Source organism: Enhydra lutris, unplaced genomic scaffold (genome assembly GCF_002288905.1).
Source record: "Enhydra lutris kenyoni isolate GAN:26980312 unplaced genomic scaffold, ASM228890v2 scaffoldscaffold9, whole genome shotgun sequence".
In the NCBI taxonomy this organism is placed as follows: Eukaryota; Metazoa; Chordata; class Mammalia; order Carnivora; family Mustelidae; genus Enhydra; species Enhydra lutris.
Window position 1 is genome coordinate 72,654,164 of NW_019154093.1, and position 144,179 is coordinate 72,798,342.

A 144,179-nucleotide genomic window follows, 5' to 3' on the forward strand; every position below is an offset into this window, starting at 1 on the left:
AAGATCACATTCTGAGGTTCTGGGTGGTCATGAATTTTGAAGGGAACACTACTCATTACAAGTAGTAATGCTATTTTGTAGATCTTGAAAGCAGTCTTAAAAGAAAAAAAGAATAAGATGGTTCTCCTTTATGGAATTAATATGGAAACTGAATATATTATATTCAGAATAGACAAATACCAAAGTTCACTCAATTGAGTCTTTTTATTCTACTTTATTTTCCATTCGTGTGGATATACCCTACCTTGTTCTATAATGGTTTTGAGGTATCTTACAATAAAAACACTTAACAGTGTGCACAATATAAAACATATGTGGCTCATTGTCAATAAATAGTGTATACTTTTTGTTGAGACACAGTAGAATTAGAAACTTCATGATAAATGAAGATAAAACCCTCTCTATAAATGCAATCCCCAAAATTCCATCATATAAAATTCATACTCACATTATTGCAATGTTAAAGAAGGCAATCCTTATCAATTAATCTTCCAGTTATTATGTGTTTTAATTTATTTGCCTTCATTTATGAGATGTGTAAGAAATAGACCCATTATTATTGATAAAGCCCCAAATAATCATAAAGTCATTTTCTGACATTTTGCCCTACAGAGGGTAATACTTTTAACTGATCTTTGGTTGAGGATTGCAATCAGGTGGCGGATGGGAGCCAATTGCCAATTGAGTTCTATCTGAATTCATATTATGTCAAAGCATTACACAATTTTGAGAGTAGAAAGTCAAGACCAGAGAATGGTAAACTATAGATGATAAGGGAAAACATGATCAGTAGCACAATTCTTATTATCAGACAGAAGAGAACTCATCAACAGCTCCTTGGGAGAACCAAAATTTTATGTAGCAATGAGTTGTTTAAAAAATATCTCATTGAGTGATGAAAGAAAATATAGTCCTTCAAAAATTCCTAAAATAATTTACAATAACAGTAAAGGCTGCTTCTTGTCATCAGTTTTGTTAAAGTGGAGACCACTTGGTTAAGACAACTTAGCCAAGGCAATTTTGGGAATGTCTAGGATAACACAACTCCAATAATTGTGTCAGCTCATTCCAAGGACAAAAGTTAAAGTAACTGGAAGAGTAACTCAACCAAATATCCTTCAAACACACCTCCCCAAATATTATTCTCCCACCTGGCCTTTTGGGAGGTGTGGAGTGGAAGACTCTGCCAGATTGTACTCACTGATGAGAATCCAGAAAGCTAATATTCTGAGGTGTTAGATTTAGACACTCTTTAAAATCAAGTAGTCAGAGGACTTCTGGGAAAGATGGCAGAGTAGGAAGATCCTAAGCTCACCTATTCCCACAGATACAACTAGATAATACCACATCCCTGTAAATAAACCAGAAAATGACCCAAACACTGGCAGAACAGACTTTCCACAGCTAAACATAGAGCAAGAAGCTGCATCAAAGAGGGTAGGAAGCGCAGAGACATGGTCGGGAGTCAAATAGACATGTGGGACTGCCCATGGGAGAGTCAAACATGCTAGATACAGAAAGGGGAAAGGACCAGACCCCACAAAAGGCACCCCAGATACAGGGAATCTGCACAGGGAAGATAAATCCCTCATAATATTTGTCTGTGAAAACAGAGAGACCTAACAATCAGTTGGGCTTAACACCTGGAAATTTAAAAACCAGCAGGCTTGGTTCTGGGAGACCCAAAAGAATGGAGTCCCCACCATAAAAAGACAGCTTAATAAATAGCCCTGCTGAGATACAGCAAAGAAGCAGCAGTTTGAAAAGTGCCTGAAGTATACTGGGAGAAGATTTATTTACTAATCTCAGAGCATGTGCTGGAGGGACAGGAATCTTTGGGAGACATCTCCAAGGGTAAGAACTGACAGATACCATTTCCCTCCACTTCCCCCCAGCCTAGATACCTGGACACTTGTGGGAAACAGTGCAGCACAAACACTCTCCACCTAGCTTGCTAACAGTGAGCCCTGCACCCAAGAGCCTTGGCAATGTACCCTCTCCAACCAGGCCTGGGCAAGAGTTTCCCCAGATAGCTGCAGGTTCCCTTCTGCAGCAGACTATTGCAGACCCTGCTAACACCATGTGTCTGTCCTGCCCCCACTTTCCCCTGCAGACCTGCCCCTCCAATATTTTCTTGGCCTGAGCCCATCTGAAGTGATGCTACATGCCCAACAGGGCCAGCACCACTCCAAAATGACTCTTGTCCCAGGGAATGGGACTATGTTTGACTATGGACCAGTTTGACTATGGACCCAGCAGTGGGCTGGGGGCAGACATCTAGTCTGAATGCAGCACCTGCCCACCAAAAATAGCTTCTTAGGGGAACACAGGGAAAGCACCTTAGAATTTGGTGCTACTGCATCTCTGGCAAATACCAGGTATGACTCAAACAAGCCCAAGGTGGCACCAGACTGGCCCCTGACAACACAAGGACCAAGTCCTGCCCACAACAAGCAAAGTGCACTATTGTAGATGAGTGGACTGAAGAAAAAAGTGGCTCAGCCACAACAGCAAGTCACACACAATGCACATAGGAGATACCCCTGAAGCACCAGGTTCTGGTAATCAGGGGACTTTGTACTGCAGAGCACTATAGCTCCTCTTCTTCATAAGGTGACTACCTTCAAAAGCAGGAGAGGTAGCTAATGTTCCTAATACATACAGACACAGGGAGTTAGATGAAATGAAGAGACAGAGGAATATGTCACAAATGAATTAACAGGACAAAATCACACCAAGAGTCCTAAATTAAATAAAATAAGTAATATGCCTGATAGAGAATATAAAGTATTGTTCACAAAGGTACTCACTGTACTTGAGAAAAGAGTGTAGGACATCAGTGAGACCATTAAAAAGAGGTAGAAAACAGAAAAAAAAATCAGAGATGAAGAACTCAATTAAAACTACACTAAATGGAAAAATGGTAGACTAGAGGAAGCAGAAGAACAGATCAGCAACTTGAAGGACAAAGTAATAGAAATCAATCAAGCTAAACAGGAGAAAGAAAAAAAAATGGAAATAGACTAAGAAAATTCAATAACACCATAAAGCATTATGACATTTACATTATAGGGATACCATAAGGAGAAGAGAGAGAAAAGGGGGTAGAAATATTTCTTGAAGAAATAATAGCTGAAAACACCCTGAATCTGGGGTAGGAAACAGAAATCCAAATCCAGGAGGCAGAAGCCCTGAACAAAATCATCCAAGGAGGCCACACTAAGACACACAGTAATTGAAACAGCAAAAAGTGATAAAGAGATAAAGTGATAAAGAGAATTTTATTTTATTTTGTTTTATTTTATTTTATTTTATTTTTTAAAAGATTTTATTTAAGGGGCGTCTGGGTGGCTCAGTGGGTTAAAGCCTCTGCCTTCGGCTCAGGTCCTGATCCCAGGGTCCTGGGATTGAGCCCAGCCTCAGGCTCTCTGCTCAGTGGGGAGCCTGCTTCCCTTCCTCTCTCTCTCTCTGCCTGCCTCTCCACCTACTTGTGATCTCTGTCAAATAAATAAATGAAATCTTTAATAAAAAAAAGATTTTACTTAATTATTTGACAGTCAGAGATCACAAGTAGGCAGAGAGGCAGGCAGGACCCTGGGATCATAACCCGAGCCAAATGCAGAGGCTTTAACCCACTGAGCCACCCAGGTGCCCTGATAAAGAGAATTTCAGAAGGAGCAAGAGACCAGAAATCAGTTAAATACAAAGGAAACCCTATAAGGCTACTAGCTGATTTTTCAGGAGAAATTCTATGGGTCAGAAGAGAGTGGAATGATATGTTCAAAGTAGTGAGAGAAAAACCCTGCAGGGGTACCTGGGTGGCTCAGGGTTGAACATCTTGATTTTAGCTCAGGTTGTGATCTTGGGGTCATGGAATCAAGCCCCGTGTTGGGCTCCATGCTCAGAGTCTGCTGTCCCGCTCACTCCTCCTCTCCCACTCATGCTCTCTCTCTCTTAAATACATACATACATATATACATAAAATCTTTAAAAGAAAAAGAGGAAAATCTGCAGCCAAGAACACTCTCTCCGGCAAAGCTAACGTTCAGAATAGGAGAGATAAAGAGTTTCCTAGACAAACAAAAGTTAAGAAATTTAGCACCACTGAACCAGTCTTACAAGAAATGTTAAAGGGGACTCTGAGTGGAAAGGAAAGGCCATAAGTAGGAGTAAGAAAGATAGAAAGCGCAAAGGCAGTAAAATTAAGTATAGCTATAAAAAAATCAGTCAAGAGATTCACAAAATAAAAGGATGTAAAGTATGACACCATATAACTAAAATATTGGGGGGGGGAGAGAAGAATAAACAATGGATTCAAATTTAAGCAACCATCAGCTGGATATAGACTGCTATATGCAGAAGATATTATATGCAAACCTAAAGGTAACCACAAATCAAAAACCAGTAATAGATAAGCAAAAAATAAAGAAAAAGGAATCCAAGTATATCACTAAATAAAACTAGCAATTCATGAGGGAAGAGAGCATGAGAAGAAAAGAACAGAGAAGAACTACAAAAACAATCATAAAACAAATAACAAAATGACAAATTCTCACCTAGCAATAATCACTTTGAACATAAATGGACTAAATGTTCCAATTAAAAGACATAGGATAACAGAGTAGATTAAAAAAGCAAAACTCATCTATATGCAAGAGATACTTTTTAGACTTAAAGACACATGCAGATTTAAAGAGAAGGGATGGAAAAATATTTATCATGCAAATGAAAGTGAAAAGAAAGCTGATAGCAATACTTATATTGGGCAAAATAGATCTTAAAACAAAGACTGTAGCAAGGGTCAAAGATGGAAATTATATAATAGTAAGGGGAACAATTCTACAAGAAGATACCACAACTGTACATATTTATACACCCAACATGGGTGCATCCAAGTATATGAAGCACAAAATAGAGGGGACTTTAGTACCCCACTTACATCAATGGATAGGTCATCCAAATAGAAAATCAACAAAGAGACAGTGGCTTTGAATGACACATTGGACCAGATGGATCTAACAGATATATTCAGAACATTCCATCCTAAAACAGCAGAATACACATCCTTTTCAAGTGCACAGGAAACGCTCTCCAAAACAGATTAGGCCCAAAACAAAGCTCAACAAATTAAAAAAATTCAAAGAGTCATACCCTACATCTTTTCCAAACACAGCACTATGAAACTAGAAATCAACCACAAGAAAAAATTTGGGAAGAACATAAATACATGGAGGTTTAACAATATGCTACTAAACAATGAATGGGCCAACAAAGAAATCAAGGAAGAAATTAAAAATTACGTGGACGCAGGGCACAAGGCCAAGACCCCAGCAATGTCCTGGGCCCCACTAGCTGAGATGTGTGCTCTGCCCCCTCCAGACTCAGCAGGTGTCTCCCTGGCCTAAGGCTTGCCATGTTCTGAAATGGCCGAGCAGTCAGACCAGACTATGAAGTACCACACCCTGCAAGAGATCCAGAAGCACAACCACAGCAGGAGCTCCTGGTTGATTCTGCACCACAAGGTATACAATTTGACCAAATTTTTGGAGGAGCATCTTGGTGGGGGAGAAGTATCAAGGGAATAAACTGGAGGGGATGTGACTGAAAGTTTTGAGGATATGGGACACTCTACAGATGGTCGAGAATTGTCCAAAACATAAATCACTCAGGAACTTCATCCAGATGACAGAGCAGATAACTAAGCCTTCAGAAACTGTCATTACTACTGTTGATTCTAATTCCAGCTGGTGGACCAGCTGGGTGATCCCAGCCATCTCAGCACAGGTGGTAGCCCTGATGTATCACCTCTACACAAAGGAAGACTAAACACATCTCAGAAGCCAATGAAAGAAAAAACTGCTTTGGAGCAGGGAGAAAGAAGCCAATGTTAATGCTTCAACTGACAGAAACCTTCACCTGAAAAATAATTTCAACACACCTGTTTCCCTTTTCTCCTACTTTAAACCAAACCAAAAAGAGCTCTTCTGTTCTTTCTACTCCTGAACTCCTAGAATGTGCCTTTTGTTCATCAACTTTTTTTTTAATGTTCCATCACTACATAATTTATTTATTGTAGGCATAATCTCTTAAAAATGTATCTGGCTTTTAAAATTTGAAAAAAAAAAAAAAAAAAGGAGGGGGGGCGCCTGGGTGGCTCAGTGGGTTAAAGCCTCTGCCTTTGGCTCATGTCATGATCCTAGGGTCCTGGGATCAAGCCCCGCATCGGGCTCTCTGCTCAGCCAGGAGCCTGCTTCCTCCTCTCTCTCTGCCTGCCTCTGTGCCTACTTGTGATCTCTGTCTGTCAAATAAAAAAATAAAATCTTCTAAAATATAAAAAAAAATGAAAAAAAAAAAACACATGGAGGCAAATGAAAATGAAAACACAATGGTCCAAAATCTTTGGGATGCAGCAAAACTGTTCTAAGAGGGAATTTTATAAATATAAAGGCCTACTTCAACAAGCAAGAAAAATCTCAAATAAATAACCTAACTTTACATCCACAAGAGCTAGAAAAAGAATGACAAACAAAACCCAAAACCAGTAGTAGGAAAGAAATAATAAAGATTAGAGCAGAAATAAAATAGAAACTGAAGAAACAATGGAACAGGTCAATGAAACAAGGAGCTGGTTCTTTGAAAAGATCAATAGAATTGATAAACCTTTAGCCAGACTCATTGAAAAATATAATGGAGAGAGAACTCAAATAAAAATATCAGAAATGAAAGAGGAGAAATAAGAACCAACACCACAGAAACACGAACAATTAGAATACTATGAGCAATTATATGCCAACAACTTAGACAATCTACAAGAAATGGATAAATTCCTAGAAACATTTAACCCCCCAAAACTGAACCAAGAAGCAATAGAAAATTTGAACAAATTAATTAGCAGCAATGAAATTGAGTCAGTAATCAAAAACTCCCAACAAACAAAAGTCCAGGGCACTTAGCTTCACAAGTGAATTCTACCAAACATTTAAAGAGGAATTAATATCAGTTCTTCTCAAACTATTCCAATAATAGAAGAGGAGGTAAACTTTCAAATTAATTCTGTGAGTCCTACATGACTGCTAAGAAAACCAGACAAAGACACTACAAAAAAGAGAACTACAGGCCAATATCTCTGATGAACACAGATGCAAAATCCTCAACCACAACCAAATATTAGCAAACTGAATCCAGCAATACATAAAAAGGTTATTCACCATGATCAAGTGGAATTTATTCTGGGAATTCAAGCATGGTTCAATACTTGTAAGTCAATCAATGTGATACTTCACATCAATAAGAGAAAGGATTAAAAAACCATAAGATCATTTCAATAGTGCAGAAAAAACACTTGACAAAATACAACATCCATTCATGATAAAAACCCTCAACAAAGTAGCTTTAGAGGGAACATATCTCAACATAACAAATGCCATATATGAAAAATTATATTAAAATTATACTCAGTGGTGAAAAAGTGGGGGCTTTTCCCCTAAGATCAAGAATAACACAAGGATGCCACTCTCATCATTTTTATTCAACATTGTATTGGAAGCCCTAGCCACAGCAATCAGATAAGAAAAAGAAAGAAAAGAGGCACCTGGGTGGCCCAGTCAGTTAAGGGTCCAACTCTTGATTTCAGCTCAGGTTATGATCTTGGGGTCCTGAGATCAAACCCCACATTGGACTCAGTGCTCAGCAGGGAGTCCATTTGGGTTTCTCTCTCCCTATCCCTCTCCCCCACCACTCTCACTCACTTGTGCTCTCTGTCTCTAAAATAAATAAACAAATCTAAGAAAGAAAGAAGGAAAGGGAATCAAAATTGCTAAGGAAGATATAAAATTGTCACTATTTACAGATGGCATGATACTATCTATGTAAAGAAAACTCTAAAGATGCCACCAAAAAACTACTAGATGCAGAAATCAATAGACAGAAATCTGTTGCATTTCTATACACTAATAATAAAGCAGAAGAGAAATTAAGAAAACAACCCCATTTAATATTGCACCAAAAATAATAAAATACTTAGGAATAAACTTAACCAAGGAGGTGAAAGATTGTACTCTGAAAACTAAAAAACATTGTTGAAAGAAATTGAAGATGATACAAACAAATGGAAAGATAGTCCATGCTTATGGATTGAGAGAAAAAAATTATTAAAATGTCCATACTACACAAAACAGTTGATGGATTTAATGCAATCCCTATCAAAATACCAACAGCATTTTTCACAGAAGTAGAATGAATAATCATAAAATTTGTATGGAACCATAAAAGATCCGGAATAGCCAAAGTAATCTTGAAAAGAACAAAATTGGAGGTATCACAATCCCAGATACAGTATAAAGATGTACTATAAAGATATAGATAGTATGTAGATACAGTATAATATAAAGAAATAGTATAAAGCTGTAGTAATCAAAAGAGTATGGTACTGGTACAAGAATAGACAAATCAGTGGAATAGAATAGACAACCCAGAAATAAATCCATGATTTTATGGTTATTCAATCTTAAACAAAGGAGGCAAGAGTATGCAATGGGAAAAAGACAGTCTCTTCAACTAATGGTATTGGGAAAATTGGACAGCTACACGTGAAAGAATGAAACAAGACCACTTTCTCACACAATGCAAAAAATAAACTCAAATGGATTAAAGACCTAAATGTGAGACCTGAAACCATCAAAATCCTAGAAGAAAGCATAGGGCATAGGCAGTAAGCAATTTCTCTGACATCAACTGTAGCAACATTTTTCTAGATATGTCTCCTGAGTCAAGGGAAACAAAAGCAAAACTAAACTATTGGGATTACATCAAAATAAAAAGTTTCTGCACAGCAAAGGAACAATCAACTAAACTGAAAGATAACCTACCAAATGGGAGAAGATATTTACCCAGGACATACCCAATAAAGGGTTAGTACCAAAATAGTCAGTTCTTGTATATAAAGAATGTATACAAATCAACACACACACAAATTATCCAATTAAAAACTGGGCAGAAGACATGAACATACACATTCCCTCAAAGAAGACATACAGATAGCCAAAAGACACATGAAAAGATGCTCAACATCATCATCATCATTGGGGAAATGTAAATCAAAACTATAAGGAGAGGGGTTCCTGTCTGGCTCATTCAGAAGAACATGTGACTTTTGACCTTGGGGTTGTGAGTTCGAGCCCCACATTGGGAGGTAGAGATTATTTAAATAAATAAATTTGTTTAAAAATCTACCATGAGATATCTCACACCCATCAGAATGGCCAAGATGAAAAACACGAGAAACAAGTATTGGCAAGAAGGTGGAGAAAAAGGAACCCTCGTGCACTATTGGTGGGAATGCAAATTGGTACAGTTGTGATGCAAAACAGTAGAGAGGTTTCTCAAAAAATTAAAAATAGAATTACCATATGATCCAGTAATTCCACTCCTAGGTATTTACCCAAAGAATACAAAAACATTAATTCAAAAAGATATATGCATTCTTATATTTTTATATTATATTATATATAATTAAATAATACATTTATTGCAGCATTATTTACAATAGCCAAATTATAGAAGCAGTCCAAGTGTTCATAGATTAATGGATAAAGAAGTAGTATATATATATATAATATACATATTATATATATATACACACACAATAATACTACTCAGCCATAAAAAAGAATAAAATCTCACCACTTGCATACCATATGATTTCACTCATATGTGGAATTTAGGAAATTAAACAAATGAACAAAGGAAAAAAAGAGACAAAGCAAGAAACAGACTCTTCGCTACAGAGAACAAACTGGTGGTTACCAGAGGGGAGGTGGCAGTGGAGGAATGGGTGAAATAGGTGATGGGGATTAAAGGTACACTTATAGGGGCGCCTGGGTGGCTCAGTGGGTTAAGCCTCTGCCTTCGGCTCAGGTCATGATCTCAGGGTCCTGGGATGGAGGCCTGCATCGGGCTCTCTGCTCAGCAGGGAGCCTGCTTCCCCCTCCCCCTCTGCCTATCTCTCTGTCTACTTGTGATCTCTTCCTCTCGGTCAAATAAATAAATAAAATCTTAAAAAAAATTATTTAAAAAATTAATAAAAAAAAATTTTTTAAAGGTACACTTACAATGATAAGTCCTGAGTAATGTATAGAAGTATTGAATCACTATATTGTACACCTGAAACTAATATAACACTGTATGTTAACTACACTGAAATTAAAATAAAAACAACTAAGCAGAGAGTAAAGTTATACTACTAAGAAGGTTAAAGAATGCAGGGATGCTGGGTGGCTCAATCAGTTAAGCATCTGACTTGATTTCAGCTCAGGTCATGATCTCAGGGTTGTGAGATCGAGCCGTGAGTTGGGCTCCATGCTGGGCATGGAGCCTGCTTGGGATTCTCTCTCTCTTTCCCTCTGCTCATCACAACCTCCCTCCCTCCCCTTTCTCTCTCTCTCTTTAAAAAAAAAAAAAAAAAAAAGAATGTAAATAAATAAAACTCTGGAGAACTCTGGACAAATACTCAAATGGTTCCTGTAAGAAAACATGGGATTTTCCTCCTCAAGAAACAGTTCTGGTGCCTCAAGTTCAAAACAATAAATCCAAGAAGAAAAAAAAAAAAAAAGCTTTGTCTAAACTAGCTTCCCATCTTCTGAGACCTAAAAATAACACAGGAACAAAGGCAGAACAATAAAGAGAACGGAAGCAGATGAGAGATTAAAGCCAATATGTGGAAAATGGAAAGAGTCTAAAAACCTGTGGTTAGATAATAGAGAACAGACAGTCTAGAATATACAGGAAGGACACTCAGTGTAGGAGGTCAGTCTCCTGGCAGAAATCCTCAGAAGCTCGAGAGTTGCCAGGTACATTAGAGAGCAGGAGTCAGAGGGGAGGCTAAAACAGAGGGATTCGTGAAATTGTGTCTAATACATGACTGCACCACACACCAACCAACACTCCCCATCCTCCTCTCCCATTTCAATACATGGAATACCAACTAGCATTGGACTCCTGCTCCCCCTGGCCTCCCCCGCAAAAGGTTTTTGTCATAAAAAAGCTGAACAAACTGAGGAGAATCAGGAATGCTCAGGCTGGATGCCAGTGCCCCAAGTAAAGCTCTCTCTAGTCTTGCATTTTGGAGTGCCAAATCTCCCCCCCTAAAAATCTAAAAGGCTCCAAAATTCTTATGCTAAAATGAAGAAAAACAGTGGTTAAATCTATTTATAGAAGCAGTAACTGGCTGGCCACTAAGAACTTATGCTCCTCATTCTTCAGGATGATATATTTCTGGGAAATGGGTGCATAGCCAGGGACCTCATCTTCCAGTCTCTCTTGCACCCAGGTGTGGTCATTTAACTAGTAGAATGTGAGTAGAAGGGAAGTATGTCACTTCCAGCCAGGGTTTTTGAGAAAGTAGGTGTGACTTTTCACTTTCTTGTTTATTCTTCTGGCAGCTGGAAGCAGAGGCCACTTAGGCTCAAGGAGATATTAGGGGAAACTATTCTGGCCCTCTGAATCATCACATGCAAGAAAGCCCATCTGCCTATCAGGGGCATTTGCATTGTACTATGACCCAGATGAGAAACAAATCTATTGTGTAAAGCCATTGCAATTTGGAGGTTTATCTGGGTAACTGGCATTCCCATAATCAGTGATCCCTCCCATGTACACAGAGCCATCCCACAGGAAGACAGATCTATATATACAATAGTAAGAAACTCCTAAAAGCTATCAAGAAGAGTCCCATTCTTAAACATAATGAGCAATTCAAGATCTCAAGTGAGAAAACAAGCAGCGTTAAGAGGAAGACGGAGATCAACAGGACATGCACTAATTTTAGGGAAAGAGTAGAGATTATTAGAAGAGAAAAATTAGCTTTAAAATTTTTAAATTAGCATTATCAGAGAAATTTGAAAAGATATTGCTTCCACAAAGTTCAAACTGGATGCTCCCACATCTCATCCTAACCTTCCCAACACATACCAAAACAAAAATCCAATAGAAGACTTCTTAGAAGTTAAAATGTATAATTGCTGAAAATTTTAAAAATCAGTGGAAGAGTTAAAAAAACAAAGTCTAGAACCACTCCTAAGACATAAAGCAAAAGATAAAATGAGAGAAAACTGAAGAGAAAAGATAAATCCCAAAGATGCAATACCCAGCAAATATAAGTTCCAAAAGATAAAACAAGGAAGAAAAAAATAGCCTTTAAAACATATTTATGTTTATATATATTTATATACTATATATAATGTTGTTATTATTTTGTTTTATTTTTTCCTAGAAGCAATGAGTGATTAATTCTCATACAGTAAATTAAAGGAGGTTTTCAGTCACTAAATGAATGAGTAATGTAAAGATGGTACACCAATATACTCAGAAAAATCTCAGTTAAGCTGAGTAGCTTGGATTTGTACCCAAATGGTAGAAAAAGATATACAAGTGGAAAAGTTACATAAATTCAGTTAATTCTAATATATGGTTTATGGGAAACCCTGATAGCATTTTCAAAATGACTTACAGATTTTATTTTAATAAGACATAGTGGAGAGGAAATGGTTTAAAAAGATGTCATCAACATCTTATTTAAGTAAGCATTGCTATTCATTTTAAAGGAAATGATACAATTTCAAATCAGAACTTCCTTCTTAAGAAGTGGTATGAGGACATAACATTGATTCAACATGCAATTTTCAGCAAAAATAAAATTTACACAATTCACTGGGAAACAAAATGCCTGTGGAATTTATCATGTTAGTCAATATAATTCTTCCTGGGTCACAAATGTTATAGTGAAGAGCAAAACAACATAGTGAAAAGTTAACTAAACCTGTCAAGTTTATAGTTACCTTGATTTTTTTAAATTCATAAATAAAATAAAACTTTCCAAACAAATTCATTCACTAATCATGATCACACTAGATTTCATTCTAATTAATCAAAAATGGTTAAACATTTACATACCAAGAGTCTTCCACATAGTGAATTCTATTTTGTTAAGGAAAAAAAAAAGAAAGCAAGTAGTCCTTAAATTTTTTTAGCTCTCCATAATATATGTCATCTAAAATTAAAGTTTTCCATATATATGTGAAAACTTCCATAAAGTTTGACATATGTATATGTCATTCCTTAACTCTGGAGGAAGTATATATATGTGTGTGTGTATATATACACACACACATATATATATACACATACACACACACGTATATATATATATATTTATACACATACACAGGAAGATATGTACATATACAGGAGGATATATATATATATCTCCTATATACATATGCAGGAGGCTATAGATATCTTCCAGAGGACATATACATATACTGAAGGATATATATATATGTATGTATATCCTCCAGAGTTAAGGAATGACATAAGTATTCCTAGTAAAGGAGATAAATGAGTGTCAAGCAAAATGAATTAAAAAAAAATCATCTAGACATAACATCACAATTTTAAAACCCCAAATATTAAGAGATTTTTTAGTTAAATTTTTTAATTATGATAAGAACACATAACATGAGATCTACTTTTTTAACAAATTTTTTTTAAAGATTTTATTTAGTTATTCAACAGACAGAGACATAGTAAGAGAGGGAACACAAGCAGGGGGAGTGGGAGATGGAGAAGCATACTCTTTGCTGAGCAGGAAGCCCGATGTGGGGCTCGATCCCAGGACCCTGGGATCATGACCTGAGGCGAAGGCAGATGCTTAATGACTGAGCCACCCAGGTGCCCTTCTAGCAAATTTTTGTTTTTCTTTCTTAGCAAATTTTTAAATGTATAATAGACTATAGTCTTGTTAACTATAGGCACAATGTTCAGCAGATCTCTAGAATTTATTCTCTAGAATTTATTCATCTTGCATAATTGGAACTTTATACCCAATACTCAGTTCCCAACTTTTCCCTCCTTCCAGCCTCTGGTAACCACCATTCTCCCCGCTTCTATGAATCTGACTACTTTAGATACCATGCAGTGTCTGACCTTCTGTGACTGGCTTACTTCCGTTAGCATAATGTCCTCAACATTCACCCATGTTGTCACATGTGTCAGATTTCCTTCTTTCTTATGGTTGAATAATGTTCCATTGTCCTTTTTTTTTTTTTTTTAATCCATTCATCTGTCAGTGGACATTTAGGTTGTTTCCACATCTTGGCTATTGTGGATGATGCTGCAGTGAAAATGAGAAGAGAAAATCTTTTAAAGCCTTTAGAGAAGAAGAGCAAAAAAGGCCACTTATTGAGGAACAACAGTAAACTAATATCAAACTGCTTGTCAATAATTCTCGTACCAGAAGATAGTGGAACCAAACCTTCACAATTCTGAGGACAATAAAATGTTTGAATACAGAATTCTGTACTCTGCTAAACTATAAATCAACATGAAGGCATACTAAAAACATATTCAGATTTACAAGTACTCAGAAATTTCATCTCCCATCTGTGTTTTCTGATGAAAATTTGTTGTTTTTCTAAAAATTATTTGTTTGTTTGTTTGTTTGTTTATTTCAGAAAGAGAAACCAGGAGTGAAGCAAGCAAGCAAGAGAGCAGGAGTGGGGGGCAAGGAGGGGGAGAGGGAGAGGGAGAAGCAGGCTCTCCACTGAGCAGGAAGCCCAATAAAGAACTCGATCCCAGGACCTCAGGATCATGACCTGAGCTGAAGCAGATGCTTAATTGACTGAGCCACCCAGGTGCCCCCCAAATTTGTCTAATATATTCTAGAGACATGGGGTGGAAACAAACAAAGAGGAGGTATGGAATATAAAAAAGCTGAAACTAACCCGGGTGCCTAATGCAAAATAATTCCAGGGTGAGGCTGTGCATAGTGTTTACAATCTAAATCAGAAGAGAAATCAGTGGGCCTCAAGTGCAATTTGAGTGCAATTTTCTTCAAGAAGAAAAATGAAATGTAGTCTGTGCAAAAGATATAATGATTATGGAAATGGATAGTATCAGTAATATGATAAAGAAAATGTGTATTTTTTTTTCAACAAGATACAAGAAAAGACAATTGGAAATTCCAGGCTACCCTGGAAATAATAAAAATCTTTTTCAAACACTTCATTTATTTAATTGACAGAGACAGAGCACAAGCTGGGGGAGCAGTAGAGGGAGAGGAAGAAGCAGGCTCCCCACTGAACAGGGAGCCTAATGTGGGACTCAATCCCAGGACCCTGGGATCCCGACCTGAGCCGAAGGCAGACGCTTAACTGACTGAGCCACCAGGCATCCCAAAAATTACATTTTTAAAAATTCATGATAGGAGCACCTGGCTGGCTCAGTCAGTTAAGCATCTCACTCTTGATTTCAGCCCAGGTCATGATCTCAGGGTTGTGAGTCTGAGCTCTACATCCAGCTCTGTGCTAGGCATGGAGTCTGCTTAAAACACTCTCTCCCTCTCCCAATGCCCCTCACTCCTGTCCTCTACTGGCACTTGCAAACTCATGATCTCTCTTTCCCTTTCCCCTCTCTCTAAAAAATAAAAATCATGATTAAAAAAAGGAAGACAGCTGATACACCTGGCTGGTTCAGTCTGTTAAGCGTCTGCCTTTGGCCCAGATCATGATCCCAAGGTCCTGGGATTCAGTCCTGCATCAATCTCCTTGCTCAGCAGGGAGCCTGCTTCTCCCTCTCCCTCTGCCTGCCATTCCCCCTGCTTGTGCTCTCTCTCTGACAAATGAATAAATAAAATCTTAAAAAAAAAAAAAAAGCAGAAGACTGCTAAAATGTGGCACAATTTTAATCAATTTCCGAAATTATAAAATTTTTTTAATGTGGACACTAGAACATTCTTCTTCAAAGAGTCCAGAGGTCATGACCTTGGACCTACTTCTGTTTAAATGTAATTTTTGCACATTATTTGGCTATGCAACAAACAATAATTAAGAAGGAAGGTGTTGATTGTTAACTTTCAGGATTGACCTATAAACAACACATGAAAGACAGGTTACAATAAAGAATGAACTTGGCATTAGGGGCGCCTGGGTGGCTCAGTGGGTTAAAGCCTCTGCCTTCAGCTCAGGTCATGATCCCAGGGTCCTGGGATCAAGCCCCGCATCGGGCTCTCTGCTCGGCAGGGAGCCTGCTTGCTCCTCTCTCTGCCTGCTTCTCTGCCTACTTGTGATCTCTGTCTGTCAAATAAATAAATAAAATCTTAAAAAAAAAGAATGAACTTGGCATTAACCTTGAAAACGTAAAAACAAAAGTAAGGATGACAATGTGGTAGGTAGAAGGGTAGAAAGTGGAAGAAAGGGGAGAAGAGCTGATATTCTCATCAAAGTATATCCAGCATGTGACTACTTCTCACCAACTCCACAAGCACTCGTTGCGGCAATAACCTCCCAATCCATCCCCTGCTTCCACCAATGCCTTCCTATACTTATCTCAACACGGAAGCTAAACCAATCCTCCTTTCTTTCTTTCTTTTTTTTTTAAAGGTTTTACTTACTTACTTATTAGAGAGAGAGAGTGCCAGAGAGAGCAGGGGGAAGAGCAGAGGACGGACAAGACCTCTGAGCTGAGAGTGGAGCCAGAAGCAGGACTCAGTCCTCCAACTCTGGGATCACAACCTGAGTTAAAATCAAGAGTTGGAAAAAAAAAAAAAAAAAAAAAAATCAAGAGTTGGATGCTTACCGAACTGAGCCACCCAGGCACCACCCTTGGAAGGTATAAAAATCCTTCTAAATGCAAGTGAGACTATATTATTCTCTGCTCAAAACCTTTCAGTGGCTTCCCATGGCACCCAGAGTAAAAGTGAAAAGTCCTTATATTGGTCCTTATACCACCTATGTCATGTCACCCTCTGTTAGCTCTCTGAGCTCGTCATCCACCACAGGGCCCTTTGCTCACTCCATTCTAGCCATACCAGCCTCCTTGCCAATCCATGAATGTGCCAGGCATGCTCTTGCTTCGAGGCCTTTGCTCTTTCTTCTGCTTGAACTCTTTTCCCTAAGATATTCAAGATATTCACGTAGGTAACTCCCTCCCTCTTTAAAGTTGTTACTCCCACCTCCCCGACTCCTGATTCTTCTTAACCTTATTCTACTTTTTTTTCCCCATTAAACATGTCAATGTCTACTATATAATTTATGTGTCTCAACATCCCTTCCCCCAATAGAATGTACAGACCAGTGAGGCTGGGATCTTTGTTTTGATCCTTGAGCACTTAGAATAGTGCCTACCATCATAGCAGGTACTCAAAAAATAATCATTAAATGAATAAATATAGCTTAAGAATCAAGAGATATTATGTAAGGCTGTTGAGACAAAACCTAGAGGTTTGAGTATATTATTTAAAAATATAAAAGAAACCAAAAATAAAACTATAATATCTATCAAAATTCAAGAAAGGACAGTTAGATCCTTGTTTTTATTACAGGCAGCAAATATTTGGTTTTTTGTTTATAATTGGGAAGTCAAGAAATGGCAGCAACAACATATAGTTGTAAGTTGAGTAGTAATTTCATGGACTATTCAAAAGAAGAGGTTATTAAAAGTAGGTGATACCTCCATGTGTGTATATATGTTTGTTATAAGCATAGAAACAAAGGCTTGAAGGATACAGACCAGATTTACTTGCAGTTATAACTTCTTAGGAGATAGTTTAAAGGAATAAAATGGTAAAAATCAATAATTATTAAAAATAATTTTAATATTTTTACTAAATAAAGGAAGGTTATTTGCCTCTGGGAAGGAAGACTGAGAAGTAGGGACAGAGAGCTGTTGTTTTTCAGTGTAAATTCCTCAGCTCTGTTTTATTTTTGTCATGTACATGTATGATTTTGATAAAAAATTGGAGGGAAATAACTTTTCCATGGTAGTTTTCGTTTAGCATGGAAATAAGTATCCAATAGGTTCCCAAAGCACTATCGCATTAAAACCAAATATTGCTGACCTTGGTAATTTTCAGAGCAGGTGCTTCCAGCTGATCATAATGGCTATAAAAGGTAAAATGGGGTCACCTGGGTGGCTCAGTCTGTTAAGTGGTTGGTTTCAGTTCTTGGTTTTGGCTCAGGTCAGGATTTCACTGTTTTAGAGCCCCCTGACCTGCTCTACACTCAGCATGGAGTCTGCTTCAGATTGTTGCTCTCTCTCACTCTCTCTCAAATAAATAAATTTTTTTTAAATAAAATGAGATGAAATAACATTAAACATTTGGTTTTGAGCACTTTAACTTCCTATATACCTGTATGGATTTCAGAGTGTCACTCTATTATGCAAAAGTCTCTATTTGAAAGCAAAGGCCTCATCTCGTATCAACCTGCTAGAGAATTAGGCTAGTATTTTAGCATTTGACTTCATTTCTTCCTTTTTAGATCATGTGAGTTGGCTTTGCTTCTTTATGTTTGCCAAAAGCAAAAGTAAAATGCCAAACCCAACATCTGTCATTAAATAAGAGATTTAGTACTTTTACCTGAAAGAATATTTGTTACAACAGGACTACTGTAATCATTAAACCAAAATGATGCCCAGACCTGGTCGATGGTGTAACCTTAGACATCAAGGGCTCAGGGAACAACCTGCTTCTTCTCACTCTCACAGGGCCCTGGAGGACACAGAATCTTCTTCTGCAGTGGGGTCAAGAACTGGGAGGAATGTTCTGATAATGAGGGGTTATGCTTATCTACAAAAGGTTCTACAAAACACAAAGCCTGGGATAAAAGTCCTTAGCCACTTACTCATTGGTTAGCCCTGACATCTGATAGCAATGTTCTTCCAGTTCCTAGCAAGGCTGGAGAAGTTGATAAATACACTATCAGCAAGACCTCAGGCAGAAGAGAAATTCTGGTTCTCAACACTGATCTTGTTGCCACAGGGCAGAGAAGAACACAGTATCAGTTAATACCAAAGAACAAACGTTTCCTTTATCTCCACAGTGTATCTCTAGGATGGGAAAGCCATTACCTTGCTTATAAAGATCAACTTACCTACAGCAAAGGTAAGGTGACAAACCATTAAAGTCACTTAAACCAGTAAACGCTAAAATTTTATCTGTGCATTTGTGTGTGAGATTTTGAAAAAAAAAAATCAAAAACTATATTGCATCCCCCATTGGATAAGTTTATTATGTAATTTATTGAGTTTATCAAACATAGAACAATTAAATTTCGGAGGACAGCTATCAAAGATAAAAATGCTAGTTTTAGAATTGTTAATATTATGCCATTTTTTCTGACAACATTTATTTTACAAAGATTGATTGCCCATTGAGGTCATTCTTGGTTCTTGGAAGAAAAACTGTATTATCACACAATTACCTACCCACCGTGCCCCATTTTCTAAAATGGTGGGACAAGGGTCAGAATGTGATTTTGTTTTAGAGCATTTTCAATTTCGGAAAAACTACTGTGGTGCCCAAATCTTTCAATGCTATTAAAATGCAAACTTTAAAAGCATCAGCAACCAGGAATCTTAATGAAGACTGTATGCAATACCTATCCTTTTCAATCTCAATAATCTCAATTCCATGCAAATGTTCAAGCTAGAAACCTGGGAGTAATTCTTGTCTCTCCCTCTACCTTATTCTCCATATGCAATCATCCCCTACACATTCTTATTGACTATAATTTTAAAATATATCATGGGGCACCTGAGTGGCTCAGTTGGTCATGGATCTGCCTTCAGGGTCCTGGGATCAAGCTAGGAGTCGGGCTCCCTGCTCAGGGGGGAGTTTGTTCCTCCCTCTCCTTCTGCACCTCCCCCAGTTTGTGCTCTCTTTCTCTCTCTCTCTCTAATAAATAAATAAAATCCTTAAAAAAATAAAATATATCATAAACTTTTCATGTCTCTGGTATCTGTCATTTGGGCTGCAACAACAATAATTCTTTTTTTTTTTAACAACAATAATTCTTAAAGTAAAAAAAACAAATACATCATGATACTTACTTCAGGTCAAGCAGTCCTCTAAACACTTAAATGTTTGTTCATTTATTCCTCTCAGCAACACCGTAAGGTGTTCCGGTACCTCAACACTCAAAGATGGGGAAAATGATGCACAGAGGAGTTCAGTGACTTACCTGAAGTCACACAACTAAGGAGGTGGAGAAGCCAGAAATCACCTCCTAACTCACCTGCATTCACACCTGTCAGCCTATAGTCTGATAGCCACTCAGCAGCTAGTGTGATTATTTAAAACAAGTAACCTTTACGCAGGACCAGAAACTCTCGTAAGGTGAGAACAGAAAACAGCTTTCTTCTTTTCTTCCCAAAAGCTTGATCAAATCAGCTCAGCAGAAAGGTTCTTTCCTAATGCCTAGGGAAAGTCCCTTGACTATTCTGGTACATTCAGTTAATCAAAATTCTTCTTATTAGTCACAAAGTAGTCTCAGTTCAATAATAAAAATGCCCAGTCCGGTGTCTTAGTTAAAACTCTGAATTTTGTTGCCCTTAATGCTTCCTCCTACTACCTACCCAAACTGCTCGGGCTGGAGGCCTTTGCAGCAAGGATCAGCAAACCTTCATTCTCTACGCTGGCCTTTGGTCAGTCAGGGGTGGAGGGGACAGAGAAGGGAGAGATAAAAGGTAGTTCTTTGGCACAATTGTAATCTAGCTCTGGTATACTCTGGCCGTGGCAGGTGTTTAAAGTTGACTCCTGCTCTCAGAGTTGGTTTTATGAGCACCTTGGATATTCTGCTGTGAATTCCCCTGACTATAGCTTCCTTGAAGTAGGCAAAACCTGTACCTGAACTGGACACTTATGCAGGAAGCCCAGTCTCAGCCTCACTTTCAGCCTCTGATGGGTCACCTGTAGCCTCTTTCGGTTAAGGTAGTCTGGTTTAGGCAGAAGGCCTCTTGGACGTGATCCCGTTTTAAGTAACCCAACACATATTCCCACCAGGGATTTCATACCTTTAAGATGCCAATGAAGAGATTATAGTTACTTTCCAAACGCAGTTCTTTATTCTGATGCCAGTAAACTATTTTCCAAGTATTTCTGTGTTCCATGGAATCAGGGGCTACAAGTCAAACTCTCCATCTTGTCCACTTAAAGTCTTCCTCAGTAAGCCTGAGGTGAAGTAAAACACTTGTCCCACTGGTTTCCTATGGGTGTTGGGAAGACTCACAATGCACTGAAAAATTTTTCTATGGGAAGCTTCTAAATCTCAACTGACTTCTCAGACCCTTAAGTTCTATCCCCCTAAGCTAGGCAGGGAAGTAAGGACCCACAGAACTGGTTTTTAGCCCTTTCTCTGTAATTCTGCCATGAATGATCAGACTCTACATTTCACTTTGCAATGTGGGGGTCCTTGAAAGTCAGCAGAATCAGTTAGTCAGCAAGAGTCCTGGTTTAACATCCTGTTAGAAACACTAAAATATCATGTATTTCCATTGTTATTAAGATTAAATGCTAACTCTTTAATATGTTCTATGGTGTGCTGCATGTTCTTTCTTCTACCACTCTTTGTCTTCTCATTTTGCAGCTCTCAGTCTAAATCTTATCTCATTATTACAAAGGACTTTCCTGAAATTGCTCCCCACCTTGACTCCATTATTCTCACTCATCCATCTTGTTTTATTTTATAGCATTTTTCACAAGTTATATAATTGCATGTTTGCTAGTTTGGTCATATGGCTAGAGACTGCTTAACTATTTACCAAAGCATTCCCATTTTCCTCCTAGGTATACAACTGGACTACATTTCCCAGCCTCCCTTGCAGTTAGGTGCCACCCCATTAGTTCTAGCTAATGACATATAGGCAGAAAATGGAATATAGGCAGACCACTTCCATAAAGCCTTCCAAGTTTGACTCAATTACAGTTGTGGACCTCATTTAGGAAACCCTGGTATAAGGGGACTCTACCACTTACTGATTGTATAAACTTGAGAGTTGCATATCTCCATCTGTAAAACAAAAGAATAATATCTACCTTGGAATGGTGAGATTTGAACAAATGAATACATGAAGGTGCTTAGACTAGAACAATGCCTACTACATAGTAAATGCTCAATGTGTGCTGATATCATTACTGTTATTATAGAATAGTAATACCAGCAAATATATGGAATAACAGAAATACAGATTTGCACAGTTTAAATTGATATGGTAGAAGAAACATTTTTCACTAATAAAGGAATTTAAAAATCATAACCAGTAAACATGTGTTAGGATTAACAAAGTGGGGCTTGGCTACAGGAGAGGTAAGAAATAGTGGATAAATTTAGAATTAAAGTCTGAGAAACCTCTGCCAATTAAAGATCAATCAGAGATTAAAGTAAAGGAATTCTGAAAATATAGCATAGAATCCGTATTTCATTAATAACAAAAGAATCAACTTATACACAACTTTTCAGTAACACATCTACAGTGTTAAGTCAAAGCACATCTGTATTCTTCAATAAAAAATGTCACTCTAATCAACAAGGACAGATAGGATACCTTTCCTCGTGCCCTTGCCTCTTCTGTACCACATAACCACAATATCCCCATTTTACTAATAACTATCTGGGAGGCAGCAATATCCCTCTTGCTCTAGCCCCAGCTTATCACATTAGTACAAGGCCCCCACAAAGATTTCCACAAATGAACATGTGTGATTAACTAAAATACATGTTCAGAAATCAAGTCTGCACTTATTTTTTTTTATCATCACATTATTATTTTGCATTCTTTTGCTGCTTAGTAAAACCATCAGGATGAGATTATGCTACAATCTTCTTTGGCCAAACTGATTTGCCAAGCATGTAGCAGCCTTCTTGTTCCCACAAAGCAACCTCCCATCTTTTCTTAGCTAGGATTCTGAAGCATGCCAGAGGAAATGATACTGGGTGTCTCAGAGTACCTTCAGTCTTGGCCTTCCTCTCCCTCAAACAACAATAACAAAAATAGCTTTTTATAAAGATAGCTCTTAAGATCCGAAGGAGAATTTAAAACGTGTGATGTTAAATATGGCATTAAAGGTATCAGAATAAATAGTAGGCCTTCTGCATAGTCCTACTATAATTCTTTTTACATTGAAAATTAAAAATCACAGATATGGAGGAAGGTCATGCTTAGAACATTTTGTGTTATAAATGGACTCACTTTAACAGATCATCCCTAACTACCTAGTTAGTAAGTACTCTAGTAAAACAATTATTAAACCCTAAAAAAAAACCACTTTTTTTTTCTTAACCAATTCTACTGAAACTTGAATATTCTTTCTTAGAAAAATTATATAAATAAAAATTATGCTCTCCAACTGGGAAATTATATTTGATTGCATTAGTCATAATAATGACAGTACCTGTCTCTGGGCTATTTATTTGAACTATATTAACCACAACAGATTTAATCTAGAAAGCCCCTGAGTTTAAGAATTCAAAGAACGTGTAAGCTAAAAGCTTAAATCAAGCCCATCCATGGATGGGCACTTTCCTTGTTGTTGTTAAAGATAAAGATCTTTTGTGCTATTTTAAGAATCTCCTTTGTTAAAGATTTTGAATGCAGTAAAAAAAAATCTATATACCTCAGACACTTGGCTAACCAAGAAGGTCAGGTTAAGGTTACAAGAGGCATTTGTCCAATTTATCAGTCTGAGAACATAAATATACTTAAATAATGGAGGAGACAACATTGAATATAAATAACCTGGACACTCATTATTATCATAGAGCAAAATTCAAGATGTCCCCTAGTGCAATTCCCATTTTCATCACTGGCTTCAGTTCAATCTTCAATTGAATATATATATTTCCAGAATATCATATAAATATATTTCTTCCTTACAAGAGCATATTTGCTATATCAATCTTAATCTGTTTCTCCTCCTGCATTCCCTAAATTAGCTTGAAGTACCACCATCCTCTCTGTCATAGAGACTTAAAATATTGCTCCCTTTATTCCATCATCATATGCAATAGGTTTCTGAAATCTACTGATTCTAGTTTTACAATAACCTCTCCTGAGTTCTCTCTTTCTAATGCCCCTGCTAATATCCCAATTCAGAGCCTATGGTCTGCCCTGCTATAGTAACTAGCCTTCTGACTGGCCCCTCTATTAGCCTCTCCCTAACCCAATGTATAATCTTAAATACTCTTGTCAGGGCAATGTTCCTAACGAACATCTCTGATTTTTCATTCTGTTGCTCAAACACTGCACAATCTACAAAATAAAGTCTAGACTACCCAGCCTAGCATCTAAAACCAGGTCTGGCCACAATCTACGATTCCAGCCTGGTTTCCTCTACTTCTTTTCCCAGCTATTTTTTCCCTTTTTCAACTCTGACTCTTCTCTCTAACCTCATACTTTTCTACCTGTCTGCCCTGGCTCAAGACGGAAGTGGCCTTTCCTTCCTTCTCTGCACTGATAGAACCTCCCCTTCCTTAAAGGCTCAAGGTCTAGCTCAATGCCACATCCTCCACAAAACATTCTCTTAATGTCTCATCTGGAACTAATTGCTTCCTCCCCTGAAGTACTCTGGTAGTTATGTAAATACGTCTTTCTCAGGTTTCTTCTGTTTTATTTTCCCTACCCTTAACTCCTTTAGAAGATTCAGCGCTTGGGGCACCTGAATGGCTCAGTCAGTCAGGCATCTATCTGACTCTTGATTTTGGCTCTGGTTGTGATCTCAGTGTTGTCTGGTAGTGCCTTGCCTGGGGGTTTGCACACAGTGGGCTGGGGGTGGGAGTGGGGGTGTCTGCTTAAGATTCTCTTTCTCCCTCTGCCCCTCCCCCCACTCTCTCTCTCTCTTTCTCCCTCTAAAATAAATGAATAAATGTTAAAAGAAAAAGAAGAAGATTGAACGATTACTGGCTTTTGTCCCCCTCTATTGAATAATTGCATACTGGTCAACTAAATAAATAATAGTTAAAGAAATAAATGGGTACATATCCAATAAGAGGCATTTAAAGCAAGTAAATTTTTATGTAAAGAAGACAATCTAATGTATAGAAAAATACTGGAGTTAATACTGTAGCTAGACAGCAATAAAAAGAGAAAAGAACATTGAAAAGGAATGAATATTTATATTTAGATGACAATACAAAATAATCTTTCTTTTTCTTCCAGATTTTATTTAAATTCAAGTTAGTTAACATATAATATAGTATTAGTTTTGGGAGTAGAATTTAATGATTCTATACTTACATATAACACCCACCAAGGGGTTATATGTAACATGCCACCAAGTGCCCTCCTTAATACCCATCACCTTAACCCATCTCCCACCCACTTCCCCTCCAGCAACGCTGTTTATTCTCTATAGTCAAGAGTTTCTTATAGTTTGCCTCCCTCTGTTTTTCCCTTATTTTATTTTTCCTTCACTTCCCCTATATTCATTTGTTTCTTAAATTCCACATATGAGTGAAATCATATAGTATTTGTCTTTCTCTGATTTATTTCACTTGGCATAACATATTCTAGCTCCATTCATGTAGTTGCAAATGGCAAAACTTCATTCTTTTTGTTGGCTAAGTAATATTCTATTATATATACCACATCTTTATCCATTCATCAGTCAATGGACATTTGGGCTCTTTCCATAGTTTAGCTATTATTGATAGTGCTTCTATGAACATTGGTTACATGAGCCCTTCAAATCAGTATTTTTGTATCTTTTGGATAAATACATAGTAGGGCAATTCCTGGGTCATGGGGTAGCTCTATTTTTAATTTTTTGATGAATCCACATAATGTTTTCTGGAGTGGTTGTACCAGTTTGCATTCCCACCAATAGTATAAGAGGGTCCTCTTTTCTCCACATCCTCACCAACATCTATTGTTTCCTGTGTTGTTAATTTTAGCCATTCTGATGGGCATAATGTGGTACCTCATTGTGATTTTGATTTGTATTTCCCTGATGATAAATGATGTTGAGGATTTTTTCATGTGTCTGGTCCCCATAAAATAATATCTTCAAAGGAATATCTCCTCATAGTATTTATTCTGACATATTCTATTGCAAAACTTATGAGTAGTTTTTAATGGACAAACATGCCTACGTCTTTCATTTCCACCTTTTTAATTAGGAATACTAATGAATGCTGCTGATTTATCTCCAAGTAGTTGAAGTAACATCTGAAACACTATCAACTAAAAATATGACCTGAGATGATCCCAGGGTTCTGGGATCGAGCCCCGCATCGGGCTCTCTGCTTAGCAGGGAACCTGCTTCCTCCTCTCCCTCCTGCCTGCCTCTCTGACTACTTGTGATCTCTGTCTATCAAATTAAAAAAAAAAAAAATTCTCTCTCCCTTTCTCTCTGCCCCCTGCCTGTACTTTCTTTCTAAAAAATAAAAAATAAATAAAAATAAAAATAAAAATAAAAATATGACCTGAGAGGTGATTTGAGATCACTTTTGAAATGTTGTCAAATTCATTTTTTTCATACATATCTAGCAAAGTTCCTGTACTAAAGAAACACTCCTAAATAGTGAATGAATGAATCTACAAAATAAGAGTGCTGATAGTATTCATTAACTACTATCTCTGAATGATAATGCTATAGTTAGAAATCAAGCCAAGAATGAGCTGGACAGAAAATAGGTGCTCAGTAAATATTTGTTAAGTTTAATTCACATAATTTTAGAACTTGAGTGGTAAATTGGGACCCCAGGATCATGACCCGAGCCGAAGGCAAAGGCTTTAACCCACTGAGCCACCCAGGCGCCCTCAGTGTGTGTTTTTAAGAGCCACAAAGGCAATCTTCCATCTTTCTACAGAAATTTGAAAAAAGGTAGAAAGAAAGTGATGAAAGAAATCAAGTTTTAGAGTTAATAGAGGCACCTCAGAAAGTAATCTATCTACTTCTTTCTTTGAAAACCTTCTTTCTTGGGGCACCTGGGTGGTTCAGTGGGTTAGGCCTCTGCCTTCGGCTCAGGTCATGATCTCAGGGTCCTGGGATTGAGCCCCGCATCGGGCTCTCTGCTCAGCGGGGAGCCTGCTTCCCCCTCTCTCTCTGCCTGCCTCTCTGCCTACTTTGCGCTCTCTCTCTCAAAAAAAAAAAAAAAGAAAAAAGAAAACCTTCTTTCTTTCATTAGGCAAACCAGTATTTAAGACAACTGCATATCAGTACTTAGGTATCACTAATGTCCCTATTTAACTTCAGGACCAAAGAAGAGGGTATGTTTTTACTACCATACTTCCTTTGATATGAAATTAAAAAGGTTTTGCTTGGGTAGGAATGTTATTCAAACTCTTATATCATTCTCTTATAATCATTCCTTAATAACCTTAGTTTGGTTTTGGGCAATGGAAAATTAAGGCAAGTATTTGATCTAACATTTTAAAAATATGTACTTTTTCTAAACAATGCAATATAACAGTATTTCCCTCAAATGAACAATGTATAGGGAAAAAAATGTTATGGACTCCCAAAGTTAATTTAAATTATTATAATTACAAGGCTTCCTAAATCTATGTTAAACATAAACTTAGAAATCCTATAAAACGACATGAATTTACCAATTAAATATAACATAATGTCCTAAACATATGTTTCAAGTTAGTGACGATAGTTGAAGCTTCATTTATTCAGCAAACATTTATTTGAGGATCTACTCTGTTCTAGCCACAGAGTTATGTAATTCTAGCTAGCACAATAAATACATCCCAAATTTCAGTGGCTTTAAAAATTAAATGTTTAAATAATAAGCCACTCACAGAATGACAGGTATTACATGATTCCATTCATACAAGTTTCCGAGAGTAGTTATATTCACAGAGACGGAAAATAGAATGGTGGTGTCCAGGGGCTGGGGGATAGGGGAAATCAAGAGTTATGATTTAATACATAAAAAGTGTCAGTTGGGATGTAAAAAAGTCCTATAGATGGATGATGGTGATGGTTGCACAACAATGTGAATATACTTTGTACACTTCGTGCACACTTATCAATGGTTAAATGGTTAAGTTCTATATTTATTTTACCATAATCTTTAAAAGTAATTTTAAAAAATTACACCCACAAAATTAGTGCTAATTTCTTAGTCACCACGCAGGCCAATATTCTGGTCAGGGGTTTGGGAGAATGAATGAGGGGCTCTGTTATAAGCTGCTGACAAGAAAGACGCAGGCTGGTGAAGGCTTTCTTGTCTTTAGCACCCAGCTTGTAAGGCCAAATTGACATCAACATCCAGACATTCAACGAGGAAAGAATGAAAGAATTACATGCATGAGGTTTTTATGGACCAGGCCTGGAAGTTGCACACATTCAATTGGCTGGAACTCAATCATGCCAAAGAGACTGGAAAATATAATCTGTGTACTCAGGAAGAAGAGAAAACATGTTTGGTGATGACTTAGCACTCTATGCCATAGTCCATCCATTTGAAATGTCATCAAATATCTATTTCACCTGGGGCGCCTGGCTGGCTCAGTCAGAAGGGCATGAGAGTCTTTTTTTTTTTAATTTAATTGAGAGAGAGAGAGGTGGGAGGAGCAGAGGGTGAAGAACAAGAAGACTCCAAGCTGAGCCTCAGATCAGGACCTGAGCCAAAATCTAGAGTCGGATGCTCAACCAACCAAGCCATCAAGACACCCCAGAAGTGCATGAGACTCTAGATCTCAGAGTAATGAGTCTGACACACACACACACACACACACACACACACACACACATTTTCTCCTTCTTCTGAAATGGTATGCTCACTCCCTCTGCAAGGGAAATAACCTAATATCTGACTCAGTCACTTCATCAAGTTGAAAGTACAGGATCTCCAGGTAACTACACATGTTTCTCCATTAGCTCTGGATACAACTCTGTATTATCTTGTGATCTGGTGATTCTCAAACAGGGGTGACTTTGTCCCCTAGGGAATATTAGGCAAGGTCTAGAGACATTTTTTATTGTCACAACTGGGAAGGAGAGGGCACCTAGGGGGTAGAGACCAGAGATGCTGCCAAACATTGTACAATGCACAGGATGGCCTCCTACAACAAAGAATTGTCTGGTTCAATGTGTTGGTAGTGCCAAGGGTGAGAAATTCACTGTGACCTAAAACCTCATAAGAGATCTTCCCACCACACCCAATATATAATTATGGAACTAATGTATTGCAGCAAATACTTGCAGGTGGGAAGGAAGGGAAAGGGAAACATTGGCCCACTGCAAAGATGCAATTCTGTCTGGAGACATCCTGAGAGCCCTGAACTGGCCGTGGGGGAGGGTCCCAAGCTAAACCTTGCTTCTACATTCTGCAATACTGTTCTCTGTGGTCACTCGCTCTACCCTCTGAAAGCTTTTCCTCTAAGCCCATATGTGAAGTAGGTATGGGGAAACATGAATTCGTTGTAAATAGTACAGCTTTTATTTTATTTTATTTTATTTTAAGATTTTATTTATTTATTTGAGAGAGAATGAGTGAGAGAGAGCATGAGAGAGGAGAAGGTCAGAGGGAGAAGCAGACTCCCCAAGGAGCTGGGACCCCGATTCGGAACTCAGTCCTAGAAGTCTGGGATCATGACCTGAGCTGAAGGCAGTTGCTCAACCAACTGAGCCACCCAGGAGCCATAGTACAGCTTTTAATACAAGCAAATTGTTTCTTTAGCCATACAGTCCCTCAAAATCTGAAAGCTTTCTGATCTATTTGCATCCGATCAGTTCCTTAGGCCCGTAACACTAAAGTTCTTTCCTAGAGATAATTCTCAACCCTAATTTATTTCTTTGCTTTATCACCGCTATGCTTCTCCCTCTCTCAGAGGGCTAGCGGACTTAAATGTGAAGGCCACACCCTAAATCTAACCTTTGCTGCATGGCTGAATTTTAATGGGGGCTTGTTGCTCAAAAGCTCTTTCAATCCTTTCCTATTCTTTGAAGTATAGAGCAGTCAGTTTTTCCAATCCCTTGAGGCTCCAAGTTTTTGTACATTCTGTATTCCTTTTCATTTATGCTTGCATATCTGCTTATTATTGCATGAGCTCATCTCATCTTTCTAGTATCTTGCTAAATGTAGCCAGTAAATTTAACCTACTAACGTTTCACTTTCCAACCTCTTCTAGAGCTATGGGCTTTGTAGTTACCTTATTTGCCTTCTCAAATACTGCTCGAAAGTTTTTACCAAATGTCTTGCCATGGGTTTCCATTTTCCAGCTCCTAATAATAGTTTTCTTGCTGTCTATTGCTTGCCTAATTTTAGATTTGCATGACAACACCCTATACTGTAACAATTTCTGTATTAAGGCAATGCTGACTATTAAGGCAAACACCTCAAAAAGTCACAGTAAAATTTGTTTCTTGCCCACAGTCACCTAGGGACCCAGACTTCTAAAGGCTCTGTCATCTTCAACAAGTAACTTCAAAAGTTCCCCTTGACACCAAATTCCAACCAGCAGAGACCAGAAGAGAAGGAGGATCATGGGTGGGAGGTTTCTGTGAGCCAGGCCTGGAATTGGTGCCATTATTTCTGCTCACATTCCACGGACCAATAGAATTTAAGTAAAAGTAGAGTTTGCATCTTTCAGGAGTGTTTTTGAAGGGAGGGATATACCTCTCTTCCTTCCAGCTTCTTGCTGGCTGGAAATGAGAAATTGTGCTGGAAGTCAAGCAGCCATCTTAGACCGCAGGGTGAAAAGCACATGTTAAGGATGATGGAAAAACAGAGCTGAGATCCCTGAGAACCATGGAACTCACCTACTAGCTTTGGAATATTTACCTCCTGATTTTGATTAAGAGAGAAATGAGCTTCTGACATATTTAAGACACTGTCGTTTGAGTTTTATTTGTAGCTTAACCTAACTTTAACTTACATAATTATTCTCTAATTGTTTGGTATGGTTACTTTTTCTTTTGCCTACTCCTTTTAGTTGAAGACCTTTAATACTTGCTTCTCATAGCAAAAGAGACTACAAAACTACCAAATCTCTGACACAAGTAGTCTTAGCTCATGTCTACCATCTTTATTGTTTTACCTCAGAGGTAATACACTTAGGATTGGCCCATAAATTCAGAACACTTCAAGCAGCATTTATTGAATACCCACTAATGCCAGGTACTGGGTGAGGTCATCCTCTATGGGCTGCATCTCCCAGGTTCCTTTGCCCTCTGGCTTCAGATCATGGGAGGTACCAGCAGGAGATCAGAAGGCAGAAAGTGAGAGAGGTCAAGATATTTATCCTCCCTCCTTTCAGCTTCCAGCAGACTGTGTGGTCCCTCACCCGGTCCTCAGTAGAGTCCTTTCATTGAACTTTCCTCATTTAAACACTTTGAGTATGATGTCTGTTTTTTGCTTGGGCTTTAATTCATACAAGTTGTTTTCTAATCAAACCATGGATCAAAAAGAGAGTACTAGACTCCCTTCCTCCAGCTGGAGCTCTTTATAAAATGCAAATTAGGCCCCTTCACATTCCTCTGTGTTAAAACGTCAATGATTACCTAATAGATCCCTGTCACAACACCCCACTGTAAGTTGCAGCCAGACTGAACAACTTTCAGTTCCTCCTGCAACGTGGTCTCTCTTCCTTTGAGTCTTTGCACATGCAGTACTTTCTTCCTGGAAACTGCTTCCTACCCCCCACTCTCATTACTCAGACATCAGTGCAAATGTCCATAACATTTTTTATTTGTAAAACCTACCTTTTTTGTAAAAAAAACCATAAACCTACTTATCCTAGTTAGAGGTTATTATGTGCTCCCAAGGCAGCCTCTATTCACCATCATATACAGATAGCACTCAGTGTTATATTGCACTGCCACTGCCTGCATATTTGCGTCCTCCATTAGACTAAGATATTGAACAAGCACTGCAGCTCAGATCAACCCTCCTCCTCTAGCCACTGCTTTGTCTCTTTTCATTCACTGACAAAAATCATAAAAAATAGTTTTTAGTGACCCACTCTTCATTACTACCTTCCATTTACTTCTCAGACCATTTTAATCTTACTTTGCCACCATTTTTTATAGGGACTTCTCTTGCCAATAGTACCAAGGACCTCCTCGCTCTTCAATTTAATAAATTCTTTTCAGTCCAAATCCTCTAGGAATGCTCTGCAGCACTTCTGGAAAGTCCTTCTGTTGTCTGGGGATCATGGATCTGTCTCTCTCTCTCTCTCACTGATTTGTTTGCATATCTATGCTATCCTCCATTCATTTATAAGTCCCCATATGTCTTCTTCATTTCTATCTCTAGCCCCAAGCATAGTAGTATAGTACCTGGCACATAGTAGGTCTTAATAACTATGAATGTTAAATGATTAAAATTCTTGGTTTTCAGGTAATCGCTCTTCCTCCTTCTCACCTCCCTTCCTTCTTTTTTCTTTCTTCTTCTTATTTTTTCCATCTCTTTCTTTTTTTTTTTTTTTTAAAGATTTTATTATTTATTTGACAGAGAGATTACAAGTAGGCAGAGGGGCAGGCAGAGAGAGAGGGGGGAAGCAGACTCCCCACCAAGCAGAGAGCCGGATGTGGGGCTTGATCCCAGGACCCTGGGATCATGACCTGAGCCGAAGGCAGAGGATTTAACCCACTGAGCCACCCAGGCGCCCCTCCATCTCTCTTTCTTGATCTCCTCCTTCTCTGATTGTTCTCAGGCCCCTCAGACTCCTCTTCTTCCATCTACCCATTAAATATTCTTCAGAGTATTTTATTCACCTTTGGGGCTTCAGCCATCAGGGAATACTCTAATTTCCTCATGATTTCAATCTTAACTTTTCACCTGAGCAAAGGCTGCCCTTCTCTCCCTGGATATCTCATAGGCAGTTCAAATAATGCTTCCATTTCCAACCTGCCCTCCTCCTGCTTCCAAAACTCAGCCAATGGAATTAACATGCATCTATGTCCAAGTTACAAACCCCAAAGTCCCCTTAACTCTTCCAACTGCCTTTTGTCTCCTGTCCTCCTGGGCAGCCAGTTTTATCCACCACCAAATCCCCAGGCCCAACTCCTAAATCTGCCTCTGGGTCTTCTTTTTCTTCCACCTAGAACACCTCAGGCAAATCCTACACATTCTTTGAAATTCAGAACACAGGTTAACTTTGCCTAATTGCTTCCTCATCTAAGTTCTAGACAAATTGCTTACTTATTGTGAACAAACACAACCTGATGTGAGATTTAGTTTTTAATGAATGATTTACATATGTCTCTCACTAGATGGTAAAATTCTTTTTTTTTTTTTTTTTTAAGATTTTATTTATTTATTTATTTGACAGATCAGAAGTAGGCAGAGAGAGAGTGGGGGAAGCAGGCTCCCTGCTGAGCAGAGAGACCCATGCGGGGCTTGATCCCAGGTCCCTGGGATCATGACCTGAGCCGAAGGCACAGGCTTTAATCCACTGAGCCACCCAGGCGTCCCGATGGTAAAATTCTTTTTTTTTTTTTTAAGATTTTTATTTATTTATTTGACAGACAGAGATCACAATAGGCAGAGAGGCAGGCAGAGAGAGAGAGTGGGGGAAGCAGGCTCCCTGCTGAGCAGAGAGCCTGATGCGGTGCTTGATCCCAGGGCCCTGGGATCATGACCTGAGCTGAAGGCAGAGGCTTTAACCCACTGAGCCACCCAGGCGCCCCCCGATGGTAAAAGTCTTGAAGGCAGGTTTTTGTCTTTGCTTTTTTGATCACTGGTGTAGCCAGTGACTGACATTCTAGGGGATTAAAAAGTATTTTATATGAATGAAGGGATTAATAATTGATTGAACTGGGAAGGAGAAAATCTCTGCAGTTACACGCTTTCAGAGATTAGTGGCAATCTTGAGTTAAAAGGGCAATAACTCAGTCTGAAAAAACTAACTTTATGTAACCAAGTGGGCAACCTATATTGAAATAACATACACAAGCCTATGGAAGTAAGGTAATTGCTCTGCATCTTAGGGAGACTTTATTTTCAGGCTTTTCAGTTCTCCGTTATGGACAGCCGTATTTTAAAAAGGTAAGGTATCGTTTTTACCCCTCCTGTACTCTTTTATCCTGGGGGACAGGAATTAAAGTATAAGTAAGAGAAAATGCCTAAAGCAGTGCAGTGCCTGGCCACCTGGCAGACCCTCAACACATTTTAATCCCTTTCCTTTTTCCTACCTCGTCCTCATTTATTAGAAGCCTTGTGAATTTAGAGTATCTAAACCATATTTTAGTTTTAAGATTTCAATTTGACGAAAACAACGTCGTGGAGATTCTGATTAGCCCTATTAACCCATGACTCTCAAACCCAAGAGAAAAAAAAATCTCGAGGGGGAGGGGAAACAGGAGGCGGAGCAAAAACTGAAACCAGGCCGAGAGGAAGCTGTAGAAGGAAGCTCCTTTTTGGTTGGGTTTGTCTTTTTTTAACCCCAGAGAGGCGTGACGCTCTAACTGCCGTCGTGGGTCAGTTTCCCGGAGAAGCGCCCGCCCGCCCCGAATTTCCTCGCCCGCCCTCTCGCTTCCGCCCCGCGGTGCGGTGCTGGGCGCCACCACTGGGGGCGCCTTGGGCCCCGTGGCTCTGAGGCGGCGGCGGCAGCGGCGGTCTTCCAGTCTTCGCCTTTCCCAGCTCTCAGACGGGCGGCGGCGGCGGCCAGCTGCACACCGAAAGGGCACCCACAGCCTAGGCGAGCTGCAGCACGACCGCTCCCCGCGGGCGGGCAGGGTCCGCGCCGCCGCGCTCCGGCCAGGGCTGCCGCGAGAGGCGGCGGCTGCGGCCCCTGCCCCGGCTCCGGCCGGCCCGCAGCGCCCTCCGGCCGCGCCCCCGCGCGGAGCTCGCGGCCCCGGCCATGGGGCTGCGCGGGCTCGGGGCTCCGGCGAGCTGAGGCGGCGGCGCCGGCCCGCGCGCCCCTTGGGGCCGCCCCCGCATCCCGCTCGCCGGCGTCTGGCGCTCATGATGATGAAGAAGAAGAAGTTTAAGTTTAAGGTGGACTTCGAGCTGGAAGAGCTCTCCTCGGTGCCCTTCGTCAATGGGGTCCTCTTCTGTAAGATGCGGCTGCTGGACGGCGGCAGCTTCACCGCAGAGTCCCCCAGGTAACGCGCCCTCCGCGCCCCGCGAGCCGCTGCGCCCGCCCCGCAGGGGTTTCTTCGATGGGCAGCTTGTCGTTCCTTGGCCCATTTGCTCTCTTCTCTTTCTCTAGAGACCGGTCTGAAATCAGGAGTTCATTGATCTGCACAAAGTGCTTCGCAAATGGGTCCATCTCGGCTGGGCTTGGCTCGGCTCCTGGTCTCCTGATTCCAGATGGTTCCTGGTATCTGCGCCTTCCCTCCTCAGTGCTCTAGGAATGGGAGCCATGGCCAGAAGGGAGAGAATACTTCTGGTTTCTCTTAAGACATCTTCATATTTGCGAAATGCAAAGTGGAACTCGAATTGTTAAAACCAAAAAGAACCCAAACTGCTTGAGTTTCAAGAGCCCTGGCCCTGGACAGAAACATGTGTTTAGCCTAACTCCTTTTCTCTTGGTGCTTACTCGGGGACTCAGAAGCCCAGGATGCAACCACGGTAGGCCCGATCAGGCTTGACTTGAGTCAAGTGTTCCTGGCAGACTAGACAACAGTTTGTGCCTCATAGGAGTTGCGTCTCCAGTTACTCGCTAACACTCACTGAATTACCAGTCTTGAGGTTGCCACTAGTGGCTCTCAGTGTGAAGGACTTAGAACCAGGAGAGCCCAGTTCTGCCCTCATTTTGAAATGAGGCCCTGGGCACTCTCCGGGAGAGTCTTGGCAGGTTACAGAATGAAGCCAAGGATGATAGTGTTGCTTGAGTCACTTAAGGTCTGTTTGGCAAGTTGACAGATTACCCTTAGGTTAGTTTTCCTTAAGAAAACAGGAGATTTATGGAATTTTTAAAAAATGAATTTTAAAGTTCCTGAGATCAAGGGAAGAGATGGACAGTTAATGCTTATTTTGCCTAAATTTGCGACTCAGAGACTTTATTTTTATCCTAGAAATATTCTTTCTTTTTACCTGTCATCCCTATTAGTGTAAACCCATAAGGTCGATGGGTTGTGGAATTGAGGTCAGAAAATTGTCTGTGGTGGCAACGCTGAAGCCTATAGATGCCAGAAAATGTAAATGGCTAGTTGGCCAAAGCAAAGGATATATAAAGCGTTATCGACTTTCAGAATTAAAAAAACAGTTACCCGAGGATATTTTTTAAGATTAAACTGTGCTGCCAAATCTTTTGTGGTTATCCAGCTAATTAATTGCACTACAATCATTTTTAACACACTGGTGAGAGAACAGTGTAACTTAAAATGGTACAGCAAATATTGTACCAGCTCCTCAAGTGTGGACAAGCCAAAACCAATTCTTGAATGTCCTGTGGGTGCAAATGACTGTCTTACCCTGGGTCTTACCCTTTTCTTTCCGGGTCCCACCTGGCCACTTTGGGCTGTTAGACCAGCTCTTTTGGGTCAGTGGTGACACCTTGTGGTCAGGGTACCTCTTTCTTACCTCTTTCTCGCTCAGATTATTGATTTGGCTTGCTACTCACAAATCAAGTTATTCTAGTATTGCACACGGCCATTTATTAAGCAAATACATTTAGGTTGGGTCCTTTAAGTATATTACCTTATTTCATGCTGATAGCTAACCTGTAAGGTAGGGATTCCCGTTTTGTGGATGAATAAACTGAGTCTCAGAAGGCTCAACTTAACCAAGGCCTGCAGATCTGGTAAGTAAAATGTCAAAATCTTGATACAGGTCTGCCTGATTTCAAACAGATTGATGCCAGATGAAGGAGAAAATTATGTGTTGTGCTGAATGGGGAGATTCCTAATAGTTTTAATAAGCAAGGGGTGTAATTTGATTTCTCATTTGCAAGAGTTGGAAAAAACAGAGTTTTCTGGGTTCAATTTACCCCTTTCTCTTCCAACAAAAATATGGCCTTAATAAAAATCAGTAAGGTTAAGAATAGTGCTCTATATAGCCAAACAAACAAAAATCCCTACAGTTTGGAAGGAAATGACTCATAATAAGGAATCTGTGCCTTGTTAGTTAGAGGTAATTGGTGTAAATAAAGCTAAGAGCAAGGATTTAGAATGAGGCAAATCTGAACCTGAATCCCAGCTCCATTATAAACTTGGGTGGATTGCTCAGCCTCTCAATTTCCATCTATAAAATAAAAACCATCACTGGCATATAGGGTTGCTGTGAGGATTTTTAGGAAGATGATGTACTGGAAACTGCTCTCACAGTGCTCTAGCACCCAGTCAACATTTTTAAAAAAGATTTATTTGTCAGAGAGAGAGAGAGAGAGAGTTCATGAGAGTACACACAAGCAGGGTGAGTGTCAGGCAGAGGGAGAGGCAGGCTCAGCACAAAGCAAGGAGCCCAGTGTGGGACTTGATCCAATGACCCTGGGACCATGACCTGAGTAGAAAGCAGACACTTAACTGACTGAGTCATCCAGGTGCCTACATCTAATCAACATTTAAAGAGAAGACAAAGAGCTTGTCTAAGAGGGTTTGCTTCCTTTAAGATATTGATACTTAATTCCTTTATTCTGACAACTATAAGAGTGTTGGTTTGAAAAAGATCTCATTTTTACAAGAAAAAAAAATTGAAACACCTAAGGTTATGAATTATTTTTAAATTGCATAACTTAATTCTTGGATGCCAGTCTAGGCATTGCATCTCTGATTAAATGCTAGATTTTAATTAAAAAATATATATATAAGGGGCACTCAGGTGGCTCAGTCGGTTGTGTCCCATTCTTGATTTCGGCTCAAGTCATGATCTCAGTGTCCTGAGATCAAGCCCCGATCTGTCTCCATGCTCACTGTAGATTCTTCTTGTCCTGGCACTTTGCTCTTCCCTCTTTAAAATAAATAAATTAATTAAATCTTAAATCTTTACGATAAAAAAACTTGTTGCCAACCCCCCCCAAAAAAAAACACTTTATATGCCTCTTATAAATCAAATATGGTTAACACTATAACATTTCTCCCTTAAAAATATGAAATTAACTACATAGAAAAGGGTTAACATAGCAGGCCCAAGACTACTTTTCTTAGAAAGACCTGCTTACACTGTTTTTGCTGGCATCTGAGAATCAGTTCCCTACACTGATGTAAAACTTTTTTGAGTGTCTCACTGTGCCGAGACTACAAACAATGTGATTTTGGTCTGTTCCAGGGGGAGAGTGCCTGTACGACCAGCCCCAAATAAGCTTCCTTGGTAGACAATATGTGTTCCTGTAATTCAATGCTGGAGAAACTGAGTTCTGGGTGACTCTACTGGGAGAGGACTCTTAGAAGCTTCTACTTGGTTTCCCATGACTTTGGTCCATGGACCTTTTAGTAGGTTTTACTGATTCTGCTTTGTATCATTTCACTATAATAAATCTTAGCCATGGGGCTTCTGGCTGTCTAAGATGGTGGAGCATGCAACTCTTGATCTTGGAGTTGTGAGTTTGAGCCCCATGTAGAGATTATTAAAAAAAAAAAAAAAATCTTAGACATGAATACGACTATATGCTGAGTTCTATGAGTCTTCCTAATGGATCCCTCAACCTGGGGATGGTCTTGGGCATCACTGATACATGAATGTACGTAAAATAATAATTCATTTTTTAGAAAAAAGGCTTAGAGGAACATTGTAAATTATAGGTATATTTGACTTTATACAGCAACTAAAGAGGCAGATCATTCATTGTTCAGCACATATTAAATGAACATTTACCAGGTTTCAAGCTGTGTGGCAGGGGCTCTGAGAAGCATAACAAATATAAAGGCCCCATAAGGGGATTAGCTCTACTTAATGAAATTAGATCATAGATATATAATTACTTGACAGTAGGAGGCAACATGATTTAGTGCCTAATCAATGGGTCAGTTTGTGAGTGTTGTTGAAATTCTACAGGTAAAGAATTTATTTGCAGCTGTACTGGTTATGGAAAACCACAGTAGCTTTTCAGCTGAGCAGGCTGGGAGGATGAATTTGCATTAACAGGGAAGTGAGGGTGAGAGGTCAGCTTGAACAGGTCATCAATAGGAGCTGGTGATAGAGCAGCCTGATTGCAGAGAGAGTTCACATTGAACAGAAGCAGAAGATAAGGACTTTGAATACCATTATAGTTTGCTTTCCACTGCTCATAGGATAAAAGTCCTTTTGAGATTCTTGCACAAAGTTGTCTTATGATTAAAGTGGTATTTAAGCTGGCTAGCTGCTAATTTTTGTCAGATTCAAGAGTGGATAGACTAGAAATGGGGAGACAAATTAGGAGTCTGTTAAAATAACCCAGGCAGGAGCTAATATGAACCTGAATTTGGAGGTTTTTCATCTAAGTGTCTGATAAAATAATAACGCTATGACAAATGCCTTGATGCCATGCCAGAGTAAGGAAGTCAAGAAGAATCTTTGTTTTTGTTTCTGTCTTGTTGAGGTGTATCACAGTATACGTGAAGCATATTTGTTGATAGTATATTGTGGAGAGGATAGAGGAGGTAGGTTGTATGTTGGACACAGTACATTGAGGTGACAGTGAGCCTGATTAGCAGTTGGAGACATAGTTATTGTGGGTTTCTTAGATTCTGGTCTATTGTAAGTAAGCCTGCTTACTGAACTTTTCATCTAGAATTTCCTTACCCGTTTTGCCTTTTTAAAGATTAGCAGTGAAAATTAATTTTAGAATTTTATTTTATTTTAAGATTTTATTTATTTATTTGAGAGAGAGAGACAGTGAGAGAGAGCATGAGCAAGGAGAAGGTCAGAGGGAGAAGCAGACTCCCCATGGAGCTGGGAGCCCGATGCGGGACTCGATCCCAGGACTCCGGGATCATGACCTGAGCCGAAGGCAGTCGTCCAACCAACTGAGCCACCCAGGCGTCCCTAATTTTAGAATTTTAGAAGTTTCTGCTGGAAAAGTGTGTTTAGTGAACAGGTTAGAAAAAATATAAAGACTAGAAAGTGTATATTTGTCATAGATGTTATTAAAATTGTCAGGTTTTACATACCATAGTTAATAAAACATTCAGATAATACATTATATGATTATAGTAATCTAATAAACTGAAACCAAATTATTGCCTAATAATTTTTGAACCTTTCAAAAAGATAGAAAATTACACTATTTAAGTCTTTTAAGTGCATGCTTCCTTTTTAAAAGTATTTAAATCTCTTGAGGTGTGTTAAGACTGTCAGAGCAGGTTTCATTTCTGGTCTGCTTTAGTAACAGAATAAGGAAGAAAAATTTCCTGTATTTTTAGGATTCCCAAGTTTGCCTTATTTTGTTCATCTTTTTTTGTACTCATAGCTAAATACTTTCCCAAGTTTCACATGAGCTTGTGGCAAAAAACCATGTGAATTCAGGGAGTGTCCAGGAAGCTAATGAGCACATCTGTGTATTAGATCTTTTACTTTGTAAACAAGCTGAAGAGATTTCTTCTCTTTGGCCAGAATATGTCTTCATGTTTTCAAGATTTTAGTTCACGCAATTGTGTTTTATTATTTTGCACGTCCAGTTTTCTGAACACCATTCGTTGAAGAGTGTCCTTTTCCCACTTCATATGTCCTTATCCCGTTTTCTTGCCTCCTTTGTCCTATATTAATTGAACATACATACAAGGGTTTATTTTTGGGCTCTCTATTCTGTTTCACTGATTTATGAATGTGTTTTTATGTCTGTGTCATAGTGTTTTGATTACCATAGCTTTGTGGGATAGTTTGAAATCAGGTGGTATGATACTTTTGGCTTTGTTCTTCTTTTTCACTATTATTGTTTTGGCTATTTGGGGTCTTCAATAGTAGAGACATTTAGACAATATTAATTCTTCCAGTCCATGAGCCCAGAATTCTTTCCATTTTTTAAATGTCATCTTCAGTTTCTTTTATCAGTGTCTTATATTTTTCAGTGTATAGGTCTCTCACCTTCTTGGTTAAATTTATTCCTAAGTATTTTATTCTTTTTATACAATTATAAATGTGATTTTTTTTCCTGATTTCTCTTTCTGCTACTTAATTATTGGCATATAGAAATGCAACAGATTGGGATGCGTGGGTGGCTCAGTTGGTTAAGACACTGCCTTCGGCTCAGGTCATGATCCTGGAGTTCTGGGATCGAGTCCCGCATCGGGCTCCCGGCTCCACGGGGAGTCTGCTTCTCCCTCTGACCTTCTCCCCTCTCATGCCCTCTCTCTCTCTCTCTCTAATAAATAAATAAATAAAAATCTTTAAAAAAAAAAGAAAGAAAGAAATGCAACAGATTTGGGGGCATCTATGTGGCTCAGTTAAGCGTCTGCCTTTGGCGTAGGTCATGATCCTGTGGTCCTGGGATGGAGCCCCACATGGGGCTCCCTGATCAGTGGGGAGTCTGCTTCTCCCTCTCCCTCTCTGCTCCCCCTGCTTGTGTTCAATCTCTCTTTCACTCACTCTCTCTCAAAACAAAACAAAACACCTTACATAAAAATCTGTTGCATTTCTTTTTTTTTTTAATTAATTTCGCATCCTGCAGCTTTACTAAATTCATTTACTAGTTCTAACAGTTTTTTGGTAGTCTTTAGGTTTCTATTTATAGTATCATGTCATCTGTAAATAGTGACAGTTTCCCTTCATTTTCAAATCGTTTGCCTTTTATTTCTTTTTTTTTTTTTTTTTTTTTGCCTAATTACTGTGGTGAGGCCTTCCAATGCTGTGTTGAATAAAAATGAGGATAGTGGGCATCCTTGTCTTGTTCCTTAGATGAAAAGCTTTTAGATTTTCACTGCTGATAGGTGCCTGTGTAGCTCAGTAGATTGTTGGACTGATGATTTCAGCCCGGGTCATGATCTCAGGGTCATGAGATTGAGCACCACATCTGGCTCTGCATTAGGCATGGAGCCTGCTTGAGATTCTCTCTCTACTTCTCCTGCTGCCCCTCCTACCCTAAAAAAATTAGATTTTTCACTGTTGAGTATGATATTAGCTGTGGTTTTGTCATTTATGGCCTTTTATTATGTTGAGGTACATTCCCCTTATACCCAGTTTGTTGAGAGTTTTTATCTTAAGTGGATGCTGAATTTTATCAAATGCTTTTTCTGCTTCTATTGAGCTCATTACATGTTTTCTATCTTTCATTTTGTTAATGTGGTATATTATGTTGATTTATTTGCAGATGTTGAAACATCCTTGAATCCCTGAAATAAAACCCGTATGATCTTAGTATATGATCTTTTTAATATATTGTTGAATTTGGTTTGCTGATATTTTGTGAGCATTTTTGTACCTGTGTTCACCAGGGCTATTGGCCTGTAATTCTCTCTTTCTCTTTCTCTCTTGTTTTTTTAATGATGTCATGGTCTCAGTTTGATATCAGGGTAATGCTAGCCTCATAAAATTAGTTTAGAAGCTTTCCCTTCTCAGTTTTGTTTTGTTTTGTTCTTGAAGAGTTTGAGAAAGACAGGTATTAATCTTTGAATTTTTGGTGGAATTTACCAGTGAAGCCATCTGGTCCTGGACTCTTGTTTATTGGGAGGTTTTGATTATTGATTCATTTTCCTTACTAGTAATCAGTCTGTTCAGTTTCTATTTTCTCATGATTTAGGCTTGGAAGATTGTAAATTTCTAGAAGTTTATCCATTTCTTCTGTGTTTACAATTTGTTGGCATATAATTGTTCATAGTATCCTATTATGATCCTTTCTGTTTTGGTGATACAAGTTGTAACTTCTCCCCTTTAATTTTTTTTTTTTTTTAGAGGGAGGGTGAGGAGGGGCAGAGGAGGGGGAAAGAGAGAATCTTAAGCAGACTTCATGCCCAATGCAAACCCCAGTGGGAGGCTTGATCTCACCACCCTGAGATCATGACCTAAGCTGAAATCAAGAGTTGGAAGCTTAACCAACTGAGCCACCCATGTGCCCTCCCTTTTAATCCCAGACGATCTCCATTAATTCTGATTTTATTTATTTGAGCCATCTTTCTTTTTCTCTTGGGGGGAGTCTAGCTAAAGTTTTGTCAATTTTATTTACCTTTACAAAGAACCAGATCTTAGTTTCATTGACTATTTGTCTTCTTAATCTCTATTTCATTTATTTCCATTCTGATCTTTATTATTTCCTTCTTTCTACTATGGACTTCATTTTTTCTTCTTTCTTTAGGTATAAAGTTAAATTGCTTCTTTGAGATTTCTCTTATTTCTTGAGGTATTGCTGTGAACTTTCCATGTACAACTTTTACTGTATCACATAGATTTTGGTATGTTGTATTTCTGTTTTCATTAGTCTTTAGGTATTTTCTTAATTTTCCTTCGATTTCTTCAGTGACCTAGGAGTTGTTTAGTAACCTGTTGTTTAATTTCCATGTACTTGTAGTTTTTCCAGTTTTTTCCTTGTGATTTCTAGTTTCATACCATTGTGGTCAGAAAAGATGCATGATATTATTTCAGTCTTGAATTTATTGAGATTTGTTCTGTAGCCTGAATGTGATTGATCCTGGAGAATGTTTCATGTGTACTTGAGAAGAGTGTATATTCAGATGATTTTGGATGGAATGTTCTGTATATATCTCTTAAGTTCATCTGGTCTCATGTGTCATTTAAGGTTAATATTTCCTCATTGATTTTCTATCTGGGTGATCTATCAATTCATGTAAGTGGGGTATAAGTAAAGGTGCTGATATAATTAGGAATTAGTAAATTCTTTACTAAATTATTATATTGCTATCAATTTCTCCCTTCGGATCTGTTAATATTTGCTTTAGATATTATGGTGCTTCTATGTTGGGTGCCTTTATATCTGTAAATGTTATATCTTCTTGCTGTCTTGTGCCCTTAATCATTTTTATTATAAATAGACTGTTTTAAAGTTCATTTTATCCAATGTGAATATAGCTACACCAGCGTTCTTTTTGTTTCCATTGTCTTGGAACATCTTTTTCCATCCCTTCACTCTCAGTCTCGGTGTGCCTTTCTGAAGTAAGTCATGTAGGTAGTATATAGATGTATCTTATTTCTTAAGCTAATCATTCGCTCTGTGTCTCTTGATTGGAGAATTTAGTCCATTTACATTTAAAGTAATTATTGATAGGTATATACTTACTGCCATTCTGTTAATTGTTTTCTGGTGTTTGTAGTTCCTTTCTTCTTGTATCTTTTTTACCTTGTGATTTGATGACTTTCTTTAGTATTGTGTTTAGTGTTCCTTTCTCATTTTCTTTTGGTATTTACTATAAGTTTTTGCTTTGTGGGTACCAAGAGGCTCACATATATCATCCTATGTATATAGCAGTCTATTTTAAATTGGAAGCAACTTAAATTTGAACATGTTCAAAACCCTATGCTTTTATTCTCCCCACCACATTGTATGTTTTTGGTGTCACTTTTTACATCTTTTAATTTTATGTATCCCTTAACTAATTCTTGTGGTTTTAGCTAATCTTATTACCTTTGTCTTTTAGCCTTTTAATAGCTTTATGTTATTAATCCACTAACTTTACTACATATTTACCTTTTCCAGTGAGATTTTTACTTTCATATGTTTCTTATTATTAATTAGTTCTATTTCTTTTCAGTTTAAAGAAATCTGTTTAATATATCTTATTAAGGCAAGTTTAGTAGTGATGAATTTTGCTTTCACTTGTCTGGAAAACTCATTCTCTCTCCTTCAAATCTGAATGATAACCTTGACGGGTAGAGTATTCTTGGTTGGAAGTTTTTTTCCTTTCAGCCCTTTGGTAATCTCATGCTACTCCCTTCTGACCTGCAAAGTTTCTGCTGATAGCCTTATACATAACAATTTTGTTTTTCTCTTGCAGCTTTTAAGATTCTCTCTTTAACTTTTGACATTTTAATCATAATGTGTCTTGGTAGCTCTCTTTGGGTTCGTTGTATTTGGAACTCTCTGAGCCTCCTGGACCTGGATGTCTGTTTCCTTCCTTATGTTAGGGAAGTTTTCAGCCATAGTTCTTCAAGTAAGTGTTCTGCCTCTTACTCGCTTTCTAACCCTTGTGGGACCACTAAAACACAAATATTATTTCACTTGATATTCCTTAAATTATCTTCATTTTTTAAATTCATGTTTCTGTTTGCTGCTCTGTCTGGGTGAGTTCCATTTCTTGAATTACCAGCTCACTGATCCACAGTTCTGCTTCATCCAGTATACTGTTGAGCCCCTATGGTGTATTTTTCAGTTCGGCTATTGTATTCTTCAGCTCTGTGTCTTCTGTTTGGTACTTTTTAAAAACGTTTTCTATGTCTTTGTTGATGTTCTCATTGGGTTCATCCATTCTTCTCCAGAGTTCGATGAGCATTTTTATGACCATTACTTAGATTTTTTAAATCAGGTAGCTTACTTACCCTGCATCATCATGGCCTTTTTCTGAGGTTTTGTCATGTTTTTCTATTTGGGACTTGTTTCTTTGTTTCCTTATTTTACTTGACTCTCTGTATTTGTTTCTATGTATTAGGTAAAACAGCTACCTCTCTGTCTTGAAGGAGTGGCCTTGTGTAAGTGATCTTCCTTCTCATTCAACATTTCCCTAACTCCTGTATATCTCTCAAACCTTTGTGATTGTCTAAGCCACCTGATTTGTTCTTAATATGCCCCAGTTGTTGAGGCTCTGTCAAGACCTATTATTATGTCAAGACCTATTATGATCCAAGGAGAGGAATCTCATTTAACACCTAGTTGGGAAGCCAGACCCTCAGGCAGGAGCTTTTAAAGTTTGCAAATATATTAAAATCCTGTGGAGCCACAGTCATAATCTCTATTAGCCTCCAGACCAGGAGATTTTGAGGTACCCCCTGGGCAACAGTTGCAAAAATCTGGAAAGGTTGGGGCACCTGGGTGGCTCAGTGGGTTGAGCCTCTGCCTTTGGCTCAGGTCATGGTCTCAGGGTCTTGGGATCGAGCCCCACATCAGCCTGTCTGCTCAGCAGGGAGCCTGCCCCCCCCGCCCCCCCGCCTGCCTCTCTGCCTACTTGTGATCTCTTTCTCTGTCAAATAAATAAATAAAAATCTTAAAAAAAAAATCTGGGAAGGCTTGTTGAGCTATATCAAGGCTAGTGGGATGTACAAAGATTGTATTTCCCTGCTCATATTCCCTGGATATGCCTCCTTAGCCTCTAGATGTGTGGGAAACCTGAAGCCTATCCCTCAGGCTTCAGGTTATGTCCCGGCTAAGTAAATAGGCCTTTTTCACAGGAAGACTAGATTGTATTTCAGTCTGCTGTCTTTGTAGCGCCCAGGGCATGGTAGCCTACCAAGAGCTGTCTTTTGGACTGTTGTAGTCCTGTGGAACTCTAGAATACCAGTCCTCTTGGCTACCAGGGTCAGACACTCAACCGAGGTCCCCTATATGGATGGCACATGCCCGTTGGCTTTAGTAAAGGAGCTGAAAGGTATAGGGGGTTGGACACAGTGGGAAAATGTCTTAACTTCTTGCACTGGTAGCATTCAGCAGTGTAGCAAGAGAGTGAGTGCCTTGTCTGTATACATCCACTGACTTTAGGCTTGGGAATGGGAGGATGTCCCAACTACTCATACTGCCAGCCCCAGCCAGGGAGTAGGAGGATGGGTTGCAACAGCCAGTGCTGGCAGACTTTAGCTAGGGAGCAGGAGAACTCCACAACTGTTTATGCTCTCTGGTTTTGGCAGGTGCCACGACTGGTCACCCAACCCATCCCAGCAAGGCAGTGAGAGGATACTGCATCCAAGGTCACTCACCTGTGCTAGTAGGCAGTGTGGAGAGTTAACAGTGGTGTCTACCAGTGCCTCTACATCTGGGAAGCATCTCAACTGTCCCTTACTCCTCTGGCCAAGGCCCCCAGTTCAGTGAATGAATCTCTTCCACACAAAACCTTGCCTTCTTTTCAAACTGCTGTTTTTTCATTGGGTCACAGGGTGAGTGAGACTGTACATGAGCCCTCCAAGAGGGGAATCTCCCTTTCCTATAGCACTTTGGGATGCCCTGACATCAGACCTGTTGTTTTTACAAGCCATACATTCTGGGGGTTCATCTTCATGGTTCAGATTCCAGAGACTGGGACCCATTGTGGAGCACCCACCCTTGACTCCTCCAGAAGTTTCTGTCTGGTGAGATCCCTCCCTGTTCTGTGTCACCACACCAGGAGTCGGTTTTTGGTTTGGTTGGTTTTGTTTTTGGGGGGGTGGTGAGACTATTTCTCTGCCTCTTCTACCCATCTTGATGTAGTCCTTTTTTCCTTTGTTGTGGAGCGTACTTCATCTAGTTTTTAGATTTTTATCAAAGAGAAGTGATCCATATGTAGCTATAGATTTGGTGTATCTGTGGGAGGAAGTGAGTTCAGGATCTTCCTAGCTCCCATCTTGGACCCCCCCCACCCCCATCACAGAATTCTTTTTTTTTTTAACTTATTTATTTTTTAATTCCAGTATAATTAACATATAGTGTTATATTAGTTTCAGATATAGAACATAATGCATCAACAATTCTATACATTATTCAGTGCTCATCATGGTAAGTGCACTCTTAATCTCCACCACGTACTTCACCAATTTTCCCACCCATCTCCCCTCAGTAACCACCAATTTATTCTCTACATTTAAGACTCTTATTTTTTTGGTCTCTTTTTTCCTTTGTTCATTGTTTTATTTCTTAAATTCCACATATTAGTGAAATAAAGTATTTGTGTTTTTCTGACTGATTTATTTCTCATTATACTACCTAGATCATCCATGTTGTTGCAAATGGCAAAATTTCTTTCTTTTTTATAGCACACACATATACCACATCTTTTTTTTTTTTTTTTTAAGATTTTATTTATTCATTTGACAGACAGAGATCACAAGTAGTCAGAGAGGCAGGCAGAGAGAGAGGAGGAAGCAGGCTCCCTGCTGAGCAGAGAGCCCGATGCGGGGCTCGATCCCAGGACCCTGGGATCATGACCTGAGCCGAAAGCAGAGGCTTTAACCCACTGAGCCACCCAGGCGCCCTACACCACATCTTCTTTATCCGTTCATCAATTGATGAACACTTGGGCTGCTTGCATAATATGGCTATTGTATTTAATGCTGCAGTAAACCTAAGGGTGCATATATCCCTTCCAATTACTATTCTCATATTCTCTGGGTTAATACCCAGTAGTGTGATAACTGGATCATATGATAGTTCTATTGTTATTTTCTTGAGGACCCTCTATTCTGTTTTCCACAATGGCTGTACCAGTTTGCATTCCTACCAGCAGTGTACAGGGATTCCTTTTTCTCCACATCCTCTCCAATACTTGTTTTTTGTGTTTCTGATTTTAGCCATTTTGACTGGTGTGAGTGATAGCTTATTGTGGTTTTGATTTGCACTTCCTTGATGATGGGTGATGTTTAGCATCTTTTCATGTGTCTGTTGGCCATCTCTATGTTCTTTGGAGAATTGTCTGTTCATGTCTTTTGCCTATTTTTATTGGATTATTGGGGAACGGTAATTGAGTTGTATAAGTTCTTTATATATTTTGGATATTAACCCCTTATCAGATAGATTACTTGCAGATATCTTATTCCATTCAATACATTGTCTTTTGTTTGGTTGATTGTTTTCTTTGCTGTGCAAAAGCTTTTTATTGGGGTGCCTGGGTGGCTCAGGGGGTTAAATCCTCTGCCTTCGGTTCAGGTCATGATTCCAGGGTCCTGGGATTGAGCCCCTCATTGGGCTCTCTGCTCAGCGAGGAGTCTCCTTCCCTTCCTCTCCTTCTCTGCCTACTTGTGATCACTGTCAAATAAATAAATGGAATCTTAAAAAAAAAAAAAAGAAAGAAAAAGGTTTTTATTTTGACGTAATCCCAATAGTTTATTTTTGCTTTTGTTTCCCTTGCCTGAAGAGACAGTCTAGAAAAATGTTGCTACTGTTGATGTCAGAGAAATTACTGCCTATGCACTCTTCTAGGATTTTATGGTTTCAGGTCTCACCTTTGGGTTTCTAATCCATTTTGAGTTTATTTTTGTATATGATGTAAGAAAGTGGTTCAATTTCATTCTTTTGTATGTAGCTGTTCAGTTGTACCAACACCATTTATTGAAGAGACTTTCTTTTTCCTATTGCATATTCTTGCCTCCTTTGTTGAAGATTATTAATTGACCAAATAATCATGGGTGTATTTCTGGGCTCTTGATTTTGTTCCACTGATTTGTCTATTTTTGTTGCAGTACCATACTGTTTTGATTACTACAGCTTTGTAGTATATCTTGGTGTCTGGGATTGTGATATCTCTAGTTTTGTTCTTCTTTTCAAGATTACTTTGGGTATTCGATAGGCTCTTTTGTGGCTTCAGTCCTATGAAAAATACCATTGGTATTTTGATAGGGATTGCATTAAATCTGTCAATTGCTTTGTGTAGTATGGACATTTTAACAATATTTTTTCTCTCAATTCATTAGTATAGAATATCTTTCCATTTATTTGTATCATCTTCAATTTCTTTCATCATTGTTTTATAGTTTTCAGAATATAGGTCTTTCACCTACCTCCTTGGTTAAGTTTATTCCTAGGAATTTTATTTAGTTGGGTGCAATTGTAAATGGAATTTTCTTAATTCCCTTTTTCATTATTAGTGTATTTAAATGCAACAGGTCTTTGTATATTGATTTTTTTTGATCCTGCAACTACTGAAGTCATTTACAAATTCTGGTAGTTTTTTGGTGGAATCTTTAGGGTTTTCTGTATATAGTATCATATCATCTGCAAACAGTGACATTTTAATTCTTCCTTACCAATTTTGGATGCCTTTTATTTCTTGTCTGATGGTTGTGGTTAGGACTTTCAATACTTTGTTGAATACAGGTGGTGAGAGAGGACAACCTTGTCTTGTTCCTGATCTTAGAGAGAAAGCTTTCAGCTTTCCACCATTGAGTATGAGTCACAAACTTCTTTATACCCTGACCAGAAATGGGGTCATCTATTCACGTAATACAGTATTATAATTATGGTAGCTAAGATTTTTTGTATACTTTTCCCATGTGCTAGAAACTTGTCTAAGCCTTTATAGCCCTCAAAATACCCATAGTAGGAAGGTACTATTACTACATTATTGCTGTTATTACTTAGATTTTGTATCTGAGGAAACAGAAATACAAAGAGGCATTGAAAGTTATATAGTTAGTAAAAAGCAGATCTAGGAGGTAGGGTACACTCTTGATCACTAAATTTTGCTATCCTTCAAATTTTATGTATATAGTTTCTCATTTTTGTGTTTTAACAAAACTTTAGGTAAATATATATAGTATGACTTTTTCTGAATGCTAGTCTCAGGAAACTGGTTCCCATATGTGACACCACTAAATAGGTCGCTAGACCTGGCACCTCTAGATTTGCCCCAAATTATTGTATATCAAATATAAGAAACATAGTACTCAGGTATATGCTTCTCCCCTCCGCCCCTCACCAAGGTGTGACATTCCAGTAGGAAGTCCTCAAAATTCAGTCTCATTACTGGAGAGTTGTGCCTTGTAAAGTTATTGTTAATGCCATTTTACACCAATAAGTTAATATTCACTATGTATCACTAAGTCTTGCACAGTAGACAGTATAAATATTTATTGAAATAATACGGGTGTTTGGAGAGAAGATATGTTGTAGTTTTGCTAAAGATGACAATAACACAGAGGCCCCTAAATTAAATATATAAAGAAGTCATTTGGGGAAGTATATGCTGTTCTATGTACATAGTTATAAAGAATTAATGTTCACTTTGGGTCATCAGCCTTTGAGGGATATGGTCAAATAGAGATCCAGAGAAGTAAAGATTCTGAGGAATCTGAGGTGCCTGGGTGGTGCAGTTGGTTAAGCATCAGACTCTTGCTTTTGACTCTGGTCATGATCTCAGGGTCATGAGATCAAGCCCTGCATCGGGCCCTGCGCTCAACGCAGAGTCTGCTTATTTCTCTCTCCCTCTTGCTCTGCCCTTCCCTGCCCTCTCTTTCTCTCAAATAAATAAATAAATCTTTTAAAAAAAATTCTGAAGAATCTTGAATTGTGAGGTGAGTCTCAAGAGAGAAGATGATAGTTTTCAAATACTAAACTAAAAAAAGTATGTGTATATATATTTTAGATTTTTAATTTTATTTAATTCTTATAAAATCTCTTTTATAGGGGTGTTATCTCCTATTGGGTTAGGATATATGTTGGGTGCTGAAAACATATATTAAAAAGTAATAAGTGGCTTAAAAGATATAGACGTTTATTTCTCTCATTAAAATTCTAAGCTGATGTGGTGGCTCTCCACTGGCAAGTTGTCAGGGACCCTGGCTTTATCTTGTTGCTCTGTCATGCCCAGGGTATTGTTCTCATCCACAGGGACTAAGTTAGTTCAGCCCACATCTGAATTTTAGCCACTAGAAAGAAGGAAAGGGGAAGGGGAGGTTCCTATTGCCCAGAGCCCATGACCAGAACTTAAGCAGAAAGCCAAATCCAGCCCCAAGAAAGGCTGAGAACTATAGTCTTTGCTGGATGTCCATGTGCCCATGGACTTTACTTTCAGTAAAGTCCAATACTTTCAGCCCAATAACTTTACATTCAGTTATGATACAGAGAAGGGGAGGACAGATATCAGGGAACAGTTAGCCTCTGTCATACCACTGTTTTGTTTTGGGTTTTGTTGGTTTTATGTAGGCTTCATGCCCAGCCTGGAGCCTAACATGGGACCAAACTCATGACACTGAGACCAAGACCTGAGCTGAAGTCAAGAATCGGACGCTTGGGACACCTGGGTGGCTCAGTTGTTTAATGATCTGCCTTTGACTGAGGTCATGATCCCAGGGTCCTGAGATCGAGTCCCACATCAGGCTTCCTGCTGAGTGGGGAGCCTGCTTCTCCCTCTGCCTAATAGTCCCCCTGCTTGTGTGTGTGTGTGTGTGTGCACACGCACGCACATGTGCATGCTCTCTCTCTCTCTCTGACAAATACATAAATAAAACATTTTTTAAAAAAAGAGTGGAATGCTTAACCTACTGAGCCACCCTGGCACCCCTGTCATGCCACTGTTTTAGAAATGAGAAAGTTGATCCATAGAAAACAACATAATTTGTTCAAGGTCACCAATCAATTAAATGAAAGATATTTGAAAGACTGTCTCATAAAAGAAGAATAAGTTTATGCTGGGTACATCAAAGGATGGAACCTTAGATTAGTGGGGACATGTTAAAGAAGGCATGTCTCTATCCAATGTAATATTAGAAAAGTAATCTCTAATATTTAGAAGAGTTCAGTAGTGAATATGCTATCTTGGTACCCTGTTCATTTGTCAGGGACGTTGTCCTTCATTAGAAGGATTGATGACCTAGATGATTCTCATGACCCTTTCTGACTCCAGGATTCTATGATTAGGCTTTCCGTTGTATTTCCTAATACCACTCTTCCTAAATCACCCATTTTAGCCCAGACTGGTCAGCTTATAGTAGCCAAATGTTGGTATGTTTCTGTCTCCTTTGTACTCTCTCCTTTTCTTACCTCTTCTTCACCATTCTTGTCATTGATTCAAATTCCTACCATTCGTCAAGAGCTGAATCAAATATCTCATTGGCTTTATGTCCATACTTGTCCCAACCTACAATCCACCCACTGCTTTCCTGCCATGTTTACTACACATAGTGTGTCCTTAATAAATGTCTGTTATCTGTTGAATGAATGAAATCCTTCCTCACTGTCTCACTCTGATTTTACCTTTCACTCAATTTCTATAGTTCTTGTTTTTACCCACCAGTCATTTTACCCAAATTTGTTCTTTTAATTGCCTTCATAAAAAATTTCCATGCAGTGTAAACTTATGGTAGTAAAAATAAATACAAGAAAAGGTAGAAAGAAGTATTTAATTGTTTTTTGGAGTGGGGGGTAGACAGGGGAAGTGTCATGGAAGAGAATTCCTTAGCAAGGTTTTGAAAAAAGTCTAGCTGGAGAAGGAAATGAAATGATAGAAGAAATAGTACATATACACAGTGGCAAGGCACAGCGGCATGGTATGTACTGGAAGCACTGTGAATCCAGGTTTGCCCCGCTATCCAGGCGTAGAGCATTCCTATGAAATCTTTCCTAAGGCAACGGCATAAGGTAGAGAGTACCACCCCCCTTTCCAAAAGTTCACATTCTGCCACTTCACGTTTAGGAAAGATCCACCTTATTTAATGGTAACAGCTTTTTTTGTGAAAGCAAAAATCCTCCTCAGATTTCTTTCCTTTAGCAGGCACTAATGTAGGTGTCTCCTAAATATGAAGTGACAAAACACAGACTTTCAGAGTGAGGCATAGTATTACAATATTTTCTACCCTTATTTTCTGGTTCTGCTTTCTATAGTTTTGATTACCAGAGATCGAGTGCAGTAAGGAAGATCCTCCTTCTAACATGTAGTCAGAAGGTGAGCAGTAGCCTGAGGCTGTGGCACAATGCCTATGTCATTTGACTCACTCAGCACAGACATTTTGTCATCTCACATCATCACGAAAAGGGAGAGTACTGTACGGTATTTTAGGAGAGAGACCACATCTGTTTCCTTGTTAGTTATCTTTGCCAGTCTCTTACTGTGCCTACTTTATAAATTAAACTTTATCATAAATATGCATAGGAAAAAACATAGTACAAATAGGATTCTGTGGTTTTAGGCATCCACTGGGAGTCTTGGAATATATCCCCCCAGATAAGGGGGGGCACTACTATAATCGTGTATTATGCTAACACATTAAAAGAGGGAGAGAGAATGGTCTCTACAAGGAGTCTGGACTTTAATACTCTAGGATCTATGGAGCCAAAAGCAGAGGAGTGACTTATGCAAAGTTAGTAGGTTGGCTTAAGTCTGGAATTTAAGAGAATTCTTTTTTTTTTTTTAATATTTTATTTATTTATTTGACAGACAGAGATCACAAGTAGGCATAGAGGCAGGCAGAGAGAGAGGAGGAAGCAGGCTCCCCACTGAGCAGAGAGCCCGATGCGGGGCTCGATCCCAGGACCCCGGGACCATGACCTGAGCTGAGGGCAGAGGCTTTAACCCACTGAGCCACCCAGGCGCCCCTGGAATTTAAGAGAATTCTTATCTGACAACCTTAACTTTCTCAGTAGCGACCAAAAAGGGGGAGAATAAGGAACATGGGGATCATGATAAAAGATCAGAAAAGCTTCTGTAAGTGATGGGAGAGAAAGCTGACCAAAGACAAATCCAAAAGGCCTAACTAGAACTTAAAACATGAACTTTAGAGGCACCTGGGCAGCTCAGTCAGTTAAGCATCCCAACCTTTGATTTTGGCTCAGGTCATGATCTCAGGGTCATGAGATCAAGCCTCATGTTGGGCTCCACACTGATCGTGGAGCCTGATTGGGATGCTCCGTCTCTCCCTCTGCCCCACCCCCCATGATTGCTATCTCTCTCTCTCTCTCTCTAAAGAAACCATGAATTTTAGTGATGGCAGTGCGTATGTTCATGCAATCTTCTCCAGCAGTGCTCATAGGTTTGAGATAGGAAAAAAAGTGGACAGAAAATTTGATCCAGGTTTAGATATTGTAGATATGTGAAAAGGCCAAGGAGGCAAGGGAATTAGAGTGTTGGTGAGAAAGGAATTTTAAGCAGTTGCTCATGGGCTCCATACTTCATAAGGAAAGAAGCCAGGCCAGGAAGATAAATCAGGAAAACAAAATGGTTAGATGATACAGGTCTCAGTGATTGTAAAGAAAAGTACATGTGAAAGGAATGAGGCTATGACAGAGTTGCTGGAGTCAGAGATGTGCTCAGAGAGCAGGATATTGAAGCTTTAAGGATCCTTCCTTCAGTTTTGAGTCAGGAGGGTTGGCAAGGTGCAGTGTTACTAAAGTGGTGGGTGTGAAGATAGGTATAGGGCAAAGAACTCTGGGTGTAGGGTGTTAGGTCATTTGCATGGTGTTAAAATAGCCAGTATGACTGCAGGTGTTGGGGCCAAAAGAGATAAAAAAAATCAGTACTTCATTGGGACATTAACTAGGAGAGGAGGAAAGTAGTCTTACATTATGGCCTGATGTTACATGCCTCAGGCTTGGAAGTAGAAGAGTTACAGCTTACTTCATTGGGACATTAACTAGGAGAGGAGGAAAGTAGTCTTACATTATGGCCTGATGTTACATGCCTCAGGCTTGGAAGTAGAAGAGTTACAGCTTACAAATAACATTGCGGGGCTAGGAATATGCTAGTGCTGCCTTCTGTGGAAGATGGGGGTGGAAAATAAACATCACCTACTCTCAAAGACTTCAGCACAGTGTTCTTATGAGATAGTTGGTTTTGGTTAGGCAGTGAGTGGAGTGTTGTTACATGAAGAGGTAAGAGTGTACTTAACCCTCTGGGATCAAGGTTTCAGGTGACACGTCAGATGAGTTGGGAAGGAGAACAGCAACAGGAGAATGAATCAGAGCGAGGAAGAATAAAACAGTAGGAAAGAGCCTGCTGGGGATTCAGAAGGGCTAGGCAAGGACCTGCATCTTGGTCTTCTTCTGTGGATTACAGGGATGAGAGTATGCATAGAACTGAATAGCCTGAAGATTTCTAATATGGACATGAAATAATTTAGTGCTCTAAGGCCCAGGTAATACAAGACAGTTGTTCCAGCTGTCTCTACTACTTCTAGGCATGCAAGAACAAGGTCATGTGTGTCTTGCCTTCCACTTCCTAGAAAGCCTTCTCCTTGATCATCTGTGTCTCTGTTTCACAGCCCCTACCTACAGATTTGATCTTTACCTTCCCTAATCTTGTCACCCAGTTTCAGAGGATAACTGTTCTTCCTTCTGTTTAGTGCCAACCCACTCCCCTGTATCGCTGACCCCACCTCCACCTAACTTCCCTCTTTCTCTCTTTCTGTACAGTTCTGACCCAAACTTCATGAAAAAATAATCCACATTTGCTGCTTCTTAAGCATTCCTTCTTCCTGCCTCAACCCTATACTCTGATATCTACCCTGCCAATCAGTGGAAACCGTCCTTGCTGACCTCATCAGCCACCTCTAATTGCCATATCTGGTCAATATTTTCTCATTCTCATGTTTGTGTACTATTTGAAGTCACCTGGTAAGTACCAATTTCTTGAAACTTGACTACTTTTGTTTCCATGAATTTTCGTCTCCACCTTAACGTCCCACTTCTGATTCCTCTGAGGTCACTTCTGTTCACCTTCTTTTCTTCTCTTCTTCTTCCTTCTTCTATCTTCTTCTTTTTTCTTCTTTCTTTTTCTTCTTAACTGCCTTTATTTTTTGAGCAGTATTATGTTCCCAGCAAAATTGAGTGGGAAGTATAGAGAGTTCCCATGTACCCCCTGTCCCACACATGCACATCTCCCCCATTGTCCACATCTCCCAGCAGAAGGTATGTTTGTTACCATTGATGGACCTACATTGGCACATCATTATCACCTAAAGTCCATGGTTTTCATTCAGGTTCACTCTTGGTGTTCCATATCCCATGGGCTTTGACAAATGTGTTCTGACATGTATCCACCTTTGCAGTGTATAGAATAGTTTCAGTGCCCTCAAAATCTTCTTTGTCATCTATTCATTCCTCCTTTTCCCTAAACCCAAACTCCATAGATGAGCCTTTTCTAGAGTTTCATATAATTGGAATCATACAGCAAGTAACCTTATTCAGATTGGCTTCTTTCACTCAGTAATATGCATTTAAGGTTCTTCCATGTCTTCATAGCTGGATAGCTCATTTCTTTTTATCACCAAATAATAATTTGGTGGTCCAAATGTACTACAAATGATCTGTTCATCTACCATTCATTGTATATGTATGTGTATATATATATGTGTATGTGTGTGTATACATTTATATATATTTACTTTATATTTAATTTTTATTTGTTATGTATTTATTTATATGATTTATAAATTTGTATATATTAATTTATATATGTGTGTATGTATAAAATTCCATTTATGAGAGTTACCTAGGGTGGTCATATTCATAGAGACAGAAAGTAGAATGATGGTTGCTAGGACCTTGGGGGAGGAAGGAATGGGAAATTATTTAATGTGTATAGAGTTTCACTTTTACAAGAGGAAAAGAGGTCTTAGAGATTTGATACAGCATGAATGTATTTAAGACTACTGAACTGCACACTTAAAAATGGTTAAGATAGTAAATTTTCTGTTATGTGTATTTTACCACAGGTTTTGTTTTTAGTCTTTTTTTTTTTTTTAAGATTTATTTATTGGACAGACAGAGATCATAAGCAGGCAGAGAGAGAGGGAGGGGGAAGCAGGCTCCCTTCTGAGCAGAGAGCCCGATGCGGGGCTTGATCCTAGGACCCTGAGATCATGACCTGCGAAGGCAGAGGCTTTAACCCACTGAGCCACCCAGGCGCCCCTCTTTTTTTTTTTTTTTTTTTTTTTTTTAGAGAGAAAAAACGTGCGTGCACGTGAGGGAGGGGGAGAGGGAGGAGAGAGAAAATTTCAAGCAGACTCCACACTATGTGTGGAGCCTGACATAGGGCTTGATCCCACAACCCTGAGATCATGACCTGAACCAAAACCAAGAGTTGGATGCTTAACTGACTGAGCCACCCAGATGCCCTTTACCACAATTTTTAGATGAAAAAGTATTTCAGTCCCCCCATTTTTATTTGATCAAGCCAATTACTTACATATTAGTATATTTAGGTAAAGTTGATTAGTATTAAGAAGAATGTTTTCTCCTTTTTAAACTTCATGGTACAGGAACATTTTGCCATGAATTTTCTGCAATAGCATTGATGAATCCATTCAGTTATTCTGCAAACTATGTGATTTCTTAAAATTAAGACATATAGGTTTATGTTGTAATTAATTTTTACCTAACAAAATTAGGCAATTCCCTCTTTTTCTCACTTGTATTTGTGCTTTTTAAAGCAATTTTTGCTTGTACTATAAGTCTTGAGATATATCTTATTTGTTCATCAACAAATAGCATTTATTGATAATATCATGTCAAATTTATCCTTTATTAAATGTATTACCTTAATAAATTTGTTCTTTTTTATAAAGATTTTTAAAAATTTATTCTTTTGCAAGAGAGACACAGACAGCATGAGAGAGAGAAAGAGAGAGAGAGAACATGCACGCAAGCAGGAGCAGGGGGAAGAGGAAGGAGAGAGGGAGAAGCAGCCTTCTCACCAAGCAAGAAGCCTGATGTGGGGCTTGATCCCAGGACCCTGGGATCATGACCTGAGCCGAAGTCAGATGCTTAATGGACTGAACCACCCAGGCACCACAGTAAATTTGTTCTATGAAAGTTCTGTATAAGACATTTATTTTCATCTTTTGCATGAGCCCTTTTCATTATCTCAAAGCATATATCCTTCATAACCGTTTATAAATATATTATAATAAAATAATATATATTATATAATTGTTACTGTAAACATAGGTATAAAATACAATTTTTAATCATCAGAAAGTCTGTAGTTTAGTTAGAGATACTAATACATATATTGTTAAATGCAGCACAGAGTAGAGTGACAAAGTCTACAGTAAATGTACAAGTCAAATTGTATGGCAGTTCAAAGGAGAAAGAGAGCATGTGATCTAAGCTTTGAAAGATTAGTAGGACTTTTCCAGTAGGGGTAAAATGGGATGGGAGAACATCAGACTTTTTGACTTGTGTTTATTATTAAAAGCCGTCTTAGGGATGCCTCGGTGGGTCAGTCGGTTAAGCATCTGCCTTCGGCTCAGGTAATGATTCCAGTGTCCTGGGATTGAGCCCCACATCGGACTCCTGGCTCAGCAGGGAGCCTGCTTCTTCCTCTGCCTCTGCCTGCCACTCTGCCTGGCTGTGCTCTCTTTCTCTCTGATAAATAAATAAATAAAATCTTTTAAAAAAAAGAAAAACAACGGTCTTAAAGAGCAGTACATTAATACTGAATCTTCATCAGGAAAGCATTTTCTAGTGTAGCCTTTTTGTAAAACAGACTGGTGATTCCTCAGATGTGAAAACAGTTCCATATAACCTGGCAGTTCCTCTTAATATACCTAATTGAAAATGAAAACAAGTCAACACAGGGGTGCCTGGCTGGTTCGGTCAGTGGAACATGGGACTCTTGATCTTGGGGTTGTAAGTTCAAGCACCACTTTGGGTGTGCAGATTACTTAAAAATAAAATCTTTAAAAAAAAAAAAGAAAAAACATCAACACAAACACTTGTACATGACTTTACATAGCAACATTAATCATAATAGTCAAAAGTCAAAACAACTCCAATGTCTGTCAGCTGATCAAATGGATAAATGTGGGACATCCATACAATAGAATATTTTTCAGCAATAAAAAATGAAGTACTGATACATGCTACAACATGGATGAACCTTGAAAACATCATGGTCAGTGAAAGAAACCATCACAAAAAGCTATATATTATATGATTTCCTATTCTGGACATTTCATTTAAATTCAATCTATGGAGACAAAAAGTAAATTAGTAGTCACCCAGGCCTAGAGACTTGGGGGGAAAGGGAGAGTGACTGCTGATGAGGTTTCTTTTGGAGGGGATGAAAAGTTTCTAAAACAGATTGTGGTGGTTTCACAATCTGAATACACTAAAAACCATTGAATTTTACATTTTAAATGGATGAAGCTTATAGTGTGGGAATTATATCTCAATAAAGTTGTTTTTAAAAAGCATTTCATGTTGTACCTAGCCAGCTCAGTCCATAGAGCATGCAGCTCTTGATCTCAGGGTCATGAGTTCAGGTCCCATGTTGCCAGTGGAGCCTAATTAAATAATAAAAATAAAAATAAGTAATAATAATGGGGCATCTGGATGGCTCAGTCAGTTAAGCATCTGACTCTTGATGTCAGCTCAAGTCGTAATCTCATGGATTGTGAGATTGAGTCCCATGTTGGGCTCTGTGCTGAGCATGGAGTCTGCTTTAGATTCTCTCCCTCTCCTCCACTGCTTATGCTTGAGCTCTATCCCTCTCTCTAAAATAATAATAATAATAATAATAATAATAATAATAATTAATAAAGCATTTTCTGACAAAACTCTATTAAACCAATCTAAGTCCTTGGACAGTTTTCTATACAGTTCATTCCTTCATTTAACAAATATTCGTGTGTCTACTATGTGCCAGGCACTGTTCCAGGCAGTTGAACTATTTCTATTACTTTTCACTTCAGTTTTGCATAAAATTATTTTTCTTGGTGATTATTCTCTTCTTTGTATATTTTGCAATAAACATGAGTTAAAAACAAGTATAAACATTATAATATCTTAGTTTTTATTAGTCTTTTAGAGTGTGTATAGTGGCTATTTTTTTATAGATTCCACTTTTCAGGATCAGATTTTACATATCCGTACTATGTGGAGAAGGGCAGCTCAGTGCTTTAAGTCCTTTAAGCATAGAAGTCTTCCAGCTCAGGTTATGATCTCCGATCTCAGGGTTGTGAGATGGAGCCCTGAACTGGGCTCTATGCTCAGTGCAGTCTGCTTGGGATTCTTTCCATCTTCCTCTCCCGCCCCTTCAGCTCATGCAAAAGTACTCACTCTCTCTCTCTCTCTCAAATAAAACTGTGTTAAGAATTAGTTTTTGTGGCAATTCATATAGACAAAAGCAATTTTAATCATTTTAGCTAGTGAGTTATTTTAGCCACTTTTTATAAAAAGATTATTTATTTGAGAGAGAGAGCATGAATGCATGCCCAAGGGGAAGGGCAGAGGGAGAGAATCTTCAGGCAAACCCCACCCCGTTCCCCCCTCCCCCCAGTGCAGAGCCCCTCATGAGTCTTGATTTCAAGATCCATGAGACCATGACCTGAGCCAAAACCAAAAGTCAGCACCTAACGAACTAGGCTACCCAGGTGACCCTTGAGCCACTTTTATGCTTATTATTGATACAAATAATATTTGTTATAGATTGGATAAAAAAAACTTCTAGAATTTTTCTTTCTTAGCTAAACCAAGAGGAAATTTTGAGCATTGCCCACCAGCTCTATATTACGGTTTAGGGAACAAAGATCTTGGGGGTCAAAATGTCATGCTTTGGGGTAGGAGAGAAACAGACTTAAGCAGGAGCACTGAACCATGAAAGTGGACAGTGTGGAGAACATGTCTAGGTAGTGAAGCAAAACAACATGTTTGGGGGCTGTAATGAAGGGCAAGACAGCATCTGGGATCAGACGGATGCTATTCTGCAAAGACCGAATTTTATTCTGTATGCAGTATGACCTTGAACCCACCACACCCTTTTTTTTCTGATCTTAAAATTAATTCAAGATAAGTATAGAGAATTTATAGGAAAATATATAAAATTACAAAGACAAAAATTTACCCATCAGAGATACTGTTAAATTTTTATGAAATGTACCTTTCCAGTTTCTCCCCATTTGTTTTTTACACAGTTGAAGAAAAATTACATACACAATATTTATTCTGCTTTTTTTTTTTTTTTACTATTGTAAGCATCTTCCACATTATTAAACACTTTAGCATGTTATTTTAATAGTGGCACATGTAGTATTCTTTCATGAATGAACTATAAATAACAATTCTTCTGTTTTGGACATTCTTTTTTTTTTAATTTTTTAATTTTTATTTTTATTTGACAGAGATCACAAGTAGGCAGAGAGGCAGGCAGAGAGAGAGAGGAGGAAGAAGGCTCCCCACCAAGCAGAGAGCCCGATGTGGGGCTCGATCCCAGGACCCTGGGATCATGACCTGAGCTGAGGGCAGAGGCTTAACCCACTGAACCACCTAGGCACCCCTGTTTTGGATATTCTTATTACTTCCAATCTATCCCTTCTCTTGCCCATTCTGAGCTCTTTCCCACAAACATTTGAATGTGAGGTACAAGCAAGCTCTGTGATGATGTGTGGTAGGCAGCTGAAAGTTTATGTCTGAAACTGAGCAAGATTGTCAGGATTGCATAATTAGATTTTTAAATAATCCATATGGACAGATAATAAAAGCCAGAGATGACATATAGAATAAAACATAAAGGCCGGAGGATAGAACTTTGGTAGACAAAGATCTAATTAAGGAAATGAGTCTAAAATTTTCAAGAAGAATGTGGTTATCACAGAAGTTACCTGAAGAAAAATCTTTAGAGGAGAGTGTTCAGCTCTGCCCTAGTATGAGAGAGAGAGAGTGGTGTGAGAACTGCTCTCTTTATTTGACAATTAGCAAGTCTGGTGAATTTTTTTTTTGAGGCATAACTGACATTTAACATTATGTTAGTTTCAGAGGTACAACGTTAATGACTTGAGACTTGTATACATTACAAAATCACCACCACTATAATAAGTCATCTGCCACCATATGTAGTTACAAAAATTTTTTATTGTGATGAAAACTTTTAAGATCTACTCTCAGAAATTTTCAGATATGCAATACAGTATTATTAGTATAGTCACCATGCTGTACATTATATCCTTGTGACTTATAACTGGTAGTTACCCATTTGATCCACTTATCCATTCATACATCAGGACACTGAGGCTATTTTCATATCTTGGCTATTGTAAGTAAAGCTTGTTTATTATTGTTAATAATCTTTGTTTTTGTTTTTGTTTTCTATAAATGGATCTTATGGTAGTTTTATTTTTAATTTTCTGAGGAACCGCCGTACTGTTTTCCACCGTGGCTGCACCAATTTACATTCCCACCAGCAGTGTACATGCATTTCCTTTTTTCCACTTCTTTACCAGTACTTATTTCTTGTCTTTTTGATTCTTCCCTTTCTGACAGGTGTAAAGTGGCATCTTATTGTGGTTTTGATTTGCATTGCCTTGATGGTTAATGATGTTGAATATCTTTCCTTATACCTGTTGGTCATCTGTATGTCTTCTTTGGGAAAATGTCTACTCATTTACTCTGCCCATTCTTTATTCAGATTTTTTTATTATTGAGTTGTAGAAGTTCTAATTTTGGATCTTAACCCCTTATTGAACATATGATTTGTAAATATTTTCTCCTATTCAGTTCAGTAGACTGCCTCTTCATTTTGTTGATGGTTTCCTTTGCTCTGCAGAAGCTTCTTAGTTTGATGTAGTGCTATTTGTTTGTTTTTGTCATCTTTTCTTTCAGAGTCAAGCCTGAAAATTCATTGTCAAGAACTATGTCAAGGAGCTCACTACCTGTGTTTTCTTCTGGGAGTTTTATGATTTCAGGTCTTATGTTCAAGTTTTTAATCCAGTTTGAGTTAATTTTTGCGTATGCTGTAAGATAGTGGTCTAATTTCATTCTTTCACATGTGGCTGTTCAGTGGTGAATTTCAGAGTGTAGTTTCGTTAGCGTCATAGGAGCAGAATCCAAGTTTCAGGAAGTCAGGGAGTGGGCAAGTGGTGAAGCAGCAGAAGTATTGAGTGTAACTGTGCTTTTGGGAACTTTGTTAATGAAGAGGAGAAAAGTGAATTAGTTAAAAGGGGGAAACAGGAAAGAACAGTAGTTTTATGTATTTATTTTTAGAATGGAGACCCAAACATTCTAGGTTGGGGCGAAGAAACAGTGTAAGAGAAAATAGAGGTAGAAATATTTAAAACAAACCCATGATTGAACACCTTTCTGTTATATCAAAAAAAAAAACCAATTATTTTTTCCTCTCCTGAAACCTATTTACTAGTTTCAGAAGAAATTCTCAGGCTTTCCCTAATCAAATGCTATTCCCAAACATTGTGGCTTAGAAACTAGCTTACACCCAAGTCTTACTTTATCTTAATGAAATGAGGAAGTAACCATAGTATTGATTTTGGACCTTACATGTTTGCTTCATTTCATTTTAGTGAGTCATCATTAGCATAGCATTGGAATAAACTCATTTAGTGACATTTTCTTTCTAGTTAAAATTCTATATATTTCCTTGTTTAAAGACTGCAGCTATATTTCAATAGCTATTTCTGGGAATTCTCTAGTGCTGGTGTCTAAACATAAAATTGTTAACTTTTTTTTTAAAAGATTGTTAACATTTTTATCTTGTTATCTTTTGAGGCCAGGTCAGGGTCCCATAGGGTCTTGTTTTTGTTTTGTGTTTTGTTTTACAAACACAAACACCCCTTATTACACAGAGAGGTTATCAGCCTGGACACGAAGGTCTCCGCATTTTGGTCATTTCATATGTGTAAGGAATGACTTTCAGAAAGCTCAAATGACTGTCTTCCTTGGAGTGTCCTAGAAACATCACTATTTTCTCTGCGTCCAAGGCAGAGACAATTTTAGAAATAACAGTCCCAGGAACATAGAAAAGATTGTTCATAGTCCCTGCAAAAGAAAATAATTAGATCCAAATTTTGCTCACAGGCTAAATTAGTGAAGTACTTTTTATAAACAACTGTAAATGTCCTTTACAATTTCTATTAATTGATTTCTGTTCATGAAAAAATTAACTCAGTGATTAAGTTACTAATGCTAAGCATTTGTAATTATAGACAACTGAACCCTATAAGCGCTCTCATTATACTAACACAGTGTAAGCCTTCATGAAACAACCAGGAATTCAGTAATACCTGCCGTATTAGCTCTTGCCAGCTCCTCATTTGAGAAACTATGTATGAGTGCCAAGTAAACCAAAATGATTTTGAGAGTTATTTTTGCTAAGGTCACCCATATAAAACCAGCATCCAAAAAAAAAAAAAAGTTGAGAAGCTATTTAAATATTCATTGTAGTTTTTCTAACTCACCTTTTCTGGTCCCCCTGGGGTTTCCTTCCATGTGAGGAATGGTATCAGACCTGTCAAGCAACGCAGTATGATGCATAATCACGGAGCTTACACTGACTGTGGTAACTGTCAGCCGGAGATACCCCGGGTTTCTGCTATCAAGAAATCTCCCAGCCCACAGGCTCAGTATTGTCCTTCTCTGTTCTACCCTGGACTGCATCCTTTTGCTGCCATCCAGCTATCTCCCCTCTTCCCTCTCGTCCCCAGACCTCCCTTCAAAGTAGCACTCACCAGACTGTTGCCATGACTTATTTTAATTCACTCGTTTTACATTAGTTTTTCCTCACTATTATACCATTAACATTATTTTTAAGAATTACCAAGACAGCCAGAATAGAGCCTTCACAGCACAGTTTTCCTGCTGTTTTGTCGCATTCCAGCTGTGTCACTGGCTCATTTCACTCCAGATCTCAAGAATATAAGCATTCTACATTCTTCTCCTCCTTATCTGTATCTCCAAATCAGTCCTAATGGGCGTGCATTTTCTTTTAAATTTACTACTTAATATTACTGAAGCAAATAAACCTCCTCTAATACTCCAGAGTTTCCTTTCAATAATTATGCTTGTGAAAATACCCAAGTGGGAGTACTTCCGTAACACACAGCAAAACTTCACTGAAGTCCCATCTTTCTTGCTCTCAATATCTTTTATTTGCAAGGCAGCTCCCGACACATATAAAATGTCTCAGGAATTTATCAAAACAAGAGAATAATTTTACCCAGGGACTCAGGAATTGTATCATAGAAAAAGCTTTTGAGTGAAGTCTGGATTCACAACATTTTGTTCTTTACACAGTGCTATATATATGTAAAATAATAGTACTATAGATATATGATTTATATATGAATAATGTAAGTAATTATTTATATTTTATATATGACTTATCTATATAACATATATATAAATTAAATATCATTTGATTTTTGGGTACCTGGGTGGCTCAATCGGTTAAGTTTCAGCTCTTGATCTCAACTCGGGTCTGGATCTCAGGATTATGAGTTCAAGCCCCACACTGTGCTCCACACTGGGTATGAAGCCTACTTTAAAAAAAAAAAAAAGAAAAGAAAAAGAAACTAGACTTGAGCCCAAGTCTTCTGAGCCTAAACTTTTTTCCCTCCCCAGTAGACTGTGTAGATCGGGTTGGATGGTAGGAAAAGAACAGAGCACATTTGGGAGGCACCCCAAAGGAGAAAATATCCCAAAGGCAGGTGTGCAGTGCAGGGACATAAAGCCCAGGTAGGACATAGTGGGTAATTCAGTTTAGTGAAGAGTCGGTGAAAGTAAATTGTAGGGAATCAAATTTGGGAGGTTAAGGGCAGGCCGTGAGGGCTGAGGATGTAGTTGAAGAATTGGCCATTTAATCTACAGACAAAATGGAACCATGCCATTTCTTGATGTGGAAAGTGGCTAATTGAATATGTGGTGGAAGATCCAAGCTGTTACAGCTGTTATTTTTACACGTTTTTAGACTATTCAGAGAGAACAAAAAGTCCTTTTGTTCAAAAGCAAAGTATTTTTGAAAGAATAGGTAACTCAGTAACTTGGTTTCTTTCCCTTTTTTTGATTCTTAAGGTCTTTTAATTCATGATTCTTATTCTTGTACAACATTCTTGTCTTATTTAGAAAGGATACCTGTGTAGTAACTTTTTGCTTTGCTTTGCTTTGCTTTGTTGTTTGGGTATTTTTAGTCCTTGCGTGTCTGACAGAATATCCTTTTTTCCTTCAAACACAATGGGTAGTTTGGACTAGGCATAGAATCCACAGTTCACATCTGCTTATTAGTTCTGTGAAGTTAATCCCTTTTCCCTTTAAGAGTTGTAGAGAACATATTTTCATTCCTATGTATATAACTTAATTTTAAGTACATGTGTTCATGAAAGATTTCACCTTATTGAAATAGGGAAGCTTTGTGTAGTTTTCTTTTTTTTCCTCAATTTAAAATTTTGACTTATTCAAGTACCCGAAAACATTCTACAGTGGAACTGTTATTAGACGCTGCTTCTACTGTGCTTTGGCCCACACACATACAACCACGCTGTTTGCAGAGGACTTGAAATGCCACTGATAGTTTAAAAACTGTATACCTGGTGGAGAAGTGAGAAGGACAGTTTAATGCTTCATTTGGATCCAGAGGTGTATCAAATTAAACCACAGCTCCCATCAGCAAACATGTGTTTCATGATGATATCCAAGAAGAAATGGTTGGTAGTAGACAATTTAGAAACGCTTCCCTTAAAAAGTTTCAGATCACAACCTTTGCAGAAAACACTGATGCCCAACACACTGATTCTTGGTCCAGGAAACATGGGTCTTCCAGGTTCCACATGGCCAGGGTCCCCTGACAATCCCATTTGTGTGCTGTAACTGTGAGGTTCCTTTCGACCAAACAGAGAGCAGGTGGGTTCTGTACACCATCATTCATCGTGGATGGCAGTGTAAAAAATGATCCAAATGACCATGACCAAGGCAACAGATATCATAAACCCTTCTTTTGTGAGCTCCCATGTGCCACCATATTCTTTCTCACCTATCTATAGGTAGTTGCTGAATTAGAGGTATAGGACTTCTGCACTGATCAGCAGAATCCTGCTATTCCCAGGAAACCTCACAATGGTAACACTCCCCAAATGACACCTAGGACCACAGGGATGATCTGTTGGAACCAGTAGATTGCATCTAAAAATTCGTCCTTGTTCTCCCAGGCTGCATCGCTCTGCAGCACCTTGCTCCAGACAGAGACTTTGGAGGTCCTGTTGGCCAGCTGCTGCTGAGGCAGCTCCTTTTTTTTTTTTTTTTTTTCCCTAAAGTTCTATGTAATTTTCATTAAATTTTCTGAAACTATCCTGTGTATTCTTAAATTTGTAGTATAAGGTCTTTCCTTACATTAGGAATGGGTTTTTCTCTGTTACTTCCATTTTTTTAATTGTTTCCTTCATCTCTACTGTCCTTTCTAGAAAGTAGGGAAGTAATGCTATATAGAATGTGTATGTTTACAGCAAAACAAATTAATTTTCTTGGGTGATAAAATATTCTTGTTAGGGGTGCCTGGGTGGCTCAGTGGGTTAAGCCTCTGCCTTCGGCTCAGGTCATGATCTCAGGGTCCTGGGATTGAGGCCCACATTGGGCTCTCTTCTCATCAGGGAGCCTGCTTCCCCTCCTCTCTCTGCCTGCCTCTCTGCCTCCTTGTGATCTCTCTCTCTCTGTCAAATAAATAAACAAAATCTTTAAAAAAATTCTTGTCAAAAATACTTGATACATGAGAATCATGAAATTTTAGCATCTACTTTAACACTTGTTTCTAAATGAAGATGTTGAAGTGTTAGGTTAAGTGACTAGTTACAACTCACTTATCTAGTTCATAATAGAAAATATCTTTATTTTCTATCCTTTGCTCTTTCTATATATCATCCTGCTTTTCTTTCACTGGCTATTAAGCTGAGAAGTTACAAATAGAAAAACTGTGTGTTAACTGACAGTTGAACTGGGTGCTAGTCTTCCTTTTTATATTATTCTAATGGTTTCTATAAAATGCTTAGAAATGTGACCAAAAAGTATATAGAAAAAATAATCTATGACTATATATATATGGGAACTTAAATACATGTCTCTTTTGGCAAACATAAATTCATATTTTACTCATAAAAACAACTACTCAGTTATCATACTATAAATATTGGCATAATTTTGCATACTTTTAAAAATATGACTTGTCCTGTTAGGACATCTGCTAAATCACTGAATGACAATCTTTCTTGCATGTGACTATAAAGATTTTTTTTAAATATATTCAGATTATGAACATTTAAGTGTTCAAACATTTATTTGGGGACTTACTGTATGCCAAGTAGCAGTGTGTGTCTCTAAATGAAATGTCTCTAAATGAACCCAGGACAGTTCTAGGTTGGGGAGCCTGGATGGCTCAGTCACTTGAGCATCTGACTCCTGGTTTTGACTCGGGTCATCATCTCAGGGTTGTGGGATGGAGCCCCACATCAGGCTCCATGCTCAGCAGGGAATCCGCTTGAGATTCTCTCTTTCCCTCACCTTCTGCTCCTCCTGCCCACCTAGTTCCTGCTCTCTCTCAAACAAAATCTTAAAAAGAAAAAAAAGGAAAAGGAAAAATTCTGGGCAATGAACAGTGATCTGTGGACAAACTTGCCTGCATTAGAGCATGTTTTCTCTTCCCTTCCTCATGATGAAAGAGGATCCCCTTCTTCTGTTGAGCCCCAACTATTGTTCAATTCACATCCCTTTTGACATTCTCAAAGATGGGTCCGCCCTGGTGCCATTATTCATACCCCCTCAAATCTTTGACTTTTCTTTTTAGTGGTTGTTTCCTATCAGTGCTAAAACATGCTTAAATCTCCTGCATGTTAGTTGAAATCTTCTTTCTACCCCATGTCCCTATCCGACTGCCACCTCGTTTTCTCCACTCTACTACTACTATTTCTACCTCCTAGAGTGATCTGCCTTCCACCCTCACCTTTGCATTGAAACTACACTTGCTGGTGTTCTCCATGTTCTCAGTGACTTCATTTTTGCTGCTTTTTCATCATTATCTTACATGCCCTCTTTGAAACAATTGATATTCTTGGGCAACGCCTTCTTAAAAATCCTTTCCTTGGTTTCAGTAACAACAGGATCTCCTTTGCTTCTCCCTTTACCCTTTGGTCTCCTTTGCCTGCCCCTTTCTCCTCCCATACCTTACATATCAGTGTTCCCTAGAGTTCCAGACTCTTCCCTCGTACCTTCCTGCTCTACCCACTCTCCCTGAATGGCCTTATCCATACCCATGATCTCAATAACCATTAACGTGCCAAGGACTTAACATTTGTACTTTTAGCTGTGTGCTCTTTTTGAATTCTAGGTCTATATATCTGTCTACCTACTGGACATTTCTGAATGAGGGACTCTCAGGCTCCTCAACCTCAAAATGTCCAAACTCTGGATCATCATTTCCTTCACAAACACTACCAGCAGAATGAATGAATGAATGAATGAATGAATGAATGAAAATCCCGTGTTCAGTTTTTTCTGCTGAATGATAGTACTGTCCACCCAGTTACACAAGTCAAAAATGCCTCTAGAGTGCAAGAGATTCATATATGCTTAGTGTTGTAACTAAAAGTCACAGTTTTACAGATCTAATTTATTGTTGGAGTCTTAAAATATATATATTTTTTGCTTCAGTTCCCAAAGGTTCATTTTCTTATGAATCTATATCACTTAGAAAATAGAAACTTCCTTTGATTGTTGAAGAAAATTCCCTACTTATAAATTTAATCATTATTTCTCTCTGGTGGACAAATGTAGGTAGACTTAGAACTACTTATATTCTTAATAATAGCAACTTCTAACATTTATTATTGAGATCCACTGTAAGCCAGACACTGTTCCAAACACTGTGTGTAATAATTCACTTAGTTTCCAAAAACTGCCTTGAGGTGTAGGTACTATTACCACCCCTGTTTCGTGGAGGAGGGGACAGAAGTTCAGAGAGGTTAGGGAATGTGCCCGGTATGACAGCTAACAAGTAGCAGAGGCAGGATTTGAACCCAAGCAGACTGGCTCTGGATATAAGCCCTAACCTCCATGCAATAATATTGTCTGGCAAAACAGCTTGCATTCCTTACAGCAGTTTTTGATCCCTGTTTCTAAAAAGTTTAAAATACTTGAAATTACCAAGGCATGGCATAATTTTAAATATATGTGTAGATTATACATATACAAGTTATTCTTAGAATATTAAAAATGCAGTTTGCTGGTATAGTAACTAAGTTATAAAAAAAGGATCCATAATTTTCACTTTATATTAATTTTTTAAAGACTTTTTAGACTTTTTTTTAATCTTGGAGGATAAACAGTGGTCGTAGCAACATTTATCTTTTAAGTCCTTTGCTTATGTATTTTACAATCAGCAACTTTATCGTTTATCTTAGAAATACTTGACTTTCCACAGTATCAACACAAATCCTATTCTTTTGCTTTGTTTCTTGAAAGTGGTTAAGCAACCATATAAAACTCATAGGAAATTAATGACTCATATAACGGAAAACATTACTAAATGTGACTTTTGTCTCAGTTGCCAAGTAGTCTGAGTTTGTTTCCATGGTAACCCATCAGTATAACAAACTGTCACGAACTAGCTTTGCCACTTTTTTTGTTTGTTTTTGTAGTTTGGACAGCTTTCTGGCAGCTGTGTGTATGTGCATGTATATTTGTGTGCATGTGTACACATTAAATATTATCACAAAAAAATCTGAGTAATTGCCTTGGGCATGCAAAACTTTTTCTTTTTTAGAGAAATTGTTTAATATTCCAGGGCTATTACTCTCATGACATAAAATCAAAAAGATCCCCTAAATTATCATCTTTTTCTACTTGAATTCCTTTTAAGAAAGGACAGCTATTTTTAAGCTTGTAATTTTTTAAAAGTTGTTTCAAATATTGGTTCATTTGAAGTATATGTAATCATAGAAGCATCTGCCAGAGACAAGGCAGAGAAAAAAGGAAAGTAGGACTGCATCCTGGGAGATGAGGACTGAATGGAATGAGGGAGGAAGCCAATTTGTCCAGTTCTTGGCAGCCCCTCCCCTGGGTGGCAGTACCCAAGGATACAGAATGGCAGACACTGAGGCATTCACGGGAACCAAGGCAGACATGACACCAGGCTTTCATCTGAACCTGAGTTGGGGAATGATTCTTAGAGCAGGTCATTTAATTCTTAAGTAAGAATTAAATGGGTGAATGTAGAAAGTTGAAAGGGAGAGTAGATGGCATACAGAGGAAAGAAAACCTCATGAACATACAAATGGGCATACAAATGAGAAATAGTGTGAAGTACATGGGGAATGACAAGCTGTATGAGACAGACAGGGTCAAGAGACTAAAGATAAGCAGAACCTAATCATGGCAATGTTAAGTAGGTTGGAGCTAATCCTCCAAGATATGGGGAAGTGGTGAATGATTTTATTATTTTTTAAAAAATTTATTTACTTACTGTAGAGAGAGAGTGAGGGGGAGAGCCAGAGGGAGAGAGACTCTCAGGCAGACTCTGCACTGAGCACAGAGTTGGAATGCAGGGCTCAGTCCCACAACCCTGAGATCAGGACCTGAACTGAAACTGAGAGTCAGATACTTAACTGACTGAGCCACTCAGACCCCCCTTCAGTGAAGAAGGATTTTAAACAGAGGAATGACATTATGAAATTTGTTTCTTCGAAGGAGCTCTCTAGTAGCAATGAGAAAGGTTGATTTGAGTGAGGATCATTTAAGAGGCTGTTGCCATATTTCAAGGAAGAGCTATTGAAGGACTGAATGAGGGTAGCGTTGCTAGACACAGAAAAGGGGTTGATTTAGGAATAATTGTGAAATAACATAGGCAGGAGTCGGTAGTTGGGACTGTTTATTTGTGACTGATGCATGATATTTATTTATTCAGTCAACAACTATTTATCTAGTGTTTACTGTGGTTGGCAGTGTATTGTCCAGAGTGTTTTGCTTGGCTGTTATTTTTGCCTTCGCCATTTCTGAGTTTGTCCTCCAGTAAGGATTCTTTGTTGTGTGATATCATGAGTTAATTAATGATCATGTACACTTTTCATAGCCTTAATTCACCCCAACCTGATCTCTTGGCTCCTTACTTTCTTACTTTCACATAAGAACCTGCTCCCGAGTCTTAGCGTATAGGTCAGTCTACTACTTGGGAGACAGTATTCATGTGTCTGGATAGTGTCTTAATTCCTAGCAAGTGGATCTGAGCTTATTTGTGGCTTCGTTGGGTGGGGCTATACAGGTCATGAAAAATATGTACAATATATACAAAAATGTGCACAAAACATTTCATCCATAATATTTTATTTTTTAGCTTTATTGAAGTCTAATTAACAAATTAATTATATATGCTTAAGATGTACAACTTGATGGGCACCTGGGTGGCTCAGTCAGTTGGGCATCCAGCTCTCGATTTCAGGTCAGGTCATGATCTTAGGGTCCTGGGATCAAGCCCTGTGTTGGGCTCTGCACTCAGTGGGGAGCCTGCTTGGGATTTGCCCTTTCTCCCTCTGCCCCTCCCCCTAGTCATGTGTGCACTCTCACTCTTGCATTCTTTCTCTTAAATAAATAAATAAATAAATAAATAATATTTTAAATAAAATAATTAAATATTTATTGTTTTATATTTATAAATATTTATATTTATTTATATTTATATAAATATAAATGTGTATATTAATATAAATAAATATATATTTAATATATTTAATATAAATAAATATTTATATTTATAAGTAAATATAAATATAATTAAAATAATTAAAATTTATTGTTTTATAATTTCTTAAATAAATATTTTAGAACAGGTAACTTGAGATGTTTAGATTTATGTAAACATTCTAAAATGACCACAATCAAGCTAATTAACATATCCATCACCTCACATAGTTACCTGTTTTTTCTGGTGAGAACATTTAAGATCTACTCTTTTAGCAAATTAGCAATATGCAATACAGCATTGTTAACTATGGTCACCATGAGGTATTTTAGATCTCTAGAACTTACTCATTTTGCCTAACTGAATTCTGTACCCTTTGGCCAAGATCTTCCCTATTTCTCCACTTTCTAACTCCTGGCTACCTCCATCCTAGTCATTGAGTTCCACTATTTTAGATTCCACATATAAGTGAAGTCAGGCAATATTTGTCTTTCTGTGTTTGACTTCTTCACTTAGCATAATGTCCTCCACCCTTAACCCATGTTACCACATTTACTTCTTTTTTGTGGCCGAATAACATTCCTTTGTGTGTGTGTTGCATACCTTCTTTAGTCATCCCTTGACAGACACTTAGGTTGTGTCCATATCTTAGCTATTATGAACAATGTTGCAGTGAACATGGGAGCACAAATATCTCTTCAAGATGTCAGTTTCATTTCCGTTGATATGTATCCAGAAACAGGATTGCTGGATCATAAGGTAATTCTATTTTTAATTTTTAAGGAACTGCCATACTGTTTTTCATAATGGCTATAAACAATTTACATTTCCATCAGCCATATAGGGGAGTTCTTTTTCCCCCCACATTCTTTTTTTTTTTTTAAGATTTTATTTATTTATTTATTAAGATTTTATTTATTTATTTTTGAGAGAGAGACAGAGCAAGTGGGAGAGAGGGGCTGAGGGAGAAGCAGACAACCCACTGAGCAGGGAGCCCGACACAGGGCTTGATCTCAGGACCCTGACCAACTGAGCCAGCCACGTGCCCTTTTTTCCACATTCTAACCACACTTACTTTTTGTCTTTTTGGTAAAAGCCACTCTAATAGATGTGAGGTCATATCTCATTCTGGTTTTGATTTACATTTCCCTATTGATTAGTGATTACTATCATATATCTTTTGGGGTTGTATTTTCAGTTGAGAAATGTCTATTCAGGTCTTTTGCCCATTTTTTAAAATTGTGTTGTATGGAGGTTTTTTGGTTTGTTTTTGCCATTGAGCTGTTTGAGTTTCTTATATATTTGAAACATTAACCTCTTGTCAGATATCCGGTTGGAAAATATTTTCTCCCATTCCATAAGTTGCCTTTTCATTCTGTTGATCATTTCCTTTGCTCTGCAGACTTTTCAGTTTGATGCAGTCCCATTTACCTAGTTGTGCTTTTGTTGCCTGTGCTTTTTGGTGTTATACCCAAAAAATCATTGCCCAGACCAATGTCAAGAAGCTTTTTCTCTATTTTTTCCTAATAGTTTTACTGTTTTAGGTCTTATGTTTAAGTTTTTGTTTTGTTTTGTTTAAGATTTTATTTATTTATTTGACAGATGGAGACCACAAGTAGGCAGAGAGGCAGGCAGAGAGACGGGGGTGGGGTGGGGAGCAGACTCCCTGCTCAGCAGAGAGCCCCATGCGGGGCTCCATCCCAGGACCCTGAGATCATGACCTGAGCCGAAGGCAGAGGCTTAACCCACTGAGCCACCCAGGCGCCCCTATGTTTAAGTTTTTAAATCCATTTTGTATTGATTTCTATATGTAGTATAAGAGTCCAATTTCATTCTTCGATTGTGAATAACCAGTCTTTCTCGCACCACTGTCTTTTTTCCATTATGTTTTCTTGGCAGTGTTGTCAAAGATCAGTTGAGTGTGAGTGAGTGGAATTTTCCTGGGCTCTCTATTCTGTTCCACTGGTCTGTATTTCTGGGGGTTCCCCCCCAATACCATATTTTTTTAATTGCTGTGACTTTGTAATACATTTTGAAATTAGAAAGTGTGATGCCTCCAGCCTTGTTCTTCCTCAAGACTGAGTTGGGGTCTTTTGTGATTACACAGGAATTTTGGGGGGTATTTTTTTCTAGTTTATAAAGAATCCCATTGGGATTTTGATACGGATTTCGTTGAATCTGTATGTCACTTTGGGTAGTACGGACCATTCAGCAGTTAATTCTTCTAATCTTAGGCTGTCTTCCCATTTATTTATATATTCATTACTTTCTTTCATCAATGTTATATAATTTTCAGTGTACAAGTCTTTCATATCTTTGGTTAAATTTATTTCTAGGTATTCTTTTTGTTGCTGTTGTGAATGGGATTGTTTCCTTAATTTCTTTTCAAGTAGTTCATTGTTTATGTATAGAAGTACCGCAGATTTTTTTCTTTTTATTTTGCATTTGGGAGGGGTCTTTAGTGTTCTCTACATATACAATCATATCATCTGCAAATAGAGCTATTGTTACTTCTTTCTTTCTGATTTGTTTGCTTTTATTTCTTTTCTTGACTAATTGCTCTAGCTAGGATTTCTAGTACTATATTGAATAGAAATGGTGAGAGAGGGCATCCTTGTATTGCACTAGATCTTAGATGAAGAGCTTTCAAGCTTTCCTTACTGATTATGATGTTAGCTATGGGCTTTTCATATTGAGGTTAGTTGCTCTTATACCAGTTTTGTTGGAAGTCTTTATCATGAGTGGATGCTGCAGAAAAAGCGTGCTTAATTTCATCTATTCAGGTGATCATGTGGTTTTCTTTTTTTAATATTTTATTTATTTGACAGAGAGAAAGAGAAGCAAGGGGAGCATCAGGCAGAGGGAGAAGCAGACTCCCCTATTTTTTGGAAGAGCTTAAGAAGGATTGGTGAAAATTGTCCTGTGAGTGTTTGGTAACATTCACCCAAGAACTACCTGGTCCTGGGCTTTTTGTGGTGGTGGTCGTTCAGAAGTTTTTGATTATTGTTTCATTCTCCTTATTTGTTATTGATCTGTTCAAGTTTTCAGTTTCTTCTTGGTTCAGTTTAGTAAGTTGTATGTTTTTTGGAATTTATTGATTTCTTCTAGATTATCTAGTTTGTTAGCATATAACTGTTAATAATAGTCCCTTCTGTTTTTTTTTTTATTATTATTTCTGAAGCATCTGTTTTAATGTCTCTTTTCATTCCTGATTGTCTTCTCTCTTTTTTTCTTAGGCTAGCTATGAGTTTCTTGATTTTGTTTATTTCTTTTTCAGAAAATCAACTCTTGGGGCACCTGAGTGGCTCAGTTGGTTAAGCAACTGCCTTCAGCATAGGTCATGGTCCTAGGGTCCTGGGATCAAGCCCCACATTGAGCTCCCTGCTCAGTAGGAAGCCTGCTTCACCCTCTCTCACTCCCCTTGCTTGTGTTCTCTCTCTTGTTGTCTCTTTCTCTCTCTGTCAAATAAATAAATACAATCTTAAAAAAAAAAAAGTCAACTCTTATTTTTGGTTTTTTGGTTTTTTTTTTCTATTTTTTAATTTAACTTATGTCTGTGATAATCTTTATTATTTTCTTCCTTCTAACTTTGGGCTTAGCTTGTTCTTTTTCTAGCTTTGAGGTATAAAGTAACATTGCTTATTGAAGTTCTTTCTTTTTCTAAAATTTTATGCTTGAGAGAGGGATAACTTGCAAGAGCACAAGTTGCAGGGTAGGGAAGCAGAGGGAGAGGTAAAAACAGAACTCCTTTCTGAGCAGGGAGCCCAATGGGGTTCAATCCCAGGACCTTAAGATCATGACCTAAGCAGGCTACCTGCTGAGCAAGCAAGGAACCCAATGTAGGGCTCGATCCTAGGATCCTGGTTTTGTGACCTGGGCCAAAGGCAGATGCTTAACCAATAGAGCCACCCAGGTGCACTGATAATGTGATCATCTGGTTTTCATCTTTCTTTTACTGTGGTTTATCACACTGATTTGCATAGGCTGATTCTTGTAATGTGTTATGAAATTCAGTTTACCAGTATTTTATTAAAAGTTTTGCATCTGTGTTCATCAGGGATATTGGCCTTTAATTTTCTTTTTTTGTGGTATTTTTGGCTTTGGTATCAGAGTTATGCTGGCCTCATAAAATAAATTTCAAAGTACTTTCTTCTGTCTTTTGGAAGAGTTTAAGAAGGACCTTTTATACTGCATAATAGCAATTTACACACCGTTATTACAATATTACATTATTCTGTATTTGTTTAAATATTTACCTTTACCAGAGATATTTATACTTTGATATGCTTTCATTATGGGAACAGAAGGTTATGGAAGTGTATTTTTTTTCCTTTAAGATTTAATGTCACATCTTTTTTTTTTTTTTTAAGATTTTATTTATTTATTTGACAGACAGAGATTACAAGTAGACAGAGAGGCAGGCAGAGAGAGAGGACTGGAAGCAGGCTCCCTGCTGAGCAGAGAGCCCAACGCAGGGCTTGATCCCAGGACCCTGGGATCATGACCCGAGCCGAAGGCAGAGGCTTTAACCCACGGAGCCACCCAGGCACCCCTTAATGTCACATTTTTTATGAAAACATATTCTTCATCTCTGTTCTACGCTATAATTTCAGTTATCTGCTCACATTATGATGCTGTGCTAAATTTTTAATCTCTTCCCAAGCCCACCAGACTTAATGTTGCCTTCCTCTACTCTCTAGCCAAACTAGATCAGTATTTCTGTAAATATACCTTTCCTGTTTGTTTTAAAGATTTTTATTTATTTTAGAGAGAGACAGAGAATGTACACAAGTTGGGGGGGGTGCAAAGAGGGAAAGGGAGAGAAACAGACTCCCTGCTAAGCATGGAGCCCAATTTAGGGCTCCATCTCATGACCTTGAGATCATGACCCAAGTTGAAACCAAGAATCAGACGCTTAACCAACTGAGCCACCCAGATGCCCCAATCACTAAAGGTTCCTAATGAAAAAAAAAAAATGTCTAAAGTTATCACATTGAAACCTATAATAAAATACATGCCCTCCTCTCCTCTTTGTGTGTCTATTTATATGTGTCTAAGTAAACATGCATGTGCATACCACATATAAAAACATACTTGATTATGGTTTTTAAATGATTTTTCGCTTTGTAATTCCTGTTCTTGGATTTCTGTATGTTGATAGACAAATCCATAAAACCAGACTGATTGGTCCCAGTACAAATTCATTTTATTCACTGAGGCAGCTACCAGTTGCCTGTCACATTCATCACATCAGTTATTCCTAACTGTCCTCAACCTTTATCTAAATTTTCAACTCACTCATCATCTCCTGTCATTCTATAGAAATAACGTCACCTTTTCCTTTCCTAAGAAAATAAAAAAATTATTCAACCTGGGATCTCTTGCCTTTCCCTTTTGGTTTCTCCAGTTTTTTCTTTATTTTCACCCTTTGCCTTTCTTTTCTAACTGTTGGAGGAATAATTGTCCTTCCGTTTGACGGCCAAGCCCTCTACGCTTACACAAAACAGTAGCCGGAACAGCAGGTACAAAATCCTAGAAACTTGAAAGAGCAGAGTTTGTGGGGAAAATACAAACTTTCCTTTGTGGACAAGTAGGCTTTTGAGTTAAACGGTCCTGGTTTGAATGCTAGTGCCAGGACTTACTGCCTAAATGACCTTGAGTTAACTTTTCTCCTTGGGCTTCATCTTTCTTATCTATAAAGTGGATGCCAGCTACCTCCTAGGGTTGCTGTGAGCTTAAATACCATGGGGTAAGCTGACAGCAAGTGGTAGCTGCTATAGCTATTATGCCTGGAACACGAGTAAAACTATAGCAGTAGTTCATTTCATAATAAGTATTTGTTTACATTTCTGTCTCTGATACTAACTGTAAACTACAAGCCCTATAAGGTTAGGAACACTGTTGTTCTCGTCTTCATATCTCAGACACCTAGCACATAACCAGCACACCAGAAATACATATGTATTATGTGCTAAATGAATAAGTAGTGAAGCTTCAATTTATATTGATGTAAATTGATAAGTAATTCCACTTTTTTTAAAAAATTTAAGTTTCTGTGGATAATTAAAACCTTCTAGAGATTTTCAGATCACATTGTTAGAAGTTTGTTTTCTTCATGTTTCCAAATACTGGCTTTTAATCTGTCACTTTTGCATTCTAGACCTGAGTGAAAGAGTGTGTGTGCTTTTTTTAACCCATCTTGAATAGGAATTAATTGTTTCTCTCCCCTTTCCCCATTCAGGGAAGTGGTACAAGCAAACTGTGTTCACTGGAGGAAGAAGTTCTCGTTTATGTGCAAAATGAGTGCAAGCGCCGCGACCGGCATCCTGGATCCTTGTATCTACAGAGTATCTGTGAGGAAGGTATAAAAATAGCCAATTACTTCTCCCCTTTCAGAAACCATAATTAGTCCCATAGTCACTGACTAACTTTATTTAGCTCTACTTCATCGTTAGAACTGTTACATGTAATTCCACTTCACACTTGCAGCAATAATATAAATTACTGTGACAAATAGGATTTAAGAAAACCTGAAGTCATAAAGTATTACTCAAGAAACTTACCTCACTATCAATACACAGTGAAGTATTGATCTATTTGTATTATTTAGGGGGTGGGGGGTTCTATCTATCTTTATCCTGCCATTCATTAAATTTCTCATTGTTAGGCATTATTTGAGGAACTTTACATATATTATGTCTAAAAACAATCATGAAAACAGGTGTTATTTTTTGTAATTTCGGGAAAACTCAAGTTCAGAAAGGTTATCATTTGCCCAAATTCACATAGCTAGGAAATGGCAAAATGGGACTCAAACAAAAATCTTTCTAATTCCAAGGCCCTGTTTTGTTTTTTATATCATTTCCTTTCCACGTTAGGTTGAGGCATGTTCCTAGTAACCTACAAAGATGGTAATCTCAGGTGGGTCAACTTAATATATATAGAAATATGTGATCCTCCTTTTCTGGGGGTGAAAAAGAGGGAATCCATTTGTAACCACTACAGGTGAATGAAACTATTGGCTTTAAAAGGTAACCTTTATGTTACATCTTATACACATTTTTAGAAGATTTTATTTATTTATTTAAGAGAGATAACACCAGCAGCAAAGGTAGGAGGCAGAGGGAGAGGGAGAAGCAGACTCCCCACTGAGCAGGGAGCCCGATGATGTGGGGCTCAATCCCAGGACCCCAGGATCATGACCTGAGGCAAAGGCAGACACTTAACTGACTAAACCACCCAGGTGCCCCTACATCTTATATACATTTTTTAAATTACCAATATAATACATATACATGTTCAAAAATAAAGGGAAGAACTTAGAATGAAAAGCAAGAGTCCCTTGCCTTGTTCTTTTCCTTTCCAGTCTTAGTCCTTCTTTATCAGATGAAAAGTTGTATTTTTAATTTACTTTCTCTACTTTTTGAGTGAATCGATAGCACTGTATTGTGTGTAGCTATATTTTGTTATATTGCTTAATCTACTCAGTTAAGATGTAAATACATATATACATTTTATTGGTTTTAAGTCTTTAATGAAAATAGACCTGTAAAACAGTCTAAATTGGAGCAGCTATAACTGCATAACGGGGACCCCTGGGTGGCTCAGTCGGTAAGTGTCTGCCTTCGGCTCAGGTCATGGTCCTGGAATCGAGTCTCACATGGGGCTCCTTGCTTAGTGGGGAGCCTACTTCTCCCTCTAACTGCCACTGCCCCTGCTTGTGCGCTCTCTCTCTCTCTGACAAATAAATAAATTTTAAAAATATTTTAAAAAATAATAATAATTGCATCAAGGATTCCCTAAAGGAAGGATAATGCAGTGAAAGTGTGTATGTCATCATAGTGACCTAGGTTTGAGTCCCAGATATGCTGCTTATTAACTGGGAGTCCTTAGGCAGTTCTCTGACTTCCTCAAAATCAGGTTCTTCATCTAACCTAAGAGTATAATAATTGCTTTCTCTAAAAGTTATGAGGATTAACTGAGATAGGAGTAAAGCATCCTACCTTCTCCTTCTGTGTTAATTGCTGCTGCAACTCATATTGAAAACTTTACTAAATGGAGTTCTCATAATTTTTGAAAGATGACCAGTCTTTGAATTTTAATAAAAAGAAAGCATATAACCATTTTAGAGTAAAGTGTAACTGCTAATTAAAGACACTCAGTCTATTACAAGAAAACAAACAACTAATTATTTTGTAATTTAAGGTAGGTGAAACAAACCAGTTCCTCAGATTGTGATGGTTTGGTGTATTAGTTAGGGCACATACAATAAACTGCTGAATTAGATACCCAAATATACAATGACGTAAACAGGACAGAAGTTTATGTCTTTCTTGGGTAATAGCCTAGGGATCCTGGGCTGGTAGAGTAGCTCTGCCATCTTCACCATATGGCGCCCATCTTTAGATCCAAGGGAATTACTCCAGTCTTGCTATCTTTCAACCAATGAGAAAATAGAAAAGGCCACATGACAATAACAGTAAGAACCCATAAAGAAAAATTAGTAAACTCATCTATATGAACATTTTATGCATTGCAAGAAAAAGTACCTTAAGCAAAGCTATAAATTAAGGGAAAACATCTGCAAACCATGTCAGAGGACTAATTTCCTTGGGAGGGAAAGAGCTCCTTCAAATAAGAAGAAAAGATCAATAACCCTTTAGAAAAATAGGCAAGGATGAAATATGTATTTCACAAAGTGGAAAATATAAATAGCTTTCAAACCTACAAAAAATTACTCAATCTCACTCATGTATGTTAAAACTACAAATAAGGCACCATTTTTTACCTATAAATTTAACAAAGATCAAAAAGTTTGATAAGGCACTCTGTTGCCTAGGACATGGGGAAGCAGTCCATCACTTGTCAACAAATATGTGAGCTCCTGAAAGTGCCAGATACTATTCTAGGCACTGAAAGGACAGTGGTGAACTGGAATGAGTTTCTGCCTTCAAGGACTCTGTTGTCTGGTTGGAGCTGGGGAAAAGAGTGATAGGAAAGATAGAGAGTAAGCATATAACCAAATAAAATTGTTTTCAGATGGTAATAAGTGTTGTATGTAAAATACAATGAGATAATAGAGAATAACTCAGGGAGAGGAAATCATTTTAGAAAATTAGGGGAGACGTCTCTGAAAGGTAACACTTGAAGAGGAGGCACCCATGTAAAGATCTAGGGAAAGACCATTCTTAAAGGAGTAGGACCTTGTATTAACTAATACAGTCAAGGTTCTCCACAGAAACAGAATCAATAGAGTGGAGAGGTAGCTATATAGATATAGATTTATTATAAGGAATTGGTGTACACAGGCCAAGAACTCCCACGATCTGCCATCTGCAAGCTGAAGATGGCTGATGGTGTAATTCCAGTCTCACTCAGTCCAAGGGCTGAGAACCAGGAAACTAATGGTGTAACTTCAAGTCAAAGCCTGAGTTAATTTAATTAGGAGTGCTGATGGTGTAAGTCCTAGTCTTAAAGTGGGAGAAAACTGATGTCCTAATTCAAACAGTCAGGTAAAGAGAGCGAATTTAACCTTCCTCAGCCTGTTTCTTCTATTCAGACCCTCAGCAGATTGGATGATGCCCACCCACACTGAGGAAAGCAATCTGCTTTCCTCTTTCCTCGACTGATTAAAATGTTAATCTTATCCAGAAACACCCCTACAGACATAGCCAGAAATAGTGTTTAAGCATATATCTAGGCACCCCATGGCCCAGCAAGTTGGCACATGAAAGTAACTATCCCATACCTGAAAGTAAAAAGGCCCTGTGTTAGTTTTCTAGAGCTGCTTTATCAAAGTACCACAAACTGGGTAATTTAAAACAGCACAGAGGTATTGTCTTCTAGTTCTGGAGGTCAAAAGTGAAAATCAAGGTGTCAGCAGGGCCATGCTGTAAAGGATCCAGAAACTGTTCCATCCCTTTCTCCTAACTTCTGGTAGTTCAGGCGTTCCTTGGCTTCTAGATGCTGCACTCCAGTTATATGGCTGCCTTCTCCTTTTGTGTCTTCACATCGTCTTCCTACTGTGTGTGTCTGTGACTATGTTCAGATCTCTTTTTTTTTTTTTTTTAAATAAGGGCACCAGTCATGTTGGATTAAGACCATATTCTAACTGGATTACCTATGTATATCCAAATAAGATCACATCCAAGGTACTGAGGATTAGGACTTCAACATATCTTGGCAGGGGGCGGAGTAGGAGGAGAAATGCACAATGCAATCCATAACAGGCCCCAAGATTATAATAAACCTGGGGATTTATGTTTCTGAAATTAATGTACCAGCTTATTAAAGACCACCCGTCCCTCTGAAAACAGCCAGAAAAGTTAGACACAATATTAAAAAGCTGCTTGAAGACATCAGAAGCTGCCAAGGCAGAAAGGACTTAGGAAGTTTAGAATCATAGACAAGGGAAGGATAAAGAGATGAGCCTGACATTTGGTGTTGCTTTTTCCCCTCAAAGCATTTGCTAAGTTGCAAGCAATGGTTAAAAAGCTGAGCTGAAAGCAATGGCTGAGGAGAAGCTAGCTGAGATCCCAGCAATTTTACAAGACTAAAGGGACAAAAACTGGAGTCCAGTACCCATCAGCAGGAAGGGCCTTTGTAAATACCCCAAACTTTTCACTGGGGCTCCCTAAGAGTTTCAGCCTAGAAGGAGTGTAGTGGATGTAGGTCAGCCTATACAAAGATTGAAACTTAGCTTCTAATCAGCTTAATCCCTGCTTATATGAAGGTGATCTGCCCCTTTCAGAACTTGCCAGAAGCAAATATGTATCTTCTCTGAAGGAAAATAACATTATTCTGAGCCTTAAATTAAGTTATCAAAATCAAAAATTACCAAGCATCCAAAAGACATGACTGCATGACCAAAAATCAAAAGGAAAATAGATAATGAAAACAGACTCATGGAAGATACAGGTTTTAGGAAGATCAGAGACAAACTATAATGAGTGAACAATATGGGGAATTTTATTGGAGAACCAGAAACTATAAAAAAAATTGAATTTTAGAACTGAGAAATGAAATAACTAAAATTTAAAATAAATAGACAAGGGGCACGCAGCTGGCTTGGTTGGTAGAGCATGGGACTCTTAGTCTTGGGGTTGTGAGTTTGAGCCCCATGTTGGGTGTAGAGATTACTTTAAAAAAATTATTTATTTTTTTTTTTATTTTTTATAAACATATAATATATTTTTTATCCCCAGGGGTACAGGTCTGTGAATCGCCAGGTTTACACACTTCACAGCACTCACCATAGAACATATCCTCCCCAGTGTCCATAATCCCACCCCCCCTTTCTCAACCCCCCTCCCCCCATTAACCCTCAGTTTGTTTTGTGAGATTAAGAGTCACTTATGGTTTGTCTCCCTCCCAATCCCATCTTGTTTCATTTACTCTTCTCCTACCCCCTTAACCCCCCATGTTGCATCTCCTCTCCCTCATATCAGGGAGATCATATGATAGTTGTCTTTCTCTGATTGACTTATTTTGCTAAGCATGATACCCTCTAGTTCCATCCACGTCGTCGCAAATGGCAAGATTTCATTTCTTTTGATGGCTGCATAGTATTCCATTGTGTATATATACCACATCTTCTTTATCCATTCGTCTGTTGATGGACATCTAGGTTCTTTCCATAGTTTGGCTATTGTAGACATTGCTGCTATAAACATTCGGGTGCACGTGCCCCTAAAAAAATTATTTTTAATAATAAATAAAGCTAAATAGATAAAAATAAATCTCAACAGATGGCTTTAACAGCAGGCTTACCAAAACTGAAGAGAGGTTTGGTAAACTGGAAAATAAGACAAAAGAAAATACCCAGACAAAATCACGGAGAGTAGAAAATACAAAAAAGAATTAAGACATGAGAAATAGTATAAAGGTCTAATATATGTAATTGGAGCCTTAGAGGGAGTGGAAAGAGATTGTGGCTGAGAATGTTCTAAAAAGATGAAAAATATCAAGCCACAGATTGAAAAGTATTATAAACCCCATTTAGGTTAAACAACAAATCTATAATTTTTTTTTAAGATTTTATTTATTTACTTGACAGAGATCACAAGCAGGCAGAGAGGCAGGCAGAGAGAGAGGGGGAAGCAGGCTCCCTGGGAGCAGAGATCCCAATGTGGGGCTCCATCCCAGGACCCTGGGATCATGACCTGAGCCGAAGGCAGAGGCTTTAACCCACTGAGCCACCCAGGCGTCCCAAATCTGTCATGTTTAAATGATGGAAGACCAATCAGGTTGGAAGATGGAAAAGATGGAGAGGGAAAGTTCTTGGTGATGAGGATGGAGGCACTAGATCGAATAGGGCCCTATAGGACATGGTAAGGAGTTTGGATTTTATTCTAAATACAGTTGGAATCCATTTGAGGATTTTACTAAGGAGAGATATGATCTTCAAAGATCAGTTTTGATACTGTGTAGAGGATGCATTGCAGATAGACCACATAGGTGGTGGGGATGGTTCAGGTGAATAATGCTTATATTGCCATGGAGTTATAACCAAAGAGACTGTATAATTTGGGATGTATTTCTGGAGGTAGACCCCCACTAATGGATTGGATGTGGTAAATGAGGGGTAAAAATTGAGGATAAATCTTAGACCTTTGCCTGAGCATATAAGAAGATAATTATACTATTTATTGAAGTGACAAGAGCTCAGAGTGAAATAATTTTGGGGACTGATAAGCAGAAATCAGCAGGCCTATTTTGGTCATGTCACATTGGAAGTGTCTATGAGATACCAAGTAGGAATGTCCAGTAGTCATTTAAAGGTACCGGTTTGGCACTCAGGGGAGAAGTCAAACTAGAGACAGAGACATGAAAGTTTCCAGCATACAGTTTTTATTTAAAGCTACAGGTCTGGGATGCCTGGTTGGCTCGGTCAGTTAAGTGTCCATCTCGGTTTCGGCTCAGGTCATGATCTCAGGGTTGTGAGATGGAGCCCAACATCAGGCTCCACACTGAGAATGGAGCCTGCTTGGGATTCTCTCTCCCTCTCCCTCTCCCTCTCTCTCTCTCTCAAAACAAACAAACAAAACAGTAACTACAGACTTGAATGGGGGAAAGTATAGACGTAGAAGATAACAAGCCCTAAACAAATCCTGGATCATTCCAACACTCAGAGGTAGTATAAATTACAGTTAGCAGGAGATGAGCAAGAATTCATATGTATCACTTCTTACATCCTTTTGGTGAGTTCTTAGTCACACTGCCATAGCACAACAGGAAGGTAGAAAATGTTGTCATAATACCACATGATGTCACTTGTATGTGGAATTTAAAAAACAAAACAGATGAACATAGGGGAAGGGAAGGATAAATAAAATAAGATGAAAACAGGGAGGCAAACCATAAGAGACTCTATAGGGAACAAACTGAGGGTTGCTGAAGGGGAGGTGGGTGGGGGGATGGGGTAACTGGGATTGGGTATTAAGAAGGGCATGTGATGTACTGAGCACTGGGTGTTGTATGCAACTGATGAAGCATTGAATTCTACCTCTAAAACTAATAATACACTATATGTTACTTAAATTGAATTTAAATTAAAAAAAATTTTAAATTATTGTCATTATTTTGGGGTGCCAGATGCCCACATAAAAATACAGTTTTCTGTTACTTCAGAGAGCAGAGGAATGGATAGTTGGAGTACAACTAGCATTCTTTCTACAGAGGTTGAATACAGAAGTAGGTCCAGCAAATGGAAGTGAGAAGGAACAGCCAGTGAGATAGGAGTAAAACCAGGTAATTGTGGCACAATGGAATGTTAGAAAAGAAAATCATGTAAGAAAGGAGGTGGAGTGGCCAAGTTTGTCAGATGTTCTTGGGAGGTTAAGTGAGATGGAGCTTTTGGGCTTTAACAAAAATGGACAACATTGGTAATCTTAAGAACCATTGCAGAGGGGAAAATGAGGACAAAAACCTGTTAGAAGTAGATCGAATAGAGATTGGGAATACAGCAAATTGAAAAATTTTTGAGCAGTTTAGCTGTAGAGGGAAGCAAAGAATTAGCTAGAAGAGACAAGGATCATCTGGAGAAAGTTTTGTTTTATTTAGTGAAGTGTGCTCTTAAGGGATATGACAATAACATAGTAAGAATAATTCAATAATTCATAATGGGGCAGATTTAGTGGCATGGCCACGCCAGACATCAGTGGGACAGGAAAGGGGAAGGGCAGCAAATATTCATAAATAATTGAGTTTACCATAGATTGCTGCTCATCTTATTTCAATTCACCACTTTTTTGGGGGAGGGAGGTGCTGGGTACATGGTACATGGTACATTGATGGCACATGACAAGGTAGGGTTCCCCAAGTCCCTCCCCTTCTTCATGGGGTCTGGGATGGAAACTGTTCAGAGGTCAGGAGATTCTCAATATGTTGGGGGATGAGTTAGGGCAAGAACCCCCAGCAGCTGAGGGCCTCCCTCTTCTTGTTCTGCTGGGACTGATGGTCCAGGGGGCTCTTACTCCTTGGAGGCCATGTGGATGATAACGTCCACCACCTGGTTGCTATAGCCAAATTCATTGTCATACTAGGAAATGAGCTAGACAAAGTGGTCTTGGAGAGCAATGCCAACATCAAAGGTGGAAGAATGGGTGTCACTATTATAGTCACAGGAGACAACCTGGTCCTCTTTGTAGCCCAGGATGCCCTTGATGGGGCCCTCTGATGCTTGCTTCACCACTTCACCACCTTCTTGATGTCATCATATTTGGCAGCTTTCTCCAAGCAGTAGGTCAGATTCATGATTGACGTGTTGCAGGTGGAGACACAGAAGGCCATGCCAGTGAGTTTCTCATTCACTTCAGGGATGATCTTGCCTTCAGCTTTGGCAGCACCAGTAGAAGCAAGGATGATGTTCTGGGTAGTCTCTCTCAATCATCATGCGGCAGCTTCCCAGAGAGTCCATCACAGTCTTCTGGGTGGCACTGATGGCATGGAGTCATGAATCATGAGTCCCTCCATGATGCCAAAGTTGTCAAGAATGACTTTAGCCAGAAGGGCCAAGCAGTTGGTGGCGCAGAAGGCATTGCTGACAGTCTTGAGGGGGTTGCCATACTTCTCATGGTTCATGCCCATTACAAATATGGAAGCATCAGCAGGAGGGGCAGAGATGATGACCCTCTTGGCCCCACCCTTCAAGTGAGCTCCAGCCTTCCCCATGGTGGTGAAGACCCCAGTGGACTCCACAACATACTCAGCACCAGCATCACCCCATTTGATGGTGACAGGGTATCACTCCTGGAAGATAGAGATAGGTTTGCCATGGATGACAAGTTTCCTGTTCTCAGCCTTGACTGTACCATTGACTTTGCTGTGGGTAGAATCATACGGGAACATGTAGACCATGTAGTTGAGGTGAATGAAGGGTCATTGATGGTAACAGTATCCGCTTTGCCAGAGTTAAAAGCAGCCCTGGTGACCAGGTGCCCAGTAAAGCCAAATCCATTTATTATGATGTTCACCATTGTGTCTTAGGGACACAGCTGGCACTGCACTGTAAGATGTAGCTGTCTGTCAAACAGGGAGGAGCAGAGAGCTTAGATTCATTACTTTAAAGATGGAAATGGTATTCAAAAAAATGAACTCTTGCCATTTGCACAACATGGATGGACCTAGAGGGTGTTGTGCTAAGTGAAATATCAGAGAAAGACAAATACTGTATGATTTCACTTCTACGTGGAATCTAAAAAACAAAACAAAACAAACACAAACCAGAAACAGAATCATAAGTACAGAGAACACACTGGTGGCTGCCAGAAGGGAGGGGGATGAGGGGATGGTTGAAGTAGGTGAAGGAGATTACGAGGTACAAACTTCCAGTCATAAAATAAATAAGTCACAGAGATGAAAAGTACAGCATGGGGAATATCATTACTAATTTTGTAATTGCTTTGTATGGTGACAGATGGTGACTCTACTTACCATGATGAGCATTGCGTAATATTTGGAATTGTCAAATCACTGTGTTGTAACCTAAAACTAATTTTTTTAAAGTGAGTCGGGAGAGGAGATTCTGACCCTAATTGTAATGGCAAACACACATACAGGATATATTGTATGCTGGGCTTTGTTCTAAGTGTTTTACACTTAATTCTCACAACTGTGCAGTGTCCTAAATCCAGAGATTTGGCAAATTATTGTATAGTTACGTGTTTCAAATAAAATGTCAAGATGCCTATACATTTTTTTATTATTTTTTACTTTTGCCAGTCTTGTTCACATTAGTTAGGAGGGAGTCTACTATACTAACATGGGTATTATTTGTGTGTGTGTGTATATATATATGTACACACATACACACATATGTATATTTATATTAACATGGACAATATCATATATAAGTAGAAGAAAGTAAGATATAAAGCAGTGTGTGTAGGGGTACCTGGGTGGTTCAGTCAGTTAAACGTCTGCCTTCAGCTTAGGTCATGATCCCACAGTCCTGGAATCGAACCCCACATCTGGCTCCCTGCTCTGCAAGAAGTCTGCTCTCCCACTCCCTCTGCTTGTGTTCCCTCTCTTGCGGTCTCTTTCTCTGTCAAATAAATAAAATCTTTAAAAGAAAAAAAATAGCAGTGTGTGTAGTATGGTACATTTGAGTAAAAGGCATCTTTGGGTTTGTTCCTAAAAGTTGGTAACAGTAGTTGTCTTTGGGGCGGGAGTTTCAACTCTTAATAAAATCTTTCCACAATTTCATTCACGTGCTTACTAATAAGTAAATAATTTAACCTTTCTTTGATGATTTGGGTTCTTACAGTGCATCTAGGATACTTTCTGGCAATTTCTTCTTCAGAATAGATTAAAAATTAGCTTGTCTTCTTACCATTTCCCTTTTTCAGATTTAAGTTAAATTCTCAGTTAAGCTTCTGACAATTTGGGGGATGGGGGTAGGGTAGCCATCCAAATAGTTGAATTTAGGATCATTAGAAATTTACTGTCAATATTTATTAAGCATGTAAATATGTAAATATCTACTTCAGGATTATTTTATATGTGTTTAATTTTAAATCTTTATTTTTTTAAAGATTTTATTCATTTTATTTGTCAGAGAGAGAGAGAGAGAGAGAGCACAAACGGGAAGCAGCAAGCAGAAGGAGAAGCAGGCTCCGCACTCAGCAGGGAGCCTGATGTGGGTGGGACTTGATCCTAGGACCCTGGGATCATGACCTGAGCCTAAGGCAGACACTTAACGGACTGAGCCACCCAGTTGTTCCTAATTTTAAATCTTTAATCATATGATATCCTTATAGTGTTTTTTATCTTTCACAGGAATTGAAAGGTGGAAAAGCTTATGCAAAGGTAAGTAGATGTTTTTTTAACTCTTTTGGAACTTGTAATATTACTCACTGCTACTTATAAGCTTAAAAATTAAATGGTTTGCTCTTCTAATTGCTATTCAGGTTGGCTGTTTTTATTTATTTTTTTTTTAAGATTTTATTTATTTTAGAGAGTGCAAGTGGGGGAAAGAGCAGACTCCCCACTAAGCAGGGCTCCATCCCACAACCCAGAGATCATGACCGGAGATGAAATTGAGAGACGCTTAACCGACTGAGCCACCCAGGCACCCCGAGTTGGCTGTTTTTAAATAAAGCTACTTGAAGATTGAAGAGTTGGATCCAGCAATAAATTATAGGCACATTCTTCCTAAAAACTGATTATAGGATGTTATTCTTACATTTCAGCTTCCCTACTAGAAGATGATCTCTGGTTTCCATTAAGTAATAGCATCTGTTAATACCGTCTCCCCTGGGAAGTATTACTAATCCTGCCTCCCCTCACCCCTCAGTGGAATAGGACCTCTCCTCTGTGTTCTCTTAGCAGTCTGTAGGACATGCTCACTACAATTCTTTATACTTCTACTAGCTATATGGAATTACTAATGATTTGTGTGCTCACCTTTTTGATGAATAGAAGGAATTAGTAATATTGCCAGAGACATACATACTCTTTTATTTTCATCTCTGATGGTATCTCTGTCAATTTAGTCATCTGCGCCAGGATACCAGCTTAACCATCAACTCTTAAGTCCTTAAAACTGTGTGGTTGCAGTGTCAGGATGTTCTTTGCTACAAGTAACAGAATACCCTCCTCACCTAGAGGGTTTTTTTTTGTTTTGTTTTGTTTTGTTTTTAATTTCACAGAGCAAGTAGATATGAAACAGAGCCGCAGATGTGAGGTAGAGCCGCTCCAGGAGTAGTTAATCCACTGACTAAAGGACGTCATCAAGAACCCATGTTACTTTTCTCTTTTCATTCTTCCATTCACTGTGTCATGATTTTATCCTTGCCCAGCTCTTCTCATGATCACCAGATGGCTTGAGTTTTAGTCCACACATTCACATACAACAAAATCCAGCTGAGTGAGGAAATCTCTGAGTGAGAAAACTTTTCCCAGTTGGCCCTCAGAAGATTTCCCCGTAACTTTCATTGGCTACAACTGGATGATATGGCCACTCCTAAACCAGGCATGGGCGGTAGGAATGGATTGCCATGGCTAGCTTAGACTCATCAGTTTGACAATGAGCTAAAGGTTGGGCTACTTTCCTGTTGCACATGGATGAGCTAAGGGTGGACATTTGAATAAAATTAGGGCTCTGCTAACAAGGAATGTAAGAACATTGGATGATGGTTGGGAGGCAAAAAACAGGGTCTGCTGCAGTTGACAAATCCTGATTTCTCCCTTCTTATTTAAAAATCATCCCTTCTCTCCATTCACAAGGCAGGTGCCTTAGGTTATGCCTTCATTATTTCTTACTTAAAACCTGCACTGGCCTCTTACCTTTTATTCTCTGCCTCTGATGTCTCCCTCTATCCGTCCTCTATATTATTGCCGTATGATCATTCTGAAATTCAGACATGATCATTCCCCCACTTTTAGTCCTTCAGCAACTATCTATTGCCTGTAAAGGAAAATGAGATGAAAGTCTTTAGCTAGCATTTAGACCCATCTTGGACATCATCTGTACATGCTCACACTCACACTCACTTAATTCTTATGCTTCAGACTTACTGCCCTCAGAAACCTCCTGGAATGTACTCTGCTCTTTTACGCTCTTTGCCTTGTGACTTGATATTTTCTCTGCCATGCATATGCTTCCCCCTTCCCTTGTCCTGTCAACTTATACAGCATTAAACATTCAGTTTAGTCATCCCTTCCCCTGAGAAATTTTCTTTTCCTTTCTATCTTGTAACTGTGCCTTCTTCCATTCTAGCACTTAAACTTTTTTTTTTTTTTTAAATAAGAATGTGTTTTCTCGGGTGCCTGGGTGGCTTAGTGGGTTAAAGCCTCTGCCTTCGGCTCAGGTCATGATCTCAGGGTCGTAGGATCGAGCCCCGCATCGGGCTCTCTGGTTGGCGGGGAGCCTGCTTCCCTTCCTCTCTCTGCCTGCCTCTCTGCCTGCTTGTGATCTTTGCCTGTCAAATAAATAAATAAAATCTTCAAAAAAAAAAAAAAAAGAAAGAAAGAAAATGGGATTGAACCTGAGTAGTAATGAGAGGAAGGAAGAGGATTGATCTAAACTTTTGGAGAGCAGCATAGAGTGTTGTTGTAGAGCACAGTTTTGGGGAAGGGGAAAAGGTTTCATAAGAAGGGATTTAGCTTAAGTGTGATCAGCAAAGCAAATGCTGTGGAATGTGAAGGAGTAGGGCCTTATACTGAAGAAAACTTAAATCATTCTATTTCTTGCATGGAAAGTAAGAATTTAATAACCTGCAACTGTTTGCAGTCACCAGTGGTTAACTGGGCATGGAGCCAGAGCCAGAATAGGGAGAAGAAAGTCTGATCAGTTTTCTTTATGAATATGCAAATGATCATGATTGGTCTGCTACTATTTCCCACAGTGTGGGGTGAGTACCACTGCTCCTTGCAATGATTTTAATTGTTTGATAAACATTCTTTCTACTTCAACAGTTACGTATTTCAGTGTGTACACAAAAAATATATATTTAGCACATCAAATATGTGATTTGAGATCGAATTGCCTAAGATTAGATTAGAATACTTAACACATTTTTACAAAAGAAGCGAGTCAATCTAAAGACACACATTAAGCAAATAATAAAGCAGATACTGTGAAGATGGCCAAAATTGCAAATGACTGATTTTGAGAAAACTTGTCTAGAACATGGGTTGAATGTTTATTTTAAGGAGAATATGATAGAAGCCTAGTAGATATTCTATTAATATAATTCCCTTTCTTTTCATAGCTGGGCTTTGCAGATCTAAACCTGGCAGAGTTTGCTGGATCAGGAAATACCACTCGTCGCTGTTTACTGGAAGGCTATGATACCAAAAATACAAGACAGGATAATTCCATTCTTAAAGTAAGCACGTTTTGAGATTTACATGTCAACAAATGAGAATCTCCGCCTTTAAATAAGCATAGGTATATACAGTCAAGGGCAAGATGGGATCGGCATGAGATCATAAGCTGACCGCGCCACTGAAATACTCACCGTCTAGGGGAAAAGCTTCCCAAATCATAGAAGCAGCAAAAGTAACAAATGTTCACCTTCATGATCCAAGGTATTTCTGGAGCTATGAACGTTCAGGGAGTAGTACATACAACTGCTACAGCGTAAGGGCTCATAGAGAGTAAGGAGCATGAGGAGTGAAGACCTTAAAAATGTTTGTCGCTCCCAAAGAGTGACTTCCCAAGCATCTGTGGTGGGTGCAGAGAAGTCACTGGGCTTTCCTATAACTAGTAAATGACAGGTGAAACTCACTTTAGGCATCTGCCCTCTTGATTCTAAGTACCATCAGCAGCCTCCTATTCTCGTGGCCACAGAGGATAACATACACTTGAGAGAGTTGATGAGGGTATTAAACGAGACCAATTGAGAAAATGTTTATAAAGCACCTTGTACCTAGTAAGACTCACTGGACAAACTTTTGCTGTATTTTAGTTAGGTTACCCCATGATGGTAAGTTATCTAACATTAAAAAAGGAAAATAATTCAGAATAAAAACTGGATGGTCAGAAGTTAGTGGAGCAAAGAATTCCCCAACACCTACACTTTTAAAACTTCATTTTCAGTAAATAAACAAAAAATTTCAGAGCAGTTGCGTATACCTGTACGACATAAACAGTGATGGATAGGGTAGATTCCAGATGAAGAAGCTGAGACTCAGGTTAAGTGTCTCACTAAAGTCATCGGTGGCAGAGCAGAGACCAGAATGCGTATCTTCTATCGTGTAGAGTCAGTGGTCTTTTCATGTTACCCTGCTGTCTAAGCACCAGACTCAGAAGGAACAGACTGCACTGTTCAGTCTTAGACTCATCCCCAAACAAGCCACTAAATTCAATTTCTTCATATTTGCCGTATAAGAAGATTTATAATCCTTCTCTGAATTATAGTGTCTTCGTTGGAAATTGAAATAAGTTACTAATTTCAGACTCCCCCATCCTAACCCCATTCCTTAGGGCCGGCTCCTGGAGTAGTTTCCTCTGGCTCCCCATTCATTAATCCTTTCACACTATCTCTCCCACTTGGTCCTATAAAGAACTTGCTCTTTTTTTTTTTTTTTTTTTTGAGTGCAAGAAAATGCATGCGCAAGTTGGGGTAGGCACAGAGAGAGAGAGAGAGAGAATGACTCTCAAGCAGACCCCACACTGAGCGGAGAGCCTGATGTGGGGCTCGATCTCACAACCCTGAGATCAAGACCTGAGCTAAATCCAAGAGTCAGACACTCAACTGACTGAGCCACCCAGGCACCGCATAACTTATTCTTCTATAAATCACACCATTTAACTCTCACACTCTCTCCCTGCCTGAGCTCTGTCATCTCCCGGCCACCTAGTTAACTTCTCTCTCCTGCTCATTGATGACTTAGCTCTTGGCTCACAGATTCTCTTTCCATCCCTTCTGTCGTCATGTTTTGGTGGCTTCACCATCTGGTGGGTGATCTGTCCTTGTGGACTGTCTTCTCTATGCATTCTCTCCTTCGAGCTAATCTTTTTTGTGCGAGAGGCCTCTCTGTTCTTTAAACTACCCTTCTCCAGCATCCTTTTCTTTTTCTTCTTCTCAATTCCTCCCCCCATGGCCAAACTCTAGACTTTTCTATCTCTAGAAACTTCACCACTGGTATTCCCCTCTGCTACTTTTGTCTCTTATATTTCCAGTCCTCTTAGTCTACTGCTCACTTAGCTGTCCTTCACCTTACAGTTCTCCCACTGTCTACCAGCCTCCACTTCCTTCCACTTCCCTCTTTATCCAGCTTAGATTCCAGAATCCATGATTCTCTTATGCTTAAAAACACTTGTGGGGCACCTGGGTTGCTCAGTCGCTTAAGCATCTGCCTTTAGCTCAGGTCATGATCCCAGGGTTCTGGGATCGAGCCCCATGTCAGGCTCCCTGCTCAGTGGGGAGCCTACTTCTCCCTCTCCCTCAGCTGCTCCCCCTGCTTGTGCTCTCTCTCTCTCTCTCTCAAAAATACTTCTTACTCCTTTGCCCATCTCCCTCATCACTCTCTCCCAGCGAATCCCTAACCCCAGTTAAACTCAACTTCAACTGTCCTTTCTGGGCCTGCATCCTAATTTTCGAATGTTGCTGGAGAAGATCACACAACCATCCAGCCGCTGTTCCTACAGTCTTGCTCCCTGCCGTCAAGCAACCCTCCTTCCTTTGTAAGCGTCCTTTCCCAGTTACCAAATACTCTATTTTATACCTTCTTTCTTCTCAGATCTCTACACACCATCCTTATTCTCGGCTAGTGGTCCTACTTTATCCTTTATGGAGAAAACAAGTCATTAGATTCAAATTCCTTCATCTTCCTGTTGCAGAATTTACAATTCTTCCTGTCTTTCTAGCCCTGTTATCCCTTCTGCCCCCATGACAATGAAGGAAATGTTCCTCTCCCTGTCCAAAGTCACTCCTTCCTCTTAAGTGCTAGAGTCCAAAGCTTGCCTGATCAAGAGCTTTGCAGCTTGGACTATCCCTTTTCCTAACCATCTCTTTCTCCAGTGAATTATGCTCATTAACATATGAAGAAACAGCTCTCATATCTACTGTATTTAAAACAAACACCTCCTCCAACCGCTATCCCACTCTTTCTGTTCTCCTTCCCCACACAATGTCTTACAAGCTGCATGTGATCATCTCCATCCCTTCTGAGACATTTGGGATACTCAAGAGTGCTGTTTTTACATAGTGAGAAACCAGACTGTGGAGTTCTATGAAAGCGGAGGGGATAAGGATGCCCGCACAGCTGGCTCAGGTCCCACATTTAATAAGTGTAGCGCTCAGAAAAAGAACAGTAGTAGAGGTACAGAGGTGAAGAAATAAGAAAGAAATGAGGTTCTATTAGGATGTATGTCAGCCACTAGGTAGAAAATATGCACATAAATAAATATTCTCTTCTTCATAAAGACCATGAGTTTCAGTATTATGCAGTCCTAGTTTGATATCTCATATCTACCCTTTATTAGCTACCTGATAGTGAAAATATCACTTTGTCTCCTGAGCTTAAAAGGAAAGTATGAGTCTCTCATTGGAGTTTTGAACAGTAAATGAAATTATGCAATATACAACACTTAGCTTATGCCTGGCACACAATTCTCAAATCACAATTGCTGTCAACATTGTTGTTATTCCTGCTATTACCATTATTTTTCCTGCAAGAATAAAACAAAATCCTACAGCCGAGTCTTAAGAGACCATCAGCAAGTAGAGAAAAGTAACATTTCAGAAAGCATTAACAAAACTTTAAATTCTGTTCTTTTTTTTTTTTTTTAAGATTTTTTAATTTATTTGACAGAGAGAGACACAGTGAGAGAAGGAACCACAAGCAGGGGGAGTGGGAGAGGGAGAAGCAGGCTTCCCGCTGAGCAGGGAGACTGATGCAGGGTTTGATCCCAGGAGTCTGGGATCATGAACTGAGCTGAAGGCAGACACTTAACCGACTGAGCCCACTTAACCAGATGCCCCTAAATTCTGTTCTAAAGATAGAGCAAAGGCCAGAAGCATTCTGCTCTCACAAGCCCCCACAAGCTCCCCTTGAAGCATCGACATGGCAGGTTGGAGGGAAACATTCCAGACACCGAAACACCATAGGAATCTGGGAGACCAGGGTGACCAGTGCACCCCCGCGGGGCATCACATTGTGGCACTTGTTCTCCCTTTCCACCTTTCTAGCACCGATTTTTGCCATTACCAAGTTTTGAATGTTGGAAAATGGTCTGTATAAACAAGCAGCAATTTAATACTGGGTGTAACTCAATTCTGCATTTGCTTTATCAAATAATCTCTAAGTAGGAAATACTGGCCTAGGTTCTCTGGGGGAGGTGTGGGTTAGCAGAGCATGGCTTCGCTCAAGGGGACTTTTGTAATCATATTTCTTTTTCTAATACCCAGGTTTTGATCAGTATGCAGCTGATGTCTGGTGACCCGTGTTTTAAAACGTAAGTTGATTCTCAGTAAATGAATTATTTATCTGAAAGTATAATAGTGATTTTTTTGTTGTTGTTTAAATTTGTACATTCATGTATTGTATTGTTTACCCAGAAAGGGACCATTCTTTTCCTAGGAGACTGCCTGACCTACATAGAAATTACTATTAACCCTTTACCAAATGAGCTCCCCACACTCTAAATTTATTTAGGATTTATTTAGGCTGTAGATCTTTCATCATCTTCAAGTTTTGGGTGAAACTATACAAATTAAGTTTTTTAATTTGATCTCTATGGACTTAGTCATGTCTTCAACAAATACTTGTTAAATGCCTTACCATGTGCTAGGCCCTATTCTAGACACTAGAGAAACAGCAATGAGGAAAAAAAAAAAAAAAAGACCGTTCCTGATATCTTGGAGCATATATTCTTAAGAGGAAAACAGTAAGCTAAGAAATAAATGTATAATATAAAGATGGTGAAGAGTGCTTTGGAGAAAAATAATGCAGGGTAGGGGGCATGTGGGGAGAAAGGTTGCTGTTTTATAGAGAGAGTAGTCAAAGAAAGTCTTCCCTGGCAGAGATGGTATTTGAGCAGAGACCTGAAGGAGGGGGGAAGCACACCATGCAGATATTTGGGGAAAGAGCATTTGAAGTAGAGGAAACAGTGACAAAGGCCTCAGGGAGAAGTGTGTTTGGTATGTCCAACAGGCTGCTGGGAGACCAGTATGTCTAGAACAGAGAGAATGGGGAGAAGGGGGATAAGAAATGGGATCAGATGATAAAGAGTCTCCTTGGCTACTTATAACCTGAGATAAAAAGCTACTGGAGGGTTTAGAGTAGGGGACTAAAATTATCTGACTTATGGCTGCTAGGTAGAGAATAGACAATTTGTGGGAACAACGATGGGAGCAAGGTCAGAAATAGGTAGATGAGTTAGGAGGCTGTTCCAGTAGTCCAAGGTTTAGGGCCAGAGTAACTCATTTATTGAAATGAGAGAGCCTCTGAGAGGCAAGGTTGGAGGTTGGGAGCTTAGGTGTTGGACATGTTACGTTGGAGATCCCTATTTAACAACCGGCCAGGCACCTCAAGTAGGCAGTTGGATATGGCACTACAGAGTTGGGTGGGGAGGCCCAGGCTGGAGATACACATTTGGAAATCATGATGTCATCAGCACATAGATAGTAGTTAAAGCCATGAGATTTGATTCAATGACCCAGATGGAGTGAGCATAAATAAAGAAAAAGAACACAGACTGAGGGGTGGGACACCCCAGTGTGTTGGAGATTGGGGAGACGGGGAAGAACCAGCAAAGGAACAACTGTGAGAGAGGAGGAAGGAACCAAAGGAGAGGACTGGCCTGAAAACCAAGTGAAGGAGGTGTTTCAAAACGGAGAGATTAATCAGCTCTGTCCCACACCATGGATGTGGATCACGGAAGATGAGGACTGAGAATTGACCTTTGGATCTGCAGTACAGAGACCATTGGTGCCTTCAACAAGCACTTCAGTAGAATGCTATGAGCCTGCAGCCTTATTGGAGTGAGTTAAAGAAGGTTTGGGAAGAGAGAAATTGGAGAAAATATAAACAATTCTTATGAGGAATTTTGCTGCAAAAAAAAAAAAGGGAACAGAAAATGGGGTTACAAATAAAATGAGGATACAGGGTCAAGGGCAGGTCTTTGGGGTGTTTTAAGATGGAAGATAGTTCAGGATATTTGTGTACTGATAGGAATGGTTCAATAGAGAAGGTGAGATATGGTACAGAAGAGCAAAAGGACAGTTGCTAGACAGTGTCCTTGGACTGTCAAGAGGAATGAAGGTAGAGAATAGGCTTCAGATGCAGGTATATGAAAAGTGGAAGCAAATAGAACTTATTTTCAAATTGTTCCTGATTTCTTAGTGAAATAGGAAACAAGATGATCACTGAGGAGTGGGGATGGGAAAGACGGAGGTGGGGGTTTGAGGAAAGATGTGTGGAAGTCCTCAGAGTGTAGGAGAGTGAACAGAATGGGAAGAGGTAGTAGGATTGCTCATTAGCAGTCCAGAAGACAAAAAAAAAGTTAATTATATGTTATTTGAATATCTGAGAAAAATATATTTAGAAAAGGAAACCTGAATTATTTCCCTGTGTATCAACTTCATGTTTTTAATAGTAACGTCCAGGGGCTTGTGAGTGGCTCATTCAATTGAGTGTCTGACTCTTGATTTCATCTCAGGTCATAATCTCAGGGAGGTGAGATCGAGCCCTGTATCAGGCTTTGCATTCAGGGGAGAGTCTGCTTGAGATTATCTCTCTCCCTCTCCCCCTGGCCCTCCCACCACACTCTCTCTCAATCTAAATTTCAAAAAAAATTTTCAATAGTGATGTCTATGTAGTTTTCTATTTACAGTGTTTTATAAAGATGAAAATACATATTTTTGTCCAAATCAGTTATTGATTAAACTATGCATTTTACTGTAACTTATCCTTCCTGTGTTGTCCTCTCTCAAACCTTAATTTCCTGGCTTATTTCTTTATATCCTGCTCTCTTAGGACTAAACAATTTTTGCTACACTGTATTTGGCTTCTTAGGTAACAGTGTTTTTCTAGTGAATCAGCTTAGGGTGAAATAAGAAAATGAGCAGCAAAAGTAAGTAGAAGAAAAGGAATTCATCATTCCTTCTCATGAACTTATAAATATTCCCTTTCTGGCCCTTTTCTCTAGCATTTTATCTATTTGTGCAACTGAAATACTAAAGAGCTAAAAAATAGATCATCTTATATTCTGTATTATCTCCAGGAATGTAAATCAGACAGTCTAGAGTTTCTATTTATAGAAAAAGATGTTTGTAACTCATTAGAATAAACAGACCTTACCTAATCCCAAGATACATAAAAGTATTTCTCAGGAAAACGAAACCCCCAATATTTATTTTCTCTTTTCTCTAAATATCTGAAATTGTACATGTGTCAGTGGAAAAAGGACAGCTCTAACACATCCATGCACTTGTACATGCTGAGTGTGGACTGAATAGGAAAGTGTTTAAATGATGTAAAAATAAATTATTTTTATTAGGTTGTATTTTAGTATATATCAGAAATATAAAATCACAGTGCTTTAGAGCTGAAGATAATGTTGGAAGTTGTCTAGTCCAGTGATTTTTTTTTTTTTTTCAGACTATTTAGCCACAAAGTCCTTCTGCTCAAATGTATGATGATTCCCAGTATATAGCATTTTTCTATTGTGGGTCAAAAAGATATAATACCTTACTACCCCTGAAGTCTCTAAGGGAGCTTCACAGTTTTAAAAGTGTTATATAATCCAAGTTCTCATCTTACAGATGAGAAAACAAAGGCACAAAGCAATTGAGCGACACGACTATTTGTCTGTAAAACCTAGATGTAAGTGACTAACTGCTGGGAAGGTTCATTCCACTATTTTCTCTGCTTTTGTCTGTCTTTGAATTTTTCATGAAAAAAATTTTTTTTAATTTTTTTTAAAAATTAAAAAAGCTTTTAAAAACCTAGTAGAGAAACTAACAAGAATACAGCAAATCTTTAACATTCTCACCTTTAAATTCTAGCTTTGATATTTTATGAGCAGAGGATCTGTAATATGGCTTATATTATTTTTCTGAAAGACAAATTTCATACCATGAGTCTATATTTATGCATAAGACAGCTGATAAGTCAGGCTCATAACTGTCTGCCCTAAACTCTCTTTTGTAGTCTCTGCAACTTATCAAATATCCACCAGCTCTAGTAAAAGAATGAAACTGGCTGAAAAGAAAGCAAACCACTAGTGCTAATAAAGACAAAGGATATTTTGGGAGAGAAATTCTATGCTTCACTGGCACCTGACAACTTAGTGGGGAAGCAGATCTAGGGATGATGTAATCCTCTTGAGTAGCTGGGGCTCTGGAACATTCACATTCTGGGAGGAAGGAAATTACTATTTGTCAAAATGATTTAATGACTATTATTATCTCCCAGTTTAATTCTTGAAACAACTCTGTGATGCTTTTTCCATATTTTTTAAGTGAGGACCTTGAAGCTCAGAGGTCAAGAAACTAATTTGTCCAAGGTCCCAAGAGTGACTTATTTATTCAATACATGTGCATTGATTGTCTACCATGTGCTAACATTTACCAAACTAAATTAAGACCAGCCCCTGCTCTGAAGGATTCACTGTTTATTTGGGAGGTGGACACAGGACATATGATGCTCTCAAGGCATAGAGGAGAGATGATCCCTAACTACTTTTTCTTAAAAACTAGGAAAGTTGGGGTGCCTGGGTGGCTCAGTCATTTAGGCTCAGGTCATGATCCCAGGGTCCCGGGAGTGAGCCCCACATTGGGCTCCCAGCTCAGCAAGGAGCCTGCTTCTCCCTCTCCCACTTCCCCTGCTTGTGTTTCCTCTCTCTCTGTCTCTCTTGTCTCTCTCTGTCAAATAAATAAATAAAATCTTAAAAAAAAAAAAAAAGCCAGGAAAGTCTTCACTGAGGGCAGGTGACACTGAGCTAATTTTTAGGGGATGAATAGGAAATTATGAAGCAGAGGAGATGGGTAAAGATGCTCTAGGAAAAGAAAATGGCTTGCACAAGTTTTTGGTGCTGTTACAGGGCAGGAATACTAAGTAGGTAATATTGTCATTTTAGGTTATTTTTCACACACTGTAAACATTATTGTGAAATTAAAATCTCATCTCTTTCATTCTGTAATTGAGCTATATTACACAATTTCTGATAAAGGGGTACAAAAACATTTTCAGAACAAACGGGGTAACAGAATAAAAACTGACACAAACTAAACAGTCAGTGATTATTTATTCAACATGGACTGAGTTGTCTAGGGAGACTTAGGAGAGCTGCCAGGGCCCAGCTAAGATTTTGAAATTTGCCTTAATATCATTCATTTCTCATGGTTAATGAATTTTATCCATAATGCTTAGTTGCCCCAGTATTTGAGCAGTAAATGAAGAGAAGTAAAATTGTACAGGCTTGGGGCTCTTCAAGGTGCTTGAGACTGCAGAACAAGGGGTGCCAAACTGAAGGTATTGCTAAAAGTGTCATGGCCCTGAAGTCAGGCTGGACTGGAAAGGGCAGAGATGAGAGAGGGCGAGAAAGGGAAGAGGCTACAGGCTGAGACCCCTGAGGGCTGGAGAATGGGTCTAAGAGGTAGAGGGATGGAGACATGTTCACAGGCACACTTCAGAAGGACCACAGTGACCAAAGCATGGATAGAGGGAGGCTGACCTGTGAGGAGACTCTCGTGGTCATAATGTATAAAGAAGACCAAACTGAAGTAATTAGTGGAGGCTGACAAGAGATGATAAATGGGAGAAATATGAGAGAGTCTGTGTGATTTGGAAATTGATTGGCTGTGGAGAAATGCGAGTAGGGAGGACCCAGAGGCAGCATCTAGGATTCTGGTTTTGGTTACTTCATTGACCATGATGGCATTCGGAGTAGGGGAATACAAGAAGAAAGCAGATTTGGGAAAAGAAGATGGCTTTAGTTAGGGATATATATTGACGTCAGTGTACTTGCAGGACACATACTTGAAAATATCCCAACAGGGGGCACCTGGGTGGCTAAATCAGTTAACATCCAACTCTTGATTTGGGTTCATGTCATGATCTCAGGGTCCATAATCTGAGATCAAGCCCCATGTTGGGCTTGCACTGAGTGTGGAACCTGTGTAAGATTCTCTCTCCCTCTGCCCCTCCCCCAGCCTCCACTCCCACCCCCCATTCATATTCTAGATAGATAGATAGATAGATAGTTTTAAAAAGAAAATATCCCGCCAGGGTGTGCATTTTTGAAATTTAGGAGATCATAGGATAGAAATAATCTACAAATTAAATAGGTTAATGGCAATCTTAAATGTCTCTGTCTTCAAGGACCTGAATAGCCTGCAGATTCTATTGAGATAATTAGTAAGAATTAAAGAATTACCACATAGCATATGTACACATATATACACATTTACATGTGACTACATGTATAGTTTTATATATACATATATGAACATATACACACAAATAACTACTACTTTGAAATGTACAATTTGTTTTATATTGCTTTACTTTTTTTGTTACTGTTACATCTACCTGGCTTAATGTTTTATATAAATTAAAAAGATAAATTCTGTAGATTTAGGCAGCTGAATGACAATTACTGAACTGCCATGAGACTATTAAACTGTGGTATATTTAATGCGTGGCATTCGCACCCCTCCCCAAGATGTCTACGTCCTAATCCCCAGAATTTGTGAATATGTTGGATTAAATGGCAAAGAAGAATAAGGTGGCAGGTGGAATTAAGGTACTAACCCGCTGGCCTCAGAGAGATTATTCTGGGTTCTCCAGATGGGCCCAATATAATCCTAAGGGCCCTTAAAGAGAAGAGATATAATCCAAGGGAAGAGACAATTAGAAGACAGGGACAGAGGGAAATATGAAATACAGAACAGAGAAAGATGTAACTTTTCTGGCTTTGAAGACAAGAGGAAGGAGCCATGAGCTAAGGAATGCAGGTGGTCCCTGGAAACTGGAAAAGAGGGAACAGATTCACCCCCAAAGCCTCCAGGGAGGAGTGTGGTCCTGCCAACACCTTGATTTTTAGTCCAGTGGAACCTGTGTCAGACCTCTAACCTGCACAAGTGTAAGATAATAAATTTGTGTTGGTCTCTAAGTGTGTGGTAATTTGTTACAGCAACAAGAGATGACTAATATACTCAGGCTAACTAATTTTTGGTCTTCTTGATTTTGGAAATACTTTTTTAGTTTATTTTAGTAATCCTTATTTTGGAGGTACTTTGCTAGTAAGCTTTGAATTTCAATAAATACAAAATAACAGAAACGAGAATTGCCACATAGTAGGTCAGCTTCACAATTCCTGCAACCACCTTTCTATTTTACCTCAGGTCAACAAGGCGTAGTCTCTAGGAAGATATGATTTTTTTTTTTTTTTAAACTATCAACCTCAATAGGTTAGGGAATGTTTTATGTAAAACAAACAAACAAACAAAAAGTTCTTGTTAGAACTCAAACTTGCCCCTCCATGCTACATAGCTTCCATAGGGAGATAGGAGCCTAGAACTGGCCAATGAAAATATACCCATCACCTGCCCCAGAGAATCCAGCCCAGAAAGCAAATCTAAACAACTGGAGTTCTTTACAGACTCCCCCCTGGGCTAGGTGAACTGTTTACAAAGAAGAAGGTAGAAGACAAAACCATTGAACCAGTTAGTAGAGCCAACAAGAGAGCTGGAGCAGGAGGCGTGATACCACTCCCAACCTCAGATGCAGAGGCGCTTGATGCTCCACACGTCCCCATGTTGTCTCAGAGTTGACACCTGAAGCATCATGCACTGATGGTGCTGGGGACACGTGGACAGAGCTCCTCTCTCTTTCCCGGACTCCGTGAAGGCAGTGCCCTTTCTGGTCTCACATTCTCTGTTGATTAAAAATCCTTTTTTTCCCCCATGAATCTTTTTCCAGTTTTGAAGAAGCTCATACAGTATTTGTTGATTTATATTACACTCACCCTCAACGAGGTAGCATTATGCAGGCACCTTACTAAGGCTGCATTTTGACTCCACAGCCAATCATTACCACTATCAAGTTTTCTGATTCACCCATCAATCAAGTTCTGATCCTTAGGAATATTTTTTTATAGGCCTCCTTCTACATCGATGTCTATACCAATTGCTGGTGAATCTGAATCTCTGGAAGAAGACAGAAAAGGTGGAGAGACTCTCAAAATCCATCTCGGAATAGCAGGTATGGGTGTGTGGCGTACTGGTTTTTTCATTTGTGCTACTTGACATCCTGAAAGATTCCCCAAGTCCCACGTCCCACCCGGACTTAAAATTCTATGGGTAGGGGCACCTGGGTGGCTCAGTGGGTTAAGCCTCTGCCTTTGGCTCAGGTCGTGGTCTCAGGGTCCTGGGATCGATCCCCTCATCAGGCTCTCTGCTCCGTGGGGAGTTCCCCCTCTCTCTCTGCGTGCCTCTCTGCCTACTTGGGATTTCTCTGTCAAATAAATAAATAAAATCTTTAAAACAAAGAAACACAAAAAAATTCTATGGGTAGATAGCTTGAAATGAGCCAATAATTATCAGCAGAGCTTTCATTATGGAGTTTTGGGTTAAGCCAATGCTTCATTTGTCTAAAACTTTAGGCACTGACAGATTAAGAGTTAAACGTTGCAGTGACCCCCACTCCCACCCCCTCCCATCCCCCCGCTGTGTACTTCTGCTCCCTGCAGGTGCAACCTGGAACCCTGGGAGTTTGCCCATTCCATGTGCCCAGCAATCTGCTAGCCACCTGTCAGGTGTTGCTCCTCCTCCCTAGATCGCTTTCCTCTGTCAATGGTTCCCAAACAGAAGTGTTCATCAGAGTCACCTGGTGGGCTTGTTAAACCTGCAGCCAGAGGTTTTGATTGGGTGGGTCAGGGGGCTAAAAATTGCCTTATTGACCTCCCCAGTGCTTCTCCAGGCAGACTCCCAGCAGTCCTCGGAATCTGTCCTTGGAATCTGCTCCAGGAGTTAAAAGCAGGGTGGGGAAAATGTTAAGCTGGTGGAAGAAAAAGGATTTAAGAGATTCCTTTCTTCTCTTCCTTTTGAGCAAGGTTATTATTTGAAAGAATGCAAAGAAAGGTGTAGTGATGAGATTAACATTTCCACCACCTTCATAGATACCAAAGAGAAGATTTCAGATCTCCTGATTTAGGATCAGTGAATCCTTTGCATACTTTTAACCTTTCTATTAGCTCCTTCTCTTCAGGATTTAAACTGAATTCTTTATTTTAAAAAGAAAAAAAAAAAAACAAACCCTCACTGGCCCTACATCCTTTGTCTACTGCTTTTCTTTGTGCAGCTTCCCCTCCTCTGCTTTCGGCTCTCTTCCTTCTCTCTTTCACACCTTTTAGAGCCAAATTTCTAGAAAGAATATACTGTGCACATTTATTCCTAAATACATGTCCACCTGGCTTCTGTCTTCTGCCCTGTACTGATGATGGCTCTAGTAATATGACTGTCATTTCCTGTGGGCATTGTTTCTGCTCTCACCTGACTTGGCCATTACTCTTTCTTGAAGTCTTCTTTTCCCTTGGCTCCCACCTCCCTGACCTTTCCTTCTCCAGCTTCTTGGAGGCCTTTTCATCTTCTTCCACCTTCTTCCCACCGTCCCTGGGCAATATTCTTTACACCCGGGGATTTAGCTATCACATTCATGTAAATGTGATCATGTAAATATGAATCAAACACTTTAGTTTACAAATCTGTGTTGCCTTGAGACCTCCCTGCTAAACTCCAGGTGCACATTTCCAAATGCTTTCTGGGAAGGTCCACTTTCCATGTTCCCTGTTCTACTGAAATCCATCTGTTTGTTTTTCCTCAGCCAGACTCCAGGTTCTTCCAAATCAGGTTTTGTCTTTGTACCTCCAGCATAAGGCCAGGGGCACGGGAGCAATCCACTGCGCGGTGACCAGGCGTCCTCAGGCACCTCAGGCTCCCCACACCTGGCACACGTCTTCCCAACTCTTCTTCCTGCATATTCTATCTCACTTACCCATGCACACTCATGTACTTGGCAATCAAGCCCTGCTAACCACCCCTCACTCTCAGCTGGGTGATTGTGAAAGCCTTCACTCTTCCACGCCCTGTCCATCCTGTGGCGGGGTTGTAGACTTGGTCACATCACACCTGTGCTTAGAGCCATCGAATTATTTCCTTCTTTAAACTCATAGAAAGTCCCTCACTACCAGGCATCTGTTCATCTCTCTTTTCCCTTCAGTCATCTCTGCCCAACTACCCAATGCTCTGACTGTACCAAACAGTCTGTTCTCTGCACATGAGGCATGCTTTTCCCCCCCAAAGTCTTGCCAAGGAGTTCCTATATGAGATTAAAGATCTTGAGTTAGTTTCCTTTATGAGGTCTTGCCCCAACTACCTGATGTACTTGTCCTGTGAAGCTCTTAATAATGCTTTCTCAGTTCTTGCCACATTGCGTCGTAACCACTTATCCCTCTAAACTCTGAGCATTTGGGGTGCCTGGGTGGCTTAGTCAGTTAAGTGTCTGCCTTTGGCTCAGGTCATGATCTCAGGGTCCTGGGATCAAGTCCTCCATCAGGCTCCCTGCCTGCTTCTCTCTCTCCCCACCTCCTGCACATTCTCTTTCTCTCAAATAAATGGATAAAATTATTTCTTAAATCTTTTAAAAAAAATAAATGAATGGGGGCACCTGAGTGGCTCAGATGGTTAAGCGTCTGCCTTTGGCTCAGGTCATGATCCCAAGGTCCTGGGATTGAGGCCCACATCAGGTTCCCTGCTCAGCGGAGAGCCTGCTTGGCCCTCTCCCTCTGCTGCTCCCCCTGCTTGTGCTCTCTCACCACCTTTATCAAATAAATAAAATCTTTTTAAAAATGAATAAATAAACTCTGAGCATTTATTTTGTATCCCCTATATCTTATATACTACTGGGCACCTGACTTGGTAAGAGTTTAATAATTATTGAATGAATACATTTTGAAAACCAGTAGATAGATGGATGAATTAAAATCTGAGACAACCCTCGGTGTAAAAGTTTAGTCCTGTATCATTCCTGATTCATGAACCAACACTTCGGGTTTCGATCTTGCTAGAGTTCACTTTTGTGTTTAGGAACACTGTAGAGCAGGCCCAGGGATGCTGATTTGGATTCCTATCTTATGGCCTGTCCAGAATTGAGAAACCTTTGCAGAAGGGCCAGGTCGCTCCAGGAGCTTCCTTGGTGGGCAGCATTTCTTAGTCCGGCTGCATCCAATACCATTTATAGAACTGCTGTGTAATTGCTGTATTACTTGGTTGGTTTCCTTTTGCCTCTAAGTGAAAAAACAGTTCTAGTTTCCAAATATTTCACGCTAATGAAAATGGCCACAGTTTTGCATTCTGAGGAGCTTCCTTCTGGAAATACATAATTAGCATCTGGAACATGCATATTATCAGGAACTGCTAGAAATGACAGTTGGTTTTTTGGTTTGGGGTTTTGGGTTTTTTTGGTTTTTTATACATTTACTTTGAAACTGAATACTATAATCAGTTCCTGAGAACTTTTATTCTCACTGCTGCATTCCATGCTGTGTTGATTTAAACCACAGACATTTGCCCAAATTATAGCCTAGCACTAGCAACACTAACATTAAAATAACAGAGTGCTCTTTATTTTACTGCTGTGATGGATTTTTTGAGAGCAAGATTTCCTCAAAAAGCACACAAAAACCTGGCTATTTTGTAAGTATAAGAATACATCAAACTCATTTTTATTAAAGAAATATTGAACATAAAAGCCAAAATGGTTTAAGATAGAATGCTGTTAAATCTTATGGGGAAAAAAACAAAACTGTATTTCTTCAATAAACTCAGGTATTTACATTTTTTTAATTTCTTGCAACAGAGTTGACATTGTACCAGTTTTTAAAAGGGTCTCTTTCACTTTCTAACTAATTTTTTTGGTAATGAACTTGGCAGTTTATAAAATCTGCAGATGAGAATACAAATTGACCATTGACTTGTTGGCAGTCTTAGTAACATCGTGTTATGACATATTGCAGATCTTTCAGCAAAGAGTGCCTCTGTTCCAGATGAACTTGGTGCCTGTGGACATTCTAGAACATCAAGCTATGCAAGCCAGCAGTCAAAAGTATCAGGTAGAGCCTAACAGTGAGGCTGAATTCCCTTAGACATTTATTGCTCTAAGGGATTACTTGGAATTGCTGCGGTATGGGAGAAGAATGCCTGATTGCAGTGTATTTGATACTCGTATTTTATCCAATGTGCTTTTCTCTGACAGGGTATAGCTCCTGCCACTCCCGGTCATCCAGTTTCTCGGAGCTCTGCCACAGGAGAAACACCTCAGTGGGAAGCACGTCAACAGGCATTGAAAGCATTCTAGAGCCCTGTGATGAAATTGAGCCAAAAACAGCCGAACCAAACCTTGATCTAGCCGGCAAAGAAGATACGGCTTCAGACCTGCTCACAAGGTATGCTTTCAGTTTGTATTTAAATGGAGAGAAAAAACAACTTTATTTTCATAACATAAGAAGAAGGAGGAGAAAATTTTTAAAAAAATTTTTCTAGATGCCCAGTGAAGCAAGATTCTGTAGAATCTCAGCTGAAGCGAGTTGATGACACCAGAGTGGATGCAGATGATATTGTGGAGAAAATACTTCAGAGTCAAGACTTCAGCCTAGATTCCAGTGCGGAAGGTGGGTGGATAACATTAAATGTGCATAGATGTCTGCAACCCAGGTTTGTGTGGTCCGCGTGTCCAACGGGAAAGGGACCCTACATCACACTGTTGCATGCTGGTAAATTAAATTTCATTGCCCATGAAAATCCGAAGATGACTTTGTAGCTCATGTATTTCCAGGAATGGATATTAAATTAGGAAAAGAATGAACTTTAGTTTAAAAACACCAATTTTAAAGAAAGGTTTTATTGTGTATGCCTCAACGTCCACCATATTTACATACCTTATGACAGATGTCTCACCTGTTTTGACATAACTGGACACAGGTACTTCACATCACTGTGTAATTTGGAGAGTTGGGTGGTGATCTTGAGATGAGAGTGAATAACAGAATCTTTTATTCCTTCCTCAGCATGTTCACTGAGGCTGAAAATTTACATGCCATCAGTTTGAAAGGTGTAATTATTCATGCTGGTGTGAATAGAGAGCAGTTAACAATGGACTTAGTTTCACCGTGTAACTGGTTGTAAAGAGAAATAATTAAACCTTACTTGTAGAAATTTATAGGAAGAGATGTCTTCTTTACTCAGTTTTAAAGAAAAATAGCTTTAGGGAAGTTGATGAGAAATAACTACAAGGATATCTTCTAGATTGCCTATTTGAAAACATGCATGTAGCTGTCTAAGTTTTTTATTTCTTTAATAAAACTGAAATGTAAAATATGAATTGAGTACAAGAGGAATATTGTTTGACAATAATCTGATAAGTGTCCCTATAACAAATATTTAAATGTGAATTGCAGAAGAAGGCCTGAGGTTATTTGTGGGACCTGGGGGAAGTACAACCTTTGGCAGCCATCATCTTCCAAATAGGTATGTAGTCTGCCTTTTTCTTTTAAATGTTCTTGAGTGGAAGATGAAGGGTACAAACTTTGTATGAGACTGAGGCTAGAAAACACATACAGTGCTTCCGTGTAGAATTACAGCTCTGAGTTTTCCTTATCTTGAGTATGTTTGAAATTATATTTTATAAGTTTGTTGATTTTCTTAAATGTGTTTTTAGAATGTATTAGTAGAGGACCAGAAGAACATGGGGCAAGATGCAATGAAAAGGGATGTTTAGGGACCCCTGAATGGCTCAATTGTTAAGTGTCTTCCTTCAGCTCAAGTCATGATCTCAGGGACCTGGAATAGAGCCCTATAACAGACTCCCTACTCAGTGGAGAGTCTGTTGCTCCCTCTGCTTGTGCACTCGTGCTCTCTCTCTCTGACAAATCAGTCCTTTGGAAAAAAAAAAAAAAAAAAAAAAGAGTTCTTAATCTGATATTTTAGAAAGAGCAAAGCAGAATTACATTCCAGTCAGTGATCTTCTCTATCGTGGGCAGTTAAACGGCCACTCAGCAGAATACACTTGGTATTAACCTTTTTTGTACTCCCCTCTTCTCCACCATACCAGAGTCTAACATACATTCTAAAAACAGTTGTGAAAGACCAAACATCATTTTGAGAGTTAATCAGATTCGAATGAAGAAAAGGCACCTGCCAGACTTCCCATTCTGTTACCTAGCCCTGCAGCAAATAGTTGTGAGCACTGATGCTCAGAACACTTGAGGAATTCTGATCTCTGCCCTGATGTGCAGCCCGGTACTCAGTATTTCCGCATAATATCTATGGAGAGTTCCAGAATAAGTCAGCATTGGGTTAGGGAGCCCCCTTGGTCAGAGACAGTTATTTTATTCTCTAATTCTCAAAACCTGAAGGAATGTCTCATTCACCAGTACTCTCATTCCAACAGTACTTGTCTTGTTCAGTACCTCCTATGTGTCCAGTATCTTGCAGGGTCCAAAAGATATGAAGGATACAGTAAATACCTAAAATCAGATGTGATAGTTAGGTAAGAAGGAGACTATGAGGGAATAGTTCATTTGAAACTGGGGTTTTTAGAGGATGTAAGCACAATTTATAGTTTTCATTCTCTCTCGCTGACTTACTATTCATTAAATTTAGTAACTACGTATTAGGCCAAGTCATGGGTAAGGATGCAAAAGCAGAAAGACCCAGCTCACCCTCAGCTAGCTTATGTTCTGAGCACATGGGGCTGGCAAATTACAGCCTATGAGCCAAGTAGGTCCACTGCCTGTTTTTGCAGAAATAGTTTTATTGGAATACAGCAACACTTATTTATGTATTATCTATGGCTGCTTTGATGCTCCAGTAGCAGAACTGAGTAGTATGGAGAGATCACAATGGCCCTCGAAGCCTAAAATATTTATTATCTGACTCTTTCTCGCAGGTGAGATAGACAAATTAAAATTTATAGCAGTATAATAAGTACTATAATATAGAGAAGTAGAGGAAACAGAACAGAGATGGGACCGCACTCACACAGAGAAAACTTCCTAGAAAGTTGACACCTGAATAGAGTCTTGGGGAGAATTAAAAAGTAAGTGGGGGGTAAACAGGTGGATATGAGGAAGACAAATTTTCCTGGTAATAGGTTCAAATAGAAGGAACTTATAGGCATAATCACAATATCTAATTACATAATAGTAAATATGTAATAATTATCAATGACACTTATGGAGCATTATTTGTTTTATGCCAGGCACATATATATGTTTCATTCAGTTCTTGCATTATCTCTTTTAGTACTCACAAAGTACTATTATTAGTTTTTAAAAAGAGAAAACAAAGAGGTTAAGTTAAAGGAATTTTCCCAAAGCCTTAAAACTAATAATAGATAAAACCAAGATTCAGACTCTTGTCTCTTTGAGTCCAGACATGTTCATGGTAGCTCACCGTATTCCTAGCTGGCTTGTGACTAATGTAACCTACTCAGGGACTTGCCAGGGAACAGGTACTTCTGAGGAGGGGGCATGCGAAGGGAGCTGTGGAACATGGGGTTGGCAACAATCTCAAAGCCAGGTTGTAAATGGCCTCTGTCACCATCACAAAGAGTTTATTATCCTTTTTTATCATATGTACAGTTTGATCATTCTTTGCAGAAAAATGATCTATCAGATGGGCATTTTAGAAAACTAGCCATAATTTGTAGTGGGAGAGGGGGTGGGGAAGGGAGACAGGAGCAAGGAGAGACTAGTAGCAAAGAACAGGTAGAAAAATAACATTTATGAGGACAGTGATAAGTACGGTAGAGAAACACGTGTTTTTGAGTTAAAGAGTTTGGGTTCATATCCTAGCCAGACCACTTTTGGGGCCTCAGTAAATCTTTTAACTTCAATGGAATTTTAGTTACCCCTCTTGAAAAGTGGGGATAATCATGAGATTGATTTAAAGAGTAAATGACATAATATACTCACTAAGCTCTAGCAATTATTAATTTAGGTAGAAGAATAGCAAATAATACAGCTCCAACCAAAAGGAACCAAAATAATAAATGCCCAGATAGATCTCTTCTCTAATTTCTGACTGCTCAGGGTCCCAGTCAGACTTCCACCCCTATCTGCTTTACTGATGTTATTAAACTCTGCAAGGCTTATTTTCCTCACCTGAAAAATGGGAGTGATAAATATTACCTAACTCACAGGATTTTGCTGAGGATTAAATTAGATAACTTATGTAAAGTATTTAACACAGTGCGTAACACATGGACAGCTCTCAGTATATGCTAGTTGTTTATGTTATTGTTATTCAGAGGAAAGAAAAATAATTTCTATGAGAGATAATCTAGGATCTAGGCTATAAAGGCATTCATAATTCTGGGTCCTACCCCCTTTCCAAATGAATGTTAGTAGAATCATCACCCAATGCCTGAATGCCTAAGACGATAATTAGGGGTTGAAGTAGACAATTAAAATCACATGCCACAGAAAGACTGAGGAATGTTGGAGACAGTGTATTACGGTGAAAAGAGAATGGGCCATGCATTCAGACATAGGTTTCATTCCTGGTTTAGCTGTCATGACCCGGTTTAGCTGTCATGACCCAGCTTGGCTATAATCCTAACAAATTACATCTCTTACTTGCCACCAAAAAGACATATCGTTGGGGTTAACGACACAGGGTCTGGAGTTGGGCTTTCTGGGTTCAGTCCCAAGCTCCACCAAGTATCAGCCATGCATCTTCAGTAAGTTACCCCATTTCTCCCTGTCTCCTCACCTACAAACTAGTGACAATAACAGAACCTACCTCATAAGAGTTATAAGGCTAAATGAAGTGAGGTGAAACATGTAAATGACTAAAAAAAAATCTGGTATGCAGTAAACACTCAAGTACTGTTATGCACAATTGAAGTTCTCTCTTGCAGAGTTGCTGGGAGATGCCCAGCACAATACTTGTATAGGTAGGCTGTCCATCACTAGCTGGTGCAACGAATGCGCTGGCATTCAGTCTGTTCTGAGAGAGAAACTGGCAGCGCAAATGGACCTAGAATCATTTACTCAAGTCACTGAAGAGGTATGAGAACCATGCATACCTAGTTAGGAAAGTGAGCCCTTGAGAATGAAGAGAACGGAGCAATAAACAATAGAGATGTGGGAGGAATATCCCCAGTAATACCTTGAAGCCTGTGGATGCAGCCTGACCAGCTCAGGGATACCTACAGACATTGCAGGGTTGCGTCTCCTTGCTTGCCTCTGAGACATTTAGTTGCTGACAAAAAGTCTGCTTTCAGTTGGTTCTGTTCCTCGATGTGATTTATCTTTCGTCTCTGGCCATTTTTAAGATTTTATCACTGGTTCTTAGCAGTTTGGTTATGATGCGCCTTGGTGCGTTCTTCTTGTGTTTATTCTGCTTGGGGTTCATTGAGCTTATGCATCTGTGGTTTACAGTTTTCCTCAAGTTTGGAAGTTCTCCAGCCATTATTTTTACCTGCCCCTCCTTCTGTTATCCTCACCTACAGATTCTAGCCCCCAGCCTCCCCGAGCTCTGACCCCTGACCCCTGCTCTCAGAAAGACCACTTGCTTATGTTTGGGTTCTCCCTGCACTGCATGCTGGAAGGACCCTGAAGGAAACCGCTTTGGGCTTTCTTCACTGAGTTCCATTCTCTTAGGACCAGTCCTGTACTGCCTATTGTCCAGTGTGTGAAACTATTGTTTTACATGTGCTGTAAAAAATTTTCTAGTTATTTAAAGCAGGAGGGAAAGTCTGATTCCTGTTACTCCATCATTGCCAGAGTACAACTATTTTAGGGCCTCTGAAAGCCAGTGTGCAGGGGCGGCACTCAGCAAGGTCCCTTCAAATTCTGAATTTCTTTAGCTGTGAATGAGTGTTCACTGGTGTTCTATTGAGAATGTTCCTGTTTCTTCTGCAGAATGAATCTATAAGAACAAGACCTCTGAGCAGTCAACTGGAAAGTCCAATTCAGTCCACAGTGGGCTGGTAACCAGTACCTCTCTCCCATTGTTTAGAATTTCCTCTTAAAATTCCATGTGGGAAGAGACCAGTCATGGTGGTTGCTTCTGGTCTTACTGATCTCAGGCATACTCAGAGTGAAATGGTCAGGTAGTGTAGCCCCTGGTATCTTGACACAGGAGGAGATGGGTACTAGTGATAACTTTAAGCAATAATACCGGCCCCTCCATGCAACAGCACCTCTTCAGCTCCCCTCCTGTTTACTTAGGAGGGCTCAAAGTTCCTCATCTAAAAATAAACTGAGTTGCCATCAAAAAGACCCTGCTTTTATGGGCTTGTAGAAAACCTTTATCTTCCCAGATGAAGAAACAATAGAAGGAGCACGTGTGTTCATTCCATTATAACGCAGGGCCAAGATACTAGGTACATCAGCAATAAAAAACCTTCTGTTGATGAGGCCATTATTTCATTTAAATACTTGTTTTTGTCACAAAGCTTGCAAGTTTTAAGTTTTTAGCATTCTCCACATTTCATTCATAGAGGTCAGTCAGTACCTGGAAGATCAGGGCAAAGGCTAAGCTACTATAGCAAAGATAACCAGAAATACAATGGCCAGGCTGATGAGACTGCTAGGCCTCAAAAAGTAATTCAGGGACCCAAGGCCCCTCCGTTTTGCCCTTCATCATCATCCCTACCTGTTGTCAAACTTGGATGGCTACCAGTCCAGAGCAAGCAATTTCTCTTTATGAGACAAAAGTTGACACATCCCCACTCATGTTCCATGGAGGGAGGAACTGAGTCTCATGCCAATACCTGTCAACATAGGAGTTTAGGAAATGTGGCCTCTAGCTGAGATGTCTATACAGCCTGTAGCTAGAACCATGAAGGAGAGGATAGATTTAGGGGGACAACTAGCAGTATGCCAAGCCAAGGTAATGAAGAAATAAACCCCTCTTCCAGACCACTTCATTTTAGGGGCACCTGGGTGGCTCATTCGGTTGAACATCCAACTTTTGATTTTGTCTCAGGTCATGATCTCAAGGTTGTGGAATCAAACCTCTGTGCTCAAGAGGAAGTCTGCTTCTTTGTCCCTCATTCTCTCCCCACCCTTTTCCCTCCACCCCTCCCCCTGCTCTCCTGCACTCTAATAAATAAATAAATAATTCTTTTTAAAAAAATCATTTCACTCTAAATCCGTATTACACTGGTACAGTCTACATCACTGACCACGTATGAAGACATCAGCCTGGGGCACCTGGCGGACTCATTAGCTTAAGTGTCTGCCTTCAGCTCAGGTCATGATGTCAGGGTCCTGGGATCAAAGCCCACATTGGGCTCCCTGCTCAGTGGGAAGTCTGTGTCTCCCTCTGCCTCTGCCTCTCCCCCTGCTTGTGCTTGCTTTCTCTCAAATAAATGAAATCTTTAAAAAAAAAAAAAAAAAAAGGAAAATAAAAACATTAGCATGTTAACTAAAAGAATTTTTGCATTTTCTAGAAAGGTACATTAAGACACCACACACTAGAAACAGTCACCTGTTAACTCTGCAAGGCCTGGGTAAATTGCCAGTCAGTATATACTCTTGGATGAGACTGGTTTATATATATATATACGTGTGTGTGTGTGTGTATAAACATTTTTCAAGAAGAAATTTATTGGCACAGGTTAAGATTTAGGAATAATACTAGATTACCACAAGAATAAGCATGACTAGACCATTCCAATGTACTGATGATAAACATTTACTATTTCAAGTACTCTCTAACTGTGATCTCTTTAAACTGTGTGGAAATCAAATCTAGTAGAAAATGCCTAGTGCACTGTTTCTATGAGGGCAAGGTTCACTAGAACAGTTTTAAGCATCATAGCTCAAGACCTTGAAGTGGTTTTTTTCTCCCCTCCTGTCGTAGAGTCGGATCTGGAGCTTATGAGCAAGTCGTGATCAAACGCTAGCAGTCGGACTCCTGAACTGGAGCTTCCCTGGGGCTCTGAGACATGGGCAGTCAAGCTGTCGAGGCACCTCATTCAAGCACGTTCCTCTGTTAAGATGAAAGCCATCACCGATTTCTTCTCGGAAAGTGCCCGCCACCATCCTGTCCCACCCACCGAAAGGGAACATCAGAACTGGAGCACCCACGGGCTGGGCCATGTGTCGCTAGTGGCACACGGCTTCTGCGGTCACTGCACAGGATAATGAAAGGCCTACTTTTCCTTTCAGAACAGCCAGGTGGGGAAGGCAGCGCTATACGCCCGAGTATACCGAGTTCTGTATGACGTATAAAACCTGCAGCAGAGGTGTTCAACAGGTTTGGGCTCTAATTATATCATTTTAATGTTCCGGGAGGTAATAAGTGAATCATCTGAATCCTATAAATTCTGTCAAAATAGTTATAATCTCTTAAGGAAATCTTCCATGTTCTCTCCTACCTACAGTATTGTACTGCTTATTAACTCTTCTTGATTGAATCACTGATATAAAGTTTGGGTGTTCGTGTGTGGGGGAAAATGTTATACTACAACTTAAACGTGTAGAGTGCTTAATTCTCACTGTATCTGTCACAAATGGAGTGTGTTTAAGTCTGAGATATGTGAATGAGTGTAATGCCATTATTATGCAACACGTATTGTTACTAGTTAATGTTAGATGAGCTGCAGAACTCCTACTAGCACTATAGTTGAGATTCAAGGTAAGTTTCATATTTAATAGGTTAGGCTCCCATAAGGCACCTTAACAGCTGTTCTAACTGAATACTATCTGCTGGTTTCAGGAGTCAGAATTCAGGACAGGAGGAAAGTTGTAGCATGTCAGAAACAGTGGCCTTTTCTGTGTTAAGTTCAGACTTATATCTGAAACTGAAAATTATTCTAAGGAGGTGGCAGATAAAACCGGGGACAGCTGCTTGACATTACTGATATGGACTCGTGGTTTCCTATTTTAAGCTCCCCGCCGGGGGATACTATGGTTTTTTTCTTTACTGTAACAGTAGTTGTTTTGAGACAGTAGGCTATGACATAATCCAATATAGCTTTAAAAGTAAGAATATCTGCTCTGGATGCAGTTTAACAAGCTCAGCAGACCATCTTTTTTTATCAGATGGGAAGTTTTTCTGGTCTTAAATAATAAGTTTTAATGTTCTTGGAGTCACTCAGTCACTGAAGAAAAATGCAGATTCCCTAGAACCAGTAATTCCCAGTCCTTCCTTTCAAAAGCGTGTCCAGAAAAAAACACGATATGTTAGAATAACTTTGGCCTAGGTGAACCATTTTTGTGTTGGCAAAGTAAGGGGAAAGTATGTTAAGAAAATTATTTCAATGTCCAAATGTAGAGCTTTGGAAAATTTTGAGTAGTTCCTGGTAGGGTTTTAGGTTTTTTAACATTTCAAGGATTAGGTATTCTACATTAATCCGGTTCTAATACAAACAGATATTTTTTAAAAGATGAAACCCCATGTTGGAATCTTTTGAATGTTGAGAGAGAGCTTGAGTCATTAGTAATACTTTTGTTATTTTGGCAGGAAGAAAATTGACCTGACCATTTTAGTCTAACCAAGGAAACCGTTGGCTTAAGTGGTAAAGACTTGTTCTCTGTGATTAACAAAGGAGCTGATCCATCCATATATATTATTGGGGGGGAACTCAAAGTTTTTAATAGAGATATGAAACTATTGTTTACAAATATTTATGACATGTTTTAAGAACATATTTTTCTATTTTTAAAATATTACTTCTAGGCTATATTTTTTATTGGCACTTATGCAAATAATTTTGCCATTTTGAAAATGATAAAAACTATTGACTGTAAGTGAGGTTCAGTGAGGACATTCTTCAGTATGTAAAAGGTCCTGTAATTCAGACATTGCCCATCTTATCCTTGCCTGCCCTCGGCCTGATACCTTTATACAAGACTGGCTCTCAGTATTTAAAACGATATAGAATTATTTTTAAAAAACAAAATGTGGAGCTCTTGAAAAGCATAAAAATCTTGCCTCTGTAATTTTAGCAGCCACCAGATACATCTTGATTTATGTAGTAGAAAATAATTTTTTTTAAAGATTTTTTTTTTTTTTTTTGTTAGAGAGAGAGGGAGAGAGAGCGAGCACAGGCAGACAGAATGGCAGGCAGAGACAGAGGGAGAAGCAGGCTCCCCGCCAAGCAAGGAGCCTGATGTGGGACTCGATCCCAGGATGCTGGGATCATGACCTGAGCCGAAGGCAGCTGCTTAACCAACTGAGCCACCCAGGCGTCCCATAGAAAATAATTTTAATAGAAACATTGATGAGGGAAAAGTCAGCACGAGTCTGGATTCATTTTTTGTGTGGCATTGGTGGGCATACTTTGCAATCACATTTATTTGCAGTCCTCTGGAAATATTTGTTAAAATTTGCTTAAATGTCTGCCTTACTTCTCCGTTTTTTCATAGAGCATGTACTGTGTAGCTATATTTTGACAATGTAGCTATTTTTAAAAATTGCTTTTTAAATACCAAGTGCACTTTTGGTTCCATTTGGAGTTGAGAAAATTTTGGATTCGAAAAATTAGATCTTAATATTGGTCTTTAAATATTAAAGTCAAATTTCAGATCACCCAGTCTTGGAGAATTTGCAAATCTATAACATTGTCTTTGTCTAATCCTATCCTAGAGAAGGATTAATGGTATATTAAAGTTATTTATTTGTGGTCAGATAAGGAAGTCTCAAATCTTCTGTTTGGGGGAAATACAGAGGCCAGTCAGAAGCCCACTTCCTGTGACTGGAGCTGGTAACTGAGACCAGAGGATGTTAGGAGTAGCATGGGCAAAGCAGCCCTGGGCCATCAGTTTGCATTTTGATGGTTGACTCCCCTTTGTGGTGTGGAAGGCTTCCATATTCAGCAACTGTAGTGGAATAGTACTTATCTGAGAAAGTCTTGACAAAGAATCCCAAGGTCCACCACTTAGCCTATGTGTTACTAAAAGGAAAACAAATCTTCATCTAACCTCCAACCAAAGCATAAGACATCCAGAAGTGGGGCGCCTGGGTGGCTCAGTGGGTTGGGCCGCTGCCTTCGGCTCAGGTCATGATCTCGGGGTCCTGGGATCGAGTCCCGCATCGGGCTCTCTGCTTGGCAGGGAGCCTGCTTCCCTCCCTCTCTCTGCCTGCCTCTCTGTCTACTTGTGATCTCTCTGTCAAATAAATAAATAAATAAAATCTTTAAAAAAAAAAAAAAAAAAGACATCCAGAAGTGAGTTTAGTAATTTTAGACTGAGATTGCCACGTCAACTAGACCACTTTGCAAACTCAAGCTAACAGTATTAAGTATTTAAGTACTCTGAAGTGTCAGGCTATGTTAAGACTTTAATAATGCTTAAAAGGCTTATATGATGGGGTTGCATTTTATTTTAACAGGTCTAACTGGGACTGTTCAGAAATTATACTCAGCCATTTCTCTTAGATGGTACGTCATGTGAATATATTCAAGTACTGTAATTGAAATTATTAATGCCCGTGTCTGTGTTGGCTTAGGTACTATGCATAACTTTAATAGCTGAGATGTTTAAAAATATAAAGTCTAAAAATATAAAGGATGAAGTAAGTTTAAAGACTACTCTGGAAATTAAGGCCTTATTACCTTATATACGTGATTTTTCCTAAGAGAATATATACACAGTGTATTTTAAATAGTGATGTGAGTGGTCTCTAGCTACTCCTTCTATGACAAGGCTGGCAAATTTTTATTATTTACGACAATGTAGTCTGCATTTACAAGTGTTTACGTTCATCATATATATATATATATATATATAAAATAAAATTCTCTGATATTCATTGACCAAATCCCATGCAGAGGAATACTTAGGATATATTGTTTGATTGTTTTTTGGAAATACATCTTATTCTGGAAGTTGATACAACTTGTGGGTAATCATGTAAATGTTTATGAAAAACAATTGTTATGGAAGTGATTCCATTAGTATTGTTCTAATACTTGGAAAATGACCTTCATATTTATATATTTGTTTTACTGTACAAATTATAAATCCCAGAAATTTTTTTTTACAAAAAAATTTATTGTATGTAATAATGTAAAGGTGAATCTTATACCTGTTCAATAAAAATCATCTTAAACTTTATAATGTGTATACTTTAAAATGTCAGTTTAAGGTTCTGTCAGAAATCGGTCAGATTCTCTCCAAGGTAAGAAAAGAGAAGTGAAAGGATCCCTCTAACTTCTTCCTCAGTTTCCCCTCATTACTGGGTGGTGTAACACAGTCTTAAATCCTCCAGTGAAAGACCCTTCTTTTGAACTCTGAGTTTCACCCTCCAGTGGTGGGAGGAACATGGGCTCTAGAGTCAGACAGACCTGAGTCTGAATTCAGGCTCCCTTCTGAACCTGTTTCTAATTGAGGATGGAGATACTACTAATTCTTCTGGGTTAAGCGCAAGCACCCATGAACTATTAGGACTATAGCATGTTAAGCACTCCTCTGTCGAGCCAGAATTTGCCTTTGTGCAGCACCTGCATACATAATACCTTCATTCTAGTGTTAGACACAGAGAATATGGTCAACAAATATGCCACTATTAGAGGGTAAGATCCTCACGTAACTGATGCTCAGTGCCACCACTGTCCAGGCTCTTCCTTCCTTTGACTAGGTCCTCACAGAGGAACAACAGTGCCGGCACATTCCTTCTGCTGGTAACTACAATTACAGTAGCAATGTAAAGAACCATGGTTCAGTATGGGTTTGAGCCCACATCTCTCTGCAGATTGCCACGGCTTTCCTGGACAGTGCAGATAATGAAAGATGGTGTGCGCTAAGCAGAAAGACCCTGTAGGATGGGGATAACGTCGTGCCAGATCACAGCTGAAGCCAGCAGGGCCCTCAGATCTACCCTTATGCTCCGTTCCCCACATCTCAGGCATGGAGTTCCCAGGCTCAGCCTTGTGACTTACCCTTCCTCAACACCCAGTGTTTTCTCTCCCACCCTCCCTCTCTCCGACTTCCCTCACCACATTTTCCTTCATTCCTGTACCTATATATCACATACCTGGTATAGACAAATCTTTCTTTACATCTGCATGATAAGAAATATTTGGTGGACTTAATCTATCCCACATTACAAGAATTTAGAAAGCAAACAGAAAAGGCTTACATTTGAACATTCCCTGAGTCGATGACATCTATTCCATATGGCCCACGTGACAAGGAAACAAACGTTAGAGATTTTCCTGCCTGAATTAAGACCCCATTCCTATGCACTTGATTTCTCCTTAACCATTTCCCTTAAGCTGACTTCAGCACTAGATCTTTAAACCATTTAGAGATTTCCAAGTGTAATTGCACAAAGCTTCAAGTTATTTTGCACTTATTTGTACCGGGGAGTTCTCGGAGTGCAATTCCCTCTAAGTGGGGAAAGTGTGCCACCTTGTGGTATTTATTAATTCAAGTAATTCGGTTCGACTTTCTCCCAAGTGACCCTTCTTTCCCAGTAGTCTACGGAATGAAGACAAAGGAAAAATACTTTTTTCATTACCAATTCTTTTAAGTAAACTCCCTGCCGACCATGGGGCTCAAGCTTATAACCCCCAGAGCAAGAGTCCAATGCTCTAACGACTGAGCCTGCCAGGTACCCCTTTTCAATACTAAATTTACGTAATTTGAAATACTTGGAAAAAAAGATTTTGAAGCATCAGACTTTTACCCTACTTAAGTAAACTGCTTTTACTTTAATGTGGAATTAATAAGACTGTCAGCTCCCTTCTGTGTGGATTCCTGCTAGAAAGGACTGGGTGGTCAGCGCTATAAACAGCTTCCAGAGGGAGGAGGTTAGACAAAGATAGCAGCGGAGTAACAGAGCCTTTTCAACAAACACAAAGAATCTGACTGGGTCAAGGCTAAGGTATAGGAGTAGGGAGCAATGCGATGTTTCAGGGAAAGACCATAAGATGCTCAGAGCTTAATTTGACGAATTCCAGCAGGAGTCACACAGGAGGATGAAAAGGAGTAGAGATGAATGGCAGCAATGCCGGTGAAGGAGAGTCCACATAAACGTGACCAGCACATAAAGGGCCCGACAGGTAAATAGAGTGTTGGTGGGTGATTTCCAAATGATCTGTATAAAAAGCATGGCATGGGGGCACCTGGGTGGCTCAGTTGTTAAGCATCTGCCTTCGGCTCAGGTCATGATCCCAGTGTCCTGGGATCGAGCCCCATATCAGGCTCCCTGCTTGGCAGGGAGTCTGCTTCTCCCTCTCCCTCTGCATATATGCCCTCTCTGTCTCTCTCTCTCTGATAAATAAATAAAAATCTAAAAAAAAAGCATGGCATGCTGTGGTCTTCAAAAACTAATTGCAAAAGAGGTGAAATGTTTACTGTACCAATTTATGAACTCTGGCTCCTCTAGCTTGTTTTGCTAGACCTTGGAAAAACCTGTAATTTTTCCCTATTTCGGGATATTCCCAAAGATGGGCATCTTATACTGGGAGAAAGTATGTTAGCCATAGTGAACACCCTGCATCCTTGAAGGTATGTCTCAAGATTCTAGCTTGCATGATGCTCCTCCCTGACCTCCTGTCAGCAGCTGAACCCACAGGACTCTGTAACTATTTCATTAACATTCAGTGCAGTGAAATACCTTGGAGCAATGACATCTTAAGTGTTTTGAGGCCTTTTGTTTACAAAGCCTGTGGTCCATTCCAAGGGTTTTCCTAGAAAAAGAAACAATCCACCCCCTAAAAAAATGCACTGGTTCTCGCAAAACTGGAATCTACTTGTAGTTCCAGTTATTATGAACCAAAGAACTTTTGGTGTCTCTAAGGAGTGCGATGGGATGGTGTACAGACAGTTAGGGACACTTGTGTTGTCCTTAGCAGTCTGGACTTTTTTTTGGCATAACAAGAAACAATTGATTAAACATTTTAATTTTTTTAAAGATTCTACTTGAGAGTGCATAAACAAGGGGTAGGGGCAGAGGGAGAGGGAGAAGAAGCAGGCTCTCTGCTGAGCAGGGAGCCCGATCCGGGGCTTGAGCCCAGCACCCTGAGATCATGACCTGAGCTGAAGGCAGATGCTTAACCAACTGAGCCACCAAGGTGCCCCAAGAAAAGTGATTAAAATGAATACAATAGATGAAAATGAATTTATAAAATATACTGCTAGTGATAAAGGAAGCTCATCAAAAAAATTGTCGATCATGTACGTAAAATAATTAGTATCAGAAAATATATTATAGTCCACTGGAATTCTATGAGGAATGGTGGGCAGGGCTGTTCTCTTCAAGAAAGTATTGAATGAGGGGCAGGGAGTTTCACGAAGATGGTGTTGGGGGCAGGTCTAAGGAAAAAGCATAATAAAGATTATAAAGCTTACTTTAAGGTCTATATAGTTCTGAATTATCTTCATTTTTACAGTATTACTTTAACAGTTTTTGAAGATTATATAAGTGAGTTTACAGTTTTTAATTGGCAGGGCTGTTCTTTTGGGTTCTGGAGGGAGACTAGAGGTAAGGTAGAAACCACCTTCCTCATGAAGATTTCAAGCCCCTTAATAACAAGTTTTAGCCAGAGCTTTCAACTTCTTTCTTATTCTGCTTCCTGTTGCTCACCAGTCTCTGAAACCAAAGGCTTCTCAAACCAGTATTTAGCACTGTTTATTTAACAGAAAATTTGTTTTACCTAACATACATAATAAGGGACACATACACAGGCAGGAATTCCTCTATAGGAAAGCAAAGGGAAGCTTCTTAAGGACTTTTAAACATCTCCCCCAGAAAGGGCAGCCTACATGGAGGAAAAGAATGTATTGATCACAAAGCAGGATTCAAAATTTTAAAATTCCCTCATGTCCCCTTCCACAGGAAGCTGCTGGAAAATAGAGTAAGGATGAAGGGGAGGTGGCCATCCAACACTGCCCCCTGGGGGATGGGTTTTACTTGAGCCGGGGAATGCACTGGGAGGTGAAGTAAAAGGGAGAGCAGCTAGCAGTCTGAACAGTGACTGGGGTCCCTGGGTGGCTCAGTGTGTGAATTGGCTGCCTTTAGCTCAGGTCATGATCCCATAGTCCTGGGATCAAGCCCCAGGTCAGGCTTCCTGCTCAGTGAGGAGCCTGCTTCTCCCTCTCCTCTCCCCCCTTTACTTTCATTATCTCTGAAAATATTTTAAAATTTGAGATACTGAGAACATAAGCTGGGGCGGGGGTGGTGTGCAGAGAGCAAGAGCCTGATGCAGGACTCCATTCCAAGACCCTGGGATCATGACCTGAGCCAACGGGAGATGTTTAACACACTGAGCCACTCAGGTGCCCCTCAAAAAGAGTGGCTGGAGAGAACTAGTCTATTTCAGCAGGTCCCTACACTGAGATACCTGAAATCTGGCTAGAACTTTACACTTTTTGTATATAAAGCAAAGATACTCTTAAGTAGCAACCCTACTTTGTAAAGATTTCATCAAAGACAGATGTCAGCATAAGCAGGGGGAGAGGCAGGCAAAGCAGGCTCCCTGCTGAGCAAGGAGACTGATGGCCAACTCGATGGATCCCAGGAACCTAAACCATGACCTGAGCTGAAGGCAGACACTTAACCAACAGCCACCCAGCCGCCCCTAGGGTTGCCACTTTCCTTAATCAGGTATTGGATGGTTTAGTCTCAACCTTAAAGGACTGTTCTTGGGGCGCCTGGGTGGTTCAGAGGGTTAAAGCCTCTGCCTTCAGCTCAGGTCATGATCCCAGGGTCCTGGGATCGAGCCCCCACATCAGGCTCTCTGCTCAGCAGGGAGCCTGCTTTCTCTCTCTCTCTCTCTCTCTCTCTGCCTGCCTCTCTGCCTCCTTGTGATCTCTGTCAAATAAATAAATAAAATCTTAAAAAAAAAAAAAAAAAGGACTGTTCTTCACTTTCTAGACCTGCAACATGCCTTGCTATGAGGACTGGCTGCCTGGGTAAGGATATGCCCATATCTAACATTCCTCTAATATTAACACGGCAACCTTATAGGGAACATTACTCTGGGCCAGGCGGTCTCAGTGCTTTAACTCTATGCAGTTACTGTCCCCAGGATACACACAAGTGAGCTAAAACTTCCCCTAATAAACCCAACTTTGACTGGGTTTACAACAATATGAAAGAAAGTCTAATTGCTTTTGTCCCTTTAGAATGATCTACATTTCCATGCTGCTAAAGGGTTAATAAGTGTACATAGCTTTTTAAAACTGCAAACCATGGACAAAACAGCTGCCTTTAGTCTGTATTTTAGTGGAACACACATCCACCTTATCTCTGGTCACTTTTCCACCTCAATTTCTAGAGCTCAGTAGTTGGCTCTCTACAAGAACACCTGACACCAGGTTTTAGACATTGATGAATCTTTCCATGCCTGCATCAAAATGAGAAGGGGAGGACAAATATCAAGGATGTAGATACTGATGTTGCAGAGACAGGGGAATAAGAGTAGCTCCATCACCCACAACTATCATTTTTAAAAGGTTCTCAGGAAGGAAGAAGATTGAACAAAGTAATCGATTAGCCTGGAGGACAGCAGGACAAAGTGCTGGCCTAAGCCTGAAACCTCGGCTCTAACATATGAAAAGGAAGCCATATGCAGCAGAAGTCATGCAGAGACCTAGACAGACCAAAAGGGCCTTTTGTTGGGGCGGGCGGGGGGGGGGGGGGAGTATACCAAGAGTGTGTCTACAGGTCCTATGTATTCAAGAGGGAAAAATAAGTCTAGAAAGGTGGGGGGTGCAGGGACTATGAAGAGCTGATGGGGGGTGCAGGGACTATGAAGAGCTGATTAACAAGCGGTTATGTCATCAGATTCTATTCTTAAGTCCCTTCTTTCCCTGCCCCTCCCCCTCAAATCCACTTTCTACTTATCAACACTTCAAAGAATCAAGCTGAGAACTATGGCCCCAAGACGCCTTTCCTAGGCACCCACACTCCACAACCAGCTGGCCCCTGGTTAGTGAGGATACGCCAGCCACTCGTGGCAGACTGGCAAGTGGCCAAAGGTCCCTTGCTCCGGGTTCCTTCCCAGAGAACAGAAGACATGAACTGAGAGCACATACCAGCCCAGAATAAGAAACTACAGCTCCCAGCTTTCCTGAGTGGTAAGGTGATCCTTCTATCTGCTCGGACAAGGAGCAGAAGAGTGGTATAGAACCAACCTTACCAGAAAGCCAGCACATGGCCCGTCCCTTTCTTTGCTCTCTCTTTGGAATAGGACTTGGAATATTCAAGTGGTAACAAAAAGTCCTCCCTGAGATAGTCACAACAGGAAGGCAGATGAATAGGTCCTTTTGGTGGCAGAGCCTGGTCAGCAAACCTCTACACTCAGGTCTGTGATTTAAACCAGTTTCCCCAGCAATGTGAAGCTCTAATTCTCCACTGCTCTGACCACCCTGGTTCCACGCAGTAAACTACCAGGGAGGAGGCTGCTCTTATCTTCAAACACTTCCTGTATGATGTTTTAGGCAAGTATTACAGTACAGGTTAGAATTTAGCCCAAAGGAGTATACAGAATCCTATGTATTTAAAACTACTTATTCCCTGGGGAAACGTTTTATTTGCTAATCCACTTTGCTTAAAAAAAATTTTTTTAAAGTCACATTCAACATGAGTCTAACAAACATGAACAAGCACTATTATGGGCCCTCCACCGCCCTACAAAAAGCCTATGAAAAAACACACGGTTAGAGAAAATTGCAAACTAGGCTGCCTCACTTAGGACTCCAGCGCAGGGCTGACTAAATGCTCATCGAACAGGCGCTGTGTGCGGTAGTCAACCAGCTCCACCTGCACGGCGGTCTGATCGCCGTTCAGCCGCAGTCCCTCCGCGAGCACCGTGCGCAGCTTCTCCGTGCTGCCCGCCACCAAGAGGTTCACCTTCGGGTAAGCGAGGAGTCTTTCCAGCGGCACGTAGAACTTCTCTCCCACACTGTACGGCTTGGGGGACTGCTCTATTTCGGCCCTTTGAGCTTCTGTTAACCCGTCCTGCGGGGTGCAGCTGCCGAGCGGTACCACCCGGTCGCCCTCCTTTCTCCTTGGACCCCGGAGAAACCGGCTTTTCATCAAGTCGATGGATTTCACCGCCTCAATACTCAGAGTAAACCGGAAGTATTTGCTTTGCTGTAAACTCGGGTATGAGGTGGTATAAACCTGAAGGAAAAATTACCAAGAGGTTTCATTTCCTTAGGAACTTGCTACCACATTATGAACTGGGTATTAACTACACACATGTATCAAATCCTACTAGCCACGCATGCCACGATATCATGGGAATCAAACCAGAGGTACAGACATTAACATCTGAGCTGCTTTAAAAATTCTAATGATCGGGTTGCCTGGGTGGCTCAGTGGGTTGAAGCCTCTGCCTTCGGCTTGGGTCATGATCCCATGGTTCTGGGATGGAGCCCCACATCAAGCTCTCTGCTCAGCAGGGAGCCTGCCTCCCCCTCTCTCTCTGCCTGCCTCTCTGCCTACTTGTGATCTCTGTCTGCCAAATAAATTAAAAAAAAAAAAAAGAAAGAAAGAAAAAAATTCTAATGATCAAAGTCTCCCAAAGCCAGCTTTCCACCAACTCACACCAACCCAATGTTCCTTCTTGATATTAGAGGGAAATGGGTAAAAAGATTCTTAGGAGAGCAATGTGCTTATTCTTCAACATATCTCCTGAAACCAAAAGGGCCTGAGAAGGTTGGAGCTTCAGGTGTTATACTCATTTCCTGGGCCATGCCGTGGAGGAGTGCTGCTGATCTTAATGGATTACTGGGGGGCCGGGGGTGGGGTTGCTGACATATTAGCTTGAAAACTTTCCAGGACTCCTGCTCTTTCCCTGTAATGTGATTTGAGACATGGCAAGAGGCCAGACGGTCTCTAGGGTGAAGTAGACCAACCCTGAAGGCAGTTGTGGGCATGACGGATTCTAAGCACATTTACATTTATCTCTACAGTGAGGACCCTTACAAAGTTCACATCCTAATCCATGTGCTTCTTACCCTGGCCGCTACCTCCCAAAGAAAACTCACAACTTCATAAACATGTTCCTCTGGCTCTGAAATGCTCGATTCAGTTGGCTTTGCTCTGTTTTTCTGGAAGACCCCAATTTGGGTACAGTATCCAACATGCTCAGCTCCTGCTGGTGGATCCCCCACACCAGAAAACTCTACAGAGTAATGGTAGAGCTTTGCCACATCCAAAGCCCTGAAATTAAAAGAAATGCATTTCTGAAAGGTATGGTTAGATTAAAAATCACCAGTAGATAGAAAAATACAATGAGCTAAAATACTTGCCAAGTTGCAAATTCTTACAGCAACACATAATGCTACTGGGTTTGCTTACTTCTGAGGAGACTTTAGGGTCCTGAGTCTACTTCCGCATACTCACAAAAATATGGAGAAAGGGGGAGTTAAGGAGCAGGGTGTAGGCATGAAAAAGGAGACTAAATGGCTATAATCCCAACTCAAATTTGGGTTTGCAGTCATGCCAGAAACGTGACCATCTGTCCATCTGTCAAGGCCCTGGCAGGGAACACTTGGGCAGGGCATGGGGGCTCACCCTCACTGCCCTACAAACCCCTCCCTATTTTGTTTCCCTATCTCCACACCAACACTCCTACTCCTCATGCCTTCATATCAGAAGTCACCTGGTACCCCAGGCTTTGCGTGGCTGCCTGAGACCTAAGAAATCAAAAAATTCCATTTATTCTACCCAAATATCGTGGTCCTTTTTATATGTCAAGCTGAATTTTGGGAAATTTTATTAGGATAATAAAACTTTCATAATGTGTGTATCAAGACTGACTTTATAGCATTTTAAACTCCTGTGGGGTAAACTCCCCCATCCTTACCACAAAATTCATAACATTTATGAACTCACCACATCTGAAACTGCTTTCTGTTCCACTCAAATCTGTGATCTGGATCTCTAAAGGTTGATGCTGGAAACAGGGGATTGAATTCAGAGTTTGGTGTGCTGATGACAACCATACCCGGAGAAAAGTACCCAAACACGACCTCAGGAAACTTGGCCAGATCTTCAGAATCTAAGTGTTCTATCCTTGAAATGGTCAATGGGAAAGACAATGCAGTTATTTTCCTAGCTGATTTAGCAAAAACATTTTCTACCTCTACATTTATCCCATCTGAATTTATGTAACAGTATTTATAGGACCTGAAACCAACTATTCCTATATCCTCACCCTGCCCTTGGACCACGTCGCCCCCTCTTTCAGGGCTCTGGACCTCACTGTCAGTAACCAGAAGTATGAGCATTAAGTGTTAGCTCCCCAGGAGGCCTGCAGTGCTAGGAGACCAGAATAAATACCTCTACAAAAGCTGTGGGTTTCAGCATCAGATCCCAGCAGATTCTCACCCACACCCAAGGACCAGATCAACTGTCCCAGTACAGGCAACCACTAGACCCAGGGAGCCATTTCTATCCTGATGCTGTATGTTAATCTAACCCACTTCTATCTTTGCCTTAAAGAGGAACAGGAGAGGCAATTTGACACTGAGTGTATGCCTGGAAAATGTTAAGTTTCCAAAGACAACAAACTGATGTGATTTTTAGGGCAAATGTGCCCATATATCTCCCCATAACCACTCGGCAGGATGGTGATGGGAAGGAAACAACCATTCAGACCAGTAAGAGAAGACACATAGGTAAATGACTCAAACTCAAGTCTTCAATTTAGCTTCTTTGCAATATCAATGCAAATACTACACATCAAAATGTGTAGTTAGAGCTACAATGCACTTAGTGAAATTTATTGCTTTAAATTCACACATTAGAGGACAAAAAAAGAAAAAGTCAATGCATAAAAGTGTAAAGACAATGGAAGAAATAGATCAAAACTCTGAACCAGAAAATCATATGACCCAAAATCCCATTCCCGGGGTGAAATGAAAACTTGTGTTCATGCAAAACCTGTTCTGTGAATGGTATCTCGTCTCCATACTGGAAACCCAAATACCCTTAAGTACTTGAAAAGGTAGTACATCATGAAAGGAATACTCAGAAATAAGGAAAAAACTGCCAAGAAATTAGATAAATCTCAAAAGGCATTCACTGGGAAAAAAAAGTTTCAAAAAATTACATAGTGTGATTACTATAGTGTTTCTAAAATCTATGCTGCAAAATGGGTGAATGCTTGCCAGGGGTGAGGAAAAGGTGTGGCCACAAAGGGACAGCCTGAGTTGTTCGGGTAATGGAACTGTTCTGTGCCTTGACTGTAAGTTACACTGAACTATATGTGTTAAAATCCACAGAAATATACCTCTGCTCAAATATATTTTTTTTTTAAAGATTTTATTTATTTATTTGTCAGAGAGAGAGAGAGGGAGAGAGAGCAAGCACAGGCAGACAGAATGGCAGGCAGAGGCAGAGGGAGAAGCAGGCTCCCTGCTGAGCAAGGACCCCGATGCGGGACTCGATCCCAGGACACTGGGATCATGACCTGAGCCGAAGGCAGCTGCTTAACCAACTGAGCCACCCAGGTGTCCCTGCTCAAATATATTTTTAAAGATTTTTATTTGTCAGAGAGAGCACATGAGCACAAGCATGGGGAGCTTCAGGCAGGGGGAGAAGCAGAGGGAGAAGAAGGCAGAGGGAGAAGCAGGCTCCCCACCGAGCAAGACTAGCAAGAAGTTCAAAGCAGGACTCAATCCCAAAACCCTGGGATTATGACCTGAGTTGAAAGCAGACGCTTAACTGAGCCACCCAGGTGTCCCTGCTCAAAAATATTTTACTGTGTTTAAAAATTAAGTAGGGGAGCCTGCTCAGGGGACAGTCTGCTTCTCCTTCTGCCCCTCTGCCCTCCCTCTGCTCCTCCCCCTGACTCATGCTTTCTTCCTAGCACTCTTGATCTCAAAATCCTTTAAAAAATGAGGAAAACTTGAATAGGTGAACCTGAATAAAAGGTATTCCTGGTATTATTTTTGTGGCTCCTCCATCTGTAAATCTGAAACTAAAGCCAATCCTGTCAAGTAATCTGCTTTACAAATAAATTTGAAAATTACAATTTAAATCTTGTTAGGAGACAAAATTTACTGAGAATTCTGATTTCCTTTTTTTTTTTTTTTTAGATTTATTTATTTGACAGAGAGAGAGATCACAAGTAGGCAGCAAGGCAGGCAGAGAGAGAGGAAGGGAAGCAGGCTCGCTGCTGAGCAGAGAGCCCGATGTAGGACTCGATCCCAGGACCCTGAGATCATGACCTGAGCTGAAGGCAGAGGCTTAACCCACGAGCCACCCAGGCGCCCAGAGAATTCTGATTTGTAATAAACTTATACAGTAAGAATAGGTTTAATACTTACAATTCAATACATGTTATCAAGTCAAATCCACACAAACGGGAGTCTTTTTGTACAGCAGAACCACGGTACAAGGTTATAGTCAAATCTAGTTCTCGAGGAATGATGTAACTCCCCACTCCTGGAGACAACCTACCCCTGTAAAAACAGAAGGAATATTAACACTGTAATCTTTCAGAATCTCACCAGCAGTGGAATTCTGATAATCTGATCCTCTGATCATTATCTACCGAAATGAATTTTCCAAGACTTGAGGTAGTAAGAAGGAGGTCTTAGGGTTAACTTCCTCATAGATTACTGGCCAATAAGAACAAGACTGAATGGTGCTGATGCTCTCGCCATTTAATACTCTTGGTCTTCCAGCTCCCTGTGGATCAGTGATTAACTTTCTTTAGAAGAAAAAATGTCCCGAAAAAACCTGCAGTCAATATATATAGGAGACTGGGGAGCTGCTCAGGCTTAAATTGAAAGAGGTCTGGGGCAATGTCAATCCTCTAATTGAGTTCTCCTGGTGTCCAGCATTAAGATTTTGCCATTTGAAAATTGAATCTACAATGCTTTGTCTACTATAATTTCTTGACAGGCTTTACTTTCTACATTGGCAGGAAAAACTACTGTATCATTCACGATGATATGGCACAGTCAATCGGTGACCTTGAGGCTCTCGGGGCCAATCTTTCAAAATAAGCTGTATAAAACTGACACTTCCTCATAGTGCCACTAGTTTTAGATTAATGCACCATACTTTCAGAAACTTGGTATTACCCTCCCCATTCAAAGGGTTTGGCAGCAATATCTACTCCAACAAGATACTGAACGCAGCGGTGGTATTTCAGCATCCATAGAAGTGTGGCGTCCCCGAAGCCCAAGTCTGCAATCTACAGATGAAACAGAGCATTGGAGACATTATTGCCAGAAGTCAAATAGGACCAAAAACTTTAGAGAGTAAGTGGTTATCAGAATTAACCATATAATTATGTCAAGATCTTTTTGGTAGAAAAAGGTACACAAAAAGGAAGTTAACCTGAAACGTTAAGGGACAAGTGGGCAGGGAATAAGCTGTGTTAGTGTTTGGACTGTAACGACTTCAGATGAGTACCAGGCACCCAGAACACCCCACATGGTAGGCAGTTACCCTATAAAACACAACTTTGAACGTCTGAGCAGCTTCTAACTTAAGTGCCTGATCTTGACCAATGTTTTAGGGATTTATGTTCAGTGTTAACCTAATCCCCTTAATGCACATATGTATGTATTCTTAAATGAACTTCTTAATTATGCACTAAAGTCTTCATTAATCACTAAACACTATCACCTAAATTTCTGATTCCACCTTAGGAAATTAATACTTATAAAGTTTAATGGCACCCAATCCCAAAAATATCCCAAATCAGCTTCTAGGGTAGCTGACTGGCTCTAATCCAGCCTTAAGGGGGCAGCTGGCTTCAGCCTTAAGGGGGTATTTTTGGATACTCAGACATGAAAGATACCATATTATCTTAAGATGCACAAAGTGTTAATTCTGGAACAGACTAAAGTTTACCTCAAAATTCATTCTATCAGAAAACCAATTACAGCATTTACTAAGCTGCTTCCAAAAAAATAAAAATTCCCTTCTGGAAAATGGGATTATAATTATACCTTAGCAATAGGCCCATTCAACCTATATTCAATCCAATTTTTCCTCAGATGTGTTTCATTTTTTACCTTTAATATTTTAGGTAAACCTCACAATTTACCACAATATTGCACCCTTAGCCATAAGCAGTTTCCTTTCTGAAGCTGGCACATTTATGGACAGTGGGAGAAGGGTTACATGGCATTAAACAACAACAACAACAACAAAACCTAGTCTAGGAATGCCTGGGGGCTCCATTGTTTAAAAGTCTGTCTTCAGCTCAGGTCATGATCCCAGGGTCCTGGGACAGAGCCCCACATCAGTTCCCTGGTCAGCCAGGAGTCTGCTTCTCCCTTTGCCTCTCCCCTCAGGCTTGTGCTCTCTCATTCTCTAAAATCTTTTTTTTTTTTTTAAGATTTTATTTAGTTATTTATTTGACAGACAGCGATCACAAGTGTGCAGAGAGGCAGGCAGAGAGAGAGAGGAGGAGGAAGCAGGCTCCCTGCTGAGCAGAGAGCCTGATGTGGGGCTCGATCCCAGGACCCTGGGATCATGACCTGAGCCGAAGGCAGAGGCTTTAACCCACTGAGCCACCCAGGCGCCCCTAAAATCTTTTTTAAAAACCTAGTCCAAAAGCAAACTACAGCCTTAAGAAGCTTTAAACTGCTTCTTACATAGTATACTCAATTTCTTGTTAACCTAAATTTAGCTCAAGCTTCTCCTTCCCACAGACCCCTGAACTTTACCCTGCCCTCTCTGAAGACAGAAGTAACTGTATTTACAGGATAGACTTAGGTTAATTCGTTATACTATCCAATCATACCACCCTTTTCTCCCACTCCCCCACAAATCAGTTCTATTTACTCTAGAGAAAAATGTTTTTCCCCCCAACTACCGATGCATGCAGATCTTATGGTCAGTGTTCTCCCTATTGCACTAATCCCTTTCCTTCCTTGCAACACATCTTCAGATGAGATCCGGCACGTTCAGGGTGGTATGGCCGTAGACTGCAACACATCTTCAAATAGTCTCTGCTAACCTGCCAAATCCTTAAGTTTTTCTTGTATTTTGACTATAAGCTGATAAGACAGTCTTCTAAGTGTTTGGAAAGAAAATACCTACCTTCTTGTGTCCATGTTGATTCACTAAGTTTTTAACAAAGTAGTATCTCTGTTCATACACTGGTGGTTTGAACTCAATCACTTTCTTGCTGAGAACTTCACAATGATCCATACTGTTGCCCTGAAGCAGAAGGGAGGTGTTCTAAATCATGCGCAGCTTCAGAAATTAAGGAAAAACCAGCCTCATTTCCCAGTTACTTGGTACAATACATTGGCCTTTCAACCTGTCCAAAAATCACTCAGTGGTACTGCATTTCCTCCATCGTTCATCCAAGCCTCCAGTCTTATCTTTTCTTAAGTGATAATATGGCTTTAAGCTTCTGAGGGCTTATTACAGTCAGCTGGAGGGAAAACTAACGCTTTTAACAATTCTAAGTCTCCTAGCCACAAGGGACCTTTAATGAACTGCCAAAGCCTGGAATACAGGTAGGCTGGAGACAGACTTGTTGACCAAACTAAAGAAAGACTCCTATAAATGGTCTTCTGATTAGGCCTTGACCTAGACACCGTCCTGTCTTGGGCCTGCTTAGGCCAGTTTCTCTCAAGAATCCTACCAAGTCAGCTTAGAGAATTCTCCACCTTTAATCTCACAGTCTGATCAAATTCCTTACCACCACCCCTTAATAATCCGATCCCCCAGAGCTGCCCTATCAAGAATCCTGTTAAATGCTGCTTAATACCCAAAACTCTGGTGGTCTCTTCCATGCGCTCAGCCCCTCTGCTGATGCTGTAGCCATCTGCTAATGGCTACAAATCCCCCGCAGCTGAAAATGGGAGTTTTCACCATCTCTCCTCTATTGCAGTGCTCTTGTGCTGTAGTCCTGATTAAAGACTTTCAATTAAGTCTTACGAAGGCATCTTTCAAGTGTTCAGTAACCACATGTGGCATGTGGCTACCTATTGGACAGCACAGACTCCAAATGTTGTTCTCAGTGATTCTCTTTTCCTGGAGATTTCCTAGAAATGCAGACTCTTAGGCCTCACCCCACACCTCCTCAATCACCATCTTCAGTGAACAAGATCTTTGGTGGATCCAAAATCACATTATCATTAAAAAGTATTTTTAAAGTAGATTTTGCTACTTAAAATAACTGATACTCTTTTCACTTCATATACACCAAATGTGGAATTTTATCTTTTGTATATCCTTGTTTGATCTCATCCAACACCCCAAGAAATGCTAGGAGCTAAATTTGATGGGATTTTACTTTTAACTACCTCACAATCCATCTCAGGGATACCTCTTGAGAGTCATACAAACAGGTTTAGGAGCAGCATTACCTGTTTGTTTTCTTCAATTTTGTTAAAACAAGAAAACAATGTATCCTTCAAGCTCTATGAACCAGCCATGGCTCAGCTGTAAATACAAAACAGTGGTTTTGTAAAGGAGCCTGAGCACAAGAGGCGCCTAGATCAACCAGGGACAGAGCAAGTTTCCTCCCCTCTTTACATGTTACCATTTAATTGACTGATTTTGCTTAATAAGTATGGCTTCAGACAAAACAAGCTCAGAAAGCCCATCAGGCTTCTGTTCATCAGGACAAACGCAGCTAAATGCAGTAACAACTCTTCTTTCCTTTTCCCTGTTAGATTTGATACAATCTGAACAATCCTATGAATTAATGACTATTTCTTAAAAGCCCTCAAGTTTATTATCCGCTTCATCATCCTTTAATCAGGCTCCACCATTTAAGTCACGACCCTGAGATCAAGAATCTCATGCTCTACCCCATGAGACAGCAGGCACCTTCAAATTGCTTTCAATCACTTTCTCACACATGATCAACAAATGAAATTTCGGGGAGAAAAAAATGCCCGAAGTAACTGAGAAGCTAAAAACACTTCCAAAATCCAATTCACTGATGGACTTGAATGTCAATTTTGGTTCTCAGCCTAAAATGTACGCAACATGTCAATTACCGACCTTTGAGTTACTAACTCGTATCTCACCCCGCTCCCCCAAGTGACGTAATGTCAGAGTCCTCGAGTCCTCCCAGAGCATGAATACCCGGTCCCCGCACGTCTTACCTCCTGAGGGGAGCACCAGCGGGAAAGCAAAGCACTGCGAACTCCCCTTGCCCTCCCGCAGCCGCCGCTGTATTTAACTTCAGGCCCCGCCCCTGAGCCCCGCCGGCGCCGCCTCGCTGCGTGACGTTACCCGCCCGCGGCCACACCTGAAGCGCCCACACCTGAGGCGCCCACACCTGCGCCGCGGGCGCTCCTGCCGCAGTCTTGGCCTGTGGCCCGAGGCGTCGCTCGCGGGCAGACGCCCAGCCCTTTGCCTCCGGGCTTCGGGCTGCTAGGCGTCGGTTTTGCGTCTCTTAACGGCCGCGGTGGCGCATGCCCCGAAGCCATTTCGAAGAGTCCCTCTGAACCTTGGAGGGGACCGCTGTCCCCGCCGCGTCCCCCACCGGCGCGTGGCTGCGACCCGGCCCAGCCCGGCCCGCTGAGAGTCGAGACCGTTGGACCGAGGCGGCGCCGCGCCAGGCCTAACTGGCCTCCCCCAACACCCCCACCCCAACATCTTTCTTTATTCTGAAAATGGTATTTAAAGTGGTGACTTGGGCTTCCTCTGGGATTTACTCATTCTTCCCAAGTATCTTCTCTGTTACGTGAGGTATACATATTAATAAACTCCATTGTTCTCTTGTTAATAGGTCTTTTTTTTTTTCATTTAACAAATTTAATTAAAAGAAGCACTCTACACCCCCATGCTGGGTAAATGAACCACTAGGTCTGTTCAAGCCTTCTGCCCATTATTCTATTGGATTATGTAAGTAATAGGTCTTTTAATACAGGGGTCTCAGCCAAAAACTCTGAAGGGTAGAGAGAAAATAATTTTTCTTCCTCTAAAGGGTGATTCCATTTATATGAGGTACCTAAAGTAGTCAAATTCACAGAGACAAAGTAGAATGGTGGTTGCCAGGGAGGGGCTTGGGGTGGAGGGAAGGATTTGAGTGTTGACAGCTAATGAGTACAGAACTCAGTTTGGGATGATGGAAGAGGGCCATAGATAGACGGTGGTGATGGTTGCACAACAGTGTGAACGTAATTAATGCCACTGAACTACACACTTAAAATGGGAAGTTTTAGCACAAAATATAGACTTGTTGAATCAGTATCTTATATACACACCTGGAAAAAAAAATTAAGTGTTATGTATATTTTACCACAATTTAAAAATATTTAAAGAGATTTTTTTAGGAGTTAATAAATGGGGGCATCTAGCTGTCTCAGTTCGTTAACCATCTCCCTTCAGCTCAGGTCATGATTGAGCCCCTAGTCCCGCTCCCTGCTCAGCAAGGAGTCTGCTTCTCCCTCTCCCTCTGCCCTTCCCCCTGCTCATGCTTGCTCGCACTCTCTCTTTCGACTTAATAAATAAAATCTTTTTTAAAAAAGTTCATAAATCATCTGTACAGAATTCCTGGATTTAGAGTTTTTGCCTTAAGCTGTTAGCTGGCTCATTTATGAACTTGAATTCTCATGTCCAGCTCCCTCTCCAAATGTGCCTATTTCATCATTTTCCTTGGTTTCCTACTTTTTCAGTGTGAAGATCATCCTTGGCTCTATTTCCACCCTTCTCAGATTTGGACAATCACCAAATCTCAACCTCTTCAAACTGTCAGTTGCATCTATTGCTTCCAGTGGCTAGTACCCTTGCTTACCCTTTGTCGTCTTGTTTCCTCATCATGCCTAATCTTACCTTCTGCCCCTAGATTCTAAGTCCCACTGAGACCATGTGCTACACTTTCCAAATGAGTTTAAGTCAAATAGACCTGTCCCCACCCACCACACTTTCTTTTCTCTATACTCTGCATTGTTTAAATATTTTATCTATTTATTAGAGAAAGAGAGCATGGAGGGGGTGGGGTGGTAGGACGAGAGAGAAGCAGACTTCCCATTGAGCAGGGAAGACCAATATGGGACTTGATTCCAGGACCCTGAGATTATGACCTGAGCCAAAGGCAGAGCCAGATGCCAAAGGCAGTGCCACCCAGGCACCCCTACCTGCATTATTTTTGCCTTAGCATTTACTGTCATTTGATAACCTACATATTTGTTCATTTGCTTATTGTCTATCTCCTTCCCCTAAAGTATTAGCTATAAGGGACTCAGTTTTGTTAGCTATTATAGCTCCAGTGTCCAGAACACTGCTTGCCTGGTATATTGCAGGCCCTCATTAAACATTTCTTGGATAAGTTAAAGAATTATTATATTGGATACCTTTTGTCTGTTGCTATTTATTATTGTAAAATGAAATCTTGGACTTTGGCCAACTAAGAGTAGGTCTCTAGTTGGATTCATGCACATTTATAACAAGGGTTTCCATGATAATTTCTAAACAAATTTGTGTGTGTGTGCTTTATGTATGTGACAGAGAAAAAGATACACACATATAACAGGTTATGTTCTCAACTTTCTACATGATTATACTGATTTTCTTTATAGTAAAAAAAAATCAATATTGACTATTACTCTCTAACCTTTGGAAATTTACTTACCCTCTCTGAGTGTCAGTTTTTTTCAGTTGCAAAGTGAGAAATAAGATTACCCATTCAAGGGGTGCCTGGGTGACTTAGGTGGTAGAGCATGGTGTCTGTCTTCAGCTCAGGTCATGATCCCAGGGTCCTGGGATCAAGCCTGGCATCAGGCTCCCTGCTCAGCGAAGAGTCTGCTTCTCCCCCTCCCTCTGCCCCTACCCCTTGCTTGTGCTCTCTCTCAAATAAATAAACAAAATATTTTTTTAAAAAAAAGAGAGAGAGAAAGAGAGATTACCTATTCAAGGGAACCCTGGTTGGCTCAGTTGGTGGAGCATGTGACTCTTGATCTCAGGGCTCTAAGTTCGAACCGCACACTGTGTGTAGAGGTTACTTAAAATCTTAAAAAAAAAAAAAAAAAGATTACCCATTCAATAACTGTGTACAGTGTACCTATTATGGACCAAGTACTGGTTTGAGAGAAAAAGACAGATAAAGATCCTTCTGGTGGCTTTTTCAGTCCAGGAGTTGTAGATGTGTAACGGGTGCAGGGGTGTGAGAGCTCCTGGCTCTGAGGGTCATAAACAAATCAGGTTCAGCCGCTGGCCACTGCCCGAATCCAGAGGCAGAGAGACAAGTGGCAGTAAAACAAGAAAGGAATTTATTTTAGTGAGGTCAACACAAGGAAGACAGTGGACTAACTTCTCAAAATCTGTCTCCAAAGTGCTGAAAATATGTCTACATTTATTTAAGGAAAATGTGGGATAGAGGTCGGGGGTACATGTAGGTAGGCAAAAGGGGGCAGGTCTATCACTCAGGGCCTTGCTGACTTGGGGTAGTCAATATGGCTTGAGAGGTAGTTTCAGCACCCACCAAGGGATGCTTTGCACACAGGATCTTTTGCCTGAGTTAAGAGGTGAGCTGGAAAGGGAAAACTCAATTAGAAAGTACAGACAGATCAAAAAAATGGGGACAGTTGAGGTCCTCTTTCACATGTCTGCCATAAGATAGGTGACTGAAAGTTATTCTGAATACTACATTGAGCCTGACACTCAAATAGGATGAAATATTTAGAGGTCTTGGGAGAAGATTATTGTATTTTACATGTAAAAGGAATGTATGAACAGTTTGTGGCCAGAAGGAAAATTATGACAGTTTAAGGTGTGCTAAGATCCACAGGCAGTAGTTTCTGTCCACAGGTCCTGTCCCAGTGCTTGAATAAAACCACCTCTTTTGCACCCACTTATAGATAGGAGAGCAAATGGGGTATAATTTATACTCCAGAGTTCCTCTGAGGTATCAGGCTATTATCCACAGGACTTGACCTGAATTTGCACTATTGCCTGTTTTCCTCCCAGTCCTACTTCCCCTCTTCCTTACCAGCTTCTCCTGGGAAGATCACTTGCACCTAAATCTTCATATCTCATAATCTGCCTGGGGAAACCGGACCTGGCTGGGTTTGTTTTGTTTTTACGATTTTATTTAATTATTTTCCAGAGAGAATGAGAGAGAGGGCAGGCAGAGGAAGAAGTGGGCTCCCCACTGAGCAAGGAGCACAATGGAAGACCCTGGGACCATGACCTGAGCAGAAGGCAGATGCTTAACTGACTGAGCCACCCAGGCATCCCCCTCAGGTTGTTTTGTGGAGAATTAACTGGACACCAGGAAGAGTGGAAGCAGGCGGCTCACTTAGAAGGCCATTTCGGTAAGTCAGAAGAGGTATGATAGTGGCCTGGATTTTGTGATAGCAGTGGAGGTACGGTGATGTGCACAGAGTCCAGACAAATTTCGTAACGATACAGCTGAGTGTAAGTGGAGAAAAGGAGGACTCAGGACGATTTCCCAGCCTTTTGCACGTTACATGTGGTGGTGGCACCAGGTGTGGCCTCGACCTGCGGAATGACATAGGTAAGCTCCTGGGCCTCTACATGCTGCAGAAACACTCGGCTGGCAACTGCATCATCGCATCCAACCAGATGAATCTGGATCAGATTGGCAAGGTGACAGGCAGGTTAACGGACAATTTAAAATCTGTGCTATCTGCAGAGCCATTCTCTGGACTGTTGAGTCGGATGACTTATCTGGCCAAGGCTGACAGCACCATCTCAAAGAACTTCTGAATAGAGAGGGTCACAGATGTGGAATATTTGGTATAAATAAATTGTGGCATCCACCCCCAATATTTACCAGTTTCCTGGTATGATCAGTTGGGAGGATAGAGGTACCATTACTAGGTGCAAAAGACTGTGGAGGAAGAAGATTGGAAAGGACTGAAAATCAAGCATTCAATCTGAGCTATGCCAACTTTGAGATGCCTAAAAGACATCAAGTAGAGACTAGAAAGTTAAATGGGTAAAAGTGCAAGGTGACATCTCACTTCTTAACTAGTTGAAATCAACTTTTTTTTTTTTTAATATTTATTTATTTATTTGACAGAGATCACAAGTAGGCAGAGAGGCAGGCAGGGGGTGAAGGGAAGCAGGCTCCCTGCTGAGCAGAGAACCCGATGCGGGGCTCGATTCCAGGACCCCGGGATCATGACCTGAGCCGAAGGCAGAGGCTTTAACCCACTGAGCCACCCAGGCGCCCCTGAAATCAACTTTTTTTATAAAAGTTTTTACTTTTAAGTAATCCCTACACCTAACATGGGGCTCAAACTCTCAACCCCAAGATCCAAAGCCAACCAGGCACCCCTAAAATTAAAACTTGATAAGCATATCCTAGGAAACTAAAATTTGAGCCATTAGTTTTTCTAGCAAACCATTCATCTCAGGAACATTTCTGAGTATATGTGCATTGCCCTCAGCCATATGTGCCCTGCGGCCACAGGACATGATGAACTTATTCAAAGCTTTCCTAGAGGGACCCCAATTTTCCATAGTTCTTTTCAACTGGCACCATAGTAAAATTTCTACGTCAGCTTGGCTGGGCCACAGTGCCCAGCAATTTGGTCAAACATTATTCTGGGTGTTTCTATGAAGGTGCTTTTTCATCTGAGATTAACATTTAAATTGGTAGACTTGGAGTAAGGCAGATGACCCTTTATAATGTGGGTGGGCTTACTCCAATCTGTTGAAGGTTTTGAGAGAATACAGACTAATCTCCTATCAAGGAGGAATTCTGCCAGCTAACTGCCTTTGAACTCTAAATGCAACTTTACCCTCTGTCTCCACCTGCTGGCCGACCCTGCAGATTTTGGACCTACCTTCCTCCCCAGTTACATAAGCAAATTCCTTAAAATAAATCTATATACATACATACATATGTACACACACACACACACACACACACACACACACACACACACACACACATTTGGTTCTGTTTCTCTGGGAAACCTTGCCTGATGCAGCTTTTTATTTCTCTCCTATGTCTACTCTCTTGGGATTAAAAAAAAAAAAGACAACTGACTCCATTCCTCTCTTCCTATGCCTTTTCACTAACCCCACACATCAGTGGATGATAATACCTCTGTGTTGGTCAATGATTTCTGCATAATAAACCACCCCAACTTCTACAGTTTAGAACAACTGTAGGACAAATGTAGTCATTTATGATTCCTCATGGGTGTGTAGATCAGCAGATCTAGGCTGGGCTCTGCTCCTCTCTGTGGCAGCTGGGAAGCATTTGATTTTGAATACATGTGAACTATCATGACCATTTATTTATTTATTTAAAATAGACTTTATCTATTTGAGAGACAGAGAGTGAGTGATAGAGAGGGTACAAGTTGGAGGAGGCACATAGGGAGAGAGAGAAGCAGGCTCCCTGCTGAGGAGAGAGCCTGATGTGGGACTCAATCCTATGACCCTGGGATCATGACCTGAGCCAAAGGCAGAGGCTTAAACAACCGAGACACCCAGGTGCCCCATGGCCATTTAAAATGTAATGTGCCCAGAAGAATAACCAGGAAAAAAGTTGTCTCCCTCCTTATAAAAAGGATTTTGTATGCTTTTTGTTATTTTCTCTTTGGAATACTTATTCTCTCTTCTCTAACTCATTCTTCAAGATCCATGTCAAATGTCACGTGTCCTGAGAAATCTAATCTCTAGGCAGGGAGTCTTTCCTCTGGGCTCTTGTAGCACATCATTCATGGTTATATCACTATTATTTATTACATCCAATGTAATTGAATGTGTATGACTTACCTAGGTTGTGAATTCCTTGAGGGTGAGAACTAGACAATTTTAACCTTATGCCCCAGCTATGGTGCCTGAAATCCAGAAGGTGCCCAATAAACTTATTTGAACAAACAAACTTCCTCTAGCACTCGAATCCTTACTCTAATCTTTCTCTTCCTCAAGGAGCTTTTATACTTGTCAGGGTCACACAGTTTAGTGTCTATTCATTCTGTGATATTTCATAAAGGGACAGAGAAAGCTATGTTCAGTAAATGTTTACTGATGACCCACTCTGATAAATGTCACCCTACTTAACAGTGTTGGGCACATTGTCAGTCTTCAAGAAATGATTGTTGGTTGGATCATTAAATCACTGAAAGTCTGTTTCCCTCCTACCCTGTTCCTATTGAGTACAAAAGCCACCAAAAAGGAAAATTTGTAGAAAAATTACAGAGGATTTAAATCTGTGTTCATTAGATCTTTAGTTTGTCAGTCCCTCCTAACATCAAACAGTACATGGCTCCTGCTCAGATCATACTACTTGTTACATGTCTTCTCATGATATTAAAAAAAAGTTAATGGATTTAAATGGAATATAAAATGCTGCTAAAGCAGTACTGTCAGAAACCATTACTCTTTAGCTATCTACGTACTCCAGAGTAAGGAAAACACTGGATAGGAAAGAATTGTGCCCACACAGTCATCTAATCTACCTAACCAAGACAAGCTGCATTATAAGGGCAGCTAGGGCACCTGGCTGGCTCAGTCTGTAGAGTATGGAACTCTTGGTCTTGGGATCACTGTCATCAACCTTCTTTCAACTGCACTTTCCCACGGTACTTGGTAAATACTCAAAAAATGTTTATAAGATAAAAGAATAAAAGAATTCAGGGTCTCTGCATTTGCAGGATGTTATCTTCTTGGTGAAACATTCCCTGGTATCTTTTGATGTTACTGAACAGTTTCTCCCTGATGTTTCCGTTGACCCTGTTTGGAGAAAAAGATATAAATCACAGTGGATGAAATAAGTACTGTGAGAGAGGGAGGTAAAAAACCTGTGGGAG

The 144,179-nt window shown here is 39.7% G+C and overlaps 2 protein-coding genes and 2 pseudogenes across 3 annotated transcripts; 2 read left to right on the plus strand and 2 right to left on the minus strand.

The window, feature by feature from the left end:
* Positions 1–5,423: 5,423 nt before the first annotated feature.
* On the plus strand, positions 5,424–5,826 carry LOC111143555 (annotated as a pseudogene).
* A 28,740-nt stretch (positions 5,827–34,566) lies between these two features.
* On the plus strand, positions 34,567–118,513 carry LOC111143378 (family with sequence similarity 102 member B). Of its 2 annotated transcripts, none has more exons than XM_022497081.1 (11): positions 34,567–34,831; positions 78,819–78,939; positions 89,855–89,884; positions 92,791–92,907; positions 96,937–96,983; positions 104,634–104,737; positions 108,549–108,644; positions 108,788–108,977; positions 109,075–109,202; positions 109,989–110,058; positions 116,407–118,513. In XM_022497081.1, the coding sequence occupies exons 1-11, from the start codon at positions 34,692–34,694 to the stop codon at positions 116,447–116,449; spliced, it is 1,086 nt and encodes a 361-aa protein (XP_022352789.1). In that variant the 5' UTR covers positions 34,567–34,691; the 3' UTR covers positions 116,450–118,513. The 2 variants fall into 2 exon arrangements, with proteins under 2 accessions (XP_022352789.1, XP_022352790.1); XM_022497082.1 differs by lacking the exon at positions 34,567–34,831 and adding an exon at positions 75,454–75,499.
* LOC111143379 lies at positions 87,048–88,125 on the minus strand (annotated as a pseudogene).
* An 8,675-nt stretch (positions 118,514–127,188) lies between the features above and the next one.
* On the minus strand, positions 127,189–134,628 carry LOC111143570 (HEN methyltransferase 1). Its single transcript, XM_022497393.1, has 6 exons — positions 134,518–134,628; positions 132,543–132,655; positions 131,781–131,915; positions 129,343–129,522; positions 128,475–128,667; positions 127,189–127,623 (listed from the first exon to the last, which is right to left on the minus strand). Exons 1-6 carry the CDS (start codon positions 134,626–134,628, stop codon positions 127,189–127,191), a joined length of 1,167 nt encoding a protein of 388 aa, XP_022353101.1.
* Positions 134,629–144,179: the final 9,551 nt, after the last annotated feature.

Coding starts and splice junctions, on each gene's coding strand:
- LOC111143378 (XM_022497081.1), top strand. CDS start 34,692: ATGATGATGAAGAAGAAGAAGTTTAAGTTTAAGGTGGACTTCGAGCTG. Junction 78,940..89,854: donor ACAGAGTATCTGTGAGGAAG/GTATAAAAATAG, acceptor TATCTTTCACAG/GAATTGAAAGGTGGAAAAGC. Junction 96,984..104,633: donor GGTGACCCGTGTTTTAAAAC/GTAAGTTGATTC, acceptor ATTTTTTTATAG/GCCTCCTTCTACATCGATGT.
- LOC111143570 (XM_022497393.1), bottom strand. CDS start 134,628: ATGGATCATTGTGAAGTTCTCAGCAAGAAAGTGATTGAGTTCAAACCA. Junction 132,656..134,517: donor ATCAACATGGACACAAGAAG/GTAGGTATTTTC, acceptor TTTCATCTGTAG/ATTGCAGACTTGGGCTTCGG. Junction 127,624..128,474: donor TTGTGAGTTTTCTTTGGGAG/GTAGCGGCCAGG, acceptor TTTTTCCTTCAG/GTTTATACCACCTCATACCC.